The sequence below is a fragment of the Trichosurus vulpecula genome, chromosome 2, assembly GCF_011100635.1.
Source record: "Trichosurus vulpecula isolate mTriVul1 chromosome 2, mTriVul1.pri, whole genome shotgun sequence".
Taxonomy (NCBI): Eukaryota; Metazoa; Chordata; class Mammalia; order Diprotodontia; family Phalangeridae; genus Trichosurus; species Trichosurus vulpecula.
Genome location: NC_050574.1, coordinates 171,064,739 through 171,203,549, shown reverse-complemented (window position 1 = coordinate 171,203,549; position 138,811 = coordinate 171,064,739). Strand labels below are relative to the sequence as shown.

Here is a 138,811-nt window from a genome sequence, read left to right as displayed (position 1 = left end):
AGTGCTACAAGTCAGCTAACAAGTCAAGCATTTGTTAAGCGTTCACTACGTGCCAGGGACTATGCTACTGTGCTAAGTGCCAAGGATACAAAGAAAGGCAAAAACATAGTCCCTGGCCTCAAGAAAGGGGAGAGTATATGCAAAATTCCTGCGGTGGAGGCAACACAAGATAAAATGTGAACTCAGAAAGAAGGCGCTGGCACTGAGAAGGACCTGGAAATGCCTCCTGCAGAAGACTGGATTTGAGCTGAATCTTGAAGGAAGCCCGGATAGCCAGGAGGCAGAGATGAAGAGGGAGATAATTCCCGGAGTGAGGGCAGACCTGGTCAGACCTGAGCTTTAGGAAAATCGATTTAGTAGCTGAATCGAAAAAGGATTGGAACTTAAAGAATTGAAGCGAGGAAGCCAAAGACGAAAACGGCAAGATCTGACAACAGATTGGATTAGTGAATAATAACATACAAGCAGTATTATTCTTCCCATTTTATAGATGAGGAAACTGGGCCCCCAGAGTGACCAAGCAACTTATCCTGGACAATAGAGCTAAAAAAAAGTACAGGGGATAGGATTCAAACCCAGAATTTCCTGATTAAGACTCTCAGTGGCTATACACTAGGCTAGGACACCCGCCAATCAGTGACCTATCCTATGGAGTCACATCGCATTATTTTATATAATTAACACACTCTAATGCTGAGCAGACCCTCTTTCAGTAATAACCAAACAAAAATTAAACGGTCTTGCTGTAGCAACTAGAGCAAACTACAAACCTACTTTTTTTAAAATTAGCAAACTTATTTTCTCTCCCTCCCACTTTCCCCCCTCCTCAGGGGAAAAAAGAATGAAGAAAAAAGAAAACCCTTGTAACAAATAGGTGCAGTCAAGCATATTCAGCACTAGCCATGTAAGGAATTGTATGCCATTCTGCATCACCTCTCTGTCAGGAGGTAGGTAGCATTCTTCAGCACCAGTCCTCTGAAATAATGACTGATCACTGCACTGACCAGAGTTCTTAAGTCTTTCAAAATTGTTCATTTCTACTATATTGCTTCTTCTTCTTGTTCAGTCATGTCCAACTCTTTGTGAATCTTTTTGGGGCTTTCTTGACAAAGATACTGGAGTCGTTTGCCATTTCCTTCTCCAGTGGATTAGGCAAACAGAGTAAGTATGACTTGCCCAGGGTCACACAGTTAGTGGGTGTCTGAAGCTGGATTTGAACTCAGATCTTCCTGACTCTATGTCCAGTGCTCTGTCCATCTTCCTACCATAATGTGTTTGGCCATTCCTCAACTGGTGAGCAACACCTTAGTTTCCAGATCTTTGTCACCACAAATATAAGGTGACCCAAGTAATAAGTCACAGACTGGGAACTGAACCCCAGTCCTCTACTTCCATATCCCAGGACTTTTTCCAATATATATCATATAATCTCTTATGTAAGCTGTTCAATTTAATACTAGTCAGAGTAATAATCATATCTGACATTTGACCCTAAGGTTTACAAAATACTTTCCACACCTATTATCTTTTTTGAGCGCTACACAAGAACTCCAAGATACGACAATCTCCATCTTACAGATGAAAGCTCAACACGGTCAAATACACAGCTAGTGAGATTCTTCTGAATCTGGATTTGGATTTGAATCCAAAGTTTCCAGATTCCAGGTCCAGCATTTCTTTGCCCTATGCCTCCCCAGAAGAAAGAGGCACATGTTGAGATGACAGCATCCAATGAAGGTTCAGTCTTTTCCTGGGATCAAAAGCCATAGGATCAAAGATCTAGACCTGGAGGACCTCTTAGGGACCACCAAGTCCAGCATGAGGAAAATGAGGCCAAGGACAGTTAGAGTGACTTAACCAAGGTCACAAATGTAAGCACTAGGATCAAGATTGGAATCCAGATCTCTGACTCATCAGTGTTTTTTCCCCATTTATCACATTGCTTCCCTTTTTTTGGGTACCTGTTCTTTCTGAATATGCTAGACTTTTAATGAATGCTGATCTACAGGGAAGAAATTTAATCCCCTTTTAGGGATAGGTGGGTAAAGACTGTTTTACTCAAAGTCACACAGGTTCAGGAGAATTTGAACCCAAAATTTGTGACACTGACTTTCAGCAATGATAAACTAGTCTGTTCCCCACCCACCTGTTCCCTTAGGACTTCAAAACCTTTGACCTCTGGCCTCTTGAATAGAAGTGCCAGGTTCTGCCTGAATAGGCCAGGTACCAGGTTATTTTCTTTAAAATCAAGAAGAACTCTGAAGATCTTTTGTAATTCCATTCTACTATGAGCTCAGAAGCTAGGACTGTCTTCCTGGGACCACAGTGAGCTTGCCCCCATAACTCACCAATCACTCCAGGCTCCCAAAAATGTCCAGAGATGTGATCATACCATCTAAACTTGCCACAGTGTAGTATTACTGGCTTGAAAGTGGTATTATCAATCAGTCAACTATCATTGTCACTGTATTAAATGCTGAAGATGAAAAGCAAAAAAAACAAAAGTCTGCCATCAAGGTGCTTACATTTTATTGGGAATAAAATTAGACTATTAGAGTAGAAGATCTTTTAAGGTCCCTTCATATTCAAGATCTATAATCTGAATTTCCTCAATGAAGATGTATACTCATAACAGTTCTTGTTTGTTCTTCCTCTTGAAGAGGACCAATGACATTTTTCTTGCTCATGAATTGGATTTAAGTGAGGCAGAGTTGTACAAAACCATCAGCTTCACTCTCTCCGGACTCACTGAAGTCCAGTGGCAAGACAAAAGTCAGGGTGACTGTCAAAGGCTCTGGATGTAGTGAAGGAGCTTGGTGTCTGATGTCTCACCAAGCTCTAAGCACTCCACAACTCCTGCTTCCATCACTTTCATGGCTTTCATTGGAAAAAATTGTTCTCATCCGCCCATTTGGACTGGGGAAGTCTTCACATGCTTGGGGTAGACATCCCCCTAACCCACCTTTGGGTTTGAGGCCTGTCAGTTACCCTCGGATCTCATTTAGCCCACATGTTGAGATGGTTTTACCAGTCACGATCACTTCATATACTATAGCTTTTTGGAGTCAAGGGTGAGAGTTGAGCGAAAGGTAGATGAACAGCCCTGAAAAGGGCTTGTCAGGGTCTCATACCAGAGGTGCTCGTCCTCCTGCACACCCCATACACCTCTATGAAATCATAGCATCAATCTGAATGTTCTCTCCAATAATACAAACTGCAATCCCATAAGTTTGCCACAGAGGGTCCAATCCTTCCAACAAGCAGAGAAAACTAGTGGCACACTCAGGCTGTCCTGTCTTCCCTCACACTGACCACAGAAAAAGATGTGATTTGCTCATGAACACAGAGACTAAGTAGGAAATAGGACTAGTGCTGCCACAACACCAACACACACACACACACACACACACACACACACACACACACACACACACACAGCAGTCCTCCTCACTAAAAAGCAGCCAGGGAAGAGAGAGACTTGAAGAGCAGGGATTCCCCCTCTATGGATATAAAGGGAGTTTCAGCCCAGCAGCCAATTAACACTTTTCATCATTGTGATCATTGGATCATTGTGTTGCTGAGAAGAGCTAAGTCTATCATAGTTGATCATCATGCAGAGTTGCTGATACTGTGTACAGAGTTTTCCTGGTTGCTCATTTCACTTTGCATCAGTTCATACAGTATAAATCCTTGAAGACACCATAGCTGACTGAAAGCAAACAGAGGATATCTGTCCCTGCTCTGAAGTGGAGCATGGGATGGGTTTGTTTTGGGAGAAGCTTCTGGTCATTAAAGTGGCAGCACAAACTATGAAGTCTGAATGCCAATCAAAGCATACTATTTTCTTTTTTTGTTTTTTGTTTTTTTCTTTCTTATGGTTTTTCCATTTTGTTCTGATCCTTCTTTCACAACATGATTAATGTGGAAATATGTCTAATATAATTGTAGATTTATAACCTATATCAGATTGTATGCCATCTTGGGGAGGGGGTAAATTTTAGAACTCAAAATTTTATAAAAGTGAATGTTGAAAACTAAAAATAAATTTTAAAAAAAGAAAAAATAAATAAAATAAAGTTACAGCAGCTGTAGAGGTGGAGGACTAGATGGGAAACCCAACTTTATGGAGAAGGTGAGAGGCAGGAACTAAGAAATGCATTTCTGTAACAGGCTGGAATACCCAGCCTAGAATAAAAAGTATAACGGATATAAAGGTGCATTGTTTTGGGGGTAATAACTGTGATATGCCTAAATTAAATCTACCAGTTTATTTAAAAGAAAAAGAATATCTAAACTGCTGGAGATGAGACAGATAATGAAAACATGCCTAATTACAGAGACCTGTGGAGTGAAATTCCTAGGTTACAGGCAATTGCCACTGTTGAAGAGGAGAGAGAAAGGAGGGGGGAAGGGGTGAAGGGGAGCAGAGAAAGGAAGGGAATAGAATTACACACTCAAGGTAGGGTGAGATTAGGAATAAACCAAAGACAGGCCATGTATGGATTTATCTTTCAGAAATGTAACTGTATGACCCTAGGCAAGTTGCTTCACTTTTCTAAGTCTGTTTCCTCATATACAAAACTAGAAGCTTATACCACATGATTTCTAAATTTCTCTGTGGTCCTAAAGCCTATAGTCTATCCTCAATAGAATCATCTTGTTTTCTGCACCCAGCCTCAGGAATGAACAATGTGACCTTGGCTCAGAACTGGAGCAGAGGAGTAGGAAAGCAAGCTGGATTACCTTTGGGATGTTGTACATGCTTTTCAACCCTAAATGCACTCCTAATTTCTCCCTGAAACTAAGTTCTAACTTTTTAGCATCAATATTCTTCTAATTATGATGTATGACTATAAATCATAGAATGCTACGTTCTTTTTTCAAATTTTTAATAGTATTTTCCCCCATTACATGTCAAGACAATTTTTAGCATTCATTTTTACAAGATTTTGAGTTCAATGTTTTTCTCCCTCACTCCCCTCCCTTCTTCTTAAAATGGTAGGCAATTTTATATAAGTTATACATGTGCTAACACGTAAAACACATTTCCATATTAGTCACAGTTGTGAAAGAAGAAACAGGTCAAAAATAAAAAATGCCATGAAAAAGAATAAAGTAAATGAAAAAAGTATACTTCGATCTGCATTCAGAGTTCATCAGTTCTTTAGCTGGATGTGGATAGCATTTTCCATCATGGTCCTTTGGAATTGTCTTGGATCATTGTGTTGTTGAGAAGAGCTGAGTCATTCACAGTTGATCATTACACAGTGTTGCTGACATTGTGTACAGTGTTTTCCTGGTTCTGCTCATTTCACTTTGTATCAGTTCATACAAGTCTTTCCAGGTTTTTCTGAAATCTTTCTGTTCATCGTTCCTTACCGCACAATAGTATTCCATTACATTCATATATCACAGCTTGTTTAGTCATTCCCCAATTGACAGGCATCCCCTCAGTTTCCAATATTTTGCCACCACAAAAAAGGGCTGCTATAAATATTTTTGCACACGTAAGTCTTTTTCCCTTTTTTATGATCTCTTTGGGATACAGTCCTAGTAGTGGTATTGCTAGATCAAAGGGTATGTACAGTTTGGTTGCCCTTTGGGCATAGTTCCAAATTGTTCTCCAGAATGGCTAAATCAGTCCACAACTCCACCAACAATGCATTAGTTTTCCAATTTTCTTACATCTTCTGTGACATTTATCTTTTTCTTTTTAGTAGGTGTGCGGTGGTACCTCAGAGGTGTTTTAATTTGCATTTTTCTAATCAGAAGTGATTTAGAACTCTTCTTCATATGCCTATAGATAGCTTTGATTTCTTCATCTGAAAACTACCAAGTCATAACCTTTGACTACTACATCAACTGGTGAATGGCTTATATTCTTATAAATTTAACTCAGTTCTCTATATATTTGAGAAATGAGGCCTTTATCAGAGACACTTGCTGTAAAGATTATTTCTCAACTTTCTGTTTTCCTTTTATCTTGGTTGCATTGGTTTGTGCAAAAGCTTTTAAATTTAACATAGTCAAAAGTATCTCTTTTACATTTCATAATGTTCTCTATCTCTTGTTTGGTCATGAACCTGTAACTCATTTAACTTTTCCTTTAAGAATTTGGATGCTATACCACTTGATGCATATGTGTTTAGTATTGATATTACTTTATTGTCTATGATACCTTTTAGCAAGATGTCGTTTCCTTCTTTATCGCTTTTAATGGGTCTATTTTTGCTTTTGCTTTGTCTGAGATCAGGATTGCTAGCTCTGCTTTTTTTTTTAACTTCAGCTGAAGCCTAGTAGGTTCTGCTCCAGCCCCTTACCTTTACTCTACGTGTGTCTCTCTACTTCAGGTATGTTTCTTGTAAACAACATATTGTAGGATTCTGGGTTTTGCTCCCCTCAGCTATCTGCTTCCATTTTTTATGTTCATCCTATTCACGTTCACAGTTATGATTACCAAATGTGTACTTCCCTCCATCCTATTTTTTCTACTATTTGTCCTCTCTCCTTTCACCCTTTCCCTCCTTCACAGTGTTTTAAGTTTTTAAACTTCTTTTAAACTTAAGTACAAAATAAGAAAAAAAATTGCCATGTACAAAGCAGAACATAAGAGAGGATTCAATATAAGCAATAAATGTCCATTTCAAGAAAAGCTATATAATAAATACTACACATTATTTTCAAAGCTGTCCAGCTTTTCTTTGCTTCCTGTAGGTTTTCTTTGTTCTCTGCTGTGCACTTTATTCCCCGAGCCCCAAGAAGGCTTTAATTAAGTGCAGATATATGCATATACATACATGTCTACATAATACACACATAAATATATTATACATATACACAGATATCTGTAAACATACACACACCTCATACACATAAATGTAAGACCATACTTTGTTTATATCTATTTGTCATCTGTTTCTCTGAAGGTATATAACATCTTCTTTCATAAGTCCAAGATTTTCATGTTTTTCTAAATCAACCAGCTCATTATTTCCTACATCACTGCAATATTTTAAACCCAATCCCATTCTATCTGAGAGATTGTCTATGAAAGTTTTTTTCCCCAATTTTCTGTATTCCTTCTATTCTTGCCTGCGTAGGTTTTGTTTATACATGAAAATTTTAGTTTAGAATAATCAAAATTATCCATTTTACATTTCAACAATGCTTTCACCTTATAATATGGTTTAAGGTCTTGTACTATTGGATCTGCTTCCTTTACATCCTTTCCCCCCGGGTTTCTTTGAAATTCCTGACCTTTTGTTCTTCTGAATGCTTATTTTCTTTTTAACTCAATAAGATAATTTTTTAGTAATTTAATTGGGATGGCATTACATAAATTGATTATTTAGGTAAAATTGTCATTTTTTATTATATTGGCTTTACCTACCCATGAACAATAAATATTATTTCAATTATTTAGATCTAACTTTATTTGTATAAAAAGTGTTTTGTGTTTATATTCATATAGTTCTTGTGTCTGTTTTGGCAGGTATACTCTAAGATATTTTATACTGTCTAGTTATTTTGAATGATCTAAAATAATATTGAATAATATGGCTGACACATAGTGTCATTTCCCTATTTTTCTCTTGATTAAATCTATTTTAGTTTTACTTTTAAAAAGTGAACAAGAGTAGGGATTCACAGTTCCTTATGTAATCCTCTTTTTTTCTGTTTTGCTTTGTGTATGGAAATGTTCACACTTTTTGGTATTTGTTATATTCAGAATAACAAAAAAATTTGAAAAATGACATTAAAAATCTATTTTAGTTTTAACTTTGTCTGACATCAAGATTATTGTACCTGCTTTTTTATATAATTCTACTCCTGACCTTTATTTTGTTTGTATCTCTCATTTTTATAGCATTTCCTGAAAGCAACATATTGTTGAATTCAAATTTTTAATATCCCATCACTTTCCATTTTATGGGTAAATTCATCCCATTCACATTCTAAGCTATAATTTTACTTGTATATTTTCCTCCTTCCTATTTTTTCCTCGTTATCCTTCTCACCTTATTCCTATCTCTGCTTTACTTCTACTGCTACCTTGCCCTTCTATTCCTTAACCTACTCACCCTTCCAAGAACTTCTCCCTTATCCTCTCCCCCAATCCTATCCCCTTGCCCTCTTATTTCTTTCTGAATATAGAAGACTTTTATACCCTTCTGGATATATACGCTGTTCCCTCTTTAACCCATTCCTGATGAAAGTAAGGTTTCAGCACTACTCATCCTCCCTCCTACTAGCTTCATCTGTAGCAATTTTTCCTTTTTTGCCTCATTTGTATGAGATAATGGTTCTTTCTTATCTCTACCTACACAGTTTTATTTTTTTTAGAATCACCCCATCATACTCAGCTCAGCTCAATACTTTCTTTCAAACTACCCACATAAAAATTGCAGTCATAATAGAACAATAATATTTTCATATATAAAAAGTGAACTATTTGACCTTATTGAGTCCCTTATAATTGGTCCTTAGTGTTTATTTTTTATTTCCCCTGAATGTTATATGTCAAATTTCCCCTTAAGTTCTGCTGGTTTTGTCACAAATTCTAGAAAGTCTTTCAGTTCATTAAATATCTTTTTTTTTCATTCAGGATTATACTTAACTTTGCTGAGTAAGTTACCCTTGGTTGTAACCCCAGCTCTTTTGCCCTATGGAATATAGTATTCCAAGACCCACAGACCTACTAGTAGCTGCTAGGTCTTGTGTAATCCTTATTGTAGCTCCATGATATTTAAATTTTTTTTCCTTGTTGTTTCCAATATTTTCTCTGTAACTTAGGAGCTTTGAAACTTGGCTATGATATTCCTTTAAACTTTTCTCCTGGGATCTCTTTCAGGTGGTGATCAGTAGATTTTTTCTATTTCTGCTTTGCCTTCTTGTTCTAGAACTTCAGGGTAATTTTCCTGTATACTTTCTTGTAATATTATATCGAGATTCTTTTTTTATCATAATTTTCAGGCAGACTGACTGTTCTTGTGTTATTTCCTCTTGATCCTCCAGATCAGTTGTCTTTCTGATGAGATGTTTCATATTCTCTTCTATTTTTTTCATTCTTTTGATTTTGTTTTATAGATAGTGTTTTGCTTCTGTCTACCACCTCCCCCAGTCTTGTCTCTCTTCTTTCAGTCCCCACCTTTAACCTCCTCCCTTCCTACTTTCCTGCTGGTTAAGAGAGATTTCTATATTCAACTGATTGTGTATATTATTCCCTCTTTGAGCCAATAATGATGAGAGTGAGATTCAAGCAATGCCCATGACCCACCCACCCATCTTTCCCTTCACTGTAATAGGTTTTCCTCATCTCTTCATGTGAAATAATTCACCCCCATTCTACCTCTCCCTTCCTTCCGAACCCAGTGTACTCCTCTTTCACAACCCTTACTTATTTTATGTCATTCCTTCAAATTCCCTTTATATTTGTACTCTTTATGTATATTCCTTCTACCTGTAATATTAGTGGTACAATTTTTAAGAATTACAAGTACCATCTTCCTATGTAGGGATGTAAAAAATTCAGCTCCATTGAGTGCTTTATGTTTTCTTTTCCTTTTTTACCTTTTTAGGTTTCTCTTGGGACTTGATATTGGAGATCACTTTTTTTTTGTTCAGTTCTGGTCTCCTCCTTATGAAAACTTGGAAATCCTTCTATTTCACCAAATGACCATTTTTCCTCTTGAAGTATTATGCTTAATTTCACCAGGTATAGGTGATTCTTGGTTGTTTGCCTTTGGCTTCCAGAATATCATGTTCCATGACCTCCGATACTTTAATGTAGCAGTTGCTAAGTCCTGTGAAATCCTGATTGTGGCTCTCCAATATTTGAATCGTTTCTTTCTGGCCACTTGCAGTGTTTTTTCCTTGACCTGGTAGTTCTGTAATTTGGCTGTAATGTTCCTTGGAGATTTTATTTTGGGATCTCTTTTCTGAGGTGATCAGTGGATTCTTTCAATGCCTATTTTGCCCTCTGGTTCCAGGATATCAGGGCAATTTTCCTTGATAATTTCTTGAAACATGCTGTCCAGGTTCTTTTTTTATTATGGCTTTCAGGTAGTCCAATGATTCTGACATTTTTTTTCCTGGATCTGTTTTTCAGGTCAGTTTTTTTCTCAATGAGTTATTTTACATTTTCTTCTATTTTTTCATCCTTTTGAATGTGTTTGATTGATTCTTGATGTCTCATAGAGTCATTAGCTTCCACTTGCCCAATTCTTACTTTAAAGGAGTTGTTTTCCTCAGTTAGCTTTTGTACTTCCTTTTCCATTTGGCCAAATGCACTTTTTAAGATGTTTTCTTCAGTGGATTTTTGTGTCTCCTTTTCATTGGCCAATTCTACTTTTTAAGCAGTTATTTTCTCCTTCCAAGCTGTTGACTCTTTTTTCATAGTTCTCTTGTACCACTCTCATTTCTTTTCCCAATTTTTCTTCTATCTCTCTTATATGATTTTTAAGCTCCTTTTTGAGCTCTTCCATAAGTTTTTTCTGGGCTTGAGACCACTTCCCATTTTTCTTTGATGTTTTGCCCATAGGTGCTTTAACATTGCTGTCCTCTTCTGAGTTTGTGTCTTGATCTTCCCTGTCAGCATAATAATTTTCTAAGGTCAGATTCTTTGTTTTTGTTGTCGCTGTTGGTTTTTTGCTCATCTCTTTTGGCCTTTTTCCTTTCTTTTAAATTTGAGCTCTGAGCCTGGGGTGGAAAGGGCACTGTCTCAGATTTCTTGTACCAGGGGCTGCAGACCCTGTTTACCTGGTACTGCACTGTGTTGCCTTGAGGCCTATGAGGATCCTCAGTAGGGGATGGCTGGTGCTCCTGGAGACTGTAGGGGTCTTGCACCTCACCCAGTGCTAAGCCAGGGACCTAGTGTTGGTATCTGACCTGGGGTTGGGGTGGGAGAGTTGTGTTTCCTTGGGGCTTTACTGAAGCATGTGGTGGTCTGGCCACTGGAGGTTGCCTGTTCACCTGGGACTATGCTAAAGCATGTGGCAGTTCTCAGAGCTGAGTCTGCCCATTCCCCTGGCTATGCTGAAACATGTGGGGGATCCTGGTGTTAGTGTCTGCCTGCTCCACTGCACTGGAGCTCAGGATATCCCACTGGTTTGCTGAGGTTGGGATTGCTACTGACTTACTGGGATTCTTCCTATCCTAGATTGCATTCCCCTTTTACCCCAGTGAGACAGATCTTTCTTGCCAATCTTCCTAAGTTTCTTGGGCTAAAAGATTGTTTTACCTTGTCTTTTTCCTGGTTCTGCTGTTCCAGGATTTGTTCTGGGGCACTATTTTAGGGTTGTTTGGAGGTGAATATGGGAGAGTTACAGAGATTTACTGCTTACTCCAACATCTTGGCCCCCAGAAGTCCAATTCAAAATGCTACATTCTTGAAAGAATGAAAAATTGTACTCCAGGTACAATAGAAAGGTGCATGGTGGACAGAACTGTAGTCTGAGACCTAATGCCAATTAGGAATTGCACAGCAGAAGTAGAGCAAAGAGTATCATCATAAATGACCAGAAAAAAAACCAGTAGGTTGGTCATAAAGTGAGAGAAGAAGGAAGGAAGGAAATAAGCATTTATTGAGTACTTAGTGCCAGGCACTGTGCTAAATGCTTTGCAAATATCTCATTTGATCCTCACAACAACCCTGGGAGGTAAGTGTTATTATTAAACACATTTTACAGTTGAGGAAACTGAGGTAGACAGCAGTTAAATGGCTTGCTCAGGGTCACATGGCTAGTGAGGGTCTGAGGAAATATTTTGACTTAGCTCTCCTGAGTCATAATGCAATGCTTTTCCACTGTGCCACCTAGCTGCCTTGAAGGATTACTGATGGCCAGCTTAAAACATATCTATTGATAATTGTTGCAACGATCTGCTAGTGGCTGCTGAAGGGGTGTAAGACCCACCAATAACCAGCACACAGAAAGCTGCCAACACAGGTTCTTTTGATCTGCTTTACTAAGGAAAGCAATGTTAAGGGGTTAACAATCTTACTTTAATCCAGCATACAAATATCATTCATTTAGTTCTGGGGAAAAAGCCAGCACCCTGAGCTTCAGAGCAAACACAAACAAATTACAAACATCAACAGACAGATCTTGTCTGATTCAAATCTGGATTCGTAGTTACCAGAGTTTAACAAAGTCCCAACATCCGGATTTACAAGCTGGAGGGCTCTTAACTACAGCTGCCCAGAGTCTCCACATCAGCACTCACCAAGACTGATAGCCCTAAGGAAATGGCTCTGTTCTCTCTTTTTATACACTTTAGCCATCACCAAACATCATCTGAGTGTCCAGAACTCAGGCTCCTACGATTGGCTCTGGTCTTAGCAACTCCCCTTGGGACCCTGAGGGCTTCATACCCACATAGACTTAGTACCTAGTAGACAGGAGTTTAGGCCTGGGATTTAGCACCTAATAAGACTCAGTCAAAGACACCCAACTTAATTGATATTACAATAACCACACACAGTCAAGGTATCTGAAGGAAGGCCTCTTTCCAGCTCCTTCCTCCACCCTCCTCCATACCCCCCGCCCAAAAAAACCTTTGGGCAGACCTGCTGTGGAGAATTTATGCGAGAATTTGGCCTCATGTCTTTTCATAATTTTTCTTGCATTACTCTCATTTCTTTTCCCAATCTTTCCTCTACCACTCTTATTTAATTTTTAAAATAATTTTTTAGCTCCTTCAGGAATTCTTGTTTGGTTTGTGTCCAATTCAAATTTTTTATTTGAGGCTTTACTTGTAGCTGTTTTGAAATCACTGTCCTTGTCAAACCCTGACAATAAATGACCAAAGAGTCACAACTACTGTTAACTCTGAAAAATACCAAAGAGTTCACAAAGGTCATACTCCAACTGTTAATTCTAAAAAACAAAAGAGCTAACAGTGGTTATAAGCAAAAAGCATTCTTTATTCCATTGGAGGAGGGAAACTAGACACACATGCCAAGGTCTGCTCTTATACCAAGGAGACCCACTTTAGCAAGGCCAAGCCTTGATACATATACTAGTGGCTACACAAAAAGATGCTCAGTGAGCTGTAGCCTTGGAAATGAGGGGGTTAACAGCAATAATGAGGCAAGTCTGATTTGTAACAGGGCTTCATGACTAGAACATAGATCCTGCAGGTGCTTATCTGAGCTCAGGGACTACCTGGGGCTGGTGTGAAATAATTCTGTGATTTTTCTGGAACAGAGTTCATCCAGAGGGTGAGTGCAAAGGATTGTTGTTATGCCAAGCTCAGGGCACACTTGCTTGCTGAGCCTTAGCTCTGAAAAACAGGGTGTCTCCTTGTTGTAAAAAACAAGAGGAATGAAAAGAGAGGGATGATTTCAGCATGGGAATCCCGACATCTTCTTCTGAGTTTGTGTCCTGATCTTCCCCGTCACCATAGAAGCTTTTTATGATCAGGCTCTTTTTCTGTTGCTTATTCATTTTTCCAGCCTATTTCTTGACTTTTAAATTTATGTTAAAGTTTGACTCTGTTCCCAGGATGGGGAGTGGGGAGAGACACTGTCTATGGGAGTATTTGGAAAAGACTCACACAAAGTGAGAAGGCATAGTGGAGGGAGGGGGCATGTATCTATAATCTATATTGTTGGAAGGAGTGCCTAAAAGAAGTAAGCACAGTGACATAGTTCTAGGGAGCTCAGTAAACTTCTTCATTGATTAACTAATCAATTTGATACATCTTCTAAAATCTTACCACATCTATAAATTCCATAAGTAAATGCATGTCTACCCACTCAGAGTCCATTCAAGAGTCTTGGTGAGACACAAGATATAGAAGATAATGGTTTATACTCTGGGAGTTTTTAACCTGAGAGGATCAACAAGACATTGCAAAAACACTAAAAAATGATACAGGGCATTGCATAATTAAAAGCTGGATTGTGTGGCACCAATTATCATCGCTGCCTTCTTCTGCTAGAGATGCCTCTGCCCCTACAGCTTCTTCCACTTATTGGTGAGTTCCTTGTCAGAACCTCCATTTAAGGAAATACCCATGCTAGCCAAACTCACCTCTAACTTGGCTCAGCTTCTTATTCTCTGGACTACTTTTCTACCTAAGAAGACAGCAAGGTGGTGCAGTGGATAGAGTACTGGGCTTGGAATCAGGAAGACTCATCCTCACTGAGTTCAAATCTGGCCTCAGACATTTACTAGCTCTGTCACCCTGGGCAAGTCTCTTAACCCTGTTTGCCTCAGTTTCCTCATTTGTAAAAATGAGTTGGAGAAGAAAATGGCAAACCACTCTAGTATCTTTGCCAAGAAAACCCTAAATGGGGTCGTGAGGAGTTGGACATGACTAAACATGACATGACATGATTTTTTACCTTGCCTGTGGGTAGGTACCTTCCCCCACCTTCTTTTCATCTCCCTTTTATGTGTTGTCTCACTAACTCACCAGTGGTTACCCTCAACCTAGTTTAACCCATCTGCCAAGACAGTTTTACTGGGGTGTGGCTGCTGTCTATGCTACACCTTCTTGGAACCAAGGGTGAGAGTTGGGTGACAGGAGGCTACAAGCCAAAACTAAAGTGGAGAAGAGTTGGTGCTCGACTTTGTTTGCACATGATTGTGTACTCAATGCAAGTCTCTGAGGCTGAAATGCAACACAGTTTGGATAAACTCTCTGCTGCTTTGGTAATTCTAGCCTGGCAACACCAAAACAGAAATTCTCCACCAGCAAGCACCACACTATCCGTATGTGGAACCATCAGTCACAGTAAATGGAGAAATTTTGAATGCTCTGGATAAGTTATTTACTTGGCAGTATACTTTCCAGGGATGTATATATAGATGATGAAGTTGACCCACATATTGCCAGAGCTAGCTCAGTGTTTGGGAAGCTCCAAAAGAAAGTACAGGAGAGAAGAGGTATTATGCTGCCTACCAAACTGAAGGTCTACAGAGCTGTTCTGCTGACTTCATTGCTGTGTGCCTATGAAACCTGGACAGTTTACAAGCATCATGCCAGAAAATTGAACCGCTTCTGCTTGAATTGCCTTAGGAAGATTCTGAAGATCACCTGGCAAGATAAGGCATTGAATACCAAGGTCCTTTCTTGAGATGAACTGTCAAGCATTCAAACTCTACTGAATAGAGCACAACTACAAAGGGCTGGCCACATAGCATGAATTCCAAATGCATGCTTACCTAGAAGACTATTTTACAGAGAACTCACAGAAGGCAAGTGCTCATACAGAAGTCAGAAGAAGCAATACAAGGACACTCTCAAGGTCTCTCTGACTGCTTGTGAGACAGGTGCAATACTGGCACAGGATCATCCAAGCATGGTGTGCCTACATCAAAGAAGGAGCTGTGCTCTATGATCAAAGCAGAATTGTAACAGTACAAAGGAATTGTGAGCTGTGCAAATACAGAAATAGCTCCATCCCAAATGTTCTAAAGGACTACTTGTGCCTGACCTGTGGTAGAGTCTTCTGACCTTGTATTGGACTGATCAGCCCTAGCCAAACACTGTACCTTGACCCCAACATTGTGATATCATTGGTCCTCTTCAAAAATGAAGGACAAACAGCATCATGTGTTGTCTTCCCTCATTAGAATGTAAGTTCCTTAAAGGCAAGGACTGATTCTCTCTCTCTCTCTCTCTCTCTCTCTCTCTCTCTCTCTCTCTCTCTCTCTCTCTCTCTTTCTCTCTCTCTCTCTCTTTCATTTGTATTCCTAGTGCTTAGTATAGTGCCTGGCATGGTTAAGGGCTTATTAAATGTTTTATCTAATCTTATAATCTAATCTACAGAAATTCAGGAGGGGAAGACATAATTTTCCTTCTTCTGGGTTGTCAGAGAAGCAAGTAAGACTCAAGATAGGTCATAAAGTAAGTACAGGATATGGACAAATAGTGTGGTCCAGAGAAAAGACCTAGATTTGGATTCAGAAGACCTACCTTAAAATCTTGCACTCCCTTCCTATGTGATATCTCTGAGCCTCATTTTCCTCATCTGTAAGATGAGGGGGTTGAACTAGATGGTGTTAAATCTATGATCCTATGATTGACAGGAGAGGAAGAGGGGAGAGAACTCTTGAGCAAAGACACAGAAAGAAGCATGACCATGGGTGTGTGTGTGTGTGTGTGTGTGTGTGTGTGTGTGTGTGCATGCACGCATGAGTGAGTATTTGGCAGGGGCACAGGATGGAAACCCACCTAATGAGAAAAAGTATGGCATAGTGGGAGATAATAAAAGCTGCTTCAGTTGTTGGAGAATTTGCATGCCAGACATGAGTATTACTGGTCTTGGACCTTTCCAACTCTCAATCCTGTGATTCTTTGACAAAAACCAATAGGCAACAGGAGGTTGTATTAAGTTGTAACACTAATGGAAATAAACACTTAAGCAGTCTCTTAGGAAGATTAATATAGCAGCAATGTGTAATACAGATTGGGAATTGGGGATAAGTAAAGGATTAAAATCTGAAGCCTTTTGATAGTAATCTAGGCAAGATAAGTTAGGAGTGGGAGTTACAGGTCTCGAAATGTAGATTTGGGAACCAATAGCATATGGGTGAGAGTAGAAGTAAGTTGGTAAGTCTTCTTAAGGACTGAATGCAGTAGGAGAAAGCAAAGGCATAAATACACAGAGGGAATAGGAGAAAAAAGACCAATCAGAAGACATGAGGACCAGTCAGAGAAATAAGAATCTATAAAACATCTTTCAAGGATTTTGTTCTTGGGGGGCAGAGCCAAGATGGAGGCTGGAAAGGAGGGACTTGCATAAGCTCCTACCCAGGTCCCTCCAAACACCTGTGAAAATAGCTCTGAACAAATTCTAGAACTGCAGAACCCATGAAATAGCAGAGGGAAGTAGAGCTCCAGCCCAGGACAGCCTGGATGGTTGCTGGGTAAGGTGTATTGCACTGACCTGGGAGCCAAATGGAGCAGAACCCAGCATGGGCCACACAGACCAACCAGACCGGGAGCCGGGCAGAACAGGCCCCAGGGCCCTGAATCAGTGAGCTGTGGCAGTTACCAGAGTTCTCAACCCACAAACACCAAAGACAACAGAGGAGGTTAGTGGGAAAAGCTGCTGGGACACAGTGAAAGGAGTTCACGGTTTGGCCACTACCCCAGAGGCAGCAGAGGTGGTGCAGCTACAGAACTATAGCTGCAGTTGCTTCCAGCCCCAGGCCCACCTGGTGGGAGGAATTAAATGGTGGATCTGAGTGGGAGTGCAGAGGCAGCTTAGATCTGAGTCCAGTCAGGGTTGGCAGTTCTTGGGGGAGGAGTAGCACTGGTGTGGCCGAGCTTGCTGTGTAGCTCTGAAAACAACAGCGCAGTTCCTCAAGCTTGGGACAAAGTACTCTATACTCTACAAGCAGTCATACCCTGACCAAAAACTCAAGGCTCAAGTAAGTTGTCTGGGAACATAGCCAGGCAGTGAAAACAGACTCAGATTCAGACTCACTTTGGAATCTTTCTTTGTTGACAAAGAAGACCAAAACATACAGCCAGAAGAAGTCAACAAAGTCAAAGAGCCTACATCAAAAGCCTCCAAGAAAAACATGAACTGGTCTCAGGCCATGGAAGAGCTCAAAAAGGATTTGGAAAAGCAAGTTAGAGAAGTAGAGGAAAAATTGGGAAGAGAAATGAGACTGAAGCAAGAAAACCATGAAAAACAAGTCAATGATTGGCTAAAGGAGACCCCAAATAATACTGAAGAAAATAACACCTTAAAAATAGACTAACTCAAATGGCAAAAGAGCTCCAAAAAGCCAACGAGGAGAAGAATGCCTTGAAAGGCAGAATTAGCCAAATGGAAAAGGAGGTCCAAAAGACCACTGAAGAAAATACTACCTTAAAAATTAGATTGGAGCAAGTAGAAGCTAGTGACCTTATGAGAAATCAAGATATTATAAAACAGAACCAAAGGAATGAAAAAATGGAAGACAATGTGAAATATCTCATTGGAAAAACCACTGACCTGGAAAATAGATCCAGGAGAGATAATTTAAAAATTATTGAACTAGCTGAAAGCCATGATCGATATCGTCTAGATCTAGATATCATCTTTCAAGAAATTATCAAGGAGAACTACCCTGATATTCTAGAGCCAGAAGGTAAAATAGAAATTGAAAGAATCCACAGATTGCCTCCTCAAATAGATCCCAAAAAGAAAACTCCTAGGAATATTGTTGCCAAATTCCAGAGCTCCCAGATCAAGGAGAAAATATTGCAAGCAGCCAGAAAGAAACAATTTGAGTATTGTGGAAACACAATTAGGATAATACAAGATCTAGCAGCTTCTACATTAAGGGATGGAAGGGCTTGGAATATGATATTCTGGAGGTCAGTGGAGCTAGGATTAAAACCAAGAATCACCTATCCAGAAAACTGAGTATCATGCTCCAAGGCAAAATATGGATTTTTGATAAAATAGAGGACTTTCAAGCTTTCTCAGTGAAAAGACCAGAGCTGAACAGAAAATTTGACTTTCAAACACAAGAATCAAGAGAAGCATGAAAAGGTAAACAAGAAAGAGAAATCATAAGGGACTTACTAAAGTTGAACTGCTTTGTTTACATTCCTACATGGAAAGATGACGTGTATGATTCATGAGACCTCAGTATTAGGGTAGCTGAAGGGAATATACATATATATAGACAGAGGGCACAGGGTGAGTTGAATATGAAGGGATGATATCTAAAAAAAAATCAAATTAAGGGATGAGAGAGGAATTTATTGAGAGAGGGAGAAAGGGAGAGATAGAATGGGGTAAATTATCTCACATAAAAGTGGCAAGAAAAAGCAGTTCTGTTGGGAGGGAAGAGGGGGCAGGTGAGGAGGAATGAGTGAATCTTGCTCTCATCAGATTTCACCTGAGGAGGGAATAACATACACACTCAATTGGGTATCTTACCCTGCAGGAAAGAAGGAGGAAGGAGATAAAAAAGGGGGGACGATAGAAGGCAGGGCAGATAGGGGGAGGAGGTAATCAAAAACAAACACTTTCAAAAAGGGACAGGGTCAAGGGAGAAAATTCAATAAAGGGGGTAGGATAAGGAAAGAGCAAAATGTAGTTAGTCTTTCACAACATGAGTATTGTGGAAGGGTTTTACATAATGATACACATGTGGCCTATGTTGAATTGCTTGCCTTCTTAGCGGGGGGTGGGTGGGGAGGGAAGAGGGGAGAGAATTTGGAGCTCAAAGTTTTAAAAACAGATGTTCAAAAAGAAAGGTTTTGCATGCAACTAGGAAATAAGATATACAGGCAATGGGGCATAGAAATCTATCTTGCCATACAAGATAGTAAGGGAAAAGGAGATGGGCGGGGAGTGGGGTGACAGAAGGGAGGGCTGACTGGGGAACGGGGCAACCAGAATATTTGCCATCTTGGAGGGGGGAGGGTAGAAATGGGGAGAAAATTTGTAATCCAAACTTGTGAAAATCAATGCTGAAAACTAAAAATATTAAATAAATAATGAAAAAAAGATTTAAAAAGTCATTCAAAAAAAAAGAATTTTTTTCTTCCCATGATTTTTATTATATTCCTCTGGCTCTGGGGTTTCTCACATACAAAGCACAGATAAAGGGGATTCCCCAGCTGGTCCCTATGGTATCATGTCTCCCTCCCACCAAGCTTCTTAATGAAGCTAGCGGTCCATGCCAAGTGCTCTTGAAAATGATCAGAATCATTTTGTAAATCTTCATCTGCCAGCACCACTCCTGTTAACCTTTCTTCTCAACACACCAGGTTCATTGCCTGTGTTTCATGACCATAATAAACTGCACATCTTGGCTCAATAGATTAAACCAGGAGTGGCAAGGAAACAAAATAAGAGTTTTCCTCTTAAAATTCTAACCTAAACCCATCTTTTGTGGTTCCAAAGGTACAGGCTTTTCTTCACTTCCTGATGAATAAAGTTTGAACCTTAACCTCAAAAGCTGAAACTGGCAAATCTCAATATCATAGTCAACAATACAGTGCAACCCATAGTAGGGGGAGGGAGAGAAGGGGCAATTCATGCTTCACCCCACTTGGGATGGCTTCATTAAACATTGGACCTTACTCAGAGTGGAGAACAAAAAGGCAACTTTCAAAAATGAGTATAAGTTATTGAGGGGATGCATTCCCTATAATCCTTCCTAAAGAGCACCTGAAGGGGATTATCTGTTTCCTGAACCAGATCTGGGAAGTAGAATCCAACCTCTTTCCTCCCCTCCAAACCACACCCCCTCAAAAAAAAAACCCATCCGTTGGCTAACAGGTTTAAAAAAACACCCCCCCCCAAAACATAATACCACCCCCCCCGCAAAAAACAGAAAAAAACTAAGAAGTCCCAGATTACTTGCCAGGTTGGCACCAGGGAGCACCTTCAAAAGTTTTGAGCCTAAAATTAGTTTGTTACAGTCATCAAAAACATGCCTTGCTTTTTAAACAAAAAAAAAATAGAAACAGTAAACAAAAATAAAAACTAGTGCTGATCAGTTTTCTGACACTATGTAATTACTCAAAATTAACTAGTCATTATTGCAAAAATGAATCTTAATTTCTCTTTAGTTTGATTTAATATTGCTTTTAGTATGATGCCCGCACCAGCTTTGCAGAGGGGGCTCTGGAGGGCTGTTCATAGCAGCACACACCCCGAGGATTTTCTTTGGTTCCAGAGGTTCCAGAGCAGCCAGTATCACCTCATCAAATACATTCTTCAGGCCCTTCTATGTGAGCACATAACACTCCACATATTTGACGGTCTTCAGGTCTCCGGCCAGCTTTTCAGCACTCTGGAGTGATGGGCTTCTGTTAGTTCTTGGCAAGTTTCTCAATAGTAGAAGGGTCATCTCTGAGATCAATTTGGGTCCCAACAAGCAAGAAAGGAGTCTTTGGATAGTGGTGAGTAATCTCTGGTACCCACTTTTCTTTCACATTTTCAAATGAGGATGGGGATACCATTGAAAAACAGACAAGAAACACATCTATCTGTGGATACCTGAGGGGTCGTAATCTGTCACAATCTTCCTGTCCTGCAGTACCAAACAGTCCAAGAGTATATGGTTCTTCACCAATCACAACTGTGACTGCATAGTTGTCAAATACCATTGGTACATGTTCAGATGCCAATTTGTTTGTTGTAGATGAAATCAGAAGACATGTCTTACCAATGGCGCCATCACCCACAACAACACACTTGATAGTCTGCATTGTTGAAGCCTTTTTGTATCCACTTTCAGTATTTCAAATCAATGTAATTTCAGTTTCTGTATATATATATATATATATATATATATATATGAGGAAAATGTTAGCGTTTGCTTTCATGCAGGTGTGATTCATAATATCCCAGCATTCTGAGTTAATAAAGCAGTTTTGTTGACTCTCAAAAAAAATGTAATTTCAGTTTTTCCTCCCTCTTTCAAGAATTGCAAGAAGTAGGAAAATGATCAGCAGTGTCAGACTTAACAGAGTTTAGACACCATTATAAACCTCATGTGGAGTATTTAGTTAATAAATAAGCATTGCATTAATAAAACACTGCAAGGTACTGCTCTAAGAACTGGGGGTACAAAACCAAAAATAAACCCCACCCCCAAGGAGCTCACATTCTAATGGAGGAGACATGTCTACGGAAGGAAATGTAGCTATGAGTCTCCCTCAAGTCAGTTAATGTAATCACATAATATAGTCACACATGTGAAGTTTTCAATGTATATATACAAGATGGTTTAAGCCTGGTGAACCTCTTTGATTGGGTCAAGAAAGAAACAGCTGATTAGCAGACCAAACCAGCTAACCACATTTTTGGAAACTAAAAAGCTGGAGACATTTCCACAGTTGAGCAGTGCAGAAGTGGAGAATTTCATTTTGGGAGCTGGGGCAGGACCTGAGAGGGAATTGCTCTTATAGAGGAGAGGTTCTCATCTCCCTTCCTCCTTCTCCTTTCCTATTCCTCCCTTGCCCCATCTTCTTTCCTCCCCACTCCTGACATTTTTTTTAAATTCAATTTTATTTTCAGTTTCAAATTCCCTCCTCTACCTTCCCTCAACGATGAAGAAGGTAAAAAAAATTACATATATGTATAGTCATTAAAAACATTAACCATGTCCAAAAGAAAGAAAGAAGAATATGTTTCAATCTTGGCTCTGATTCAATGAGTTCTCTATTTTGAGGTGGATAACATCAGTCTTTTGGAATTGAGTTTGGTCATCTTGTTGATCAGAGTTACTTAGTCTTTTGAAATTAATTGTCTTCATAATATTGCTGTTATTCTGGTTTTACTCACTTCACTTTGCATCAGTTCATACAAGTCTTCCCAGATTTTTCTGAAACCATTCCCCTACATCATTTACAGGGCAATAGTATCCCATTACATTCACATGCCATAACTTATATGTTCATTCTCCAATTGATGGGCATCCCCACAGTTTTCAACTCTTTGCCACCACCAAAATTGCTGCTACCAATATTTTTGTCCATATGGGTCCATTTCCTCTTTCTTTGATCTCTTTGAGGTAAAGATCTAGTAGCAGTGAACAGTTTAATAGCTTTTTTGAGCAGAGTTCCAAATTGTTTTCTAGACTGGTTGAACTAGTTCACAGCTCTATCAACAATGCATTAGGGTACCTATTTTCCACCATCCCCTCCTGTATTTGTTATTTTCTTTTTCTGTCCTCTTAGCTAATCCGATGAATGTGAAGTGATACCTCAGAGTTGTTTTAATTTTTACTTTCTAATTATTAGTGATTTAAAACATTTTTATATGGCTATTAATAGTTTGGATTTCTCCCTCTGAAAACTGCCTATTCATACCCTTTGACTATTTATCAATTGGAGGATGGCTCTTATTCTTCTAAATTTGACTCAATAAAAAAAAAAAAAGGAAATTAGAAAAAGGGGCAGCTAGGTGGCACAGTGAGTAGAGCACTGGCCCTGGAGTCAGGGGTACCTGAGTTCAAATGAGGCCTCAGACACTTGACACATTTACTAGCTGTGTGACCTTGGGCAAGTCACTTAACCCCAATTGCCCTGCCTTCTCCTCTAAAAAAAAAAAGAAATTAAATTTGATGCAATCCCCAAAATATTTGAAAAATGAGACCTTTATCTGAGAAATTTACAGCAAAGATATTTCCTAGTTTTCTTCTAATTTTAGCTGCATTTGGTTTTATTTATACAAAACCTTTTTAATTTTATGTAATCAAAATTATCCATTTTTGCCTCCTGTGAACTTCTCTATCTTGTTTGATCATGAAATCTTCCCCCACAGATCTGACAGATAATTTCTTCCATGCACCACTGAATTTGGTTATGATGTCACTCTTTATGTTTAAATCATGTACTCATTTTGAGCTTATATCAGTATATGGCGTCAGATGTCGCTAGTTTCAGCCAGGCTACTTTTCAGTTTTCCTGATAGTTTTTGTCGAATAGTGAATTCTTGTCCCAATAACTGGGATCTTTGGATTTATCAAACACCAGGTTAGTGTGCTCATTTGCTTTTATATATTATGCATATTTATTGCATATTATATATTATGTACCTCATTTATTCCATTGATCAACCACTCTATTTCTTATCCAGTTTTTTTTATTCAGGGTTTTATCCAGTTATCTAGGGTTTTTTTCCTTTGGTAGTTTGTTTATGGTTTGTTTAATTCCTTTTTCTACAATAGGATTGTTTAAGGATTCTATTTCCTGTTCTATTAAACTAGGCAATTAATATTTTTATAAATATTTATCCATTTTATTTAGTTTTGTTGGTATATAGTTGGGTGAAATGGATCCTAGAGACTCAACCAAAATGCAAATTGGGAGAGTAGCCCCAAATAGGTTGTTACACACATAAATAAGTATATATAAGATATATACAGAATAGATAATGTAACCATAGGGAACACCCTGGTAACCGGAGGAATCTGGAAAGACCTCCTGCAGAATGCTGCATTTAAACAGAGACGTGAAGGAAACCAGGGATTCTAAAAGGTAGAAGGAAAGATAACAACTCAAACACAGGACAAAGGTATGAAGACAGGAGATGGAGGGTCATGTGTGAGGAATGGATTAGGCCAGAATGACTGAACTATGGAGTAGATAAAGGGGAATAGTGTTTAAGAAGACTGGAAAGGTAGGAAGCAGCCAGGGTGTTTTTTAAAAAAAAACTTTGAATAACAAAGGGGTTTATTTTTGATGCTGGAGGTAATATTGAGCTTCTGGAGTTTATTGAGTTGAAGGGGGGAAAGTCTGTGACATGATCAAATTTATGCTTTAGAACAAGGCTGTCCAAAATATGGCCCGCAGGCTGCATGTGACCCACAGTGCGATTTTATGCAGGGTTGGGGGGGGGGGACGGGGACGTGTGGGTTTTAATTTTCGTGAGCGAAAAAATAAATAATAATTTGCATGGAATGCATATTAGATTTTTAAATTCCATCCCTAATAAACAATCTCGTTGGTGTTCATTTTCTTTGGTGTTTTTAAGCAGTATTAGGGACAGAAGATATCTCATGGAATTTTCAGTTGATCTGCGGGATGCATTTCCTCTGTACCTGGCAGATTAGTCAGTATGCACCGCCTTTATGCTGTTGTGTTGTAGCTTTGTTGTTTTGTGTTTACTTTCGCGCTTCACCTTCCCCCACTTTCTATTATGTACTGTATTTTTTATTCTGGGTGTGGCCCTCGAATAACTATTTTATTTTAATGCAGCCCTAAGATAACCTAAGATTGGACAGCCCTGCTTTAGAAAAATCCCTTTGGCAGCTCCATGGAGAACAGATTATAGTGAGCAGAAACTTGAGGGAGGAAGATTAATTAGAAGCCTATTGTTATAGTCCAGGTGAGAGGTGATAAGAACCTGAACTAGGGTGATAGCTTTGTGACTGGAGTTTGGGGGTTGGGTGGAGTGGAATAGATTAGAGAAATGGTTTAGAGGTAAAATTGATGTGACTTGACCATTGACTGGCTGTAGGTTGTCTTCTGTCTTGGGAACCTGGGGGACTAGATAGATGGTGATGCCCACAATGGTAGCATAGAAGTTTAGAAGAGGAGCAGATTTAGAGGAAAGAATAATGAGTTCTGTTTTGGTCTTGTTCTGTTTGAGATACCTGCAGGTCATCCAGGTGACCGTGTCTAGTAAACAGTTGGTAATGCACAAATGGAGCTCAGGAAAAGTAACTAGGCTGGATATTTAGATTTGGGAAATATCTGGATAGAATTAGTAACTGGGTAATCGAGCCCATGGGAACGGAGGAGGTCACCAAGTAAGAGAACGTAGGGAGAAAAGAGGGCCCAAGAGGAACGTCCACATTAGTGGGAGGGGAGGGAAGGAACAAGCATTTATTAAACACCTACTATGTACCAGGCACTGTGCTAAGCCCTTTGCAAATATCTCGCTTGATTTTCATAACAACTCTATGAGGTAAATTCTCTTACAAGTCTCATTGTACAGCTAAAAAAACGAGGCAGAGGTGAAGTGATTAGCCTAGGGTCATATAGCTAGCATATGTCTGAGGCTAGATTTGAACTCAGGTCTTCCTGACTCTAGGTCTAGCACTCTATCCACTGTGCCACCTTTAGTGGGCATGAGAAAGATGAAGAGTTGGAGAATGAGACACAGAAGGAATGGTGGAATATGCAGGAGGAGAACCTCTCACAAAAGCCCAAAGAGAAGAGAGTGTCTGGGAAGGGAAGGCAATCAAAAACATCAAAAGCTGCAGAGAAATCAACAAGGAAGAGCATTGAGAATGAGCCATTAGATCTGGCAGTTAGATCATTGGTAACCTGAAGAAGAGTTTGTCACTTGAATGAGGGGGTAAGAAGCCAGAGAGAAGAGGAAGAAGTAGAGGCATTGAGTGTAAATGACTTTCTTCAAGGAATCTAGCAGAAGAGAGGAAAGATATGAAAGTTGGTAGGGATGGTATGATATAGTGAGGGTCCTTTTTTAAGGATTGGGGAGACATATCTATAGACAACAGAGAAGAAACTAGTAGGTGTGAGGTGAGGGAGATGTGTTTGTGTGTGTGTGTGCGTGTGCGCGTGTGCATGCGTGAGCACCCATGTGAGAGAAACAGAAAGACCCAGAGACAGATAGATACACAGAGACAGGCAGAAAGAGATAGAGAGAGAGAGAGAGAGAGAAGGAAAAAGAGAGAAGAGAGACAGTAAGAAAGAGAAAGAGGAGATAGAGGAGAAAGAGAGGGGGGAAAGAGAGAAAAGGAGAAGGAGAGGGAGGGAGGTTGGAGGGAGGGAGGGAGACAGAGAGAGAGAAAGAGAGAGAGAGAGAGAGAGAGAGAGAGAGAGAGAGAGAGAGAGAGTCAGGGAAACTACATTTTGCTAAAATGTATTGTAAACAATGAATATCAAATAATTTTACAGCAAGTATTTCTGATAAAGGCCTCATTTCTCAAGTATCTAAGGAACTGAGTCAAATTTATAAAAATAAAAGCCACTCTCTGTATCCCAAAGAGATCACAAAAAAGGGAAAAGAACCTACATGTACAAAAATATTTATAACAGCTCTTTTTGTAGTGGCAAAGAATTGGAAACTGAGGGGATGCCCATTAAGAGGGAATGGCTGAACAAGTTGTGGTATATGAAGGTAATGGAATACTATTGTTCTATAAGAAATGATGAGCAGGCAGATTTCAAAAAAAAACCTGGAAAGGTTTACATGAACTGATGCTGAGTGAAGTGAGCAGAACCAGGAGAACATTGTACACAGTAACAGCAACACTGTGTGATGATTAATTATGATAGACTTAGCTCTTCTCAGCAATACAATGATCCAAGACAATTCCAAAAGACTCATGATGGAAAATGCTATCTATATCCAGAGAAAGAACTATGGAGTCTGAATGCAGATCAAAGCGTATTATTTTCATTTTTTGTTTGTTTGTTTTTTTTATTCTTATAGTTTTTCCCTTTTGTTCTGATTCTTCTTTCACAATATGACTAATGTGGAAATATGTTTAATATGATTGTATGTATATAGCCTATATCAGATTGCTTGCTGTCTTGGGGAGAGGGGAGGGAAGGGAGAAAAATTTAGAACTCAAAATCTTAAAAAAATGAATGTTGAAAAATATGTTTACATGTAATTGGAAAAAAATAAAATACTATTAAGTGAAAAAAGAGCCTTAATATCTAGTATAAAACATAAATAATAGAGGATTTGATAGGAATAAAAATAATACAAGAGCTGCCACAAAATTATGCATGATTAATTCCCAAATAAACTACCACAGATAATGAGTGCTGTGAGTTCAGAGGAGGGAGAGATCACGAGTTGGAAATGTTTGAGAAGACTTCATGGAGAAGGGCCTTCTTAAGTTGGGCCTTGAAGGATGGGCAAGATTTTAATGGGTTGAGAAGGAGGCTATAAGGCAATGGCTCGAGTAAACTCAGAGGGGAAGCTCAGCAATCAAGGCAGTTTGGTTAAAGGGAGGAGTTACATCAAGAACATGTAGAAGACAAAGCTGGAAATAAAAGTTGGGGATAGATTGTAAGGAGTCTTGAGCACCCAGGCTAGGGTGTTGAGGCTTTGGCCTGTGTTACTATTACATTATATTTCATAGAATTGTAGAATATTGAGGTGGAAAGGGCCTTAGAGGTAACCTAGTGCTACCTCAACTGCCTATGGGATCCTTCTTTCCACCTATCCAAATCCTACTCATTTATGATAGGAATAATATCAGTGCTATAGTAGCCCAGTTTATATCAACTTTCAAGAGCTAATTGTTAAATTTTTAATTGGGAGCATTCACAACTTAGAAATGGACAAATAACAAACAAAACAAATGCACCCAAGATTAGAAGGAAAGCAGAAAGCTGGGAAACAATTTTTACAGCCAGGATCTCTAATAAATGCTTCATTTCTCAAATATATAGAGAACTGAGTCAAATTTATAAGAATACAAGTCATTCCCCAATTGATAAATGGTCAAAGGATAGGAACAGTCAGTTTTCAGATGAAGAAACTAAAGCTATCTATAGTTATATGAAAAAATGCTCTAAATCACTATCGATCAGAGTAATGCGAATCAAAATAACTCTGAGGTACCACCTCACACCTACCACATTGGCTAACATGACAAAGCAGGAAAATAGTAAATGTTGGAGAAAATGTGGAAAAATTGGAACACTAATGTATTGTTGGTGGAGTTGTGAACTGATACAACCACTCTGGAGAGCAATTTGGAACTATGCCCAAAGGGCTATAAAACTGTCCGTACCTTTTGATCCAGCAATACCACTATGCTCTGTATCCCAAAGAGATCATAAAAAAGGGAAAAGGACTCACATGTACAAAAATCTTTATAGAAGCTCTTTTTGTGATGGCAAAGAACTGAAAATTGAGGGGATGCCTATCCACTGGGGGATGGCTGAACAAGTTATGGTATATGAATGTAATGAAATACTATTGTGCTATAAGAAATGATGAGCAGATGGATTTGAGAAAAGCCTGGAAAAACTTGTGTGGACTGATGCTGAGGGAGGGGAGCAGAACCAGGAGAACATTGTACACAATTACAGTCACCTTGTGCAATGACTGACTTTGGTAGACTTGGCTCTTCTCAGCAATGCAAGGTTCTAAGACAACTCCAAAAGACTCATGTTGGAAAATGCTGTCCACATCCAGAGAAAGAATTACAGAGTCTGAATGCAGATTGAAGCAAACTATTTGTTTTCTCTTTTGTCGTTGTTGTTTTGTTCCTTCTTTTTGTTCCATTTGTTATAATTCTTCTTTGCAACATGACTAATATGAAAATAAGTTTAACATGAATATATATGTAGAACTTAGATTACATGCCATCTTTGGGGGAGAGGGAGGAGAGGAAGGGGAAGAAAATTTGGAACTCAAAAGCTTGTGGAACTGAATCTTGTAAACTGAAAATAAATAATTTAAAAGGGAAAATAAGAAATACTATTGTGCTATAAGAAATAATAAGCAGAAGGATTTCAGAAAAACTTAGAAAGACTTACATGAAACTGATGCTGAGTGAAGTGAACAGAACCAGGAGAACATTGTACACAGTAACAGCCACAGTGTGTAATGATCTATTTTGATAGACTTAGCTCTTCTCAGTCATACAATGATCTAAGACAATTCCAAAAGACTCATGATGGAAAATGCTATCCACATCTAAAGAAAGAGCTATGGAGTCTGAATACAAATCAAAGCATACCATTTTCTCTCTTTTTTTTTGGTGTTTTTTTCTTTCTTATGGTTTTTTCCTTTTGTTCTGATTCTTCCTTCACAGCATGACTAATGTGGAAATATGTTTAATATGATTGTACATGTATAGCCTATATTGGATTGCATGCCATCTTAGGGAGGGAGGAAAATGTAGAACTCAAAATCTTTAAAAAGTGAATGTTGAAAAGTAAAAATTATTTTTTAAAAAGAAATTGGCAAACACTACAAATCAGAGCCTGATTTATTTTGTTGTTGATCTCCCAGACTTAAAGTGATAGAGAGAATGCTATAACGCAGATCAAACTCTTAAATGTGCCAACATACTTTTTTTTTTCCCAGAGAGCCTGAAACATGAAAATGTTTACCAGCATAGCACTAAGCAATATCCTAACTCCTGCCCCATGCAAGTTAGGCTAGTTTTTCTTTAAAAAGGTATTGAGACCATCCTGGACACCTGGTTGGCTCAGGCTTTGGACATAACCTTCTGGTCACCTGAATATCAAAGCAGTCACAAAAAGCTCCTGTTGCTCTCTGATGCTTGGCTGGTGTAAAATGATAGGCAGGTCGTAGGCAAGGAAGACATGCTCGGCCAAATCAACTAGAAATGTCCTCAATGCCTGTCCTTGTTAAGCACCCATCTCCTGCTATGGCTAAGTCAATCTCCTTTTCTTAACTGGGTGCCAATCTATGAGTGTCTCATTTTGTTCCAACACCTAAACTACCCAGGAACTGGTCTGAGTCAGGGCGAACTGAACAATTGTAACCAAAATCGACTTCCTTATAACTTGTACTCATTGCTCCTACTTTTGCCTTTGGGGCCAAGCAGAAGAAATCTAATCAATCTAATACACACACAGACACACACACACACACACAGACACACACACACACACACATACACACACACGCACGCACGCACGCACGCATAGAGAGTTCCTTAACTACTTGAAGACAGTGATCATATCCTGGCAGGCTGCCTCAGTTTCAAAGGTTTCTGTGGGATTGGTGCCTTCCTTATACCTGCTGCCTTATTCGTTTCCTTGTCTTGTCCTGCCCACTGGTCCCTGTGGATTTCCTGGTTTCTGACGACTCATGTGACTTCTGGTTTTTATTGCTTTGGGGTTTTTTTGGCCTTGCCCTATAGAGGAAGGATTGTATCTTAATCATTTCTATACCTTTCTCCAGGACCTAGTACAATGACTTGAAGATAAGGGTGCTTAATAAAGGTATCAATCAAAAAAAATTATTAAGCACTTACTATATGCCAGGCACTATGCTAAGCACTAGGGATACAAAAAAACCAGTCCTTGTCCTCAAGAAGCTTACAATCTAATGCAGGAAACAAACATGAAAACAAATATATACATAGCAAGCATAATTCAACAAGGAAAATGACTGTAATTAAGAGAGGTTAGGGAAGACTTACTTCCTGTAGAATGTGGGACTTTCATTGGGACTTTAAAGGAAGACAGAGAGGTCAGCAGAGGAGGGAGTGTTCCAGGCATGGGGGACAGCCTGAGATAGTGCGAGGAGCTGAGAAATGAAGTGTCTTGTTTTTAGAACAGCCAGAAGGCCAGTACTACTGGATCAAAGAGTATGTGTTAAGGAGTAAGGTGTAAGAAGACTGGAAAGGTAGAAGGGAGGTAGGGTATGAAAGGCTTCGAATGACAAACAATATTTGTATTTGTTGTTGGAGGCAATAGGGAGCCGCTGGACTTTGTTGAGTGGGGGGGTGGGGTGTGTGACATAGTTGGACTTGTATTTTAGGAAGATCACTTTGGTGGCTCAAGGGAGGGTGGATTGGAGCAGGGAGAGACTTGAGGCGGGCTGACCCACCACTAGCACGAGAGTGGCAGCGATATCAGAGGAGGGAGGAAGCATATTTGGGAGGTGAAATGGGCAGGTCTCGGCAACAGAGTGGATAGGGGGGAAGGGAGGCAGTGAGAGATAGTGAGGTGTCCAGGATGGCCCTGGACTGAGCCTGAGGGATTGAGAGGAGGGTGCATGCCTCTATAGTAATAGGGAAGGTAGGTCAGGGGAGGGTTTAGGAAAACAGAAAAGCAGTTCTATTTTGGACATGTTTAAGTAGAGCGTTTAGTAGATTTTTTAAGATTTTTTTTTTTGCCACACTTATTTCCCAATATACCCCACTGCACAGAACCTTTTCTTATAAGAAAAACAATCAATTAAGTAAAACCAACCAACATAGCAACTGTCTCTGGTGGCATATGCAATTTTCTATATCCATAGATCCCTACCTTTCTACTGAATGGAGGGAAGAGTATTACATCATCTGTCCTCCAAGACCCAAGTTTGAGCAATTCAGTTAGTCTACAACCACCTGCCTTTTATTCTTTTTATTTGTATTATTGCATTATATTGTTATTCTGCTCTATCATTGCAGCTAGGTGGCGCCATAGTGCATTGAGCACTGGGTCTGGAGTCTGGAAGACCCGAGTTTAAAGCTGGCTTCAAACACTTATTAGCTGTGTGACCCTGGGCAAGTCACTTAACCCCTATTTGCCTTGGTTTCATCATCGGTAAAATGGGCCTAATAACAGCACCTACGTTCCAGGGCTGTTGGGAGGATCAAGTGAGAATTAACCATTGTAAAGTCTTAGCAGATTGTCTCACATATAGTTACATAAATGTTAGCTGTTGCTCTGATTCCATTTTTTTTTTTGCTTCACATCAGTCTTTCCATGTCTCCTGAATTCCTCATTATTTGTTGTTTCTTATGCTGCAGTTATATTCCACCTTCAGATAACTTTGCTTAGCCTTTTTCCAGTCAATGGGCACCCATTTTATTTCCAAGTACTTGCTATGACAAAAAGATGCCGTATTAAATTGAATGTGCCCCCAAGTTTTCTAGGATCCTCGTTGTATTGAATGTTATTCCTTCTGTGAACTTCTTCTGAATGCATTTTAACCACTTGTTGGAAGGGACTTACAAACTCTTCATGAGGAAACTCACTACGAATACCAGGAAGCTGGGGGTCCGGTGGATAGCAAGCACACGGCACCTGGAGAAGACCTGAGTTGCAGTTCTGACTCAGACACTTACTAGCTGTGTGACTTAATCTGTCTGCCTTAGTTTCCTCTTGTGTCAAATGAGGATCATAGTAGTACCTACCTCTCAGGGTTGTTGTGAGGATAAAATGAGATAATGTTTGTAAAGCATTTTGTGAACTTGAAGATGTTATATAAGTGCTACCTATCATTAAGAGTTGCCCAAGACGTTGCGAAGTTGTGACTTGCTGAGGATCACCCTGGGAACAAAGGTTTTCCTGACTCTGAGGCCAGCTCTTTATCCATTCTGTAACATTGCCAATTCCAATTTGTCTCTCCTAAAATGTGGGACACAGAACAGAACACAATACTGCAAGTGTGGTCTGACCAGGGCTAGGATAGAAACCAGTCAAATTATCACCCTTCCACTTTACATGCATCTACAAATAGAACTAAAGATTGCATGAGCCTCTCTAATGTCTCTGCCATACTATTGACTTATGCTGAGCTTGTGAGGACACTCTGAACCCCAGGTCATTTTCATATGACTATTGTCTAGGCATATTTCCCCATCTGGTACTTACAAGTTGATTTTTTTGAACCTCAGTACAGGACTTTACCACTTAACTCTCTTCCATCTATCCCCTATTCTCTTCTAACATGGCTACCCCATCACCTCTCACCTGGATTATTTTAACAGCCTTTTAATTGTTCTTTTCTTCCAAGTCTCCCCTTTTTCCAATTCATCTTTTAATGTCTACCAAGACAATCTTCTTAAAGCACAGATCTGACCCTGTATGACCTCACTCCATATTATATCTGACTCTGTTATCATTCTCCTGCTCAAGATTCTTCAGCAGCTTACTATCACCACTTGGATAAAATACCAACTCCTTAGATTTTGCACATAAAGCCCTTTGCAATCTGGTTTTAGCTGACCTTTCTGGACATCTCGTTTGACCCTCCTTCATGTGCTACTCCACATTTACAACTAAACTGGTCTATGCTACCGTCTGAAGTTGATATTCCCTCTTCTGAGGCAGCTACGTGGCACCATAGTGTACAGAGCACTGGCCCTCATTCAAATGTGACCTCAGATACTCACTAGCTGTGTGACCCTGGGCAAGTCACTTAACCCTAATTGCCCAAAAAAGAGAGAAATTCCATGTTCTTCCTTTGCCTTTGAACAAGCTATCTCATATGCCTAGAACGCACTCTCTTCCCATAATCCTTAGATTCCTGCAAGACTCAGCTCGGATGCTGCCGCCCATGAGAAGCCTTTGTCATCTACTTAGTTGCTAGTATCTTTTCCTCAAAATATCTGATATTTACATATCTGTGTACCTGTCCCATTCCCCAGTAGAGGAAAAAGGAGGGAGAAACTGCTTCTGGGGCTCCCTACATTTGACCTCAGCAAAGTCACTTGAATTATCTGGGTCTCCAATTCTTCATCTGTAAAATGAGAGGGGTCTGACTGACTAGCTGATCTCCACATTCCCTTCTAGTTCTAAAGCTACACTCGAGTCTTCACTGTACCATCTTACCCACAAAGATGTTGTGGGAATTTGTCAAACATTTGCAGGCCCTCTTCACTATCTCCTCAATTGTGCCGATGCTATCCTTTTTAGTCTTGGAGCTTGGGGGTTGGGGAGAGCATCTGGTAATTTTTGAACCACATTCATAAACTGGAATCTAAGAGCACTTACAAAAAAGTGGTCTAGTGAGCAATACAGTTCAAAACAGAGGGAATGGAAACAGGAACAAAAGGCAGGTAACTATCGCTGTGCTCCAATTATAGCTAAAACGGGTGGGGCAGCTTGGAAAGGACTTGAAAGATTTCAAAGCAAAAGTGGACCCAGTGATGAACATGAGGACTGAAAGTGGGGGCTGGGGGGAGGAAGGGGGAAGATCTTCTATTCCTACCTTTGTTTCTTGACCATAACCCAAATTTTTTTTTTCTCTGAATCAATGGCCATCCAATTTCTCAAAGGCTTTTTCAAAGTAAAAATAAATCAGATCTTGTAATTTTTCTTTATCCCTATGCCGATTCCCTCCCCCCACAAAAAACAGCAAACTGATGAATCAAGCATGGTTTCCTCATTTGTGTTAGGTGATTCTTCCATGATGGGTCCAACCATTTGTCTATGAAACCAAGAGCTCCAGTTCCCTAAACCTCCTCCGGACCCAACTAATGTTGGCCCAGTGGTTGTTTGCTGCTACCAGATATTCTCTGGGATGCACATATATTTAAGAGGATATATGTTATCCAAATATACTTACTCATTAATGACAACCTAACTGGTTTCCCTAAAGACTCTTCCTGACTTGCTACCATTTTTGTTTCACACACACCTACCATCTTCTACCTCTTCCTCCTAAGAAACCAACTCAAAGACAAAAGTGAAGATATCCCTGCTCTCAACCTAGTGCATTGAGCAATAGCAGGTAACCTTTTGGGCAGCATTTAACTAAATCAGTGCGTTGGCTCACTCTGAGCCCTGAAAGTTAAGGAGAGGAGAAAGATGATCATTCCCAGCTCTAGAACTTGGAATTAAGGAGGGGAAATGGTTGTTACTCAGGGTGCTGTACAGCATGATTCTAATCATATCTTAGGCAAGTTTAAAGAAAATGTGGACCAAAAAGTTGTATCTTCCAAATTAGGCAATTGAATGATAGTTTAAAATCCTTCTAGGTCTAAAATTGTATGAATTTCTTATCCCCTTATTCCCTGGCCCTCTCAATTAATTTAATATAGCTTCAAATAGAGACTGTTCCCATGGAAGAGAATCCTTGAGCCTGGTCCACTCATTTATGTTCTCTTAATGTCTCAATCCAAACTAGTTTGAGTTTCACAACTAGTGAAAATTTCCTATCCTGGTAACTGAAATCTAAGCAATTGGCCTGCAGAGTACTGATGATCCACGTGATCTGATTTGAACACCTGCTAGAACTCTGGCTTGTTAACAGTTACAGATGGGAAAACTCAGCTGAGAAATCTGTAGGCACCTGAGACTGGCAAAGGGTGGAGGGGCCACATTCCTGTGAGGTCAGGGCATGAGTCATAGAAACAGAAACTACCGGTAGATGAATAAACTTCTCTCACCAGATTTGGGAAGTAGGAAGCAAGGCAGCTGTGCTATTGGGTATCAGTATAGCAACTGGCTTAAGGTAAAGCAATCAGATTTTCCTGGAGGATGCATATTCATTAAATATGTTACATACATTTGTATAGTGATTGGCTAGTTAAATATAAAAAGCCACAATGTAGTTATTCAGCAGATTGGTCCATATGTAGGGGAAGGAAGGCTCATTCAGGAGATTATGCTAGTTGAGACAAGACTCTATGGTTTTAATACTGATTGGGTAACACTTGGGTGAGAATGAGAAAACTTCATAGTCCATTTAGACCCTCCCCTCCCCCAATTTCGACACTAAGGAAGCTGAGATCTATAAAGTTCCCACTGTTAACTAATGCCTATTACGCTGACTAATGTGAGAATTTAGAACTCAGGTCTGTGGGGTCAAAGTCAATGGTCTTTCACCACACTGGCCTATGAGCTGTCCCTTACCCTACCCCACCCCATATTAGGAAAAAAAAATCCAAGTACACATAGACTTGAATAACAATGCAATTTTATCAAAACCTGTTCTCTATATGGCACAATCACTCACTGAGCTGAAAATGGAACTCTGAAACTCCAGGACACCACTGCATAGGAATTATAAACTAAGCAGACCCCAAAAATCTATCCCAGTTTATGACAGAATTGGAAAGATAGGGATATTGACTTCCTAGATTTCTTTGATGTCAAATAACCAACAAATCCTAAGTATTCTCCTAGGGTCAGCTGACACCATCCATCAAAGTTCTCTGGATGTGAGGTCAGCCCTTCCCAGGAATGTCCCTATTGGTTAGCTGGAAAAGCTTTTATTTTTTTCTTCCCTTTATGACCTTCATGGCGGGTCTTAGAAGTGGCCCGTGTAGGAGGGAGGGACTGATGTGGAAACACTAACACAGCCTGTTAGACTGGTTCATAGTTAAAAGTTCTTCCTGGCTGAAGTCTCAAACTGCATACTCCCTATTTTAAGGGAGGCTTCTAAGTCTTCATCTAAATGCATGAGGCATCTACCATAAGGGTTCTGCTAAACAAGAGTGTACTCTCTGAACTCTCAAATTGATAACTGGTCCAAGGATATGAATGTGTAATTCAGTAGAAGAAATTTAAACCTATCAAAAAAGTGATGACACCCCATCCAAGACGTTTAAGTACAGGCAGCTGAACTCTCCCAACACTCCCTCTCAAACAATACTTACACAATATTTTAAAATAATGCCTCAAATCAAACTTTGGAGCAGCAGAGCCAACATAAGACATTTTTCCAGCCTAAGACAACTTAGGAGGTTAGTAGGAGAGCCCTGTGATACCGGTGTGGGCACCAGCATGGAACACAGTGAGATGGCTACAACAGCGTAAGTAGCTTTAGGAGCCCCGAACTAAGAGATAGTAAGAGAGTTGGACGACTGGTCTGGGATTGCAGGGGACCCTTTGCTGACACTGGGTGCAACTGGTGTTCATTGGTAACTATTGTCCATAAACAGTTCTGGATCACAGTTACAGGGTGCAGAGGAGTGCTTGTGGTTAGTCACAAGGGAGCAGGAGTCCTGGTCAAAGTTTCAGGGCCAGCAGAAGCACTAGCACTACTGGTTGCAGGAGAACAGGGGACCTGGTCACAATTCCAGGGCCAAGAGGAGTGCTAACCTTTGTGATTGCAGGAGATCATAAGCCTTCCCTGGGGAAAGACCATACCTCTCCTGGGATCATACCACCTTGGAAGAAGCACTGAAAACTTGCAGACCCCCAGAACTAGCTCTGAAAACAGCCGGGTGAAAAAAGCCTGAAGTTGGGGCAGTGGCTCCCCAACCCCAGGTGAGTAGATCCCAACTTTAACATAAAGTACAGTCAAGAAATAGGTTGGAAAAATGGGCAAAGAGCAAGAAAAAAAAAGAAAGAAATTCACCATAAAAAACTATTGTGGTGGCAGGGAAGTCCAAGATATAAACTCAGGAAAGAAATGTGATAACATCTAGAAGCAATGTCTCAAAGAAACTTGCTAATTAGACCCAAGGGCAGCAAAATTCCTGGAAGAGTTAAAGAGATAAGATTGGTAGAGGAAAAATTAAGAAAAGAAATGAGAGTGATGCAAGAAATTATAAAAAGAGAACCAAAAGTTTGGGGAAAAGCACAAAAATATACTTATGATAACATCTTCAAAAAACACCTAATAGAAAATGTCTGGGCACCACAGCTGAAGTGATATTATCTAAAGGACACTGAGAAAATAGAAATCATAAGGGACTTAATGTTTAAACTATTTAAATTCCTATATTGGAAGATGATAACTTGTAACTTCTAAGAACTTTATCATTATTAGAGCAGTTAGGAACCAACATAGACAGAGGGCACAGGTATGAGTCAATTGGGATTATCTCCCCACCCCCAACCCCCCCCCCAAAAAAAAAGAGAAAGAGGGATGCACTGGGAGAAGGGAGTAGAACAGGGAAATTTTTATCACATAAAAAAAGGCACAAAAGGATGAAGTAGTGGAAAGGAAAATGGGGACAATACTTGAACCTCACTTATCATTGGAATTGGTTCAAAGAGGAAAGCTTACACACACACTCTCTCTCTCTCTCTCTCTCTCAGCTGGGTATAGAAATCTAATAGACTCAATAGGGAAATAGCTGAGAAAGGGGAAAAGAGAATGAGAGGGATAATAAAGACAGATTAAAGGAGGCAGTGGTTACAGGCAAAATACTTTTGAGGAGGAACAAAATAAAGAGAAAAGAGAAATAGAAGAAAATGGGATGCAGGGAAATACAGTTAGTAATAGTAACTGTGAATGTGAATGGGAGGAGCTCACCCATAAAACGGAAGCAGACAGCAGAATGGATTACAAACCAGAATCCAACAATATGTTGTTTACAAGAGACACGTTTGAAACACAAAGACACACAGAAAAGTTAAAATAAAGGGCTAAAGTAAAATCAAATATGCTTCAGCAGAACTTTTAAGGACTTTTAAAGGCATGATCTCAGACAGAGTAAAAGTAAAAATGGATCTAATTAAAAGAGATAAGAGAAACTGAATTTTACTGAGACATATATCAAAAATCTTTACAGAAAGTGTCCCTGATAAAGGCTTCATTTCTCAAGTATCTTAAGAACCGAGTCAAATTTATAAAAATAAAAGCCACTCTCTGTATGCCAAAGAGATCATTTAAAAGGGGGGGAGGGGGAGGGGGAGGACAGAGAGAGAAAAAGAACGAACCTCTACATACAAAAATATTTATAGCAGCTCTTTCTGTGGTGGCAAAGAATTGGAAACTGAGGAGATGCCCGTGAATTGGGGAACGGCTGAACAAGTTGTGGTATATGAATGTAATGGAACACTATTGTTCTATAAGAAATGAGCAGGCAGATTTCAGAAAAACCTGGACTTACATGAACCGATGCTGAGTGAAGTGAGAAGAACCAGGAAAACATTGTACACAGGAACACTATGGAATGATCGACGATGCTTGACTTAGCTCTTGTCAGCAATACGATGATCCAAGACTATTCTAAGACCTATGATGGAAAATGCTACCCGTATCTAGAGAAAGAACTGGAGTCTGAACATAGATTGAAGGATACCATTTTCACTTTCATTTTTATGTGTTTCTTTTCCTTTTTCTGTTCCTTCTTTCACAACATGACTAATGTGAAAATGTTTTACTTTACTGCACATATATAACCTATATCAGATTGCTTGCTGTCTTGGGAAGGGGGGAGGGAGAAAAATTTGCAACTCATAATCTTTCAAAAACTGAATTTTGAAAATTGGTTTTACATCTAATTGGAAAAAAATAAAATACTATCAAATAAGAACAAAAAAAATTAAAAATAAAAGCTATTCCCCAATCAGTAAATGGTCAAAGAATATGAACAGGCAGGTTTCAGAAAAAAAAAAGTTATTGATAGTTATATGAAGAAGTGTTCTAATCAAAAGATATGAACAGTTTTCAGATAAAGTAAAGTTATCTACAGCCATATGAAAAGAACTTACTATTGATGGGAAAATGCAAATTAAAATAATTCTGAGGTACTATACTTCATACCTATCAATAGGACAGAAAAGGAAAATGATGGGGATGTGGGAAAATGAGACATTAGTGAACTGATTCAACCATTCTGTAGAGCAATTTGAACTAGGCCCAAAGGGCTATAAAACAAGCAATGCTACTACTAGGTCTGTATTCCCAAAAGAGATGAAAAACAAAAAGGGCCCATACACAGAAAAATATTTATAGCAGTTCTTTTCTGGTGGTACAGAATTGGAAACTGAAGGGATGCTCATCAATTGGGGAACAGCTAAATAAACTGTGGTGTGTGATTATGATGGAACACTATTGTGCAGGATACTCTAATACTATAAGCAGGAGAAAAGCTTCCAAAGACATATATAGAGCTGATGCAAAATGAAATGTACCGTGTTCAAAGTAACAAACTGCAATATTGTAAGGCAATTAACGGTGAATGACTTAGATATTCTCAGCGATGCAATGATCCAAGACAACTCTGAAGGACTTATGATGACAAATGCTATCCATCCCCAGAGAAAGAACTGATGGTGTCTGAATACAGATTGAAGCATACTTTTTTACTTTACTTGAGTTTTTTTTTGTCATGTTTTCTTTCACCACTAATATGGAAATGTTTTGCATGATTGTCTACGTATAACCTACGTTGAACTGCTTGCCTTCTTAATGAGGGGGGAGTGGGGATGGAGAGGGAGGAAGGAAAAGAATTTTCAACTCAAAAGTTTGAAAAATGAATGTTAGAAATTGTTTTCACAGTGAAATGTGGAAAACTAAAATAATTTTTTTAATTGTTTTTACACACAACTGGGGGAAAATAAAATGTAATGTGTAATGTAAAATATGTAAATACATACGTAAATATGTAAAAAATGTAAAATAAAAAGTACTCTAAAACAACTCTAGGGTACCACCTCACACCTATCACAAATGACAAATGCTGGAGGTATTGACGGAAAATATATACACTAGTATACTGTTGCTGGAGTTGTGTATTACTCCAATCATTCGGGAGAACAATTATGAACTATGCCAAAAGGGCTTACAAAACTGTGCATATCCTTTGACCCAGCAATACCACAAAGAGATCAAAGGAAAAGAAACTATGTACAAAAATATCCATAGCAGCTATTTTCATGGTGATAAAGGATCGGAAATTAGGGGGATGCTCATCAACTGGAGAATGGCTGAACAAGGTGTGGCATGTGATTGTGATGGAGTTCTACCGTGACATAAGAAATGACGAATGGGAGATTTCTGAGAAATCTGGGAAGACCTGTATGAACTGATAAAGGAAAATGAGCAAGAGGGAGATGGAAAAAATTTGGAACTCAAAAATTTGTGGAACTGAGTGTTGTAAACTAAAAATAAAAAATAAATTTTTTTTAAAAAAAGGAAATTGAGCAACAAATGATAAAAACAGTAACAAAATACTATAAAAAAAAAAACCAACACAACTCTGACTGAGCAATGTTCGACCACCACTCCAGAAGACACATGATAGACATGTTACTCACCTCTTGACGGGTAGACAATAGACCCAGAATGCTGACTGAAATATTTATTTTTTGGATTTGGCCAATGTGGGAATTTGTGTTGTAACAAGGGCTTTGTTTTTCTTTCTTTTTCAATTGGGAGTGGGAGGGAGAAAGGGCAAATTTTTGTTCCATGAAAAAAATAAACTTATGCCCCCCTGCCAAAAAGAGTGGACTCTGTTTGATCAGTGCCTGAAATCTCCTCTGTGCCTCGAGCCTGTAAGTAGCACCAGAAAGAGATGTTAATTAAAAACAATCACTTAGCACTCAAAATAAAGCATGGCATGCCGGAAAGGGTAACGGACTTGGAAGTCTTGGGAGGTATTTCAGAAGCCTGGATTAGAGTCTTGGTTCCCCTATTTGTGAGCGCTGTGTTTATGTACCAGTCGTGCTGCTAAGCTTTAGGACCTCAGTTTTCTTTGGACTAGCTGATTTTTAAGGCCTCCTATCATCTGGAAATGTCTGTGTATGCACAGAACTTGTGGAAGGTCAAGTAAGCAAAACAGTACCACCTTCCTCATGACCTTCAGTAAAAGGCTGGGGCCCTCTAGTGGTAGAAGGCTACAGAAAAAAATTGCCACCGCAGAAATCCAGAACAAGCCTTGTTTATTCTTCCCAAAATGAAGCCTCAGAAGACCAAGGAAATATTTCAAGATGAATATTTATAAAGCAGATTTCCAGTATTTATTTTTAAAAATGTTGAGGCAATTTTTTTTATTAGAGGGTAGTGTTCAGCAGAGACACTTGACAGCTATGTGAACCTGGGCAAGTCACTGAAATCCTTTGTGCCTCAAGCACTTACCTAATAATAATTCAAAGGCTGGATGTGAATCTGCATTAGCAATGAGTTCCCAAAGTTTCCCAGATCCTGAGTATTCTGCAAGAAAAAAATCCCCCACAGCAAGAGTTCCTGGGTTCAAAACCTAGGGCCTTCTTTGTTAGAATTAGACTAATCTGAAACTCTCGGATGAAACAAATCATTTTTCATGGAAAGATACAATTATTCAGAGATAGAAATGAATGCCAATGAATAACACAAGGATTCTCTGTGGAAGTTAAAGTGTTTATTGATGTGTTTAAACTTTGTACATTCCCCACAGACCACACTAAGGAGTTTGCAGGTTAAGTTTAATCTGTGCATAGTGGGAGAGACATGGATGGGAAAGGGGAAAAGGGGGAAAACCCAAAATCACAGGAAAATAGAAAAAATACACCACAGGTTACCAGAACCTCCAAATTTAAAAAAAGCTGTGAGCGTCAACATCAACTATACAAGCATTACAAAGACATGAGGGTAAATGAAACAAAAATCATCACTGCTCTCCATGGTGTCTATAGATCCAGTTTTCTATAAAAGTTGCACTATCCTTTTTCCAAATGAAAGCAAACATTCAAGTTTTTCCCCCCTCCGATGACTAGGGGTTCTAGGGCGGAGTGTTATAACCAGCCCAACTCCCCCGCCATGACCATAATATTCTTCAGGTGGACACCAAATAACCTGGTGACAAGGGTAAGGGAGAGGTAGTGAGATGAAAACATGTTTAAAAGGGCAAATGCCAATGAAGGTAAAAACTCAAAGCTTTGTTCAAGGAAGAAGAAAAGTCAAATGAACTTGATTTGTTTTGGAGGCGGGAGGGGGGGCGGGGGGAGGTTACAAATCAGACCAAGGAGGAATGGCAGAGCATTGAGCACAACTGCACAGACTTTAAGGAAAACAGACTTAAGGAGAAAAGTGGTTACAGTTACCACCCTATCTGTGTACATCATGCTGGAGAAAAGACCTTGAAACACAACCTTAGGTTTTTCAAATGTCTTGGTGCATGCAAACACCAAGTAACCCAGCAGTGGAAGCACCAGATCTCTAAGAAACTAATTCTTTAAAAAGTAGTGTTGAAGAGACGCCACACAACGTGCTGCACTAGTCCAGCACCTCATCTCCACCTTTCATTTGATCAGTTTGCAACTTTCCACAAATTCATTTAAAGTTAGAATACTGCTTTTATATATAAAAGCCAGAATGATAAATGAGCTACAAGTTCATTTATACAATGCAGTTGGTACAAACGACCTTCATATACAGTCTATCAGAAATAAAAATCAACATCTTCCATTTATATAGAGAGCTTGTGTGAGACAATACAATAGAATTGAAATTTCAGATTAATTTAAAAAAAGAAAAAACTACAGTCATATATCTGCAATAGATCAATTTTCATTTCATTTAAGAAGATTTATATATCATATAGTTATATTATCATTTTTCACCCATTTAAAAGAATGGAAATTGCAACTCTACAGTAGTACTTATAGTCTTAATGATCCAGGAGTTCTGAATGTAAGATGAAATCCTCTTGAAGCAACAGTTGGTCAGTAGTTGATCCAAACACTGGACCCCTTTTGGCCCTCCTTTACCACTTCCTTTCCCACCAGGAGTGCAGCACTTTCACATCACTTAGATTTGCATCTGCTCCAGGTATTTGTAAGTCGGATTCTCATAGCCGTGGTTCTGCATCTTGTTCAGGTGGCGCTCCTCAGGAGTGAGCATTGGGTCAACCTGGAAAAATGTTGCAAAGCAAGAGTCAAGGCTACATAGTCTAAAATAACTGGATCTTCACGGGTCTACCAGTAGACACCTACCACCAAACAGGTATGTGTCTGCATTTCCTTTGCTCAAACAATTGATTTGAGGATCCCAAACCTGAGTCAATGATCTATATAGAGTAAAACACTATATGTTACTCTTTTTCACTCAAGAGTAGTAGGAAAACAATGAATTGTAAAGAGATAACCTAAAATGCTGATTATTCCTCTGCACTAAATTATGTTTCTAAATATCCCTCCCTTTTCCTTTCTTCTACAAGGAAGAAACAGTATTTGCCAATCTTCAATGCCAATTTTATACTCTATTCCTCTCAAACTGCTACCCCACCCCTCAAAAAAAATGTATACTGCATAAACTAAGAAAATTAATCTCTTAGCCAAAAAATACCTTTTACCCTAATGGAATAATTTCCTGTTGCTATTCCAGCAGGCAAAACCAAAGTCTCAACTAATATAAGTCAGAAACTCAAGCAATGCTTAGGGAGTAGCAGCTAGTTGGCAGAGTGGAGGACTTGTATTAGATAATGGGGGGGGGGGGGGGGGAGAAGAATACAAAAATTAGATGGCATGAGTCTTTGCCCTTATAGAACCTAGGGATTATAATAAGTGCATCAGAGGGGCACAGAGAAGGGAAAAGACTTCTTAGGAGAGTTTGCATTCCATTTGGGATTTAAAGGATGAGTATGAAACTCCTTATAAGGGAAGAATATTCCAAGCATAGAGAGCAACATGAGATGGCATCAAGATAAAAAATGTAATGAACAGACTGGGGGAAGGGTTAATCAGAATGCACACCATCTTGGGGTGGTGGGGAGGGGAGAGATGGGGAGAAAATTTAGAACTCAAAACCTTATGGAAATGAATGTTGAAAACTAAAACTAAATTAAATTTTTTAAAAAGTATAATGAAGAGGGCACTGGATTTATAGTCTAGAAGACCTGGGATCAAATCCTGACTCAGAATAATAGTTTAAAGGGTCACACTCACTAGCTGTGTAACCCTGGGGGCAACTCAAACCTCTCTGGACTTGTTTTCCCATCTATAAAACTAGCAAGTTATATTTGGTCACCACTAACTAAGGTGCCTTCTAGCTCCGCACATTGGACACATATGAGTTAGTCTTGCTTGGACCACAGAGAGAGAAGGAACAAGAAAGATAAGGCTGGAGAAGTGAAACTGCACCCTGTCACAGGGCACTGATCTCAAATTTCAACTAGTAGATTTTGAGAATGTCAGGGCCATGATTAGAGATATTCATAAAGATAACTGGGGCAGTAGAGTCATGGTGGGGGGGGGAGGGGAGGGTGGAGAGAAGGGGGGAGTAGGTTCTTGGGGAAAATAAACAACTTCGTTTTGGACATACAACTCACCTGTGGGAACCTTTTACATGAGACCTAGTAATTTAATGGGTAATCCAATTGAAAACACAACGTGTCCAATACCTGACAGGTTAGGATACTAAAACTTCTAGGAAATACCTGTTATAAGGGTCTGGAAGGCCAAATTCAAACCTAAGTAACAGAAAGTATGGCTCCTTACCTCCACAATCCCATGGCTGATGGTGCCATACTGCCTCTTCCTCAGCATCACCAGGCTGATGACAATGACGGTGGCAATGGCTGCTGCAATGACCAGCAGGCCAATGAGAGCACTGCTGCTCAGGCTGAAGTCATCTCGTAGTGATCCTTCAGACTCCTGAAATTACAACCCACCAGGTAGGGAAAAAACCAGCAAGAACCCTCAGGTTACCTTCTGTACACAATGAAAACTTCCCTAGGAGCTAGTGCCTCACTGAGGGCACTCAAGTAACAAACTACTACATCTATCCCTCAAATACAATGAAACACCAACAGACATACATATCATGACTCTCAATCAAATGAACATATTTAGACACTTCGGTGCAAAACTCTAAATATGTGCCCAAGCGTAAGCCCCTACCAAAGGTTTTAAACTTATCTCCCAAAGGGCTGAAAAATCAAGATCTAACAAAGTGCTGAAGGTATGTTAAAAGTAGGTTGAATGTAAGTCTCCTTTCCAGCTCAAATGAAGGAAGGGGGAATAGAGAAGCCTCAGAAAGAAATGGCACTATGCCCTGGGACTACATACATACCGGCTCTTCCACAAGTCCTCCAACTCTTTCAGCATTGAAAATCATTTCTTTAACATCCAGGGTTTCGTCAATGACCTAAAACAGTCATGAAGGGATCAGTGACTGTGCAGAAGGGGAGGTTTAGGATGGAACACTTGGGAGATGTTGTTTATCCTCTGTACCAACAGGAATGTGGCAGAGGAAGTCAAATATATCCCTCTGAACACCAGCCACTCGCACTGCCCATGTTCCATCCCCCAAATTAAGGGACAAGTATGTAGGCAAGACTATGCTGCAGCTGTCCAAGTGGTTTTAGAAAAGCGCTGGCTCTTCAGCCCATAGTGAAAATTTTCCATTATCATGACATTGATTTAAGGTTACTTAAAAAACGAACCACACATCAGTGTGGCACAATATTTTGGGTTCCACAATGCCAGGAGATTCGGCTTAAGTATCAAACTTCAATAAACGTAACGCAGAAAGTAAAGCTTTAGGGAATAGGGCCGTGAAAACAAGACAAAACTCCAGGCAATCTGAGAGCCAAACATAATGTTTGCCCCTCAGTCAAGTTACCAACCCTCCATTCACTTGAAAGTGGCCTCCTTCTAGCATCTCTTTAGGTTTTCCAGCTATGAAATTATTCCCCACCCCCAAGAGCTCAAAAGTAATAGGCAATGACAAGCTCTGCTACTGCTGTAATAGAGGTTCTCTACTCCCTCTTCAAACCCAGATGTGAATCAGCATAGTAAGTCTGTAAGCAGCTTCAGCCCAGACCTACTAAAACTTCTGGCACCATAAGGATAATGCACACATGCTTATTCATCTGTAAAGCATCTGAAACAATGCTACTCACTTTAATTATACTCTCAAAATGAAAATGAGAGGGGAGGAAAAAAAAAGAAAGCTCACCACATTCTCATCCACTTTATTCTTGCTGTTAATCACTTTCTCTTCAGCTCCAATCAGTCCATCTAGCTCTGCCACACCAGACCCTATGCACAAAAAGATTGCTAATGAGGTTCCAAGAATTTGGTGGCCATTTTAAACCTCATAATGTCAAAGACCACCGAAGGAATAGGTGACCCTATCACACACAACTGCTAATACATTGTTTTTTTCCCTTATGTTTTAGGAGATGCACTATGAACTATAATGAAGAATGACACTGGTGCTTTTTGGAAGACTGATATGGTTATGAAGGAAGGGAAGACAGCACTGACCTAGAAAAATGGAAGCTGAAGTCCTGAAAGATTCCCAGGGTATAATGAATAACCTACACAACACAATCTTTCGTAATGCAGATCAACTTCTATCATCCCCTAACTGCTCCTTCAGTGACAAGCTGGTACCCTTTAGAATGACCAGTAGTACGATTCCATCAGTGATTAATGAAGGAATTGACCCAGAGATGGGAATATTCCTAACTTAAAGGTGATGGGGAGGATATCATTTCAAGCACAGAATATCACGATCCAACATCACACATTAATGGTGCTATATGACACATTAAGTATCATAGTGTGAACAAATCCAGAAAGAGCAAATTATTTATAAAGTACACAGACTGAGGGAATGAAAAGGAGGAGAAAAGAAGGGGAAAAGAGAGAAGATGGGGGCGAGAGAAAAGAAGAGATAGGAGGTAGAAAGGGAGGAGGAGGAAGAAAAGGAGATGAAGGTACAAAGGAAGGAAGGGAGAATAAGAGCTCTAAACAAATGGACCTGCCAGTATATTGTATATACTAAGTAGTTCAGACCCAAATATCAGCATATAAAAAGGTATTGTCCTTCTTAAAGAAAAAGACAACAAAGCTTTAAGTCAGGAAAGCAAAGCTTTTCAGCTCACAAACAGTACTTCACATTCAGCAATTAATAACAGAGCTACCAGAGTTGCTGAGTTTGCAGCTTTGCTAATGCATGATGCATTAACTCATTATACTGAAGCCAAAGCAGGCACGACTTTTCTCAAGCCTCCCTTTTAAGGAAAAACTGCAGACTTGGCTGTTGGTTAAGTTAAATAAGGACAGGTTTTATTGTCTCAAAAATACCAAGGAGACAGCAATGCTATGCTCCAACTATTTGAGAAAGAAGAACCTGGAAATTTATTGCTTCAATCAGGATGCTCACTCTTAGTGAATTCTAATTTTAAAAGCTCACATTTTATGAAGCTAGAGCCTTAGAAAAATAAATGGAGGCATTAAGTTAAATGAGATAAAAAATTCCAACCAGCAACTGAGACTGGCTTAATTCTTTTTGTGCTGCAACTTAAGTGTTTCTTTAAAATGACAGCAATTCATTTTGATTTTATGGCCTCAAGAGTCACACAAGTAATTTCTAGAGAGCGAGAAATAGATAATACCTTAGAAGAAGTCAACAATTTACCTAAAGAAATAGTTCAGGAAATGGCAAATTAATTTCTTAGCACTGAAGAAGTACAAACTATACAGTCATATCAACTAGGATTTCTCAAAAAATTGTGGACAACTCAACTTCACTAACACTCCAAGTGACACACAGATGCAGACAAATTCCCAAGAAAACAGACACTAAAAATCTTAGTGTTCTACTTAGACCACTTAATTAAATTAGGAGACTGATCTCTAATAGGAAATTCACATTAAGGTGGATGAGGATACACTCACATGAATGCATTATCCAGGCCCACCTAGATGTGCTCTACCACAGAACACTTTAACTGTCCTCTAACCACCACAGAATAGGGCTCTTGGCCATATCCTGTTTACATAAGGATGTCAATCAAGAGAACATTAGTGAACTCTCCAGTGATAGTCTGATGCTGCAGAAGGAGCATGGTGTTACCAAAAGCTGTTAAGAGGAATACAGAGAATCCAATGACCACCAACTTTTAAACAAGGTGCTGTTCCGAGCATTGAGGAGGAGCATGGTACAGTGGAGAGAGCACCTGATATAGGGGTCCAGAGAACTGAAGTTCTGAGTACCAGCTCTGCCACATAAGGGCATGACTAAATAAGGTCCCATGTCTCATTATTAGTTTCTTCAATAGTAAAATAGGTGTCACACTTGTACTACCTAAAAGTGCTCTGTAAACAAAGAACTGGTATACAAACGTGGAATGTTCTCAGAGGGACGATGACACATGGGCAAAGCTTGTTATGCAAACGCTCCATAGATGCAAATTAGTAACCAACCCATAACTTATAATCAAATTACCCATAACACAGTTTAAGAGACTTGGTCACATAGATAATATTTGTTATAGACCCAGGTCTTCCTGACTCTGAGCCAAATTACAGAGAGCCTCTACCCATTACACCAGGATGCCTCTCAAAGGTGCTAACTCTGGAAGTCATTAAATTCCAGTTTGTTTCCCAAATGAGCCATTTCTTCCAACACAGTTTCTAATGATTTAGGGGAATACTTGTAAGTCAGAAAGAAGAGCTTTGTGAAGATGAAGGACTTCTAAAAAGGAGGATAAAAGGTGAAGAAGAAATGCTAAACAAGAAATCGATGGCTAAGACTAATACTGCTTGCCGACAAAAACATCCCTCAGTAATTCAAGATTAAGTCCAGACACATGTATGTCCATCAACTACTACATCAGATAGGCTGTAAGAAGGCTAGACCAATTCCTGAGCACTACGAGGAGGTGCCCCCTTTGGCTGCCCCCTTAGTGCTATGACTGAAAAATGAGATGGGGGAAAAAAATCAGGTGATGGCATGAAACATAAAATGAAACTACCAACACACTGAGGAAGTGGAAAGGGATGAAAGGCTTATATAAGGGAGCAGCTTTTACAAACCAACCTTTTTTCATTGGGTGGTACAAATCCGGCTGGGTGTCTAGCAGAAGGGAAAACAACAAACACAAAATAGCAAAAAAGAGGAGATTAAGAAAATGGCTCTCTTCAAGCTTCTTATTTTTAGCTTTTGCTACTTCTGTTAAGAATAAGGGGCTTTGTCTTAAAAAAACAAGACAAAAACTCCATTCTTCCCTAAAATAATTCCTGAAACCCCCTAATATTAAGACCCAAAGATTTACTGGAGGATATTTTGGTGGAAAAGAAGGGAGAGTTTAGCAGTTCTTGGTCCCTTGACAGTAACTACAGGATAACATGCCCCTAAGAGATGAAGCTCAGTCTGTAGGGTAGAGTTCCTTGGGGGAAAAAAAAGGAGAAATCTAAATTAGGATTATCTGTGACATATTGACAAAGTAATATTGTCACTTCTAGGTACCCAGTTTGATGTTTAACCAAAATGATGTGCCAGCTAAAAGGGTGTACATTTCTGAGGGGTTGTAGTGTTATTTGGTGGGGAAGACAGCTTTAGGAATAACGCGGTGAAACAGGGCACCCTTAAATGTTGCTTAATCAAAACTCTGTACCCCAAGAAAATCAGGACAATGGGGATTCTCATTGCTCTTCTGACCTGAAGGCAAAGTCCAATTCCACCTGCTCTTTCTCCATAAATCCCATCATCTCCCTTCTGCTAATAGAACTAAGGTTTAATGCAATGACTATGGCACACGACCATATGCCCATAAGCAGCCTGTTGACAATACTTCTCAGTGGGCACTGGGCCCAGGAGCTTGTTTACTTTCAGTGTGCATTCAAAACATTTCAAGTCCTTTGTGAAGACACACATCTGCTTCCCATCAAACCCATCCCACTGTTCCAAATACATGAGCTCAGTGTCCCGGCTGCCAAAGAGGGGTGACACTTTCAGTCATACATACCTTCATTCTCAGGTAAGGATGGGAAAGGATGGAATGAGTGGAAAGGTGGAACCTCATCACTTTCTTCAGAACTAACTCGGACATCTACTGGAGACTCTGAAATGGATGATGTAAACTGGTCCATATCAGCACGCTGTTCCTGAAGTAGTTCATCTAAAAACAGAAAAAGAGCAAAATAAAATAAAATACTTTTCATAAGCCTCTAGTTTTCAAAGGTTTTCAAGAAGGCAACTGTTTGTAAGGTAAAAGTAAATATGATTTTAGAAGGACAGATGTTCTTGACTTGGTTGAGGGGAAAGGAATGGGGAAAAAACAGGACTAAGAAACAGCAGTTGTAAAGAAAAAAAAAAGTTACCAGGCTACTTCCTAAACTCTTGCATTTCAAACCCTACATTTTCCTCCTATATTCAAATTATTACAAAGTCAGTGAAACAGAAGGCATTTCTTGATCAAAGTCACTACAGCAACTCCTATGCCATTTTCCTAAGTATGGGAATGTAGGTCCTACAAAGAAAACATTTTTAATCTTCAAACAAATAAAGTATTGGCATAATAATTCCCAGTGTCATTGACTTCAGTTGTTCCCATCCCCCCTAGTTTCTTCCCACCACAATTAGTAACAATTAATTCTAGACAGGAAAAAATCATTAGTTGCTACCTACCTATTTCTTCCTGGATTTCCTGGGCCACATAAGGTACTTTGTATAATAGGGACAGGCTCTGATTTCTTCTCTCTTCAATCACATGGAGATGTGTCATTACCTAACCAGGCACAAACATGGTTAAACTAGCAGCTTTCATTTTTCAATAAAGACCCCAAAAGTCTATCTCCCTGGAAGACCATTTCCGGATCACTCAAACTTTTAATCTGACTCTCAGGACTTACTAATAACAATCCCTTCACCACTAATGACCAAACTAATACTTTAATAATAAAATACAAAACCCATGCCCAGAAGATATTAGGAACTCAACCAAAATATTACTAGGTATAGACTTCATTCATAATTCTGCCTATTGCTTAATTTTAAACCTAAGGTATGTACTAATTCACATGGTTGGGCAAAAGAAGTTAGTCTAGTCAACTCTTCACCCAAAATACAATGAATCCTACCAATACTGAATTGCAATTTTAAATACATGGGACCAAAATATCCAAATCATGGATTATTCCAACTCCTTCATTCCCACACTTCTCTCTTCTTACAACTGCATGTTAATGTTTATTCTCTCTTCCTACAATTGCATGTTAATGTTTATTATCTCCAGAGTCAAACAGAAGAAACAAAGGCAAACTCAAAACAATTTTAATATCTGAAAGAAAATACTAGATCAGATAAAAAGTCACAAGGGAAAAGGATAAAACTATTGATAAAAGTAGATTTTCTGATTATGTCACCCTAAACCACAACTTTCTTTTCCAGATAAAAATTCAACAGTATTCAAGTATTAGCATTTATAATAAGGCCACATATTACAAAAGCACTTACACTAATAAGGTAATACATCCACCTTGATAATGTGAGAGAACTGTTACATTTTAACAGTCAGCAAGGAAAATTATGATCCACTTTCAAAACTCCTACCTAGAGAGTCCATGAAATGACTGAACGTGTATTAACAAATTTTTCCCTACAGAGGGTGCTCAAAGTTAAGAATCCCGAATGTCTGAACTGGAAAATTAAGTTAAATGGAACTGTTTTTATTACAGATTAAAGCCTTTCTGACTTTTAAAGTAAGGATGAAAGCAATTTAATTTTATATTTGCCAGCCTGTCAATCAAATAAACTGATGGAAAAGCAGAGTGCCTGGGAGAAATAATGCAAACTAAAATGGAACTTAAAGCGCCCCATCTTGCCATAAATGTATTGATACTGTAACTTTTCCAAATGAATTAAAGGGCTGAAGAATACAGCAAGAGACAAAAGCTAACAAATGAGTTCCTTTTGCACATAAACCTGGGGGTAGGTTACGGGGGAATGAAAACCAAGTCTATCGCTTACAGAATCCTACAGAGATCAAACTGAATGGCCACAGGATGACAAAACAGAGGTTATAAAAGCAGGAATAACAGAATGTTTAATGCACTTGGTGGGGCCAATCAAGAATCTGTGAGATCAAGATAAATAAAAGGCTAGAGGAGCATGAGACTGCTGCTCTGACAAGGTATTCACACACTAGGGGAAAGACTCCCTTCCCTACTAAGCTAGCAAATATGATTCTATACTGCAGTCTGGTGACTCATATTAGAAAAATTAATTTAAATTTAACACAAAGGGAGGCAGCACGGCATTGCTGATAGAAAGCAGGCCTCAGAGTCAGGAAGACCCTGGGTTCCAGTCTTGCTGTGACCTTGGGCAGGATGCTTGAACTCTCAGTAGCCCTAGGCAAGTCAGCTATACTGGTACAACATAGTCCTCACTGGGAACTTAATCTATTAATGAAAGTCAGGTCCAGCAAAAAATAAAATGAAATCAAATTATAAATACTTATAGGAAACAATAAGGCCCCAGAACAAACAACCTATCCATACCAAGGACAGGGCAAGAATCCAGTACAACTCTCTTTGTTTACTTATCTCAGCCTGTAATCCACCATTCTAATTAGCAGCATAGCCAAAGAGTCAGCTTGAAGGAAAAATGTTCTGATCGTTTAAAATCTTTGTAGAAGCAAAAAGATATACAAAAAAGACGTCCGTCAATTTACTTGATAAATATGCTTGCCGGTACCTCCAAAATGCCAAGAGTAATGAAAGGCAGAGTTCTGTCCACTTTGGGCAGATCTGCTATGAAAGAAAGCTATGAACAAGAAGGGCACACACAGAACAAGTTGCTGTAATTGCGATCTATGCTAACTAGTGAAAATAGTACCAGAGAGGTCATAGATCATCTGAATATTTAAATAATATTCCCTTTGAATAGTAAATTTAAGAAAATGGATACGGGTCTGACAAAATTAGAGTTGGCCTATGAAATCTATATATTTCTTGTGTATTCCCACAGGCGCCCTTCTTCTCCAGGAACCTGGTATAATTTGATCACTGACTGAACAGTTTTAAAAGGCTCAATGTCAGCTAAAGAATAATAATTTTAGAATTTTATACTCCACAAAATTAGTTCTAGCTTGTCCTCAGCTGAATGTTTAGCACTGTGGACTGACCACCTCCTCTCCTTTCTAAAGAAGGCACCAGGTTCTTGGAACTGGAAAAGTACTCATTTTCATAAAATTTTATGTATATAAGTACTGAGTATCCACTATATCAAAGGCAATTATAGCTACACGAGAAATTAACTAATGAAAAGTGATTTAGCTGCAAGGCCTGTCCTCCATTAAAACATTTCAGTGGACACTGGCTAGGACGGATTACTAGATTGTACAGATGTCACTCAATTTCCAAGTTTAGAAGTTTACTGACAATGTAGTTTAGTGAACAAAGTTTAAGTTAGTGCTAAATTACACTGGCATTAGAGTATTCCAGGCAATATCCAAAATCAGCAGAAGCTAACCATGCTGAAAAACTCTTAAGTCAATTTGGAAATCGTTTCTTTTGGACATAATCACACATATCTAAACTTTTGATCATCATGGATGTTCAGCATGCAAAAACTAGAAACAGTTCCTTCCCAACAAGCAACACATATAAAATCTCATTATTCATGGATTAATGTGTTAAACTATTGTGCATATTCAGTCAATTAACCAAAGAAGTGCTAAACAGGGATTCTCGAATGACTTTCACCAAGAATCACTCTCAGTTCAACAATTTTGCTTAGTATTTCTCTTTTTTCAATTTTATTTTATTTTATATTTATGGAATCAAGCATTTCTGTTACATGGTATAATAAAAATATGATTGCATATAAAACTGCAAATCAGTTGTGTACAACTTGCTATTCCTTATAAATATATAGAGTAACCATGTAATATTATTAATAATATTATTTCCATTATACCTGGGATTTCATCTGGGCAGCCTTTTCTGGGTCAACTGCCAACACATGCTGGTAATGGCGGATGGTATGCAGGCGATCCTTGTTCTCTGCACGAACGTAACGCCTCAAGGCCTGAAGGATTCGATGGGGCTGCAAGGGGAAAGGATGTAAAAATCCAGTCACTAAAGTACTAGAAACAGACAGAAAACAACAACTAAGAGACTAAATGTTGTGTTTCAACTTCTGTATGTTTACTCTGATGCTGAAAGAATTCTGGACTTCCATTCACTGACATGGTAAAAGTTCAATCCAGCTTTTTATTGGGCACGTAACCAATTCTTCTCCATTATTAGCCCAATTTCTGCTTTCAATCAATCACTTCTAGTCTATTTTTCTTGCAGTTTCACTGCACCTCCAACTCATACCAATCAGTCCTTTAATCAACTCTTCATATATTAATTCAGAAGAATAAACATTAAGAAATATGGGCGTGATTATCATGCTTTAAGAGCACAGACATGAACAGAAGGTAATGAGGGTAGAATAATGGAATGGAAGAATTTGAGACCATGGAAACAAATCCCTCTCATTTTAGGACACTAGCCTTGCACAGTTAGCTTGAAGACCAAGTGCTTATTATTTTATGCCCTATTTATCTTGTATGAAATGGTAGAAGATGTTAGGACATTAAATGTTCGATTAAATTTAGAAGGGTTGTTTTATCATTCTTATATCTCAATCTGAACAAAAGCTACCATGGGGATACTTTTAATGATGCACTGTATCACATTGACCCTGTTTCTCCATAATGACCAAAGTCACAGGCACAAATTGGTCTCCAAAAGAGGTAACTTCCATAACAAAAATGTAGTTCATCAAGAATTGACTCTGAACACAGCTCACCCTTGGTGGGTCAGACTGCAAGGCGGCCAGGTAATTCTCTAGAGCCATGCGACGACGATCATTCAGCATAGCCTCAACTCGAGCCAAGTGAGTCTCCACCAGCTGCTGCTTCTCACTAGCTGCTTCCTTCTCTAGAGATTTAACCATCGCTTGGAAGTGCTGAATCAAAAGAAGCATGAAAAACCACACAATTTACCAGAAGCTAAAAGGTTGCATTAAAGTCAGGGGAAGAGATATGCAGGTGGCATAAAATACACTTGAGTTCTTCACCTAAGAGGCACGGAATTCTTCTACTTGAGTACCTATTTGTGAAGGCTGATTGTAGAACATTTAGGGTGAGGAAAAGGCTTAATTTTTTCATAGTATATTTTGCCCTCTTATCACAAACACCATGGATCATGTACCAATAGGGCTGGCTAATAGGTTATGTTGAATCATCCCTATTCACTTGTAGGATTTACTGGCAACAATTTATAGCTGGATAGATTTAGTAAGAAGTACTGAATAGTTTCTCCATAAAAAACACATTTGGTGCACACAGAAATTAAACTCTTTGACCTTGGACTCATGAATATCATGCACTAAATTGCCGACCCAGATCTATACACTAGAAGTGAAGACATAGCTGAACTGCTAGACATCTAAAACAAAAGGCCATGAAGGAATAAATTATTCAAGATGATAGTCAATTCAATCAACACTTATGAAATACCAAATAAATGATGTAGAATAATAACCTCTCCTTTAAACTCAATATTCTTTTGGTCTCAAAGACGGGGCACATACTTTGCTACTTGCACTTTAAGGCTACATTCTTAGCTGGAAATCAAGTTTATCAAAAATTGTTATTTTCTGTCTTTTCAATAGATATGCAAAAAATAAGATTCAGTTCTGTTAGGAAAAGCTATAATCTAGAACTGGAAGTGTCAAAAGACATCCCCCAAAAAACCAAAACAACAGAGAAAGCCCATTGACACATCTCGTTATTGGCTAGAAGACGGTCTGATGGAGAATTTGGCTTCTTCCTACCAGAGGTGAGCAGGCCACAGTCACCTCAGAGATGAAAACACAAACTATGCACGCACATTAAATTACTTTGTCATATGAGCTCTCCAACTAAGAGGTACCAGAACTCCTCATTTCCCATGGGTTTGGCTGTGAACATATTCTCAAGCAGAAGAATATCAAGTCTTTTTCAAAGAAAGACAGTCTCTCCTACCTGAATCAGGGTCTGTCGTTCTGCCTTGGGAAGGTTCTTAGCTTGATGCTCTGCTTCTTCCCATTCCTTCTTTACCTATGAGGTACAAAATCAAGGAATATACCTTCTGCTTTCTCTCCCCCTCAGCACATGGAGAACTCCATGAGAGAATGCCCATGGGCAAAGGTTCCCATACTATTTTGTACTGGTTATTTTCCAATAGTAAAGTGATGCTGTTGGACTAGATTATCTCTGAAGCTCCCTTCCAATGTTAACACTACATGGGTACAATTTTGTTAGGACTATTCCCAAAAAGTATTCATTTTTAGAGTATTTCTGTACATCTACAATCTATCCCCACGCTCCTGCTGCCCTCATCCACAAGTGAATCTTCAAAGCTTCCTCATACATTTAGTTGACCATTTTAGATCGACCTACTTGCTTTCTGTATCTGAAAAATGTTGCAGTACAGGGGCTTTACACTTAACCAAGGAAACAAAAAGGGGTCAACTACGGGTAACTACAGAAAAGTGTAATCACAGTTGTTTTTTTAATGGTCATAAGCCAAGATATTTGGAATATGAGAAAGGTAATGGAAACCAAAAATGCTGTTTATGGTACTGAGGAGGCCTGTGAGTCTGACTCAGTTTCCTCTTTTGAAAAATGCAGGGGGTTGGTTTAGAAGGCCTCTAAGGATAGGAAATCAGGTTTCAGTTTTGGTTTTTATTATGAAAACTTTGTTAGAAGAGTATCAAATTGATGTGATGATAATGTCAGAGCACTTGCTTACTCTGTCCATGCGATTTCGATGCCGAATTTCAAGCTGCTCCTTAGCCTTCTGGAATCTTGCATGCTCATTGTCATCTGCGGAGGTCTCGAAATATACATCAACATCATTGGTTGGCAGAGGAGTTGGAGGAACTGAAACAAAATTAGAAGGAAGGTTCTGGAATCAAGACCTAGTGTTAAAATTGTCTGTTCCTCTGCTACTGGGAGAAATGGAAGCTTAGGACCTGCAAAATTGACTTAGGTTGTCTTAAGTTATGCTAAGGAGTACAGAGTTTCTGTTGTCTGCCAAGACTTCACTTTATTATACTGCAACCAGCAATCTTCTACACAGAAATGTTAGTCAACTATGTCAGTTCAAGTTAGTACAGAAATTTAGTGGTATATCAACCATCTAGATTATGTTCAGCAACAGCAAGTTTCCAGTTTATGAGTGTGGGAGAAAGGATTTATTTACTCTATCTTTTTCCATAGTTTCTTGTAATCTAAACTATTTAACCACTATTTTAAAATCCTCCATTCACCAGTAATACAATCTGAACCAACATGGATATAGAGGGTAAAGTTGTGACCTTATGAAAACCAACTTTGCCAAATATGTACATCTGAAGTTAAATTATTCAAGACTGAAGGTTCTGGCTTTATTTCTCCTGTTCTCCACCTTCATATATCATTTTCTCAATTCGTTACCTCCTTTATAGGACAGGCAAGGTAAAAAAGAAGAGTTAAATATACAGAGACCAAATTGTATTTTTGTTTTACAAGTTCTGTGAGGACAGAAGCTGAAGGATTTAACTAAAAATTAAGTGTTGTGTATTTCTGAGAGGAACCCATGTTATACCTAGTACTTAACAGGAACATGGAAAACTGAGTTGCTATATACAAGGATAGGAAACACTGACCTTAAGACACAGTTGAACTTATAAGCTCACAAATCTAATTAGTGTCCCCTGGCCATTATGTAGGAAATACAATATATTTTAAAATGAAAACATTCTTTACTACATAAACTTTTATTAGCCCCAGGAAAGTGGATGTGTTGCACAGCTGATTCTGCCAATATTCTAAGAAAAGGATCAATGAAACAAATTCACTTGTCCAACCGCTCAAGACAATTATTTATGGAAGTTCTTGTCAAAACATTTCCTTGGAGATTTCACAGGTTAGGCAGAATAGCTCTTGACTCGCCAGCATAGTTTAAAAAACTGTGTAATGCATATAAACCTAACCAGAAGACAGATGCCAAAAACCTATATGATGTATTCATAAAACCCCTGTCACTATTTACCTTCCTCAGATGGTATAGGATCAAAGCAACTGAGTGAAAAGCACTTATCCAAACTCACACAAATTTAGCAGGCTACTGCAAAAGGTTATGTACCTTGTCAGGCCAAATCTTTTTAAATAATCTTTTTTTTGTCTTTCACTATAATCCTATGTTGAAGATTATCTGATTCAAATGCTAAAAATATTCACCATAACAAACTTTCAGGGGAGAATAAGCAATGCGGGTCATTATTCTTCTAAAGACAAGTATTACAGAACAGGATATGGCATCACACTACCTACTATCTGTCTCTCTAGCAAATCAATTTAACTTGAAATATGATATACAAAATGTTTCTACTCTTGTTACTCAAGTCTAAATCAGGAATCTAAGCATAAAGCTGAAAAGTTTATATAATAATAGATAAAAGGAGTAAAAGGCATCTCACAGAAGCATTCTACTCCAAACCTTCATTTTACAGATGAGGAAACTGAGGCAGTTCAGGGAGTTAAAGTGACTTCACCAAAGCCCCACTTCTTTAGTTAAAAGGCAGTAACAAAACACGTAAGCTGCTGCTGCCACCAACCATTCCCCAGCTTGGTTCCAAAGGCTTGGACAACTTGCAATAGTGGAGAAAGGAGACCCAAATTTGATTCCTAAATCTGACTTGGATTAGTTATGTGACACTTGCCAGGTAACATATGAGACTCATTTTCCTAAGCTGGAAATAGCACTAGCACCAAGACTTATCTCATAAAGTTGTTGGGAAAATCAAAGGGGAGTATGTTTTTTAAAAAAGGGCAGGGGAGGGGAGGAGAGAAGATAACATTCGTATGATATGCTTTACAATTTACAAAGCATTTTCCTCACAATTGTGGAAAGCAGGTTGTACAATTATTATCCACAATGTGTGCACAAGGAAAGATTCAAAGGTGACTTAGTCATGTTTACACTGATGGTTAGAAGGGTTTAAACCCAGGAGGACTCTTTTCTTGGTCCCAGGTGCAGTGTTCATCTACTAGAATGCATCTCCCTCTCTCAATAAAAGTACCATTAGGTTACTGTTAATTCTACTTCTCTCCCATCCAAAGGTGATCTGCTAAAAACTTCCTCTTTTTCATCTAGAAATAACACACACACACACACACACACACACACACACACACACACACACAATCACACCCAGAGACAAACACAATTGGCATAATTCACTTCTACCAATAATAATTTTATGAACTGAATAACTGTCATAGTCTTGAATAAACAAACCCAACTTTATCTTATCACCCCACATGGGTGCCCTGGACAGGTATCACTACCTCCATTTTAGGCAAGATATACTTGAGTGGATTTTTGTTAACTACTCCCAGATTTTAAATTGCCTGGCAGTCTGAGCAAAAACTATAGACAGGTTTCTAGAATGTGGAATCAATTTTTTTTTTACAAAAATTACCGATCATTCGTAAAAGAGAAAAAAAAGCACTAGTGATGTAAATGGGTCATACTGCTTATGCTAAACCTGGCATCTCTATGCCTAAGCTTGAACCTACTGCTGGACTGCTTTACATACACTTTACATTACAGTACAGTCTCAATTTCAAATCCAAATCCCAGCTAGAAATAACTTCTTAATGTCAAATTCCCCAAGGTTATCAGCTCTATTCCATACTTGCCAACTATCAGCCCATTAAAAAAAATGACATGTAAGAAGCTCAAAGAAAAAAAATCGGTTTAAGTACAAGCTGAACTTCTAAGTCCCCCCAAATACAAAAGGCTTATAAGAGATGCTTAATGGCAGTTTAAGTAAAAGTGTTAGATTACGGAGACTTTTTAAAATTACTAGGAGGGTGAGGTAGAAGAATGTTACATTTGATTAAAAGTTATCAGAAGCTAGAATTAAATTCTTGAGAGCAAATGATAAGATCAAGTAGTAGCTGGTCATTCTAATGAATTCCAGAGTTCATGTCAGAATGGCCTTGAATATGTCCTAAGAGTATTAATTAGAACTACAAAGAGGGGAAAATCTAACAAAACAACATGTCACTTAGTCACCCATGGGAAGGGAAGGCAACCTTCTTACCCCTATCTAGAAAAGGCTCAGCTCATCATCCTGGATACCCTGAAGTTGTCATTACACCAACTTCTTAGCTATACAGGGGATTCTTTCTATTGTATATGCCAAGAACCACAGGAGCCTAGTTATATCGACATCTAAAACAGAAGCATGAGCAGTGATACTTCAAACAATGGCATGTCCTGATTTCATGGTTTTCCAAGATAGTATCTTAGCTTCCAGGCACATTCCAACTAACAAGGAAACCAATACAACCAAGTCCTCTGTCTGCAAACCAAAATGCTAAAAACAAATCTCCAGAACGCTAGGGCCAAACCAGGGAATATACCATATATCATCACCACCATAACCAGAAGACAAAATAAGAATGGGCACATGGAGAAACTGGTTCTTGCAACTGTCAAAAGGAAAGTGAAGCCTAAAATCTAGGAAGCACAGAGATGAAACAAAAACAAAAACAGAAAAACAACTGCAAACATCAGAGTCAGCAGGAAACACTACACAGATGTGGTCACAGGGACTGGCCAGAGAAGAAGAGACAGAACGCTGGACAGGACAGTGGCTTGCTGCACAGAGCCAGCTTGAGGCAGGACTTACTCATCGTTTTACACACAGCCATACAATAGTCCTCAGACTCAAAATTGTTCCTGTTGCCTCCGCAGCCGCCATATATAAAGCGCACGCATTTTCCCTTGGAGAGGTCGAAGTACCAACGGGGCATCACGGCCCGGCAGGGCCCTGTCATCGCTTCCTGGGAGCAGACAGCTGTGTGAAGATGGGTTAGAATGTCAGCAGGGAAGAGGGAGCAGCTTCAAATGCTTTTAACATGCTACACACGAGCAGCCCTTAGGTTGTTGTATGATATGCAACATCCAGGAAGTATCAAAACTGGAGAACCAGTGGCAGGTACATTATCAGATACCTAACTGTTCACCACCTCAAAGGGTTCCTAATTATATAAGGTAAGCAACTATCAAGAAATTGCAAGTAAAAAGACATTTGCACTGTATGATGCCTACGACAACATCATGAATACATGGCGGTATCTGCTATGTGCAGCTAAAGGCCTGGAGTCTTCCTTATCTCTATTTCCCAAGAATAGACACTCGACCATATCCTAATTATTCTCCAAATATGACTGTCTTTATTTTTCAGCTCTCCAATGGACCCTAACATACAATCTTCTTCAATTTCAGGAAAATTCAGTATGCCGCTCTTAAACCTGTCAGATCATTTTTACCCGAAAGATTTAAAGTTTTTGCCATGATTCAGTAACATGTAGGTAAACTAATTTTGCAATCAATATTCCCAACTATGAAAATGTTGCAATGGACATTGACAGCAATTTGCATGTTGGAGGAAAGAGACTTTACTACATACTTATAGATATAAACATCTCTCTGAATATACGTATATGTAATATGAACATATGAACATAATATGAATTTATTTGAATATTTTTGTGTGTGTATGTACATACACTATGGAGAATGGAGAAAGGGACTTTGCACTGAGGTCAAATGTGGGAGATGGCATTAGCATGTTTAACATATGCTTAATATATTCATTAAAGCAGACTAATGCCTCTCATTTTCTACTAAAAAGGTAGCAAGAAATCTCAAAAAAACTAATTATTCCAACTGGTGGTAAGGCCTTAAACAAGCCTGTTCTATAATTATAATCATAAGTAAGAAAACTGCTTGTGATTTAATGTAGCACCTCTCTCACTAGATGTGTCAGCTGCTAGGGGCACTTTGCCAAGAAAATTGCCTACCAACTTTCAAAACAGGACTAACCAATGCTCCTGATAGTCCATTTCACCTTTGCTGCATACAAGCACTATTCTTTAATTTCTGATTTACATAGTGATTAAAGTGGCTGAAGTAGTAACAGTGATAGGATACAATTATATATGAATTTTAAAGCCATGGCCCTATCCATAGACAAGCCAGGAATTACCTTTAACATCATGAGTTATTTCCTTCTCAGAGAGAGTCCCATCACTGCTAGGTTCAGTTGGAGTTTCTTCAATGTAGCCATCTACTTTGTAGTTGTTATCATAGTAATAATCACGATCTTCTACCACTTCTTCCTCTTCTTCTTCTTCTTCCTCTTCTTCCTCTTCTTCATCCCCTTCTTCCTCATCATCTTCCACAGCTGCTTCTGTGAAGTCTTCTGTATCTGCCTCAGTAGGAAATTCACTGGAAGACCGAAATTAGAAATGAGGGTCAATTTTAATCCAAAGCACCTACCCAGTGACTCCTAGGACTCTTAAGCTTTCATTTAAAGGTTTCAACTGTCAAAACATGGTGATGTGGCTTGGAACAATATAAATATTGATAGTCACTAAGGTTCTCCATGACTTGCTCTGAGATTATTATAATTAGCTATTTCAGGATGAGACCAATGCTGCCTTCTCCATTCTCCTTCTAGAAGTTCTCCCCTTCTAAAAGTGACATGGAGCAACTAACAAAAGAAAAACATTTTTCTAAACTCAGAGAGACATTACCTTTTATAAATATCATAATCTTCATCTTCTTCTTCATCTTCTTCTTCATCCTCATCCTCATCATCTTCTTTTGAGGAAATGGATTCAATTACTTTTGTTTGGGGGCAGCACACATACTCTGTGCCATGAAATTGGTCCAGCCCACAGGGTAGCAGCATACCATAACTGTACAAGGTCATGCCCTGAGACATACATGCCTAAAAGAGACACAGAGACCAACATAGTTGAAGACTTGACAGACTTTACATAGACTTTACAGTGAATCTGCTAGAAACATCTCCCTTTTCTTAAGCATATTTCACTACAGAAAAATGCTTTATGAAATAATCAAACTATATCAATATCTAAAATTGTAGAGAGCTAGAGGAACCCCGGAGATTGACCATCTACCTCCAACCTGCTATCTGATTCTGTTTTTTTAAGCAAACAAGAAAACCGAGGCCTGGAAAGGCAAAAGGGACTTGCCTAAGGTCACAAAACAATTTAGAGGCAAAGCCATAATTTCAACGGGAATCCTCTAAGTCCAAGACTCTTTCCACGGTACCTGTGTATAGGAATTTCCTGAAATGCACGATAATTTATGTTACTCTGAACAGGTTAATATTGTTATAATTTAGTATAGGATAATTGTCTAGAACCAGGTTTTTCTCACTTTAGCAAGAAAACAAGATTTCCATTGCTACCTGTACAAACACTCTAACATACTTGCTGTTAGTGGCTATCATTCAGAGATGACTTCAACAACTTATCAATCATAAGTCTGGTATCTATCTATCTATCTATCTATCTATCTATCTGTATGTATATATGCATGTATGTGTGTGTATATATATATATATATATATATATACGTATATATGTATGTATGTACGTATGTATGTATATATGCCCAGCATGCCACCACAGACCAACTACATGCACAAAGATCACTAATTTTCACTCTAGTTTTCTTATTAGAACATTCACATCATGAGAAAATATAATAATAACCAACTAAAAATACAAGTTAAGATCTTAAGTACTCCTATTTCCCATTTTCACCTAGCTTTATGTCTTCTTTTACCTCTTTTGTTACAGCATGCCAGTGCTGATGATACTCGCATACATCTGTTTTCTCTTTATGGAAAAACTGACACCTCTCAGGAACCAGCAGAACATCACTAACAAACTCACCCACTGAAAAAAGAAAAAGGATTATCAGGTGCAAATTTGCTCTTCAGATTTGTTGGCGAAAATAATATACCCAGCAAGCACAAATACTCAAGGTTATTATAGGAATAATGACACCTCCATTACTAATTCACTTAAAAATTACTTTATACCCACAGCCACCCCCAAAATAAACTGGTTTCAAGTGACTTTGCTAGTCTATCAAAATTTAGATCTAAACCAACCTCTCACACTTAATACCATGATAAGCTCCAAATAGATATAGGAACCAAAAATAAAAGGCCACATCATAAACTAATTAGAGGAGCGAGAAAGGAGATACTTTTTGTTACTACAAATAGAGAAATTTCTTGGTTGAGCAAGGGAGAGAAGATCAAAGTAGACAAAATGGACAACTACAATTACAGGAAAATCTAATAGCCTCTGCACAAACAAGATTACCACAGCTAAAACCAAAAAGAAGATGGTGAAATGGGTGGGACAAAAACTTTGCAGCAATTTACTCTGATAAAAGATTGGTATTAAAGATACATATAGGGAACTGATCTATTCCACAATAAATGGTTCAAAGGATATAAACAGGTATTTTTCAAAAGGCAAGCCGTCAACAACCATATGAAAAATACCCCAAATTATTACATAAGAAAGATGCAAATTACAACTGCTATGAGGTTATATCATGAGGTTCTATCCCTTGGACTGCCAAAGATGAGCAAAAAATGGAAAACAACAAATGATGAAGAGGACATAGGAGGAGAGGCACACCTCTGGTACTCTTCATAGAGCTGTGAACTGATAAAGTCATTCCAAAAAAAGAGCCTAGAACTACACTCAAAAAATTCACTGAATTGTGAATATCCTTTGACCTGGCAATACCACCACTAGGTGTATACTCCAAGAAACACAGAGGAAAAAGGAAAAGGATTGGTATGTACAAAAATATTCATAACAGCACTTTTTTTCCTAGTTGACAACTGGAAACTAAACCTGTACCTATCAACTGGGAAATAACTGAACAAATCTTGTTACATGAATGTAATAGTATTTTGTTGTATCGTAAAAATTACAAAGAATGGATTAGAGAAACCTGGGAAAACTAGGATAAGTGATACAGGGTAGCACAAATCAGAACAACATATACAATTAGCACCAACACTGTAAATAAAAACAAATTGAAAACAATTAAGAACTTGAGGCAAAGGAGAGTAATAGTGATGCCAAAAGAAGACTACTGCATAATTAAAGAAGAATATTTTTTAAATACACAGAAGAGAAGGATTTCAAAGGGAAACAAACAGCTAGAACTAGTATGCTGAATTTAGCATTTCTCTAAAAAACCTAAGCTGTAAGTAAAGAGATGAGACAATCTGATCAACATATTCTTTCTGTTCTTTGTAGGTAGAGAAATATTCATGTTCATGAAGTTCAAAATAATAAGAAACAAAAATAATCTTGCTACATTAATGAAGTTCTTCAGTCATATGCTAACAAATAGCTCCTGTAAAAATAACAAGAAAGGGTGGCAGGATGGGAAGGTGGCTAACAAAAAAAATAGGACAAAAGTAACTCAAGAGTCCAACTGGTCCAGTTACATCTAAAATTATGGCCCAGTCTGTCAATCATTTTGAAAGTTTGTACTTACCAAATTTACTTTTATAGTTTTGGTTCTGAAGATGGATTGCGATTTGAGACAGTATATGTGAATCTAAGGACACAGAGAACTACTGGGAGGAAGAAATTCCTTTACTAATGCAAATGAACTTGTTCTCTGCAAAATAGAATCTTTTTTGTTTTTACATGCATTGCTACTAATCTTCAATGTACTGGTTCTGTTTATACAAAAATTTCATAATTTTATATAACCAAAACTACACATTTTATGGATACTTCCCCTATTCACAGATCTGAAAGGTAAATTATTCCTCTAATTTACATATTTTTTCATGATTTTCCTTTCTCAGTGAAGAGTACAAGATGAAAAGGTACAGATGGGTTTCCATTATATTATCTTTCTCCACAAACTTTTTTATTTCCTTGGAATACACTACAATCCTTCCATTCTCCTTTCTCCTTAATTTCCTCCCCTCCTAATCTCTAATACCACAGTAAACTGAAGCTGCCTCCTTCAAAGTTACCAATGATCCTTTTGTTCACCAAATCTATATTAAAAAAAAAATCTTTCTGCTACATTTTACGCTGTTGATCCTGTCTTCCTCTTGGATGCTTTTTCCTTTTTTTTCCCCTGATGTTCTCTCTTGGTTCTCCAGCCCTGTCTGACAACTTTGACCCATCTCCCTAGCTGATAATTATCTATACATCATGGCCCCTATCTAAGAAAGAGCCCCAAAGCTCTCTATTCTTGGTCCTCTTCTCTCTGTGCACTCTCACTTGGCAACTTCATCAGCTCCCATGGACTTAATTTTTCTTCTCTACGCAAAGGACTCTCAGATATAGATAGATAGGTAGGTAGGTAGATAGATAGATAGATAGATAGATAGATAGATAGATAGACAGACAGATAGATATCAGTCTGAATCACTTTAATAGCTTGCCTGATGTCTAATTCCATACCCTAAACACCCTATTGTACATTTTAAACTTGATGTTCTTTATACAACCCCATCTATTTCTGTTAAGGGTGCCATCATCCATTCTATAACCCAAGTTTTCAACTTTGAGTTTGAGTCATCAATTTTCAAACCCTGCAATTTCCACAACTTCACTGTCTCTGTCTCCTTCTAACCATACAGAGAACACCCTCATAGTTCAGGGTCTCATTCCTAAATTATTGCCCGAAACTGGTCTCCTTGCCACAAGTCACTACCCCACCCCCACTCCTACTGATCCTCCAAAGAGCTGCCAAAGTGATTTTCCTAAAATGTGGGTCTAAAGATGTCATGTCACTTCCTTACTTGAGAAACTCCAGTTAGTTTTCCCTAATCCTGTTTATTCTAGGATCAATTTTTTTTTAATCCTTATCTTTTTTTTTAATTTTCTGGTTTTTTGCATAGGTTTTACCAGTATACACAATTATTAGTACAGCTATACATGTGTATAATTAACAAATAAATGCATATATTTATAATGGATGCACACTGGAATATGTAATTTTTAAAAACTGATAGGAGATATATGATCAAAAAAATTTAGCAACCACTGAAAAACTAAGTAGCCTTCACAGGGATCTCACATGACTAGTCTGTGTGACAGGCAGGATTTGAACCTGGGTCTTCCTGACTCCGAGGCCAGCTCTCAATTCATCATGTTGTACAGTCTCTCACAAATAATACTGTAAAAATTAAATACTCACTCTACACCAACTGTAAACTTAAATACCAATCAATTGAAAATAATTTACTGAATCAATTACAGCTGTTTTTGCAAGCAAAGAGATATTTAAATGATGTAATTTTAAAAACTTTGAAATTTTACTAAAAAAATCCATTTCCACAATTAATCTTAATTCTGTACAGGACTTGGTTATCAAATTTCTGGTTGCTTTTATTGAATGCTTACTCTGATTGTTCTATGAAAAAAGAGGTAAGACTTACCAAACATAAGTTTTGTGTAAGGTTTTATGTGATAGGGTGAATTTAGAACTTAGTAAGCCACAAAGTTTATATAAAAGTTGGCAATATAATCCTGTTTCTAATTGGCAAAGAGATGATAGTTATGGTCTAAAAAGTGAAAAGTCATAGGATAAAAGCTGCAAAAGGCTCATTAATTCACAGGACAATATAAAGCTAACACCATTTCTTTGTATCTCATCAGCCTAACAAAGCGAACCAAGTGAAAATGTGGCATGAATGTCATTAGGATTTAAAATTATGCTAGAAGCATATAATTACAGCTTATATCCAGTTTTCACTTCTCTCTCCTTTGTACTGTCAACCTTTATGATGCACAGTAGTGGCTAACTGGGATCTGGAGTTTTTCTCTTTTTCAGGGTGCTAAAACTCAATGACAAAATACTGTCTCCTACTCCCAATATTTCACATTTCTCCTCTGATGCTAAATCTCAAGAAGATGGAAATAAGAAGTCGTATTCCATCTTATTCCTGGCTGTCACAGTTTCAAAGTATCCAGTGTCCTAAAGATCAGTCCAGCTCCCCACAGGAATGGAGGAGTTTCTATCTTTCCTGGGAATATGCTGGGGGGAGAGAAGAGGGGTCCCCACAGGGAAGTTTTGAAACAGTCTGCATTTGAGATTAATTCTCACCAATAAATATTTACTTTCTATAAAATGAACTGGGCCTCAAGGTTCAAGTTTTCTACGGTATGGTAAAGTTAAGTACCACAGAACATTTTTAAATGTCTCAATAAGCTCCAGTAAGAATGAAATCTTTAATTTATGGATCAGCTGTCCTAAAGACACCAAATCATAGTTGTTGAAAATTGGTACTTCATTGCTTCGAGGATCAGTTTTGATGGGCTTTAAAATTAATCATCCCAAAAGACAGATGCAGCTGGGCTTTTTCAATAAACCTACGAATCAATTCAGAAGCATTTATTAGAAGATCACAAAGGTTTACATTACACATACTTTCAACCCCACTTTCCTAGCCAATAAAGCAATGCTTTAGAAAGCATTACCTTTTCAGTAAAGAAACTTTTACCTTTTCATGTTTCTGACCAACTATCTCCACTTGCACCATTCTATTATTTTTTACTAATATAATTCAGCAAGAGATGACTACTGGTAATTTAGGAAATGATAAAGGTTATTAAGTGCTCAATTAAAACTTCTACTTGAAATACAGTAACTCTAAAAGTGATTCCAAACAGTTTTACTGAAGAGTATTTTAGTATTCTTTCAGGGATCATGGAAAAAAAAACTTCATGATTAGAGAAGAGGAAAAAAGGTCTATAACATAACACTTAGATACTTCAGCCATATCAAATTATCAAGCTTGGAAATCAAGGCAATATTTCATGAAGTCTAAACCTAGCAAAATCAATACTTTAAAGCTGGAGTAAACAATTTGTGGCCCCCAAATTGACTGCTAGAGGCATTTTATCCATCCTCATCTTCCTTGACCTTTTCCTTCTATTCTTCCACCTCTTTCTTTCCATTATCAATATCTTCAGAAACAATCACGGTCACTGCTAGCCCACTGACAGGCTAGTCCAAAGAGCAGTTTGAACACCAAGGGTAAATTCATTTCGATCCAAAAAAAACTTTTACTAAGACCAATTACACATAAAGCATTATACTAGGTAATGAGAGGATATAAAAATGTATAAAAATTTTGTCATTGTCTTCAATGAGCTTAAGATTCACAAATGAGATAGACAAGTTCAGAAATAAATAATAGAAAGTACAGTGTGAAATATCATAAAAAGATTCAAATGAGAAACAGCCTGAAGCTACAAAGGATTAGGAAAACTAATCCTAATAGGCTTTGACGGCTCATAGCAGAGATATACATTATCTCATTAGAAAGGGCAGTAGGTCCTATTCCCTGCTCAATTTCTATTGAATAATACTTTCTTATCTTTCTAAGGAATACAAGTAAGGCTGATGGTTGGAAATCACTAATGTAAAGAACACAAAGATCCTGAATTGTCATCTCTGCCTAGGTTGTACTGGCTACTGTACTGAGCCTACCTGGGGAGGCCTTTCCCAACAGCGTCAGGAGCAATTCTCCTTCATTCGAAGGAACAGAAAAATGATATCTTGTAGGACCTTGGGATTCCATGGATCAATGTCAAAAACTTCACCAAGAAACCCTTTATAATTACTGGTTATTTGAAATCTCACAGTAATCACTGTTCCACTAGCCAAAATCACTCTATTGACATTTCTAACGCAGGATTCAAGAAGCAAGTGTTGCTCTGAAGAGGAAACTGAAGGAAGGAAACAGTGACTAAATTACAGTATTTAGAGACAGAAGCGGTCTTAGAAATCATTGCTTCTCCTAACTCCTCCTCATTTTCAGATGAGCAAAGAGAGGCCTGAAGGGGTGAATGAGAAATCTGAAAGGAATAAGCAGAGTAGATATAATGGGTAGAGAGAGGAAAATGGTATTCTTGCCAGCAATTCCTGGTTTGCTGACACCCCATCCTCAACGCCTTGGATTAGAAGGGGATGGGTCGGCTATAAAAGTACTTGGTACTCCCTCTTTTCTTTCTTAGCATCTCTCCTAGAGCTGCTGAAGATCTGTTGATTAGGAGCCTGAAACAACCAACCACTCAGTAACACCACTCACCTCACCCTTTTCCCCAACCCAAGTTCTTGAAGTCTGCAGTGACTGCACCAATTATCCCATTACTTTTGAAAAAGTTCTAACCACTGACAATATTCAGACCTAAAGAAATGAATGTGAATAGTACTTTGTTTAGTGATCATAAGCAAAAAGATTTGGGGCATCTAACTCTAAACACGAGGATGGCTTTTAGGCATTTTCTTGGACAGTATCACTATTTTGGCTCTATAACTGTTGCTTGAAAAATCTGTCATTTCTGAGACAGACCGTAAACTATCTCTGACTTAGTAGGTGGTCTTGAATAGAAGCTATTGTTTAATATTTCATTAGGCAACATGGCAATGAGCCTCTCTGCCTTAGCTAAAGCTGTTATTTAGTTGATACTGTCTGGGTCCTTACTCCAAGCCTTACCATCTTAATAGGATCTGCCAGAGCTTGCAGTCCGCTGGCATAACCATTAAGAACTCAGTGTCATCTCCAACGGATGAATTATTGGATAACGAGTAGGACTTTTAACAAATTGAAAAACTCAAAACTCAAGTTACAGCATTTGGGCAAGTAGATTGAGAAGGCAAAATGTTTTGGTATATCCAAGTCTGCATGCAAATCTTTTCTCTTTTTAATTGGTGGTATATAGTTAGCAGTATTTCAAAGTAATCATCACGAACAAAGAGTCATCTTATGTTGTTAAAGGCAGGTACAAACGTCAAGACAAACATAATTTGTAGCAGTGTCAAAAATTATCTTTCTGCAGAATCATCAGAGACAACTCCCCCTCCTTCTCCCGCTTCCCCCCAAAGACTTGTTAAAGCAAGTTAGAAATTTGTGCAAAATTAGCAAATGTTACTGGAGTGTTAGCTAGGGCCCGTATATGTTTACACAAAATTGGCTTGTTGTGGGCCCTCCTCAGACTCTGAAGGTGATGCTGTTTTGCTTGTAGGCAGAAAAACGTGCTATGGACTAATGGAAATTCAGGTCTATAGCTTCTTCAAACCTCTCTCCTCCCTTCCCTATTCAGTAAATATTAAAAAAAATAAATTGCTACTCATATTTGTTGTATCTTTCATTTCCCTATTATGGAAAAAATGATTTTCACTACTCAAGTTTTCAAGATTAAGTTAATTCCCAAATGAAACTATAAACATGGTAAATACAATTAAGTTATTTCAAAAGATGAGTGATTAGATGGTATACTATCAACTGAGCACTGAGAGCAACAATCCTATTTCCCTATAAACAAAATGTTACAGCTTTGCTAAAAAAAAAAGTAGCTTATCAGGTTCAAAAAGTCACAAATGCCTTAAAGCTACCATATTTCACATGGGGCAACACATAGTTATGGCACCCCTTCACCCTCTAGGGCAGGTATATATGTAAAGCACATGCTAGAATGTTGATCTGACCAAAGAAGAAAATCTAAATGTGTTCCTTTAAGATATTATATTAGCCTCAAAACAAATCTGGGGACATAACCAGATTGTTTTAAGGGCAACATGGCTACTTAGTACCATGAAAAAGGAGCAATATGTTTGTTTTAACTGCAAAGGGAGAGTCAGAATTAAATACTCTGGAAAGGGAAGCCAAATATCAAGATCTGCCATGAAACAAAGGTTGCACTCCTCTTTCCCCTCCACAAGAAGGAAAGCTTAAAGAACAGAAGCAGAAAAAAATGCTCACCTATGCACTTGTAGGGAATAACAATGTGAGACCGAGGCTTGCACTGCTTCTTGCCTTTCTTGCACCAGTTGTCAATAACAACCCGTTTGTTTGCTTCCATCACATTGGTGATCTCAAGTTCTGGATACATCTATCAAGGGGAAGGAGGAAGAAGAAAAACCATCAAACAATAAACCACCTTTGAAGATGGACATTCAAAGCATGCTAATCTAAAGCAAGCTGCTACAGAAGTAGAGGCTTTCCACCTCTTTTCAATATGCCCTAAAGTTTTATATCTCAGATCCCTACTTTGAGGCAACATACATCTACAAAGGTAATGTAGATACAGAAACTAAGAATGAAATAATCCCTATTCTCAGGGAATTTACACCCTGTTGGAGAACCAAGAGTTACATAAATTAAGCATATGTAGAACAAGTATGAACATAATAAATACGAGACAATTGGAGAGATGGCAATCACAGTTTCCAAGATTAATAAGAAAGGATTTGTACAGAAAATGGTGCTTGAAATATGTCTTGAAAAAAGAGCAGGAGGATGCTAATTTGGAAAAGGGTTACATTAGTAACTAATGATTATTTTTTGGCAAAGCAACATTAGACAACATTCACATTAATATAGGGAAGGCACACAGGCAAGATTTGAAAGAAAACTGGCATTAGGCAAACAACAACAAAAACAAAAAACCTTAGATTTTTGTTCCATTGCATTGTTTTTACATGAAGAACTGTAATATCCTAAATTAAAGGGCTTTAAATTACAGCCATACAAGTGTAGCTCCTTATTTCATACCTCCCCATGTTAGTCTTGTTAAGCTATTACACACACAGGCATGCACACACACACACAAAATGGCATCTCTCAAATTTTTTGCATTTACGGTAGAATTTAGATGACTATTTTACTAGATAAAATCACTCCACTAACATTTCTAAGGGAAGATTTAATGAAAATACACACGCGCACGCGCGCGCGCGCGCACACACACGCACACCCAGAATCATTTTCTAGGCCAACAAATGAGATTTTCTAGGTTAAGTGCTATTTTTGATTTCAACTTTAGGCATTGAGACAAGGAGTTGGAAGCCTTTAACCACTACCACCTGTTATGATATACAACAATGGGGGCTTTCTGGAAACCAGGCCATCTTTAGAATATAAAACCCTTTTTTAATAATACTGGAGTCAAAACAATGTAGCTAAAGTGAGTTCCTATCTACCCTCACTCTGGGATACACTGCAAAAGTACCGCTCTCAAAACAGAATTTTTAAAGTACACAGCTAACACTCCTATGAGGTCTCAAAAACAAGCCCAGTAATAAAGGGCTGAACTCAGACATGAGTGACCAGTAGTGATGTACTTAAAACCCATATCTATTTATATACAACCCCAAATTGCAGTAAAGTAAATGAGCGTAAGATCCCAACATCTCACCTCTTGACAATACTGAAGAACTTCTTCTCTAGTTCCAAAACAGGTCTTGGTTCCTGTTGGGTCTGCCTCCCATTTCCCAGTCTGAATATTGACGTGCATGTTCAACTTTCCACAAAACATTGCAATCTGAGGCTCAGCTACAGCAAATCCTGTTCCTGCATTTGCTGCAAGTGCCTGTAAAGGAAGAAAAACTGAATTTATTTCTATTTTGGACTTTTTAAATAAATCTACCACCTAGTCTGATTAATGCCTCTTTCTGGCACAAAGGTGGTCCTTCATTCTTTAAGGCTATTACACTAGCGAATAAGCTCAAGGAGGTTCTACCATGTTGGAAAGGCTTTAAATATGGCTCTGGCATGGCAAAGACTAAGGCTGCTGCCAGAAAGTCAACTTAGCTAAGAGAGTTTCATCACCAGTATGGTTGGCAACAAAGGTGATAAATAATTTGGCCATGGCAATTCATGAAAAGAAAAAAATAGTAATGAATCACTGTGTGAACTCCTCAGCTTTCACAATGATGGTGATTTAATGGCAGAAAGGGAACAGACGGTAGTGAGAATTACACCATTTAAAAAACTGTCTGCTGGCTCTCTAAATGAGGTCTTTGCCCAGTGATCAATGAATCAAACTATGTATGGAACTGAACAACCTAAAGAAGGCCTCTAGTAACTTTGGCACAACCTACTAGAAAAGAAATGTACATGATTTTTGTTCTGTATCAATAGAGGGCATATCTACAAAGGGATTATAAACCTGTTTTATCATCTAAAAAATAAGAAATTATATCATAAAACAAATCAAATCTAGTTATATTAACTCAAAGCTGAATTCCACTAAAGCTGTTATTTTCATACTCAGCTGGAATTAGACTAGTCTTTGCAGTTGTCAGCTCAAGCTGAATTTTACAGAAATATTTAATCCGAAATCCTTTCTTTGGAGGAAAGCAAGGGATAACATAGCAAGCGTTAATATAAGATAGCAACGTCGGCAAAAGTAATTCTCCCCATAATTTGGAGTCCATAAATGACCTCAGGTTACTTAGAACTCTTAAAAATTCAAGTTGTTATGAATTCATTTTACTATCTACCAAGAAGTTTCATGTAGAAGTAAACATAACATTCTGAAAAGCCTTTCCTGGATAGCACAAAAACTACTCTCCTGTCCATTGCCAGCTAACAAATTACAGGCTTAGAAAACATTGTAGGAATTTTAATCACAGGATTCCTGTAAACTTGTGCAGCTAGCAAACTCTGGCCCCTTTACATTATCAGTAATAGCAAAATACTGAAGGTTACACCTCTAGAGAAACAATAATCCATGTTAATTCCAAATACAATAAATTCCCTTTTTAAAGCAAGGAAAAATAATCAGGATAAATTAGGATCTTATATAATTTCTGATTCTGCAACTTCTTAAAAGAAAGGCTAGGTAGCTTATCCTGTGCTATGGAAAGGGCCCACTGCTTGGTAATTCATATCTGGCTTTTAAGTACATGTTTATTATTTTTCTTTTACTTTTGTCATCCATTTGCCTCCCTAATTTTGGATAGGATGAAAGGAAAACTATGCGTTCATTATGAAAGTATTTTAAACTATTGACAAGAATGGGCTCCTACTAGATACAAAGACATGAAATAAGTAAAGATAATTCAGAAATCTAAACACCTGTTCATCTAAACATTAGACTCTAGTGACTTAGTTCAAATAAGATGTTAACAACGAAAGCATAAACTAGATCCCAATTAATGGAATGCTAAAAATAATCTACATACATAAATCTAAAATGTATTTCTCTAATCTGAATCCACCTACTTTATTTAGCCTTTTATTGAGCATTTCTAAGAAAAATCTTTACAATTTTTACGTGCTGATCAATTTTACTGAATTTATTTTCTCTTCTACTTAAAAAAAGGCTTTGTTACAAAGGAAAGTTAGCTGGGAAAACAAAGAAAAAGGGATACAGCAGGAAAATCTAGGCAGTATATTTTTTTAAATCAATGAAAATATATTTTAAAAACCAAATCTTCAAAGTCCCATTCTAATACCTCACTGCAATAAGGAGATGCTTGAATGCTATCACAAGCAAAGCACCAGTTCTGATCAAAAGTTTCTATTAATACTCAAAGGCTTCAAAAGTACAGGCCTGACAAGAGATTGTCCATTAAAGGAACAGTTTAGCTAAATTATATTAAGACATATTATTGCCACAAAGTATATTATTTGCCACAAAGTTGGCTGCTACATTACGGGATTTTTTTTGTTTATATATAATTAGATCTATAGATTCTCCTTGAAGAAAGACAAATAAAGGATTTTATAAATTTTAATAAAACAAAACATTTCACAGGACATTTAATTCATAGTTGAGCTTAAGTAAAACCACTACATTGAAGACCCCCATACCAAATCTGTGGTAAAGAAAGAATCAGAAAAATTCTATGAAAGACTTGACAGTATCCTCCAAACTAAGTCAACATATACCTTAATGTTTGATGATTTTAATGTGAAGATGGATGAAGAAGAGGAAAACTTAGCTTGGTAACAAGAAAAAAAAAACGGCCAGAGGCTTGCCTATTACTAAGAAACCTCAAGTCTTTACAATTCAAGGGTGTATAAGGAGGTAATGGAAATTGCAAGCACCAACAACAACACAAAATAATTTAACTATTATCTTGACAAGAAACAACTAGTTTTCAAACAGTGATCACTTCCAAATGAGCTGTCTACATGCAGTGGATGAGACTGTTTTTAGAAGCAAAAGGTCACACTGAGCACCAAATTAGAAAAAAGGGAAGAGATGAAAAGACACTATGGCATTAAAGAAGTTTCAGCCTGAGTTAAATGTATTGTTGAATCTAAAAACTGATAACAAAGCAACTACTTTAAGCAATGCAGGACCTGCAAGAAGCCAAAAGAGATTAAACCAATCAACATTTTACATCCATGGGAAGTGGAGAAACGTGGCAGCCTAAGCTAACTTTTTTGGAAAGTATTATGGGAGGTCAACAAAAAAACATTAAGCAGTATCACCTCGTTAGGGAGTAAAAATCAGCTGAGGTGAAAATGATTTTGCAAGGAGCTTAGCATTAGATCCAGCTAAAACTGACCTTCCCAAGTATGCTTGTAGATCAAACTGGAAGGACAATAAATAAAACATAAAATGGCAACTATACACTGATATTTCAATAATCATCCACTTATTCTCAATGACAGTGAAATTACCACATCTGAACTCCAGCACCTCAGTACCCGAAGTAAAAAGGACACTAAAAATTATGAAGTCACAAGGATGAACTGTACTTATACTGAAAAATATGAGCTAGAGTTGACAATATGTAAGGAACTCCGAGATTCATTTTCAAGTTATATAAAAGAGGGGAAGATTCCAAAAGAATGGACAAGATCAAGGTGCTTCTATATTCCTGCTCCTACCAAATAGGTCAACTGAGAATACACCTGTTTTATCTAAAAAAAGAAAAATTTGTGTAAATGACCTATTCATCTAGTGATGGTATCCTTAACAATATGATATGACAGAGATGACTTTTGTGTGAGGTCTCTTCAATAACACGGGCTGGCCATGTAGCAAGAGTTAAATAAAACAGTTGGACAGTACAAGTATTCCACTGGTCCCCCATGCAATATTAAGGGAAGCAGAAGGTCTCCAGTTACTCGGGGGACCATCTTATATAGAATTTGAAGAAAAACATGGTATTAATCACAAAGGATAAAAAGTCAGTGAAGGCTTGTAGATTGTACCAGTAGAAAAGCACCCATATCAATAAAAACATGGGTTCATCTAAGTATGGTGAGAGAAACAGGACGCAGCAGGAACTAAGAGAATGAGAACAGAGATGGAGAGAAGGAAACATTTCTGGAGGGCAATCAAGACCCTGTACTTGAATTTCCCTATTTTTAGCTTCTTAACTGCAAAGAGCTTTTCAGCTCCTTGCTTCCTATTCGTATAACCTACATAGGAAAGGATGAAAAAAAAATCAAGAAAGTTATAACAAATGTGAATTAGAAAACAATGATCAGAAAAGAAACAAGGAAAAAATGGGGTTTTTTAAACATTCTGAATATGGGCTACGAGCTAAACCTTAACAAAATCTAAAAGATATCCTTAATTCTCACTTGGGTCCCTTCCATATTTTACAACATAATAAGAAATCAAGCTACCATTACCAGCTTTCTTCTAGTACAGCATTTAATCCTTTAAAGATAAAAGATAGAAGTGAACTTAAAGCTTAATATTGAAAGAGTTTGAAAAAAAAAGATCTCAATTAGTTAACTTGTATCTGAGTCATGACCCTTAACAGTGGCCAAATTTAGTGGAGGCAGCTATAAATCAGCCCAAAAGATTATGTTTCACATATTACTTACTCATTATGGTTGTTGACCGAAAGACCACAAGAATTCAAAGTGTATAAATGTTCAGTTTATGGGTCAACCACCAAGGTCAATACACCAGTGGTAAGTGCGTTTGGTATCTGTGCCCAGATGGTCAGTTATTATCTCCCCTAAAGACATTCTAAAATACCATAGGTTAGAAGGCAGGAAGAGGCAGGCAAGCAACAACATATCTTCACATCAGTTATTACCAAGGAAAAAAAAAAAGAACCATATCTGGAATCATTCCAGACAGCTAATATGCTACAGTGATTCACTTTTGAGTTCAGAGAGATTAATCCTTGTGGTCATGAGAGACTCTAAAGGAGTTATTATTTGAAACATAAAAAGCCTCCGTGGGCCACACACATCTAGGAATCAACTCATCAAACTCCACTACCTTATCCTCTTCCTCACTCTCTCCTCACTAAGGCTACACAGAAAGATAAAGCCAATTTTTCTGTTTCCATTTTCTCCAACTTTTCCCCTCATTAAATACTAAATCTGTTCTTTCCATTTTCTTAGGTATGGATTGATGTAGCCCATTTTAACCATACACAGATCAATCTATTCTCTAATCTGAAATGTTTCAAATGCTAATTCTGTGTTGTATCAGCATTTTTTATGTCCTATGAACCTGGAAACCTCCAAGAAGGAAAATTAATGCTAGTATTTTTGGCACTTGAGCTGGTGTTCTTGTGATGTATGAAGACTGCAGCATTTTTAAGGGTCTAAAAACAAACTGTGCTCAATTGCTTTCCTGGTCCAGTACTTCCATTTTAGTTAATAATTTGGCCTCAAATTTGAAATCTCATTTTATTATCAGGCTTGGAAAGCCAAGCTTAGCTACCCAAGGACACTAATCCAACCTCATAATATGTGCTTCTGAAAACTTAAGAACTTAAATTAGTAGAAATTGGGAGAAAAAAATTTCAGGTTTCAATCTCACTCAAACCTTAATTCAATCTAATACAAAAACAAATCCCAGACACTGTGCTAGGCCCTGAGCACACAAACCAACACACACACACACACCCAGTCCAACCCACACACAGCCCCAAAAGGAGGTTACATTCTAGGGTTGATTTCAAGATGAACACAAACAGAATACAAAGAAGTTTCCAAGTTGAGAGACTCTCTCCCTTAGGTGAAAGAGTACACATGCTTTGAAGGAAGACTTTTTGGAGGAGGTAAGCTGCTGAGGTGAACCTTAAAGAAAGGCTGAGGTGGGCCACTGTGATAAAGCCTCAGGAAGGTCAGAAGGCATTAAAGTGAAAAGTTTGGAAGCCACCAAGAGAATGAGTCCAGGTCCAGAGGATCAAAGGTATCAACCACTCTGAGATGCCACAGAAGGCTCCAAAAATATGGAAAACTCATGGGAGTCCAGTGAACCCAGGTGATCTACAAAGGAAACCAAGCCAATATCCCACTCAAAAGTGCAGCACGGGACAATGCCTGGCCTTGGCACAGAGCCCTAAAATTCAGGAACTAAAGCTGGACAGATGAGTAAATCAAAGAAAACACCAGCTAGTATCAAAAATTACACAAATCTAAATTATTTGCCCAAATCTGGAGGCAGTAACTCACTATGACTGGCTACAAGCATAGACTGAAAGAGAGAAAAATGGATTTTCTACAAGTACTACATGAATAGCTGGAAGAAATAAAGAGAAGTCTTAAAATGAAAAATAAAATAGGTCTAGAGAAAAGTAATGGAAGAAATGACTTATAACAGAAACTTGTGAACTTTATCCAAGAAACAGAATCTCTGAAAACTAAACAGCGATCAATGACTTCATAAGAAAGCAAGAAAACATAGAACAAAGTGAAGACTGAATCAGAACATAAGATATCCAATGTAAAAGCAACTTATGGGAAAATGGTTAAAGAGAAATAATTTAACAATCACTGTACTCCTTGAAAACCACGGGGGGCAAGGGGAAGAGGTAAAAGATGCTTGGACACTGTATTTCTAAAATCCTAAAAGAAAACAGCCCCACTCTCTTAGAACCAGACAGTAAAGTAAAAATAGAAAGAATCCATCAATCAACCACACTCTAAAAGGAATCCCAAAAAGAAAAGTTCCCAAATGAAAGGAAAAAAAAATGCAAGAATCAGTTCAATTACCAAGGAACTACAGTCAGGACCACACAAGACTTGGCAGATTTATTGAAACAAAAGACCTTGGGGGCAACTAGGTGGTGAAGTGAGTAGAGCCCTCAGACCTCAGACACTTGACACATTTACTAGCTGTGTGACCTTGGGCAAGTCACTTAACCCCAATTGCCCTGCCTTCCTCCCTCAAAAAACAAAAAAAAACAAAAAAAAAAAAGAGATCTCAGAACACAATATTCCACAAGCAAAAGATAAAGACTTAAAATCAAGAATAACATACCCTGCAAAAATAATCATAAAAGGGAAAAAATTAACTTTTAATGGAAGAGAACTTCAAGAATTTCTAAGAAAAAGATTAAAGCTTAGTAGAATCTTTATTTTTAAGTTTTTATTGATGTTATTTTTGCATCATTATAGCTTTCCCCCATCTCTCCCCCTACCTTTATCTAGTCATCCCACAAAAAAAATCGTATGCATGTTTGTGTGGAGAGAGAGAGAAGTTTTGTTTTTTTGTTTTTTGTTTTTTTTATGAGGAGGGGACAGGGACAGAAGGGAGGGAAGAGGAAAGGGGGTCAAGAAAAAGAAAAAAAAATGAGCACAACTGACCCATGTATTGTAAAAAATGCCAAGACATGTATAATGTGCATCATCTATGGAATGAGTTGGGGAAGTCCTGCCACATCTCTTCATTCAAGACAAACCTGATCTTTTTAATTTTCCTACATTCACTTTGATTTCTGTGTATGACTGGTCTTTCCATTTACATTATTGTGATCAATGTGTGTATTGTTTTCCTGTCTCTGCTTACTTCACTCTGCATCAGTTCATGTAGATCCTTCTATCTTCTCCATATTCATCACATTCATCATTTCCAAACTACAGTAATACTCCATTATTCATGTACCAGAATTTTGTTTAGTTATTCTCTAATTTATGGGCACCTTTAAAAAGAACTTTGAAATACAAACACAAGAGTCCAAAGATACCTAGAAAGGTAAATTTATTTGAGCAACTGGAAAGAGCTGCATGATATAGTGTTAACATCTTAAAAGGGAGAGAAAATACAAATGTCTCTTCAGAACCTAAGTATTTTCAAAGGGAAAGAGAAGATGTAGGGTTGGATTGGTTCTGTTCTGAGGGTTTTAAGAGAGAAGGGAAAGGTAAGGGAGAGTGTAAAGGAATACACTTGCATACACAGAAACGAGAAAGATGGGGGTGGAACTTGCTCATAATTGGGGTATATGAGAAAAAGGGAATAAAAACACTGAAGAAGGTATGGAGTAGGAGTGACAAAATGAATTATCAAGTCTTCTCTGATATGGACAAAAGAGGGTGGAAAATATGCTCATGTAACATGGTCAAATCTGTTCTGTGGGAAGACAGATTCAGAGCTTTGTGGGGGACAGATTGAAGAAGGGAAAGACTGGAATCATGAAAGCCAATTGGGAGGTTATATTAGTAGTCCAGTCAAATACTCAAATTTAGAAATCATGGAATGAAATCTGTATCAGTGTACACTCTAAAAACATGCCAATATCAACTGGTCAGTCAAAAATTAGGCTATTAACTTTCTAAGGGTGCTCCTTAATTTTGTTAAGCATGAAATGGAATCATCTTTACATTAATAGGAAAAAATTGCTACTGTCTTAGAAAATATAAGCAACGACACTGGCAAGACTATTAATACACCAGAAGGAGCAGACATCCTCACTGCCTCACTCTTGTCAGTCATGCTAATCAGTAGAGCCTTGTGGACCATATTATTAAAACAACTAAACTGTTACCTGTGACTTTTGTTCACTAGAGAAACAGATGTAAGAGAATTCACAGATTGAGACCCAAACTCCTATTCAATACTGGGATTTAAGACAGGACTGACTTGCAAAACATCCACCTAAAGAATTTAGCTCAGCATTTCTCAATTATGCTACATGGAAAAAAAAAAAAAGAAAAAAAAAATTATGCTACATGGAACACTCCTGCTGTCTTAGGCTATGTGAAAAAGATCTACGAGAAGATTGCTATATTAACGATATTTGGCCCTCTAAAATATTAGATATGAAATCATATTATACACACCAATTTTATAATATGAAAATAGGCTTTTCTCTGATGCTCTTTCCTTTGTCTTGTGACAAAGAATTCCATTATATCCAGATCCCCCAAACTACCATTTATCACCTTCCTCAATATAATCCAAATCCTGAAGTGCTTCATGGTCAATGTCTAAGAAATGCTATGGTTAGAAAAGAACAAATGTCCGCTTTAGGGACAATTAATAAAATAACTAATATAATCTCAGAGGTAGAGTTAACACCTCAAAAAATCTTACATTTATCTTTATAATATTCATCTAATTAAACCAAAATTCTATTTGCAACTCTATGAAGTCGTAGTTCCCACTATGCAATATGAAGACTATTACCTCTAATAAAAAATCTAGTAAGACATTATTCTGGGTAGTTTCAAAATGTTGATTACCCTTAGCAAGGCATTAAATCCAAATGCAGTTAAATGCAGTTAAACCCCAATAGTGGATATGAAGATTAAAATTTAGTGCCTAAAAGACAAACTTGAAACATTCCAACCCATTGTAGAAAAATTTCCTGCATTAAGAAGCCAGGAGAACCTATTCCTACAACTGATAGTTCTGCATTATATCAACTTGAAAATACTCAAATCTTTCTTACATTTTAACCTAATTCTAATTACAACCTCAAACTGTAAAAGGCTGATTGAATAACTCGGCCACTGAAATTCTAACAGCTGCTATCTGCTTTTATGGGCCTAAAATTTACACAATTAACCTCTGCTTTTAATAGAGCATTAAATATTTAAGTATAAATGAAGTATCATTTCCAAGAATGAAAATGGTAAGGGCTGTCGCCAAAGCTTTTTATAGGAATGTGGTAATTTGTCCATCTGGATCATACTGGGAAGGATCCAAGAACCAAGATTCAAAAGACTATTGCCTTTTAGTGTCTGGTCTAAAAAGAGGATTCTTTCAAGAGCAAGTTATTAGGAGAAAGTCTAAAAAAATTTCTGCCCTCTATGACATTCTATTTCCTGATGCTTTAGATTAGACAGATGTTAGCTCAAGCCAAATTTTCATCCTTTCTCCTAGGATTGCACTTTAATAGGGCATCTTTATAATATGAAAATAGGTTTAATATCCTCAACCACCCTTTCTTTATTCTGGGAGCATTCTATATTGCTGGATCCCCCCAAAGTAGCTTTTATGAGACTCTCAATATAATTATTCAAGCTCCAAAATGCTCCATGGTTGAAGTCCTTCAATACTTTGAGGCTATGAAAAAAAATACTTTAAGAATATGTAATTTCATCAGTGTGCAGACCTTCACCAAAGACACAGATACTGTAACTTATCTGAAGGTCTTCCAAGAACTATCCATGACCAACCTGATGATGAGCTATGACAACTTTATTTAAATAGTCACAAATCTTTCAAGGCTCAGCTTCCCTAGAAGACTTCCCTGCTGTCTCCAACCTCAAATTACCTTGCATTTTCTTATCTGTCTATGTGATGTACCTTCCCCTTTCTTTTCTTCCCCAACAACACTAATTGATTACATAAGGGCACAAAGTCTATTCTTTCTTGTTTTTGTGTGCCTCGTGTCTAGTACAGTTGCTAGCAGAGAGAAAGTATTTTTAAAAAATAGCCTTTTTAAAAAAAACAAAAAAATTTAAAAAATAACCTTTTTTAAAAATCCTGAGGTTAAACACACACACGCACACACACACACACACACACGGACACACACACACAGACACACACATGGAGCATATTTACATATAGTAGAACAGAAAAAGAATTTTATAAGAATATTGGGAATTTCTATCTTGGATAATATACGTTTTAAGCATACAACAAATTCCATGTGTTACTTTTTAAACTATTTTGCTTGTCTAGACTTCCTTCTTTTCCCTAATGCACACTTTTTTAAATGTCTCAAATGGCCCTCTATTTTTTTGCATTATTATTGTTAATATCTTTTTTCTACCCTCCTCACCCTTACCAAATTAACCAAGGAAGAAAAATCCTTTTAACAAGTAAACAAAATTAAGCAAAACAAATCCACATGGTGCTGTAAAAATAAAAACTTATTTCTCTCCAACTTATGTAACCATAGCCTTAATCAGGAGACAGATAACATGTTTCATTACAGAGCTATATAGTTGGTCATTGCTTGATGAGGGGATTTAAGTCTCCATTTTTCATTAATTTTTATTTTATTTTCAGGGCAGCTAGGTGGCACAGTGAGTAGAGCACTGGCCCTGGAGTCAGGAGGACCTGAGTTCAAATCCAGCCTCAGACACTTGACACACTTTCTAGCTGTGTGACCCTGAGCAATCACTTAACCCCAATTGCCCTGCCTTCCCCTGCAAAAAAGAAAAAAAAAGAGTTTAAAAAAATTATTTTATTTTCAGGTAAACATTCTTTCTCCCACCTCTCTACATCCCATTGAGAAAGCAATAAAAACCAAACCCATTACAAACTTGTAAAGTCAAGCAAAACAAATTCCCATGTTGGCCATGTCTTTAAAAAAAAAAAAAAACCAACCTCAGTCTGCAATCTGAAAGTGTTTAAGTCTTTCAAAGTTGCTTTTCTTTACAATATTGTTGTCCTTATATAAACTGTCATCTTGGTTCTGATCACTTCACTTTGTTTCAATATATTGTTTCAATATATGATTCTCCAGATTCTCTAAAATCATGTCTTCTGTAATTTCTTTACAGCTTTCTGATGGCACATCAGATGGAGTGCTGGGTCTGGAGTCAGAAAGATCTAAATTCAAATCTAGCCTCGGATCTTTAATAGTTGCGTGACCATAGATGAATCACAACCTCTATCTCAGTTTCCGCAGATGTAAAATGGGGACAATAATAGCACCTACTATCCCACAGTTGTTGGGAGGATTAAATGAAAATATTTATAAACTGCTTAGTGGAGTGTCTGGAACATAATAGGTGCTTAATAAATTCTTCCCTCTCCCTCCAAACCCTTCCAAAGTTCCTTCTCAAGTATTTTGCTGGAAATACTTGACAGTCCTCTATTCCATTCAAGGTCTATTTGTTCCCTGTAGTATTATACTCAACTTTACAGGATGTGAAGTTACTGTTGTTTATGAGCCTGGATATCTTTGGAGTTTCAAGACAATGTTAGGAACCTCAGTTTGTGGGTCTGGGTTGTTCAGGTCTGAGCAACCTGGCACACACTGGTAGGTACCATGCTTATAGCTTTACTGTTACTCCACAAGACTTCACATTTTAGGGTTTTCTCAGAGCCCTCTATTCTTGCTACCCTGAAGACACACACTCACTTTTGCTGGAGGGTGGTCCACTTCCTAGTCTTCCTAGGCTTCCGGCTGACTGCACTTTGGGTTGGAAGACGTCATATATTATAGTTTTTCACTAGATTTCCTGATCATTATTTAGACTGAGAGCTTCAGGGTTTGCTGAAGTGTGTGTTTGGGAGCTGGGCAGCCTACATCATATTTAGGCAACAATCTTGGTAGGAAGTCCACACTGAAGACACGTAAAAAATGTTTGTTTAATTAAACTGAGGAAATCTTGACTTTGTCATGAATTCTAGATTTTGGGAAAACAGATGTCAAAGACTTCAGAGGAAAGAAAGGCTGGAGCAACTGACTAATATGCTTCAGAGAAAATCCATCCAGGAAACAAGAAAAACTCACAATAAAAAATTCTTAACACAAAGAGAAACAGTTCCAATGATGGGGAAAAATGGTATTTGTCTGAAGTAAATGACAAAGATTCAGAGGGCTCTCATCAACAAAATTATATTTTTTTTAAAGGAAATATGCAGAAGATGAAAGCAAGGCCAGGTTAACAGAGTTAAACTATAACAGGGAGGCACAGTCCTATTAAATAGATAAGGAATGCAAAAGCTCAGGGTTGATGCTAGAAAAAGATGCAAAAGGGTTTTGTTTTTTGTTTTAAGTAATATTGGAACTAAAAGGAAGATCAAGAGACAGGACCACTGAAGTGTATGGAATGAAGATAGCTGACAACAGAAAGTATAACTATTCCAGTCTTCTGTTTTCTCTACAAAGGAGAATCTCCTTTACATCAGAAGTGATAAAACAAAAAGGGCTAACAAGGATCTGATGCTCAAAATCAATAGGCTTGTAAAAGAACACCTGGATGAATTCAAGTCACCTGGTCCAGGTGAACTACATCCTTAGCTGTTACTAAAAGAACTGACAGGTCTAATTCCTGAGCCTCTGTTAATGATACTTTTAAGATTATGCAAAATAAGTGATGCACCACAAATTTGGAGAAGAGCAAATGTCCCAATTTTCAAACAAAAAAAAAAAAGAGAGAGAGAAGTTTGAAAACTAGAAGCCAGTGAACTGGCCTTCAATTCCTCGTAAAATTCTAGAACAAATCATTAAAGAAATGGATAGCAAACATCTAGGAAGTGAAGTAGGGATTGCAAATAGCCAGCATGGGTTCATAAGAATGCCAGATTAAGCTCATTTCCTTTTTTTTTTTGAAAAGGGGTGGGGTGGGGAGACAGAATTACTAAACTAGTAGATAGGAACATCTGTGGATATCATTTATACAACTATTGTGGGAGATTTTGGTTTATTGTATAATTATCTAGATTTTGGCTGACCTCTAGATAAAAGAGTGCTAAGGAAATGGAGATAGGATTAGGTGACTAGAATTAGGATGGATTCAAAGGAGACTCAGATAAGTTAATAGTTAAATATCAACATGCCAGGGTATCTCTAGAGTAGGGTTTCTGTATCAGCAAGGCAATAATCAAAATATAGATGATAATTCTCAAAATGCCTATGTGGTTCTGTATCCCAAAATATACGAGACTCTCCACATAGAAGGTAGAAGAAGTAAACCATTTATTCAGACACCAAATAACCAGATCCTGAAACCAATAAGTCCACAACATCACAGCAGAGAACTACTCCATCCCACAACCTTCTGCCCCCTGCTGGGGCCTTGCCACCAACAAGCAAACTTACTGCACAGCTGTTACACGGCTGCTCTCTTTCCTTCAGCTCTAACTGTAGTAACTACTCTCTCAGCATTTCCCATGACACAATTTCCTTTTCCTCTCAGCAAGCTCCTCCTACCACATGTGACTTAGGCTTCCTGTGATGTAAGCAGGTTGCATGGCCTATTAATGGGTGGGAAAGATCTTCAAATCTAAATTGCTATTACACTTTCTTAAAACTTTTTCCCCTTGAGATCCCTTCAGGATTTCTTAAACTGTGGTCACGACCCACAGTTTAAGTGCTGAAGGGGTCTTGACGAGAAAAAGTTTAAGAAAGGCTGAAGCACTCTCCTGATCATTGCTTGGCCTGGTGCTGCTAAACATTCTATCCTTGACTTGGGTAAAGGGATTTAAGGGATGTTTATCAATTCTGTATATTGCCCAAAGCAGGAAGGACAGCAAACAGTGAATGGGAGACCTGGGATCCAAAAAGATCTTGATAAGTTCAGATTCAATAGGTATAAATGGGAAAATCTTTCATTTGGATACAAAAAGAAAATCAACTTCTCCAGGACAAAATGAGGAAGAGGCACAGTGGTGCTAAGGATACAAATACATAAGAAAAAAGACTGCTCCTGGCCTCAAGGAGAGTATATCATAATGAGGGAAAACAAACATACAAAAGGGAACTGGAGAGGGTGAAGGGAGCATGTTTTTTAAGTCCAGAAAGGCTGGAAGGAGAAATTACTTTAGTAGACTGCAAACTCCAGGAGTCAGGAGTGTCAAACAAGCTAACTTGATCTTGAACTTTGTATAGGGGGGAGGGGTGCTGGGGAGTTTGTCCTTCACTTTCAGGAGGAAAAGATCATATGTACTCTGCCCTCATCAGACACTGAATGGAGTATTGTTCTTAGTGCTTGGGATTCAAAAAAGACTTGACAAGCTGGGATTTGTCCTGGAGCGCAACCAGCATGGTGATGGTTCCTGAGTCCACGCTAAATGAAGATTGGTTGAATTGAAGGAACAAGGTTATGTTAAGCAGAGTGAGACAAGGAGGCTGGGGTGGGGGGGAGCAGACACATGACAGCTAGCTTCTAATATCTGAAGGAATTTCATGTGAAAGGGGATTAGACTTTTCTGTTTGGCTAGCCCCAGAAGTTAGAACCAGGAGCAATGAGTAGAAGTTTCAAGAAAGCAATTGTGCACTTGCTGTAAGAAAAAACTGCCTAACAATAACAGCTGTCAAAATGTGAAATAAGCTACTCTGAAAAGTGGTAAATTTCCCCTGCTTGGAGGTCTTCAGGAAGATGTTGCACAACCAAAGCTGTTTCTTTTTACCTATGGACTGAATGAAATGGCTGAAGTCCCTTCCTACTCTCAAATTCTGTGATTCTATGAACTTAATTAAGCTGTAGGATGGGTTAATATTTCTCCCCATGTATACACCCTAATTTAAAATATAATTAAATAGGATAACATTTGTCAAGTATTATGACATTCTATATATGCTGTTTGAATGTCTGAAGTTGAATTCTCCAAATTTAATTTCACTTAAATCAAGTAATTCAATAGGGATTTTAAAAATATACATAAACTGATTCAGCTAGTGTTTAAAAAAAAAAACATTCACTGTAAGGTACCAATAAGTAGGCCAAGACCTAGAGAACTGATGAACTACTAGTTCTGACCTCCTCGGTTCTAGGTCAGTTTCTACTTGGCTAGGAAAGGTGGAGTTGTAGCTGCAGCCTCCACTGACAAAGACAAGTACAGTAAAGCCCACTGTTTCCAATTTTCCTTGGAAACCAGCAGTTTAGAGCTAGAGGGGACCTGTTAGAAATAGTCCTGTCACATAGAATCCATAGGGATTTTTAGAGATGGGAGAGGAAAACAAAGGAACTGCTAGTGAAATGACAAACCACAGAAATGTTCAGCCCCCTATGGTGACAGTTTGTTTAAATTCTCTTTCTTATACCAATTCAAATACAGGTTCTCTTGCTGATAATGTATATTACAATGGAAAATAAATATAATATGTACATACATAATGCATACAATGAAAAACAGAACAACAGAACCGCAAAAAGATTTTATTCCAATCAGATTTGACGAAGTAGTGCCTGACCTTGATATACAAGCAACTTCCAGGACAAGTTTTTGGAAGAAATCAGCTATCAGAAAATCCCCTTACTTCCTCCCAATGAATTCCAAAGAGCCATGGTCAATGTAGGGCATTTCCGGAACACTTTCCCTTATAGGACAAAAAGTAAAAATTTGTCAATATCACAGTCTAAGTCATCTGGGCTTCCCCATTTGCCAAGTTAATAAAAATAGTATTAGATTTATACCTGCCATTCATTGAGAGATACGTAAAATAGTTAAGAGAACCTCCAGTATATCTGAATGTAGCTTGCATGGCACTTTCAGGTTTGCTTGTATTTGAGCAGTTTCTGAGTACAGAACAGTATAATGAACATGGTAGCTACACAGTGGTTACCTCATAGCATTTTGCTCGAGTTACAGAAGCAGACCTGCACACAGACCCAGACTATTTCATTTATTAACTGTATGACAGAGAATAAGTTGGTTTCTCTTAAAGGGCTTTCTTCACAACCTGTGAGGCATGGAGTTGAAGTACTATTATCCTATTTTGTAGATGAGGAAACTGGGCCTGATCAGGTAAGTAACTTGCTCAGGAGAATACAAGTAGAAAGAATCTGAGGTAGGATTTTAGTGCAAGTCTCTGACTGAACCTCAGAGCTTATACTGAATGGTTTCTAAGATCCTTTTTATCATCCTCTAGGAAATAAATATAATTTTAAAAACTCAAAATGTCAGAAGACTTTAAGTTAATTTTTTTGCCAACTGAAGCTGTCTTGATCTTTCTTTGTACAATTAGTTATCATTATTCAATTACAATTAATTAAGATGGCTAATTCCAATAAGAAAATATTACTTAGGTGAGATAAGAAAGCGTCCATAAATTATTCATTACCTAGTCAAGCTTTTTGGTCACTCCACAGAAGCCAACCTATAGATAAGGCTCAGAGCCACAGGGATGAGAAATGTGATGAGCATAGTGTCAATGGCATTCTTTTCATTCCCCTACATCCACTAAAGTAGTACCGGTACTTTGGAGGGCAAGCATAACAACCATATACATATTTGGCAGCTAACTGCAAACTTACTACCAATAAATTTCTATTTCCAGTCTTCATATTTAGCCTCAAGCTAAAGCACGTTTGGCCTTTGCATTCCTTGGTCCAAGTACACCAACTTCTGGTGCCTTGTAGTGAGATACCACTGCTCTCAGAATCGTAGAGTCATCACCATTAACAACTGACAGTGCCCGAAAGTTACAAAATGTGGAAAATCTTTCTTTCCCCCTTTCCAGTATCTGCTTACAGTTATTACAGAGTTAAATTTGCAACAATCTTTGATACTGGCTGGAATTTTGATTCATTCAGCTATCCATCATCACTTCTGATTAAGGGTTTTCTCTCTTGCAATGTTAACACTTTATCATCAGACAGCTGTATATAGATCTGTGCCAGGACCAGGCACTGGCCTTTGATGCACTTTTGGGTGGGGTAGTGGGCCTTGTTTGGCCTTACCCTGGATCCCTGGCTTACTGGGCTGACCTCTATCTTTCTGGAGTAGATCCTAGATTTGGAGTTTGGAGTAAAGAATATTTAAGGCCCTCTCTTAGTCTCAGGATACAGTGTCAGTCAGTCAATAAGCATGTATTAAGCACTATTTCATTTATGTGCAGGCAATACAAAAGACAGCAAAATACAGAAACCTCAGAACTCCTGGGTCTGGGTTGTCCAAGTGAGCGCTTTGAAATTGTCCTATCCTGCCACTAAGCACTAGGCTACCCTGGGGCTTTCTCTGGGAAGCCTTTCACTCTTACTGCTTCCAGGTCTTCTTTGATTGCATCCTGTTTACTTGAGGGGGTCACCCCTTCCTATTGCCTGGGGCTTCTGGCTGACCTTTTATGCCATTCTAGAGTAGAAAATGTCACTTAATATAGTTTCTCACTGTATGTCTATCATTATTCAGATTAACTAGATCTTCAGGGCTTCACTGGAGTTAAGCACTTGGCAGCTGGGGCAGGTGGTGTCAGGCAGCCATCTTGGCAAAAGTCCTATTAAGTTTGCTTATCTATAATTTTTTTAAAATTTTAAGCAAATAGCATAAATAAAACTTACAAAGAAATAATAAGAAAAACTGTAAGCATCTTAAAAACTTCAGAAGTACCTTTTACTAATAATTAGCATGTTAAAAACATTCAAAATTATTAACAGAGTATAATCCAGGGATGTCTCTACTGCCAACACTGTCAGAAATAACTATGTGGCCAACATAATCATGTATCACATTTCTATTTTTTTTTTTTTGGATTAAAGACCTCTACTAGGTAGTCATGTTACGCCTGTTTCTAATTACCAACTCAGTTATTGTGAAGAATGTGCATAATAAACCTTAAAGCCCTACCTACTCCAACTATTATTGTGCTAGTCAATTAAATTTACTTTAAGGCTGTCTTAGGCAATACCCAAAAACCTAAACCAAACTATTCTAAATGACTAAAAATGAACTTTTCCCAAATACTAGCAGATTTCCACCAGAATTACTGGTCTAGGGCTGTATCATTCAGGCATGTGGAAAAATCTAAAACTAAAGGTAGAACAGGTACAATGAAAAAAGGTATTAACTAAGTTGTTTTTAAAGTGTACAAAAGTTAAACTGATCAAACTGTGCATTTTATTTTTGTAAAGAATGAAAATCTCAATCAGTACGTACTGCAAACTTTTGTATTCAAAACCACAAATTGCAATTTCCAAATAATCCATTTTTTACCAAAAAAAAAAACTTTAAAAAGATGTTTACTAGTACAAAAAAAAAAAAGAGGGAGAACTACACAAATGCCAAGCTCTTGGTGTCAACACTCTTTTGTTATTCCATAGTAGAACAGCTACACCTACTAAGTTCAAAGGACGTAGAAACTACTTTTCCCTGATTTGTGTAAGATTAAAATTCAAAAGCAAATACAAGGGAGTATTATCAGCTCACACCAGATCTACTTGCAGACAATAATTCTTCCTGTCTTGGACCCCTGCCCATGTGCATTATTGTAATTATCAGCAATTTTTAAAAATAAAGCAATAAAGCTAGGGATGAACTGCTCAATGTAGATTTACTGCCTGCTGTGTCAGCCATTAATTAGTCTTCCTGGGTTCACACCACCATGCTACTAAATAAATGCAAAAAGAGCAGGTTAGAAACAGAAAGAGAAAAAAGCCACACTTAGAAATAACTTCTAAGCACAAATGGAAAATTATATTCCTTTATAAAATATAACCACTTTGACCATTTATAATATCTACAGTGTTAGACCTACTGTGAAACCACAAGAGACTTCCAGGTATTTTGACATACTGATTTCTTGGCATATTTATTTAAAAAAATTATTACATACTTTGAAATTTAGTAGGAATACAACTAATTCTAATGATTACTTATTAGAACCTTGATTGATAGGTTATCAAGGAGAGAGAATACTTCCTATTAATTCTGGAGACATTTGCTTTTATTAGGTCATAAGCAAGAAAGGGTTAAACATATCTAATATCACCAGCAGTTGAGGAACTATGGTTTTAACAGCCATTCAAAAACATAACCTACTCAATGACTAGGGAACACTTAAACAAATTAGGATATACAAATGTATACTATAAATAATACTGTGGTATAAGAAACAGTGTAAAAGGTGAATGTACAGAAGCATGGAAAGACATGAAGTGATACAAAAGTAATCAGTCAGTAAAACAACAATGAATAAAACAATGTAAACATAAATCAAAAGTGACTTGTAAAATGATCGGTTTGGCTCTAAAGAAGGGATAACTGTAAACACCTCTACCCCACATTATTTCTTTACAGAAGTGTTTTTGTGTTCTTGGTTGGGGAATCTGTGAATATGGATTATCATATATAATATCACTGGTTTTTCAATCTATTGGTTGGTTTTGCTTTTTTTTTTGCCTTCCTATTTTTAAAAAATTCTGTTAATCTGTGGAATTAGACATCAAAATAATTGGATAAATATTAATTGCTCATAGGTCATTTGAGCTAAATACCTAATTTACTTCTCAGTGCCACAGAAAACTAAAGGATTAGAGCTAGAAAAAGTAATAATGAAAATCATGTTAAGAAAAAAGGATCTTAAAGGTAATAATGAAAAAAAAGTAGGAAAAAAGGATCTACTAGTATCAAATCTCAAACTATACAAAAAAGGAGCAATCATTCAAAATGATTTAGTACTACTTAACGGATACGTCAGATCACTAAGAAAGATTAGCTATACAACATACAAATGAAAACTAACCTAGTAACCTAGTGTTAGACAAACCCAAAGGGAGCCACTGAGGTAAGAACTCACTATTCAACAAAAACTATTTGGAAAACTGGAAAATAAGTCTGGGAGAAACTAGGTATGTATGAACAACACACACCATGTGCCAAAATAAGCTCCAAATAGATAAATGACCTAAATACAAAAGGCTATACATCATAAACAAGTTAAAAGAAAAAGGAAGATCTACGGATACTGAAAAAGTTCAAAACCAAAGAAGAAGTAGAGATCACAGAGGATAAAATTGACAGTTTTTATTAAAGAAAAATTGTTTTGCATAAATAAAACCAATGTTCCTAAATTTAGAAGAGAAATAGATAACAAAAGAAAAAAATTGCAGCAAATTTGGCTAATACATGTATTATTTTCAAAATTTGGGATTACTGTTTCAAATGCATAAGAAGTCATCGCCTATAAAATGGTCAAAGGATATGAACAGGCAGTTTTCAAAGAAAGAAATTTAAGTTCTCAAAAGTCATTTGAATAATGGTCCAAAACTAGGAATAATAAGAAAAATGAAGAATAAAGTGGTTCAACTTCAAAAACCGATCAGACCAGTAAAACTGACAAAAAGGGAAAATGATAAATACTGGAGGTACTTTGAGAAAACAGGCACACTAGTTCTCTTGGTGCAGTTGTAAATTGGTCCAGTCATCCTGGAAAGCAATGTAGAACTACGACCCGAAAGTTAACTAAACAATGCTTGCTTTTGACCCAGCAATACTACTACTAGGTCTATACCCCAAAGAGATCAAAGAAAGATATGTACAAAGATATTTACATAATAGGCCTTTTGTTAGTGGCAAAGACCTAGAAATTAACAGATTGCCCATCAATTTGAGAACAGCTGAAGACCCATAAATTAAGGAATGGATGAAAGAAAAGTATAATGAGATTATTATTATAGCAAGAGAAATGATGAAAGAGACCATTTCAGAGAATCCTGGGGAATCATGTATGAACTGATGCAGAATGAAGAACTAGAGAACAATTTATACAAACCCCACAATACTACAAAAGCAACTCTGAAAGCTGTTTAAAACTCTACATCAATACAGTGACCAACACAATTTCAGAGGACCAATGAAAAAGCAAGCCAACAACCTTCTGACAGAAAAGTGATAGACTCAGCAAACAAAATGAGACATCTTATTTGAACACTGCCAATCTAGGAATTTGTTTTGTCTTACTATGCATGCTTGTTACAAGGGCTTTGTTTTTTCTCCCCATGGAAGGGGAAGGTGGTAGAAGTCAGTTTTTGGTCACTGAAAGAACTTAGTTGTAAATAAATTATTTTATAAATAATACTTATAAGTTACTGTAAATAATAATGCTTAATGGAGGTACAATAAAAACCTATTTTTGACTAATTGAAGGAGAAGTCGGTCTGACTTTAGGAAAGCTTTGAATTGTCCTCAAAATGTTCAAGGAAATACATAAGCAACTGGCTAAAAAAAGATGGTTCCAAAACTAAGTATAACAGTTTTTTTTTAAACCCTCCTTGTCAAAAAAAAAAAGAAGTCTGTGTTATATAGATGTGTTTTGACTCCGGGAGGGGGGAAAATCTAGGTAATGTAAAAACAAATCATACAAATAAAATATACTTTAAAAACATACCTATTTCCACTCAAGAAAGAGATAGCTGATTCTACGTGTTCAAGGAAGTATATACTCATTAGACAAAGCCCACACTGGTTTCTTTTGTGGAATTATATTTTGTTGGGAGATGAAGTAGAGATCAGAAACAGGAGTGTTATCTATAGGCATATAAAGAAGTGCTCTAAATCACTTCTGATTAGAGAAATGCAAATTTAAAAAACTCTGAGACAGCCACCTCACACCTATCAGATTGGGTAACACATTACAAAAAAGAAAAATGATAAATGTTGGAGAAGATGTGGAAAAAATTAGGACAGTGATGCACTGTTGGTGGAGTTGTGAACTGATAACCATTCTAAAGAGCTATTTGGAACTAAACCCAAAGGGCAAACAAAGTGAACACACCCTTTGATCCAGCAATACCACTACTAAGTCTGTTTCCCAAAGAGATCATAAAAAAGGGAATAGGACGTACATATGAAAAAATATTTCTAGCAGCCCTTTTTGTGGTGGCAAAATATTGAAAACTGAGAGGATGCCCATCAATTGGAGAATGGCTGAACAAGCTGTGGTATATGAATGTATATAATGGAATGCTATTGTGCAATAAGAAATGATGAACAGACAGATTTTGGGAAAATCCTGATAAGACTTGTATGAACTGATGCAAAGTGAAATGAGCAGAACCAAGAAAACATTGTACACAGTTATCAACAACACTGTGTGATGATCAACTATGAATGACTCAGTTCTTCTCAGCAACACATCCAAGACAAATACAAAGGGCTCATGAAGGAAAATGCTATCCATATCCAGATAAAGAACTGACTGACTCTGAATACAGACTGAAGCATTTTTTCACTTTATTCTTTCTCGTGGTTTTTTTAAAAATCCGTTTCTTCTTTTACAACTGTGACTAATATGAAAATTGTTTTTACATGATAGCACATGTATAAACTATTATCAAATTGCCTACCATTTTCAGAAGAGGGGAGGGAAAAAATTTGGAACTCAAAATCTTGTAAAAATGAATTCTAAAAATTTTCTTGATATATATTAAAAAAATGAAAAAAAAAGAATTAGGAACTGACAGTAAGTTTTTTAAACAACCATTCAAAGAAAATGTAACCTTTTCTATACAGATGTAAAATTCTACACTTGGGCTTAAAAAAAAAAGCCAACTACATAAGAACAAGATAGGAGAGAAACCAAGGCTGGACAACAGTTCAAAAGGATCCAAGATGAAGGCTAACTCAATAATTCCAAAGAAAAATGTCACCACCCAAAAACAGTGAATCCTTTGTAAGGCTATATTTAAAGCACAGTAGTAAATGTAAGGGAAGACATATATTCTAGCTATACTCTATCCTGATCATATCTGAAATGGTAGCTTAGTTTTAAGCAGCACATTTTAGGAATGCCATTGCCAAATTACATATTTCCAGGATGACCAGGACGGTGAGGGAGTTTGAATAAATACTTTGCCAAGATATGTTGAAGGAAATGGACTTAAGTTAAACAAATTTAACAGGGATATAACTTTCTATGTATCTCGAGGACTACCTGTTAAAAGAGTTTAGATCCTTTTTTCTGACAGAACTTAAGCAATGGATGGAAGATTGTGGTAGCAGAATAAAGGTGGGCATAACAAAAATATTCTTAATAATTTGAGCTATTCAGAAGTAAAATAGGCTTTCCTCTAAATATAGTGAAATATCACCGGAGGGCTCCAAAAAGGAAGCTAGATGGCTCCTTGTCAAGAAGATTTTATAAGACGTTCTTGAGCACCTGCAAATCAGTTTAAGAAGCACAGAAGGGGTAGTAAGTGGAAAAAAGTTTATGAAGCCCTGGGTTAGATGACCTCAAGACATTTCAATGCTAAGAATATAGGCAAGTTCTCTGAGTATAAGGTAGGCTCCTAAAAAAGTTTTCAAAACATTTTCATCACCTAAGGGGAGGAAGAAGAGTTAGGAGTAAAGCAAAACAACAGCACTGGTTAATAGTTATCCCTTCCACATCACTGGCACAGAGCTCCCCTGATCTGGAAAATCCATGCAAAATTTTTTGGTCCTCCCTTCATATCAGAGAAGTCTGAATTATTATGGTATTAAAGGACAAAATGTTGATATTATACCAGACTATACATATATTTTATGCATTTCTGAGTTTCCTAAACTTTTTCTGTGTCGCCTGCTTGCCATCATGTGTCATCTGTGGCTTCCCAAAACTCACAAAAAAAAATCCCATTTAATTTCTTATGCTGACCCGTGATATACTGAAACCAAGATAGGGAAAGTTGTGATGTGTAAGGGATAACTGTACAATGTACAATTGTGATTAATGAGAACTGAAGTTGAAGTATGCTACCAACTTATCAGAAAAGCAGACTATAGTAGCAGAATGAAGCATAAAGCCAATGCATGTTTTGACTGAACTTATTGTTACAAAAGGAAGAGTAATTAGGATATAAAAGTTACATTGAAAAAAAACAAATTTTTTTCAAAAGAAAAAGTAGCTGGTAAGGGGCAAAGGAAAAGTTGGCAAGACAATCAAAAGGATACATACAAGAGATGGTTATCAAGATGCTAACAATGTTGAGAAGCAAAGTTACAATTCCAGAGTGGAAATTCCCTCACCCTTCAAGCATTTTGCAATATTGTTTCTCCAGAGATCTACTAGCAAAAAAAGGCAGGATCTCAGAGTAAGGATGAACAAAATAAGAATGTTTCTCCTCCATTCTACAGTGTGTGTGTATAACATGAAGACAGAAAATGAAGGAAGAAATAGGGATGGCTGGTGACATCCTGCTAAGGCAGTACTGTGGCAGCTATTTGTAGAAAAGGTAGCAAAAAAAAGTCTGCTGCCTTCCAGGAACTGGCATCTGAAACTGCCCAAGACTTGTCAAACCAAGGGATGGCCAATCATATCTTACTGTTTATGTGAGCCCAAATAACAATGCCAGAAAGAATCTAGAAAGCACTGTTAAAAAATGTTTTAATGGAGTCTTAGACAAGTAAAAGAAGACCTTTGGGATACAGGTGGCAGTTTCATAATTTCTGCCATTCAATCACTCCTTCACTCAGGAGATTTAGAAAAGAAAGGCAAACTGTTAAGGGAACAACAAAGCTAAGATGATATCATGAACAAAACATTCTCAAAAGAAAAACAGCAAACTATTACAAAAGAGAAGTGCAAATGAAAACAACCCTGAAGTCCCACCTCAAACCCTGCAAATCGACGACGACAGCAAAAGACCCGAATAGTAAAGGATGGAGGGGTTGTACCAAGTTAAGACCACTAATAAAATGTTGATAAAGCACTACAGATATTTTGAAAAGCAGTTTAGAATTATGCAAATAAAGTAACTACAGTGTTCATACCCTTTGACCTAGAGATATAACCAAAAATTCCTAGAACACACTCTAAAAAGGAAATTAATAATAATCCATTGCCTCAGAAGTACACACACAAATGTACAAAGTGTGGATAAAAAGGAAGATAAACTAAAGGTCTAACTAGAGGCAATTTGACCTCATCATTGAGGCTGGGTGAAATGAGACTAATCACTAGAATATGGCTTTTGCATGCATATACCTTATGCAAAATATACAGGAGAAGTAAAAGGAGGAGTTAAAGGAAAGATGTTTAAGTTTTCAAGTAACTCAAGGGCTGTCACAAGGTCATTTTCGGCTTGGCCCCAGAAGGAAAACCTAGAAGAAATCAGTGAAGTCACAAGAGAAAATTTTAGTCTTGATATATGGGATAACTTCCTAACAATCAGACCTGCCTCAAAATGTAATAGAAGTATTAAATTCTCTATAAAAGAGTAGTACATGTTGTAGAAGGATTCTTGCTCAAATTTAAATTCTACAAATCCTATAACCCTATTTATCAAATTGATTGACCAATATCAGATTTCATTAGACTTCTATCAAACTATCACTGAAAAAGCTTTGCTTGCCAAATAAAATCCAAACACCGGCATTTAGCCTGGTATTCAAGGTTCTCCCAGAATGAGTCTCCAACATATATTTCTAGCCTTATGTACCTCCCACTCCAGCCAAACTGGACTACAACACCCCCATACTTTTCCTCCTGTGCTTTCTTGCTTTATTTCATGGCCTTCACTCAACCTGGAACTGCACTCTAATGATCTCACACATTCCAATCAACACACACCTCTACCTGGTAAAATCCAACCTGTTATCTATCTGGCCTATCTCAAATGGAAACAAAGTCTTCTATGAAAACACTCTTTACCAATTCCACTAGGCCTGAGTTGGAATCCTACCTCAGACACTAAGGTACTGTTTGTAAAGTACCTTGCAAACTGAAAGTACAGTATAAAAATTGTAGGGCTCTGAGCAAACCTCAGTTTCCTGATCTATAAAATGGCGATACCGTAATACCTATTGCCTCACAGGACTGTTCAAATGAGAAATCTGTAAAGTGCTTTCTTTGCAGAACTTAAGCTACCAATTATCTAAGTAAGGTAAGCAAGTCCAAATAAATCTGAAAAGTAGATGAAGGTTCCCCTTTTTACTTATTACTTAGGGAGATTAGACTACTGGCCACTAGGCAAAAAGAGAATAGGTAAAAGACTTGAAGTACTAGAAATTGTACCCCTAAAGGAGGGAAATAAAAGGATTTAGTATTTCTTGGGATCAGGGAACCACGGGGTCAAAGAGGAAAAATAATAATAAATAGGAGCTGGAATTTACATCAGCATTCAGGCAACAGTAAAAATAAATTAAATTATAATAGGCTGAGCAAGGGAAGAGTATGTCCGTTTGTCTCCGTATTGGAGGGTGGTATTGGTGGACTTTCAAATAACAGGCTACTGAGGGGTAGTTTTCCACCCTCATTCTCTATCTCCCCCTTCCTACCTGAAAGCAAAATTCAAACATTTTGGCACTCAATATATATCTAGTCCCAATCCCTCTTTTGAATTCCAATGACACATTTCCTGTTGAATACCTCTACTTGCTTATCCCATAGGTATCTTAAACTTAACATATCCAATATAGAACTAATCAGATTTTCTTCCAACCCCATCCTTTCTCCCAAGGCCCCAGTTCTATTAAGTACATCACAATCTAAGGACACTGACAATTCTGAGAGTCATCTTGACTCTCCCTCACCCTTTCATATCTAGTCTTACCACTGATACCTTCATAAAATTTCTCATCTGTCTCCTCTCTGTTCACACAACACCTCCACCCTAGTTTTAAGAACATCTTACTTCTCTCCTAAATTATTTCAACAGTTTCCTAAATTGGCATCTGTGAACCATAAATCTCCCCTCAAATTCACTCCCAACCCAAGCTGTGTACCTGTTATTTCTAAAACACAAAGTCTGACTATTAACTATTTAATCATATTCAGCGGATGCCAATTGCCTCTAAGATAACAACAAACTACTCAGCCTGACACTTAAGTCTTCTACAATCAGGTGCTTACTATTCATTCTGGTTTCATATTATTCTCTCTATGCTCCAGTCAAATTGACTTGCTCTTCCCTCTTTATAATATTCCATCTATTACTTCCCTGCCTTTGGCCAGGGGAGCCTCTCTGGCATGATAACAGTACTTGTTTTCACAAACTTGCACTGCTACTGCCTGTAAAACCTTGGACAAGTCATTTATCCTCACTGGGCCTTAATTCCTCATCTATAAAAAACTTAGATGGTCAACAAGGTCCTTCCAAGTCTAAATTTATGTTCCTATAAATGCACTTTGTTTTAGAATTCCTATCTTCCTTAAAGTACAGCCCAAGTGCTCCCCCCATAACAAGGTCTTTCCTGATCCTTATTCCCTTCCAATTTGTTAAAGCTTTTCCCCTCTTAAAATTACTTTGTATAACTATGCTGTGTCTTTTGTGTTTGGTTAGCTGTACACATGCTGAATTCCTCCCACAGAAAGTCAATGTTGGAGAATTTGCAGAATAGTGGACATGTTGACTAGAGGTATGAATTAGTCCAACATTCTAGAAAGCAATTTGAAATTACGTGGAGAGAGTGACTAAAATATCCATACCCTTTCACCCAGAGATTCCGTGCAAGACATATAGAGCTCAAGAAAATTTTTTTAAAGGGGGAGGAGGAATGCATATTAACCAAACTATTTACAGCAGCACTTTTTGTATTAACAAAGAAGTGGAAACAAAGTAGATGTCCATTAATTGGGGAATGGCTATAAACACACAAATGTGTTTTGAGAAACAATGAAAGCTCATGTTAACTGATAGCAAAGTACAAATAAGGAGAAGCAGGAAAAACACACATAAAACAAGATAAATGGAAAAAAACAATAAAAATGAATATTGGAAAATTCTAATAATAGCTAGCATTTATATAGTGTTTTAAGGCTTGCAAAGAACTTTTACAAATACTCTCATTTGACTCTCACAACACCTCTGGAAAGCAGGAGCTATCATCTTCATTTTACAGATAAGGAAATAGAAGCAGCCAGAAGTGGTTTGTTCTGGGATACACAACTGGTGTCCGATTCAGAATTTGAACCTGTATCTTCCTGACTCCAGGTCCAGCACTCTATCCACTGTGACAACCAGCTTCCTCTGTGACCAAATTTGGTCCCAAGATATACGAGAAGGCACCTCTCCCTGCTTCTTTGTAGAAGCGGGGGACCATGATTATGGAATAATACAAATACTGTCTTACTGATATGGTTAGTTTTGATGGGCTCTTTTCACTCTCTTTTTTTATTCTTTGTTATAAAGGATTTCTTTGAGAAGGGGATGGGGAGAATGGATGGATGACTGGGAAAGGGAAGTGATAAAAGACACCAATTTTTTTTCAAGAAATATCCTTGAGTGAAGATTTTTTTAATTTAAATTTTTGTTACTGTCTCTTTCCCTCCCTCTCCACCCCATACTAGAGATGGCCACCATTTCTCATCTCTCTCTCTCTTTTTCTCTCTACACACACAGACACACACACACTTGTGTGTATGTAAAACAATACCATGCATACTTCTATTCATCAGTTTTTTCTCTGTAAGTAGATAACATCTTCCTTCATAGGTCCTTTGTAGCTGATGAGTATTTATAATATTAAGAATAGCTTGGTTGTTCAGAATTAGTCTGCAAACAGTATTACTGTTACCGTATACAATGTTCTCTTGGTTCTAACTCAGCTCACTTTTCATTATTTCATCTAAGTCTTTCCATGGTTTTCTAAAAATCAACCAGCTTACCATTTCTTAAAGCACAGCAGCATTCCATCACAATCATATATACCACAACTTGTTTAGTCACACCACAACTGATGGGCATCCCCTCAATTTCTAGTTCTTTGCCACTACTAAGAGAGCTGCTATGAATATGATAGGTCCTTTTTCCTTTGTTCCTGATCACCTTGGGAAACAGAGCTAATATGGGCATTGCTGAGTCAAAGGGTATACAGTTTTTTAGAACTCTTTGGGCATAATTCCAAACTGCTCTCCCAAATGGTTGCATCAGTTCACAGTTCTACCAGAAGTGTATTAGTGTCAAAATTTTTCCACATTCCCTCCAATATTTATCATTTTCCCTTCTAACATTTTAGCCAATCTGATAGGTGTGAGATGTTATCACACTCAAAGTTGTTTTAATTTACATTTCTCTAACAATGATTTAAAGCATTTATCCTATGTCTACGTATATAGCCTTGATTTCCTCAAAGAGAGCAGGGTTTTATCTTGTCTCTTTATCTACAATTCCAAGAAAAATACTCTTTGCATACAGTAGGTGTTTAAAATGGAAATAAAATAGCAGTATTTTTGTGATAGCCAATAACTAAAACCAAAACGGATGCCTATCACGTGGGGGAATGGCTAAAGAAAATGGTGGCACATGAATGCAATGAATTACCATGCCACAAGAAATGACAAATATGAAGAATTCAAAAGCATGAGAAGACATCAAATTACACTCAATGAAGAAAGCTGAACAAGGAAAATCATCTACACAATGGCTACAAACAACATAGAAAATGGAACAATAAAATAAACCCAAACTGAATGCTTCATAATTAACAACCATTTTTGGTATCCCATTAGAATTGAAAATGTGCATCTTCCTAATATCTTCATACTTCAGAGAAGAGAGACTGGCACTGAATATTGAAGATATTGCCAAACAAGTCTAATGTGTTAGCAGGTTCTGCTAAACTACCTTTATTTTCCTGTTTTAAATTCCAGTTACAAATGGAAGGCTCACTGAGTGGAGGAGATATTCAGGAACGAACATAATGTAAAAATAAAAGATATCAAGAAAATAAAAAAACAAAATGGGACTAATCACTGTAGTACAAGGTTGCTACAATCAAGATGTAAAGCAGGACTAAATTTTAAGTAAAACAAGCCGCAAGTACCAGTGAAGATTTTTTTAACTTAAACAGAATTTTATGGCAGAAGAAAGAACTTTAATTATAATTAATGGTCTGGGCTGCCCCACAAAATGGAAGAGTAGCAAAATGGATTAGTAAACAAAACAACAACTTCCTACATAAAACAAACACATTTTAAAAATTCTTATAATCAAAAATGAAAAGCTCAGGGAAAATTTATTATTATGCTTCAGCTAAATCAAAGGAAGAGGTAGCAATAATTTTAGACAAGGTAAAAATGAAAATTGATACTGTCTAAAGAGAGAAATAAGGATAAAAGAACAGGAAAAAAGCACTTATCAGGCAGTTGCAATGTGTTTAACATTGTGATGTGGTAGCATACTAGAGAGAAGACAACATTATATAAAGGAACTTGTGGGAGGGAAGAATTCAGTATATGAAAGTTACAGGATCAGTAAGTAGTGCCATAGTAGAGTACATCTACCAACTTTTCCCAAAATAAGAAGTATTGTTTTATTATAGTTCTATAACTGGAAGGGAGATTTGGAGAAGTGTGTATGTGGAAGTATGGATGGACAGAAATGTGCACTACTTACAACCTACATAGATGAGACCAAGCTCTCTGCTTGTCTATCCCAGGCATGACAACTGTCAATATAGTGACAATTTCAAAATAGCTCATTTTATCGTTTCCAAATTTTTAACACATTGATAATATTCTGAAGTACCTTCCATTTCCCCCACATTATTTCATTGCACAATTTTTCATATAATTAAAAAAGTACTTTTAAAGCCTTGAATTTAACATCACTTTCCCCAAACCTTCATCAAAGCAAGACAATATTTATTGCTTATTTAAATGCAGGAGTGAGGGATGGAAAGAGAATTTACATCTGCAAAGTCTTTCATAGACATCCCTGTTCTTCCTCTGTCCAGCCAGAGGGAACTAAAGAGTTCATAGCTCTGGATTACTTGAGACAAGATTACTTCTAATAGTTTCAATGTGCTTCCCAATTTGCTTTCTATATTTCTACCTCCTGGTTTTAAAAATACTCGTCTGTAAGGTATCATTCAAGATTACCTTTTACACTGAAGTAATTTAGTCTCCATTAACCACAGAAAACACACAATTGAATCAACTGCCCCAAAATAACCTTTCAGGACAAGGAAACTAACTCTTAGTTTGTCTAAAGATTACCTTAGGCAGGTGGGTTTTATGCTACAAACATGATGAAATTTCCTGGAGATATAGCTTAAGGTAGCTAACCATGCCTGCTCAGAACAATTAAGGTTTTGGAATTTAACCAGTTAACAAAAAAGTAAAGGAAAACTCGTAAATGATCTACCTTATTCCTTCCCTCTTCATTCAGTTAATTAGGTATGAGGGCCAAGAGACCAGGTGCTTATGTGCAGCCTTCCTTCCTTTCAACAAAGGGTAAATTACAAAAGTGCCAAGTTGCCTCTACCATCAGTCAAGGTCTCAACTTTTATGCTGCTTTGCATAAACAAAAATATCCCAGAGAATTCTAAAAGTTCACTTTAAAAATTAACTGACAAAATACTTCAGTCAAGTAGCAGTATATAAAATAAGCCCACAAAAATCAGCCTGTCTATATTACCAACAAAACCCAACAGGAAGAGATAAAAAGAGAATACAAAATGAGAAACAAAGATCAAACATTTTAAAAATACACATACAGCAGAGAACAGAAGTTCACAATGGGACACTGAAAAGCAAGGCAGTGTTGGAAGCACCAAGTTAAATATACACCAAACTGTATGTAATAGAGATTCACACAATGTCATAAATATTCTCCTTCTGCTCTTCTTTGTATAAGGAAATGTTTATATTGGTTGATGTTTGTCAACTGAAGACATTTTTCTTTTTAAAAACTAGAGATCTAAATGATTGAAGGTTTTAGACTTGAGTTTCTGTGCTTCAGTGGTGGGAAAAAAGCAGATTTAAACAGAGAAAACTGGCTCCAAATTCCAGCTGATTCCCTTAATCTGTATAAACCATCTATCTGCAGTCACAACTTACCTTGGTCTCAAGTTTTCTTCTCATACAACAAAAGGCTGAACTATATCACCTTTCAGGTCCTTTCTAGATCTCTTACATCTAATATCAGGTCCAGGATCTAACAGATCCCTAGCAAACTGACAGGATTAATTTAGCGATAACACCTAAGTAAGGCAGCATAATAAAATGGGAAAAAAAACTTAACTGGAAATCAACCAACCTTATCACAGCCCTGCAACTGTGTGATTTTGGACACACAATTTCACTCATCTGTGACCCAATTTCTTAATCCATAAAATGACAAAACAGATCCCCCTAGATACCCTAAGGTCTATTAAGCTTTAATGACTACATAACCTTAGGAAGTGATAGCTGTATAGGAGACCATCTAAAAACTTTTGCAATAATTTAAGTAATGAGGGTTCAAGAGACAATGGGAATTGAAAGGGCCACGCCTAAAGCCATTTTTCAAAGAAAAGGAGAACTTGGTAACTATTAAGATGTAAAGAATGAAAAATATGCTAAATGACCGAAGGTTTTAAAAGCTCAGCAAGCAAAAAATATGCCAATTTTAACATGATGAAACTTAATAGGATAAAATATAAAGTCCTGTACTTAGGTTCAAAAATTCAACAGCAGAAGTACAGGATGGGAAGATATGACTGGACAACAATTCACGTAAGAAAGTAATAGCTGACTGCAGACTGACTATAAGTCAACAGCATGACAGCTGCCAAAAAACAGCTAATGTAATCTTAAACTACATTAATAGAAGCATATCGTCCAGAACAAAGGAGGCAGTATTCTCATCATATTCTGCACTAGTGAGGCCACATCTAGGATATTATATTCAATTTTTGACATGTTTTAAGGAAAACATTTGCACCCTAGAGTATCTCCAGAAGTAGGCTACTGGGGTATCTGAGAGGTCTGAAAACCACATTCACAAGGAACTACTAAAGAAATTGGCTATGTTTAGTCTCAAAATGAAAAGATTTGGGGGGCGTGATTGCAGCTTTCAAGTATCCGAAAGTCTGTCCCATGAAGAATCCAACTTCTATGTAATTACAGAGATAAGAACTTCGGACAAATAATTACAGAGAGGTAAATTACAGCTGAATCCAATTAGGATTCAGCATTCTACAACACTAAAGCACTCTACAACAATAAAGTTCTACTCTGATGCCTCACCACACCTTGAAGATCTGACTCTAGAGTCTAAAAGATCTATGCAGAACGAGTCTAAGTTCTAGCAGGTCTCAATACCTGTAAAGGCTTTGCTCTATGTCGATATTTCAAGGACTAGCATAGGTAAGTCCAAAGAGGTTTGATACTAGATTGAAAATATCAATGACTTTCTACTAAGTAAAAATATTAATGTAGTCTAACTTTTAGAGGTTTCAAATATTAGAATGGGCTGCCTTAAGTATGAAGTAGCACTGTTCCTGTCAACTGAGATGTTTAAATAGAATCTGGGTAATTATTTGTTAGGTTACTGTAAAAAGGGATTCATACCTCTCATTCCTGGACAACTATGAAACAGCCTAAAACTGATCTTCCTGCCTCATCTTCTCGACTTCTACTCCTTTCTCTACTCTAAGCCATCTTTCAAACCAATACTCAAGTAGAGACACGCATTGGAGATATTTCAGATTCTGTTCCAGACCACCACAATGAAGTGAGTCACACAATTTTTTTGGTTTCCCACCCAGTGCATGTAATATTATGTTTACACTGTAGTGTAGTCTACCAAGTGTGCAATAGTATTATGTCTAAAAAAGTGTACGTACCTTCATTAAAAAATATTTTATTGCTAAAAAATGCTATCATCTGAGCCTTCAGGGAGTCTTTTTGCTGGTGGAGGGTCTTGCCTCAATGTTAATGGCTAATGACTCATCAGGGTGGTGGCTGCTGAAGGTTTGGATGGCCTTGGCAATTTCTTAAAATAAGACAATGAAGTCTGTCCCATGGATTGACTCTTCCTTTCACTTGAACACTTAGAGGCCATTGTAGGGTTATTAATCAGCCTAATTTCAATATAGCTGTATTCTCAGGGAATAGGGAAGCCAGAAGAGAAGAGAAGAGGGAGAGAGAATTCAGATGGTCAGTTGGTGGAACAGTCAGCCCATTTATCGATTAAGTTTGCTGTCTATCATAGACCCAGATTGTGACGCTCCAAACAACGTTACAATAGTAACATCAAAGTTCACTGATTACAGATCACCATAACAGAAATAATATGAAAAAGCTTGAAATATTGCAAGAATTACTAAAATTTAAGAGACACGATGTAAGCACATGCTGTTTAAAAATTAGCGCTAACAAACTTGCTTGACACAGGGTTGCTGCAAACCTTCAATTTGTAAAAGACCAGTATCTGCTAAGCACAAAAAAGGAGGTATGCCTGTAATCTTACTTGGAAGACTAGCCTAATCAAGAACCTCCAGGGCTTCCCTATACAAATGTCTTAGCTAATCATTCAATGCCTTCCATAATCTTGCACCAACATATTTTAGCAGCCTTATCCCTTTCACCTGGTCTATCCTAGGGAAATTAAAGAATCAACAAATACTAGAACTAGAAGTAACCTTAGAGATCATTTATTACAAACCCTTTTTTCCTGCACAAAAACTGAGATATTGGTTACTTGTCCCCTAATCTCATCATCCCTTTTACTACCCCTAAACCCTGTATTTAAAAAGGATTCCCTCTACATCTCCACTTGTTGAAATCCTTCTCTTCTGCCAATACCCAATGCAGTGTCTTCTCTTCCATGACCCTTTAAGTGATAGCTCTCAATCACTCATGCTTTTTCAGTTTGAGCTCTCATCTATACACCCATTTGTTGTTCAATTATTTCAGGTGTGTCCCACTCTTTGTGACCCCATTTGGGGCTGGGGTGTTTTGGGGTTTTTTTGCAAAGATAGGGGAGTAGTTTGCCATTTCTTCCTCTAGCTCATTTTACAGATGAAGACCACAGTTAAATGACTTTGACTTGTCGAGGGTCACAACACTACTAAGTGTCTGAGAGTTATCTGCAGATGTCCTGATCTACATCTTACCAGTGGACCCAGATGGCTCTAGGGGAAGAGAGGGAGGCTGGTAACTTTGTATGGCCCTCCCTCACTTAAATGCAATTCATTTGCGAGTCATGGCATCACCTTCCAGATGTCAAGGTCTTCTTGGAGAATGAAGGATAAACAAAGTGTCTGAGGCCAGATCTGAACTCATGAACAAGTCTTCCTGACTCCAGGTCCAGTACTCTATCCACTATGCCAATTACCTACTCTTAATAACACATCTTCTTGCTGTTATTAATGTTCCTTATAGTCCAATTACATTGGGCTATTTACATTATCATTTATACCTTTGTATTCCTAACACAATAATCATTAAAAATATAATTAAAGCTGACATTTATTTGGTATCTACTATGTACCAGGCACTGTACCAAGCACTTTATAAATACTCTTATTTGAACACATTGGACATCTCATTTGACATAAAATGTTACATTCAGTATAACTTTGTATGAAGACGTTAATTGAGAAACAAGACTTAATCAATTTGTAGATCAGGTGAGCTCTTCTTTTTCTTCTATTTTGACTACTTCCTTATTAATTAACACAGGAAGGTAAGTAGGAAATTTTGAGACATCAATTTTGTTACTGAATTATTTTAGTAAAAGATTTAGCTAGTAAAAAATATTTTTGTAATATGTGTAGATTTAAACAGGAATAATTGTATCCTATTTATATAAGAATTAGAATAATTAGAATAAAAGTATAGTAATGTATACTGCTGGAATTGTGAGAATTTTTCAAATTTATTCTGAATATGGTATCCCACAATGGTTTGTAGCCAATAAACCAACCACAAAAACCACTTTTTATACACTTTCTTTTTGGCTTATTCCAAACCGGCAATTAAAAATTTGCCCTAATTTTTCATTTAAGCACAGAAGTAACGATTCAAAAATAACATTTAAAAGGGCTGCCTTAACAACAAAATAGAGCTAAAACTCTTATAGTCACAAGACACCAACTGAAAGTAAGAAACGTTTGCTATCAATATTGCCCAGTATTCTTCTCAGGAATAGACTGATTATAAAAGGGACTTCTATTCATAGACAAGAAGATAACAGACATTACAGGCTGACAAGAAGAAAACTGAGGGCCCCCACACCCCTCCCTCTCATTTAATCAACTCTAGTAGTTCCCTTATTAGTGCCACAATCAAATATAAAATGCCATTTGGCTTTCATAGTCCTTCATTCCCTATCCCTCTGCTATCTTTATAGTCTTTTTATATCTGATATCACCACCCTCCCCCTTGCTCCCCATGCCTGGAAATGTTCTCTCTCCTCACATCTATTGACTGGCTTCCTTCAAGTCTCAGTTTAAGCTCCATCTTCTTTAAGAAGCGTTTCCCAAGACTCTTGAATCTTGGGTATACATTCTGAGATTAAGTCCAATTTATCCTATGTATATCTCATTTGTACTAATTTATTAGCTTATTGTCTCCCCAGTTAGACTGGGGGTGGGGGGATGGATAATGGGGGAAACTTTTAATAGCAAGGACTGCTTTTGCCTTTCTCTGTATCCCCAAAGCTTAGCATAGTACCTGTCACATAATACATACTTAATAACTGCTGATTGATTTGATTGACAAGGTCATCCTTTTTACATATACATTTCTTTGATGACATTATTTGCTTTGCTTCTATTTTTTTTTCTTTAAATTAGGAATGCCTCAACTTTAGCCTCTATGCTGGATCTTCTCATGACAATGGCAAACACTGTTAACAAGCATAAATCTCACTGTTTCATACTTCACCCTGATACTAATGAACAGAGAGGATCAAAGTTCTCAATGTTTTATGCTTCAAGAAATCTTGTGTAATTTTTATATTTACATTATAATCAGCTTATTGGAGAATAATCTTTGAGGTAGCATTATGCTCTACCAAATAAAATGCTTTTGAAAACAGTAAATAACTCATAAGCTCAACAGACTCATATACTTTGTCTTTCACTCAAATGTTTAATAATAAAAGTAAAGACTGCACAAAACAAGTAAGAGTTAAAATTAGAACGGAAACAGTTCAGTGGGGGAGAAGGAGATAAGGAGATACACATCTGATACCTCATTTCCAAGATAAATATGGAACTGATTAAAATTTATTAGAACAAGAGCCATTCCCCAACTGATTAATGGTCAAAGGAAACAAAAAGTTTTCAAAAGGAAGAAATCAAATGCATCAACAAAAAAATCAAAAATGCTCCAAATCACTAATTAGAGAAATTCAAATTAAAGCAACAAGAGGTTCAAAGAGAAATGGTTGAAAAGGCTGTGGAAAAACAGATACACTCATAGTCAAGCTAAAAATTGGTCTAGTAATTCTGCAAAACAAATTGAAACTATATTCAAAAAGTAATAAGCTCTGCATACTACCTTTGAACCAGCAAAACTACTACTAAGTATATTCCCAGAAGAAATCAAAGAAAGAGAAAAAGGACCTATCTGTGCAAAAATATTTGTAGCATAATAAATGAGCAGGTGGATTTCAGAAAAACCTGGTTAAGACTTACATGAACCTATGCTGAGTGAAGTGAGCAGCTCCAGGAGAACATTATGCACAGTAACAACCACACTGTGCCATGATCAAATACGATAGACTTAGGTCTTCTTAGCAATACAATGATCTAAGATAATTCCAAAAGACTCATGAAAAATGCTATCCACATACAGAGAAAGAAAAATGCTGTCTGAATGAAGAGCCAACCATACAATTTTCACCTTTTTTTTTCTTTCTCATGATTTTTCCCTTTTGTCCCGATTCTTCTTTCACATGACTAATATAGAAATACGTTTAATACAATATGTATAACCTGTATCAGACTTCTTGCTGTCTAGGGGAAGGGGGAGGGAGAAAAAATGTAATTGGAAAAAATAAAATACCATTAAGCAGAAACAATATTCATAGCAGCCCTTTTTGTGGTAGAAAAGAACTGGAAATTAAGGGCATTCCACACCTATTGGGTAAAAGGCTAAACAAATTACAGAACATAAATGTAATGGAATCTTATTGTGCCTTGGATGAAGGAGACTGCTTAAGAGAAACCTGGAAAGACTTATATGAAATAATGTAGAGATAAGTAAGCAGAACCAGGACATTTATACAAATACAACACTATGAAGACAAACAACTTGGAAAGATGTAGGAGTTCTGATTAATGCAGTGAACAACCAAATTTTCAAAGGACACTGATGAAGCATATTACCTACCTCCTGAAAAAAAGGGGACAAATTCATGGTGGACAATAATTAGACATCAGAGAAACATGACCAATATGTTTTGGCTGTCTATGCTTATTTGCTAAAAGAGGTTTGCTTTTCCTTTGTTTTGTTTTTTTTCAATAGGGGAAGGGGGAATAAGATAGAAAATACAGATTTTACTTGGATGTTAAAAACAAAATTTAATTTAAAATAAAAAGAAAACAATTTGGAACTATGCTCATAAATGAACTACCCTTTGTTCAGCAATACCACTACTAGGCATATACTCCAAAGAGATCAAAGAAAGAGGAAAAGGACTTTTATGTGTAAAAGATTTTTATAGTAACACATTTTGTAGTGGCAAAGAACTAAAACTAATTGAGGAATGGCTGAACAAATTATGGTATGTGGATATAATTAGACATTATTAAAGCATTAAAAATGATGAAAGAGATGGTTTCAAAGAAATCTGTCAAGACTCATGTGAACTGATGCAGTGAAGTGAGCAAAACCAGAACAATTTATACAATAACATTACTATCAAGACACTGAAAGACTTAAAAACTTTAATCAATGCAGTGACCAACCAGAATAGTGGTGAAGCATGCTACCTCTTGACTCAATGTTGAACTCAAGAAACAGACTGAGGCATACATTTGTGGGACATGGCCAATGAAGGAATTTGCTTTGCTTGACCATTTTGCTTTGTTTTTCTCACTCCCAAATGAGAACTAAGTAGAAGGCCAGAAACTATCCTAGAGAAACATGTTACATGTTGAATTTTTTTATCTATTTTAAAAGAGTAGCAAGCTCTACATAACAGAGATCTGGAGTTCCATGTACAATCCTATCTTATTCCACACTACATGCTCACTTTATTTGGCATTTAAGATCAGAATAAAAAGAAAACAAAATGTAAAGTTAATTCTAATAATACCTTGGTCAAGAATGCTCTCTATGTGTACACAGATTCTCATAAAAATTATATATAAAGTAGACATATGTACTACTTATGATTAATGTTCCCTCAGTCACCTTTATTCAGTCATCAGATCTGACTTTTCCCACACACACCCTGGATAACATCTTCCCCTTCCTCTTTCAGCTACAATAAGACTACAATACTGAAAATCTTAAAATTTGTTTCACCTACAGCATGAATCTCTTTTTGTGTATACTTCGGGTAGTCTTTTCTCCATCTTTGTTTTCTTCTGTTCCATTTCCTCTTTCTTTGCAAGTATACTTGTGACTGTGACATTCAAGTCCAAAGGTGGTAGCTTCATTGCCACTTGATAGTAAAGTTAGTTATTAAACAAAAAACTTCACTTAAGATAGAAACAACGTTGTAGAGGTGATGAAAAGACAGGCACACTAATGTATTTTTGGTGGTTAGTACAACCATTTTGACAGGTCAATTTGGAATGATGTAAATAACGTGGCTAAAACGTACAGTTTATAAACCAGAGATTCCAACTCATGCTGTCAGTTTTGACTACCTAAAATTTGAATGCTTTTGGATAAATAAACTCAATGATTACAAAAATGAAAGAAAAACAGAACAGGAAAAATACATCAATGCAACTGATAGAAGTCTAACATCCAAAACATGTAGGGAATTGGCACAAATAATTCCACAAGAGATAAACAGGCAAAGAATATTAAGTCTTCAGAAGAATTGGAGATTTTAAATAACCACATATAAACAAGCTCCAAATATTGAAAATAAAAGGGGGCAGAGCCAAGATGGTAGCTGGAAAGCAGGGACTTGCGTGAGCTCCCACCCAGGTCCCTCCAAACACCTATAAAAAATGGCTCTGAACAAATTCTAGAAATGCAGAGCCTGCAAAATAGCAGAGGGAAGCAGGGCTCCAGCCCAGGACAGCCTGGATGTTCGCTGGGTGAGGTCTATCACACACAGAGCTGGGAGCGAGCCCAGCGTGGGCGGCAGGACCAACCAGACCAGGAGCTGGGTGGAACAGGCCCTAGCACCCTGAATCAGTGAGCTGTGGCAGTTACCAGACTTCTCAACCCACAAACACCAAAGACAACAGAGAAGGTTAGTAGGGGAAAGCTGCTGGGATAGAGTGAAACAAGGAGTACTCGGTTTGGCCACTGCCCCAGGGGCTGTGGGGGGTGGTGCAGCTACAGAACTACAGCTGCAGTTGCTTCCAGCCCCAGGCCCACCTGGTGGGAGGAATTAAGCCTCAGATCAGAGCAGGACTGCAGAGCCTGCTTAAGATCTGAGTCAGGTTCAGGTTGGTGGTTCTTGGGGGAGGAGGATTGCTGGTGTGGCAGATCTGGTTGTATAGAAATAGCTCTGAAAACAACAGTGCATCCCCTCAAGCTTGGAACAAAGTACTCTTTACTCTACAAGCAGTCATACCCCAACAAAAAACTCAAGGGTCAAGTAAGTTGGCTGGGAACATGGCCAGGCAGCGAAAACGAACTCAGACTCAGACTTTGGAATCTTTCTTTGTTGACAAAGAAGACCAAAACATACAGCCAGAAGAAGTCAACAAAGTCAAAGAGCCTACATCAAAAGCCTCCAAGAAAAACATGAACTGGTCTCAGGCCATGGAAGAGCTCAAAAAGGATTTGGAAAAGCAAGTTAGAGAAGTAGAGGAAAAATTGGGAAGAGAAATGAGATTGATGCAAGAAAACTATGAAAAACAAGTCAATGACTGGCTAAAGGAGACCCAAAAAAATACTGAAGAAAAGAAAACCTTAAAAAATAGACTAACTCAAATGACAAAAAAGCTCCAAAAAGCCAATGAGGAGAAGAATGCCTTGAAAGGCAGAATTACTCAAATGGAAAAGGAGGTCCAAAGGACCACTGAAGAAAATACTACCTTAAAAATTAGATTGGAGCAAGGGGAAGCTAGTGACTTTATAAGAAATCAAGATATTATAAAATAGAACCAAAGGAATGAAAAAGTGGAAGACAATGTAAAATATCTCATTGGAAAAACCACTGACCTGGAAAATAGATCCAGGAGAGAGAATTTAAAAATTATTGGACTACCTGAAAGCCATGATCCAAAAAGAGCCTAGATATCATCTTTCAAGAAATCATCAAGAATTGCCCTGATATTCTAGACTCAGAGGGTAAAATAGAAATTGAAAGAATCTACCAATCACCTCCTGACAAAGATCCCAAAAGAAAACTCCTAGGAATATTGTCGCCAAATGCCAGAGCTCCCCAATCAAAGAGAAAATACTACAAGCAGCCAGGAAGAAACAATTTGAGTATTGTGGAAACACAATCAGGATAACACAAGAACTAGCAGCTTCTACATTAAGGGATTGAACAGCTTGTAATATGATATTCCAGAGGTCAATGGAGCTAGGATTAAAACTAAGAATCACCTACCCAGCAAACCTGAGTATCATGCTCCAAGGCAAAATATGGACCTTCAATAAAATAGAGGACTTTCAAGCTTTCTCAGTGAAAAGACCACAGCTGAATAGAAAATTTGACTTTCAAACACAAGAATCAAGAGAAGCATGCAAACGTAATCAAGAAAGAGAAATCATAAGGGACTTACTAAAGTTGAACTGTTTTTTTACATTCCTACATGGAAAGATGATGTGTATGATTCATGAGACCTCAGTATTAGGGTAGCTGAAGGGAATATACATATATATAGACAGAGGGTACAGGGTGAGTTGAATATGAAGGGATGATATCTAAAAAAATAAAATCAAATTAAGGGATGAGAGAGGAATATATTGAGAGAGGGAGAAAGGGAGAGAGAGAATGGGGTAAATTATCTCACATAAAAGTAGCAAGAAAAAGCAGTTCTGTTGGAAGGGAAGAAGGGGAGGAGGAATGAGTGAATCTTGTTCTCATTGGATTTGACCTGAGGAGAGAATACCATACACACTCAATTGGGTATCTTACCCCACAGGAAAGGAGGAAGAAAATAAAAAAGGGGGGACAAAAGAAGGGAGGGCAGATAGGGGGAGGAGGTAGTCAAAAACAAACACTTTCAAAAAGGGACAGGGTCAAGGGAGAAAATTCAATGAAGGGGGACAGGTTAGGAAGGAGCAAAATAGTCTTTCACAACATGAGTATTGTGGAAGGGTTTTACATAATGATACCCATGTGGCCTATGTGGAATTGCTTGCCTTCTTAGGGAGGGTGGGTGGGGAGGGAAGAGGGGAGTGAATTTGGAACTCACAGTTTTAAAAACAGATGTTCAAAAAAAAAAGTTTTTGCATGCAACTAGGAAATAAGATACACAGGCAATGGGGCACAGAAATTTATCTTGCCCTACAAGAAAGTAAGGGAAAAGGGTATGGTAGGGGAGTGGGGTGACAGAAGAGGGCTGAATGGGGAATGGGGCAACCAGAATATATGCCATCTTGGAGTGGGGGGGGGTAAGAAAATGGGGAGAAAATTCGTAATTCAAACCCTTGTGAAAATCAATGCTGAAAACTAAATATATTAAATAAATTAAATAAATCTCAAAAATAAATAAAAATTAAAATGAAAATTTAAAACAACTAATGATGCCATGGGAATGAAGTAGCTTCATGAAGGAGATGTCTAAATACTTTTATTTCAATTACATTTAAATGGCATTAAAGATAACTTTTAAAATAGAAAACAACCCTGAGGTTTCACTTCATACCATGTAAACTGACCAAGATGATGAAAGATGGAAGCAATGTAGGAAAACCTGTAAGAAGATAGCAATTCTCATCGTGCCAACCCCCCCCCCCAAGAAGTTCAAGAGAATAACAATCTACAGTGCCTGCCTCTCAGAACAGGAAATTTCACTTTTGGCTGTTTTTTCCTTACATCAAATCTAAAGATGCTTCTTTACAATTTTCACCCATTGTCCCTAGTGTATACCTCTATGGTCAAGTAGAATAAGCTTAACCATTCATTTAAAAGATTTCCAAATACACGAAAACAGCTTTCATGTGTTTCATGTATCTGATCTACCCCTGCCCCCAGTCATTTCTTTCCAGGACAAATATTTCCAGTTCCCTCAACCAATCTTCATATGAAACTTTTCAACATCCTCTGGATGAACTTCTGCTTAAAAGAGCCTTTCTAAAACACTGCACCCAGAACTGAACGAAACATTCTAGATGTGGTATAATCACCACAGAATACTATCCAAGTATCTTTCAGGCTAAATGGACACAAATGCAAACTAAGATTCTATTAGTTTTGGCTGCTTTATCAGCCTGCAGAGTGACTGAGCTTGCAGTTCACTTAAATCACCAGATCCCTTTGCAAATAAACTGCTTTTTAATCATGATCCCTTAGTCCCTCCAATCCTAGGTTTCTGTAGTTTAAAAAAAAAAAAAACTTCACACTTACCCTTATTAAAACTGTTATTAGATTTGGTACTCCATTGTAGCCTATAAAAATCTTTTTAGTTCATTTTGGATATCCCCACCGTTAGCTATCCTTCCAAGCTTTGTGTCACCAGCAAATCTAATAAAGCATGTTTTCTATGCCTTTACCCCATCGCTGACAAAACTGATCAACAGCTCAGGACCTCCTTCCACTGTGACAACAAAGTATTAATGACAACTCTTGAGGTCTCTACATTCAAACAATTCTAAATCCACCTGACTGTACCTGATCCACATTTTACCATCTTGTCCTCAAGAATAGCTACATCATAATTTTTGCTACAGCTGGACAAATCACAGCTATAGTATCCTCTAATACCCCAGCAGTCTAGCACTTTAATATGTTGATGGATCTGATTTCAGTCTGTGTACTATCTCCATCCAAGTTAATCCCAACCCACCTACATCTTCTCATCTGTGAGAATCTGGTTCAGTTCTTCTCAGAAAGGACAAGCTCACTATCCAGTTTTTTAAAAAGGATTTTTAATTTGCAAATAAAAAACAGATTAAGGAAGAATTTTGGGAATGGGGAAGGAAAGGTACATTTTAAAAGAAATTGTATTGTTCTTTTAGAAATGTGAATGAATTTAATCCTAAGATTCATTAAAGGAAGAAGCCTGAAAACAACAGTGATACAAAAAAAAAGTCACTGATAGGCTATTATGCCTATTAAGAGGCCAATAATCCCTGGATTATCAGTTTAGGGGGAAAAAACTTTTCTAAGAAGTATCTATTAGGCTGGTTTGCAATCTGCTAATGTGTGCTTATAATGTTTCCAGTAGGTATAGCAAAAGCCTTTTGCTGACTTGCTAGTGATCTGAGTGAGCAATCCAAGAATGAAAGATCCCCACTACGGGAGCCTATGGTTTTAAGATAACATAAAGGGGATGGCAAAAGCAAGCACTTGCTTCTAACATCAATAATTAAACAATAAGGTATTCATTCCAAAGATGCATTTACTTCTGAAGAACAGAACTTTCTTCTGATGCAGGCTTTCATTATTTCATCATTTCTAGTATGCTTTAAGGATTCAAAAGAAAGACTCAGAATATTAACACAAGAGTAGAAAGCCCATAGGTTCCCCCACAGGTTTCCAAAGTGGGGGACAATGGAATGTCTGAGATGGGGGGGAGGGGTGGTAGTCTCTGGTGCAACTGGGGAGGGAGGTATTGAATAAAAATAAGGGTTAACTTAACCCCAAAGGGATGCTGACATTTTTTTAAAAGGGGTTGGTAGGCCAAATAACCTCTGTCCAGCGTTGTATTTGCTAAAATACTAACCCTGCTATCTAGGAAGAATATAGCAACTCAATGCCAAGACATTCCACTTGCAGATACCTATCCTAAGTGTGAGAACCATACTTAGTTTAGGAATAAACAATACTCATTGGAAAGCCAGGAAAGTTTTCACTATATTTTACATTTATTCTTTCTGAAAAATGGGTAGCACCTTTAATGGAGTACAGGGACACAGACAAATTCAAGCCCTTTTATTCTGCTTCCAATTTGAATTTCCCACCTTGTTCTCCATCAGCTAGACTGCAACCTCCTGAACTGCCCATGTCATGCCCCCCTCAAACAGCTCATTAAGCATTCAAACAAGCTTCTAACCTTTCACCTTATCAGAAGGAATTACTAACAGGCTCCAGTACATACATAAACATATTGAGTAATCAATTCATAAAACAATTCCACCTTCTAGTCATACAATGTTTCTTTTAAGGCATTTATAAAATGAACCACAAGCCATTCTTCTTTTAACATTAACTAATTGTAACAAAACTTGAGACAAGTATGATATTAACTAAGTAACAAAATACTATTCTCCAAAGCCCTTGACCTAATTATCTCCATACTATTACAAAGAATTAAAGGACCCTAACCCTAAATTAGACAGGAATATATACATGTAAGTAACAGATTTGAATAAATAGCTAGTTGTTGTTCGGGCTAAAATCCTAAGCCTGATAGCTCAATCTTATAGTAACCTAAGATTTTCCAGAATCAATTATTTAATTGATTTGTTATTGTTTTTACAAAACTTTTCATTATAGAAATTTGCCACTAAGAGATTAGGACATAACTTATAGTAAGGGAACAATAAGTCCCGAACTTCATGTCCATTCCAGGCAGAATGGTATGTCAAACTGCAAACCGCACTGAGTCAGGCTTAAAGTCTGCCAAGTGTCTGCTGGCGAATCGAGTCAAGAAAATCCCACCTCAGCACATGTGAAACAGTCAATCTCTAAATCTTCCCATGAGATCACCCTCTGCAGTTCATAGATGCACACCACAGTGTTGCTGGCATCATGGATCAGTGGCTCAGAGAGCCTTTCTTGATATCCATACCTGGAGTCAGACTCAGAAAAACAGTTAACATTCCCATTAGGTCTTTGAATAGCAAGTTCCAATAATCAGTTTAAGATATGACTAAAATCTCACATTGGTTCAGGAACATCTTTAAAGTTAGCCTTAAATCACTTGCATGCACTTCTACCTTTGTTCATAAAATTTTCCCATTAAGATCATAAGTTATTGCTCTAATAGATTTGCATCTGTTTCCCAAGCTTCTCTATCATGTTCTAACTATGCCTGATCTGAAAGAATGAGATCTACTTCAAGAATTGAACCATATAAATATGATAGGTTCAAACATTAACTTTATGTTATGTTTTAGGTCATGGAATGAATTCAAATCAAAACAGAAACATTTAACTTTTCCATCAAGGCAAAAGTATTCCACGAGTTACCTCCGAGTCTCTGATTTAGTTCCAGTAATTAATTCAGTCAATTGTATTAATATCCAATTGCTCTTACACCATTTTTAAACATATAAGGACCTTATTTCATATAGATACACAGTAACTTTAAATCCCAGCCTTAGTCTATGGGATAATGATTCAACATTGCATTTGTGTCTTTATTTCTTTTCTTTTATCTAATTATTCCCATAACATTTAGAAAGAATGTTCTTATTCCAGGAATTCTATCTTTCATATGACTATATAGGAGTACCAATTTACCCAATTATTTGATTGAAAACAGCAAGATTTCACACATTTGCATTAATCAAATTTTCATTTCTCCCCATAAAACCTTCTAGGTCTTGGGTACCACACCACCACTTCACAATAGTAACAAACTCGGACAGATACTTTTCCCTTTATCACTACTTGTTTTGATTACAGAGACCTGCCATCAAAAGGAAAAGAAAGTATCACATCCACCTGTTCTCTGGACTCATCTTAAATTTTAAAATCTGTCCTAAGCCAGTCACTAGAGATCATTTGCAAATTCTCAGTTAATCAAGTTCCTTGTTTGGGAGCTAAAACAACTTCTTTTTCCTGGGGCTAATGACCATGCAAACAAATGGTTTCCAGGGACCTGTGCAAGATTACAAAAAAAGGAATATGATGGACACACAGAGGAGGAACTGATTCAGGTACTCTTGCTTGCCAGCCCCCATTAAAAAAAAAAAAACAGGAGTGGGCAAGAACCAATCCAGATAAGGCTTTCATCCAATCTCCTCCTTTCCACACACAGTAATCAATTAATAATTTTAGGCTTTAACATTAAAACAGTAACACCCAAGTAACTTAAGTTAACAATCTTCCTAAATGGCAGTTATAAAACACATGCCTTTCAAAAAGTAGGTGTTTCCAAGGGATGTCAATCAACCTTGATGGGCCTACATGCTGGGAGGTGAGCTATATTAAAATGAGGTCTTGAGTAGTGACCTAGGTCACTGGATCCTGATCAAAGAAACATCAATTTCCATCTCATTTGACAATAAGGAAGAATCAGCATTTTCCTAAACCTGTCTGGCCATCTCTGTGAGTAGGAATGGGCCCATTTACAAGTCCTTCTGAAGGACTGGATTTTGAAGAAAAAGAGGGATGGAAGATGAGGAGACTGAGGACACTGTTTCAAAACTCCTTACTCAGTCTCCTAGTTTGAGTCTCCCGGAGTCCTTTCCCCTTATCTTGAAACACCACAGAACTTCTTTTCTCTCCCCTCATCCTGGGTCCCTTATCTTGTGCCATTCACCTTCCTTGTCCTGTCCTCAATCTCTTAACCCTCTACATAAGCATATCTCCCAGACATCTGGGTCTCACCTAGGACTTATAAAATTCATAGTGGGTTTGAATATAAACTTCAATGCCAAGTTTTTACAACAAATCATACAAAAGATTTTACAAAACATTTCTTCCAAAAATACTTTCCATTTCTTTTTTTAAAAAAGTTCATAATTTATCCTGATATTAAGAGAAATAATCACGAAACTTTCACGAAGAAAGTCAGTTGACAGCTCTAAAATGATAGGTATCTCTCTCATCTTTAAAGCAAAAATAAACTTTTAAACACTGGGAGTCATTAAAACTAAGTTGATGTAAAATGTCCTTAAGTAACATAAATTCCCAAAGTATTTTAACAAACTAAATTCTAGCTATTACAGAATTACTAGATATCACAAAGTTCCCGAAATTTCTAATCATAAAACCTCTCGTATGTAATAACAAAAATTACAAAAGAAGATCTTACAAAGTCTTTGCATAATTACCAAGTATCCTTTCACAAGCATACTTTTGTAAATGCTTGATTTATAGCAGAACAACTCTAACTGAAACTTCCTTTGAAATAAAGACAAAACTTGGAGATTTATGATTTCTTAAGTTACAGCAATAGTCCAATAGAACAGCTTCTTAAGCCATTAATCATTTTTCTCTGACAGTACAATTCTTAAAAACATTTAGGTAAGAGAAATTGCATTTTAAACTACCCATTATCAATTGAGGTGAATGCATTTCTAAATTACCTTGCACAAAGAATCATTCATCTCATCACCAACATGTGGAAACTATCACCCTAAACCACTGCATATATTTTCATCTCTAATATTATTACTTACTTATAACCAAATATAAGTTTCAAACTATCACATTTTTATCACATCCTTTTAAGAGACCAATTCATACACAACAAAATCCAGATTAAAATTGCTTTAACACCATTTCTACCTAACAACGGTCTCTCAAATTTTACAATCTAAGAGAATTTTAGAATTACAATACAATTTAGAAATAAGATGACATCAATTACATTTCCAGATTATCACATATAGAAATTACTGATCCTATCACCTTTGGTATTTAAAACCCACTTCAAAGCCATCGGGTATGGCCAGTCACTGCCAAATAACAATATGTAAACATTTTAATTACATCTGGTATTTATATATTCCTTTAAATATATATTTAATTAGCTGTATATTCTAGGCTCTGAATAGCTCTTCTTCTGAGAAAAGTTTAAAAGTTTGCTACAAATCTCCTGAAGATAGGAGGCAGGAGTGGCTAAGAGCACATGGGTTCGCTGCTCCTCCAAACCCCCATCTAAACCATTCCTCTTTCTATTTTACCATCCATATTTTCACTCTAGCTTCTATCTCTCTCTTTCTTAATAGTTACTCAAATGACCTCATACATTTCAAATAAAAGAAAAAAAGAGATTTTCACTTACCAATTCTGCTTCTAAGAAACTAGATGGAGTTAAATGACCCCAACCTCAGAAAAGAAGAGCTTTTTATAATGCAATTAGACAGAACCCTCGGTTTTCTTTCTAGGTTGCCTGCCTGAGATCTTTTTCTTCTGCTAATCAACCCCACCTCTGACCTCAGGAGAGAGCCAATTCCAGCCTCAAAAACTTCCCAAAGGCTTCATTCCCTGCATTTCAAATTTCCCATTACAAAACATAAAACACTTTTCACAAACTCACAGACACCACAGGACAGTGTACACTAATAATTTAGAATTCGAACTCAGACCTATCTTAAGCATTAAATTAAGAGTAACACATTTCACATTTCTAAGTACAACTAAAATGAATTCAATTACCTTTCAAGTGTGCCATTACACAAATACTTCTCTTTTATGTGAGGTAGGATATGGCTTAAATGCTAATCAATCTGCCTCTCTCTGATCTGAGGGGAAAAGATTCCCCCTTTTTTTCTTGTCTCCCCCTCCACATTCAAAACTTGGCCAGAGTTAGAATGTAGAGAGAATTTTTACCAACAACTTCCCCAAAATTTCCAAACCTTTTATGCTTTCCTTAAACTTTAAACTAAACAGTAAAGTATTTTTCTCTCTCTTTCTCTCTCCTGATTCACCTGCTCCTCTGAGACTGCTGCCACAGGGAGGGAGGGGGAGATAAAGAGAAAGCAGCATTCTGAGGAAAGTCCAGCTTTTATCTTTATCCTGGATTAATCCACTGTTTTCCCAGTTAGCCAGCTGTTTATCCCCATGGGCTTTTTTTTTTTTAAATAAAATGCTTGGAGGAATCCCATCCTCCTCCAGGTACTTTTTTTAAAAGAGCACTTCTCCCATTCTAGGCAAATCATACTTATCAACCTAGAATCCAAGACTTGACAAAGCTGTACTTAGATCCTGAATTTTCCTGCCTTGCTCAGGGACCTGACTTACTCAATCTCTGGCTGTTCAGTTTCACTTTTTTTCATTCAATCTTTTTATTTATGTTCCTGGGTTCCCAAGGATTCCCCCCAAAAAAAAAAAAAAAAGAGAGAGACCCAGGAATTTAGTGATCTGAAGAAGGGAAACTCCAGCCTGCTGGCTGTAAACCAGTGGGGGTGCCTCCCGTTGTACCCAGTGAGTTCTACTTTTTCTGATGCTATAAATCCCGGACAAGCCCCCAAATTGTGAGAATCATACTTAGTGTAGGAATAATCAATACTTGTTAGAAAGCCAAGGTTTTCATTATATTTTACATTTATTCTTTCTGAATAAACAGGTAGCACCCTTTATGGAGTACAGGCACTCAGACAAATGCAAGTCCTTTTATTCTGCTCCCAATTTTAATTTCCCACCTTGCAGCCTCCTGAACTGCCCATGTCATGCCCCCCTCAAACAGCTCGTTAAGCATTCAAACAAGCTTCTAACCTTTTACCTGATCAGAAGCCTGGTTCTGCTAGATCACAGCTCTGATTAGAACCAGTCACCTCTGACTTACATTCTGCTATCACTCAAAGATAGGAGTAGTACTTTTAATCCTGTGGAAACAAAATTCCTCCTGTTGTTTCCCACACAAGGAAGTAAATTTTTTAAAAAGTCCTACATTCTCCAAAACATAGCAACACTTTTTGTGGTAGCAAAGAATTATAAACAAAATAGAATCCATCCACTGGCAAATGGCTAAACAATCTGTAGTACATAAATGGAATGTAACATTACTGTGCTGCAGAAATTATCAGCATGAGGAATAGAGAAGCACACAAAGACTTACATGAACTGATGCAGGGGCAGTAAAATAAGCACAACAAGGAAAATAATATATACAATTATTACAACAATGTAAATGTAAAAAACAAAATCATAACAGCCAAGCTTTGCCCCAAACTAGATAAAGGGTCATGTCTACTTTGTAGAGGTGGTAACCAACACAGATGTCAAACTTTTCCAGTATATAGTTTAGTTTTACATAACTTTTTCTTCTTTTTTTTTTATTAGAAAGAATGGCTCCCTGGAAGAGGATGGGTAAAAAGATAAAGTGGGAAATATAGGTGATATGAAAAAGATTTCAATAAATTTTTTTTAAATCTACTTATTTTCCTTCAAACACTAATTCCATGAAAATATACTGCAATAGCAAAATAAATCACAAACTTTATTGGTAGGTGCTACTGTGATTCCTCTAGTATCATGGTCAATTTCTAAAAATTCACATAGCAATTTCTAGAAAATTTAATATTCACTTATTTTCCACATAGGGACAGGTGGCTATGACAAGTGTCCACTCTATAATCCTGCCTTATCAATGCCTTTGGGAGGGGAGAAAATCACATATTTAGGGAGAGGAAAAAAAATAATGATTTCAAATTAAACTTCTTACCATACTTATCAAATCAACTAAATTTCTTTTAGGAGAAAGAAAATCAATCAAGTAAACACTTACTAAATAGGAATATTGTATGATGATCTACTAAGAATAACTTAGCTATTCTCAGCAATACAGTGATCCAAGACAATTCCGTAGGACTTATAATGAAAGGTGCTGTCCATCTCCACAGAAAGAACTGGTAGACCCTGAATACAAACCAAACATACTTTTTCTTTACTTTCTTTATTTTTCTTGGGTTTCTGTCTACGTTTTCTTGCACAGAATGACATACATGGAAATGTGTTTTGCATGACTACACATGTATAAACTATATCAAACTGCTTGCCTTCTCAACGAGGCGGGAGGGGAGGGAGAGAATTTGAAACTCAAAATTTGAAAAAAAAAACCTTACAATTTTTACATGTAATTTTACATGTAATAAAATATTACATAAGATTTTTTAAAAAATAAATACTTACTAAGCACCTACTATGTACCAGGCACTGTGCTAAGTGTTGGGGATGCAAAAAAATGCTAAAGATACATCCTGCCCTTGGGGCACTTAATGGTGGCATGGGAGAACAACATGCAAACAAATAAGCATAGAAGACAAACTACATATAGGGTAAATAAGAAAAAGCTAACGGTGAAGACACTGGAATTAAGAGGGATTAGGTTAAGATTAATGTAGAAGGTAAGATTTTATTTGAGATATTAAGGAAGCCAAGGAGGTCAATAGTCAGAGTGGAGGAAGGAGAGCAGTTCACACATGGAGTACAAGAATGCCCAGAGAAGAAAGATGAGTGACTTGGGCAGTACAACCAGGAGGCCAGTGTCACAGTATGACAGTATGTGTTGGGTAGCTGTGAGAAACATACTTAGTCTAGGAATAAACAATACTCGCTGGAAAGCCAGGAAGGTTTTCATTATATTTTACATTTATTCTTTCTGAATAAATGGGTAGCTCCCTTAATGGAGTACAGGGACTCAGCCAATTATTCTACATTCCTAGGGAATGGATACCTGCCGAATGGAGAGTACAGCTTGTTCAGACAAACCTTTTTACATTATTCGAATTTCCTGCCTGCCTCTTATTGGTTAGGTGCACTTCAGCGTTCACAATCTGAAAAATACCTACACCCCACACCCCCCACATGGGTCTCCACTCCAGTTTACATTTAGATTCTTCAAAGGAATCCTCCAATTGATAAGAAGCCAATCTGGGAGGTTTCAAGCTTCCTTCACCAGGAACAGAAGAAGAGTAATGAAATTCTCCTCTGGCCTTTGAAGTAGTGTTTTTATCTAAAGTACAAAGCAGGAGTGGTTCCCTATAGATATGCGAATAAGCCCGCACCCACATCCCAGTGGAGTGGAGGGTTCAATCAACATTTCCAAGACTTTCCAATCCATTCACCTTCTAGCCTTCCCCAACAAACACAAACTTTTCTGGTATAGGACACTTTCTGTGGAAACAAAAGCTTGGTTCATCTCTTATAGGAATAAAGTGTCAAGAAGGCTGGAAAGGTAGGAGCACTAGGTTTTAAAGGGCTTTTATGAACAGCTCTGAATGCAAAATGAGCATTTTGTATTTGCTCCTGGAGGCAAAAGGAAGTCACGGGAGTTTGAGTTGGAGGGGTGGGGAGAGAGAGGGGAGGTGTGTGACTTGGTCAGACTTGTGCTTCAGGAAAATAACTTTAGTATTTGAATGGAGGATAGACAGGAGTAGGAAGAGACTTGAGGCAGGCCGACCCACCAGCAGGCCGTTACAGTAATACTCATGTGAGGTAAAGGGGGCCTTCACTAAAGTGGTAGCAGTATCAGAGGACAGAAGGAGGTGTATTGGGGAGAATGCCTTAGCTATTTGATTCAAGACAATTCCAAAGGACTCATGATGAATAATGCTATCCACCTCCAGAGAAAAAGCTGATGGAGTCTGAATGCAGATTGACGCATAATATTTTTCACTTTATTTTTTTAATGTGGGTTTTTTTTGGTCTGTGTTTTCTTTTACAACATGACTAACATAGCATGATTGCATATATATAACCTAAATCAAATGGATTACTGTTGAGAGAGGGATGTGAAAGGAGGGAGAAAGAGAACATGGAACTCAAAATATTAAAAACTGTTTTACATGCAATTGGGGAAAAATTCTTTAAAAAGTCATGGTACCTGCTTTAAATTTCATTTTATGCTTTGTAATTTTTCAAAGACTGCAAGCCATGAATGCTGCTTATGAAAAAAAAATTCAGCCTCTTCAGAACTAATAAACACAACATACAAAAATACACAGCTAAAACTACATGGATATGCTTAATGAGAATTAAAGGTGAACCTGCCCTTTCTGAGAAACCCTGAACAACAATCACACAGGATGAGAGGATATAGGTAGGATAGAATCATCATAGATGAAGGTAGAACCCATTTGAGGTCAAAGATCCATTAATATATTAAAGTATTAGACTGGTATATTAGGAAATGCTATAACTATAATTTGTGCAGGTGTTAGGAAAAAAAATTATAAATTGACACGGCTATTCTTGTGAACAAATGGAGAACTGAGACGGACAGTGAAACCCCAGTTTTTCTGAGTTGCCAAAATTAACAGTAATGATAATAGTTCACAACTTTTACAGCACTTTACAACTCATCTCTACATCATTTGAGTTAGTAATAAAATATTATTGCCCATAATGTAGATCTCACAGAACCTCATACTGGGAAAGGACCTCAGAAGGTCATCCAACCCCACCCGTACCTGATCAAAAAGTCCCTATACTTTATCTATAAGCATTATCTCAAACGTCTCTAGAAAAAAGAAACTACCTTCCCAGGGCAGGCCAACTGGCTTCTAATTTGCTCTAATTGTTATTAAGTTTATCTGTCTATTGTAGCAGGTACATGGTTCTCCAATTTCCAATATTGCTCCTGGTTCTGTCCTGTAGGGCCAGAGAAAAATCCCAATTCCTCTTTCATGCAACAGCATTCACCAATACTTGGGGAGGATTATCAAGTTTTTTACTCTACTACCCTTCCAAGTCTTCTCTGCTCCAAAAACAACCCTCGTTACTTCAACTAATCCTCAAACGGTATGAACGTTTAGGCCATTAGCCATCCACCATCCTCTCTATGTTTTCCAGTTTATCAACATGCTTGTGAAATATGGCACCTAGAACTAAATGCAGTACTGCAGAGGTGGTCTGATTAAGCAGAGTAGAAACCATCTCCTTCCTCATGCTAGAGAATATGCCTCTTAATGAAAATAATGAAATATGCCCTTAAGTCTTATAGGACACGACAAAGCTAGGATTCTAACCTAGGTCTTCTCATTCCAATTCTAGTATTCTTCCCTTCAAACTACCTTTGAAAAAATATACATATAGCCACCAAAGCTTGACATGAACACCATGGACAGAATAGCGACCACGGACAAATCACACAACTTTTGTATGCCTTTGTTTCCTGATATTAACAGGATTATTAATATCTACTTCTTTGGTGTTAATGTGAAGTGTGTGTATGCTGATTTACAGATCTTATATGTCAACGATTATTATTTTGCCTCTTATGAAGTAGGTACTTAATAAATGCTTACTGGATTTAACTAAACATGGTTTACAATCCAAAAGAAATCTTAGCTAGATTAGTTCTCATCACTATCACTTCAGACTATGCAACATAATAATTAGCAGAATTGATCAGATTTAAATTGAAGGGACTGCATAGCCTGGAAGGTTAAAGCATCTAAAAATATACCAAGAATACTTAAGTAGCTTCAACACAATGAAAAATCTTGTTTTCAACTAAGACGATAAACAAGGCTAAATCTCATGATAAATTGACTTTAAAGGTCTAAATTATATAAATTACACTATTTGCTCTAGTTTACGGTTTGATTTGTACACCACAACTTGAAATTGGCAGAATTCTTTATAAATGCCAACCAAAATCTGTGAAGAAAAGGAACCAAGGCTGGTTAGAATGAAATAATCTAAGGGCAAATTAGATAGAAAACCTTTTAATCTTGTCTACCATGCAAAAAACCTAAACTGTTTTCACCAGTTCACGTATTTTGTAGTTAGGAACACCAAAGAGACACGGGCAAGGATTTGATAAATGTTTGTTATGATAATCATCAATTGCTTCAGACCCTGGTTCTCAGGAAGTCTGACAAAATGACTAAGGGTCCTTAGGAGCACTAAAATTCTTCAAATCCAGGATTGTAACTATGTTCCAAAAGTTCATTTAAAAATACAAATCTAAATAAGTACAAGTCTTGGATCCTGGAGTAAATTTAGGACCATAAATACAGGATGTAAGAAAAAAACAAAAATTTCTTTACCTTCTAGTATTGATGTCACTTCAGCTATATGTTAGGTGGAAAAGAAGATGACTGAGTTAATCTACACAGATGTTTCAGTGATGGATAGTCCCTTCAGCTTCTAGAGGCAAGCACATCTTAAAAAGATGGTGTTCACCAACCCTAAAGACAATATACTAAAAAATTATGTCAGTATGGGCAAAAGCATTTAGGGGTTGAGAGACTATGCTCATAAAGATTCTCTATACACACTAACAGTCACATTGTTCGATGACTGACTTTGATAGACTTAGCTCTTCTTAGCAATGCAAGGACCTAAAACAACTCCAAAAGACTCATGATGGAAAATGCCATCCACACACAGAGAAAGAACTGTGGAATCTGCACGCGGACTGAAGCAGACTATTTGCTCTCTTTTTTGGTTTTGTTTTTTCCCTCATGATTCCTCTCATTCATTCCAATTCTTCTATACAACATGACTAATGTGAAAAAAACGTTTAGTAAGAAAAACCCTATATAGGATTGCACGATGTCTTGGGGAGGGGGAGAAGGGAGATGGAGAAAATTTAAAACCTATGAAAGTGAATGTTGAAAACTAAAAATAAATTCATTTTTAAAAAATCTCTAAAAAGTTGCTCTTGCTTTCAACAGCTTTTCTTTTATACTACTAGAACCCACAAATATAACTTTTGCACAAAGTTTTTCCACAACTCTTTGAGTGTCAGGAAGCAGATATTTATCTAATTGGGCCATTAGTATACGTGTGTGGTTTATAAACCAGGTATAGCTTTCTAACATCAATTCAAAAAATCCAATCATTTCATCTAATTCAGGATCAAGTGTTCAATTCACCTTACTACAAAACACTGTATATAAAAAAAGGGGAAAAAAGCCTTTGTTCTCGAAGAGTTAATGTTATATTGGGAGCCAGAAGGTATACTTGTAAGGTAACCAAATGTACACCAGTGACAAAACAGGGCTCACTGAGATGACTGAGGACATCTTGGTGAATGAGTAACTGTGGATTTGAATCACACCTTTACAATGAGTCTATAAAAGAGGACAAAGTAAAGCTGCAACTTTCTTTCTTTTTTTTTTTTAGCTGCAACTTTCAGTTGAGGAGAAAGATGAAGAGAAATGTGAACACAGATCTGGATTTCTAGGTATGGACTGTCTTTCTGCATAGCTCAACAGAGGACCCCCAGAGGTAGTAATAGAGCTTCACAGACTGAGAAATGCCAGCTGCTGGGGCAGTGGAGCAGTGGCAAGAGTTCAGCTATGCAGAAGCCCAAGAGATGGCAGCCCTGATAAGATTTCTTGTACAGAGGATGAAACATTGGCCCCAACACTGGAAAAACAGTAAGAGCTTCAGAGCACTGAGCTATAATCAAAACATGGACTTTGCCTTTCACTCCTAGCCACTGCGCAGATTCAGGACCAACTGAAAGGGGATTGTCTATCAATCCCCAAGCCCATTTCCCTTTCCTGGAGAATCTTGCTACCTTAGGGTAGTAAGAGTAGAACTATAAGAAAGATAAGAGCCTGCGATAAAAAGTGGCTCTGGAATGTGAGAGGTTGACTCTATGTCTCTCCTGAGAGGGGAGACCAAACACTTAGGGTGGGGTGGTGCTTTTAGAGTAGACCGTTACAAGCTCATGTGAGTTCTTTTTAGTTTTAGGCACTGTGTCTGGAGGGAAAAATAAAATTGTCCAGTACTGACAGGCATTGTTACTGAGTGTACTGAATGCCTTCAGTAGACTTGAGGCCCTTTTACCGGAATCTGTAAGAGATCTAGACAGAAGCTACGTTCTAAAACTCGCAAAGGAACTCTGGGTGGGAACCAATGAGCCCAACTCCGAAGATCCCAAAGAAACCCCCCCATAGGGTTAAAAATGAGTAACTTAACCTGATACTTATATTTATAAGACCAGAGCTTGAGGTTCTGAGTGTAATACAAATACCTACATACTAGGTAACTTGTGGGGGAAACAATGGAGACATAAGGATTCTAAGAAAGGAGGAGATAATACCTAAGCCTTTGAGGGGAAAAGGGTGGGAGGGGTTAAGTATTATCAGACTGGAAATATAGGTTGGAGGTATATGAGAGAAAGTAATTAAAGGGGCGGCTGAGAGGGCATTTTATCCATTAAACTAATAGAGAAATCACTGAAGACTAACATAGTCCTATATAGCCTTCACTTTTTAGCTACTGTTCATTACATCTTCAAGAGCTAGTCAAAACCTCTGGGTATTTCAATATTTTACTCTACTGAATTTTTAAAATCTTTCACAACCTGGACCCTTTCCTACCTTTTCCAGCTTTCTTACACTTTTTACTCCCCTCAGAATATCTCCACAACTGATTTCATATTTTCTTTTGTATGTATTTGTTTGCATGCTGTCTCCCACAATGGTTTGTAAGCTTCTTGAGGGCAGAGGTGTTTCTGCCTGCCTTTGTATTGTGAATAACCAACTAGCACCATGCCTGGTACACAGTAGGTGCTTAATAAATATCCACCCACGCCCATATACCTCCCAACTAATTACCCAGGCATGTAACTTTCTGAGTACCACTTTCTTAACCTTAGTCCGAAATTATCCATTGTTCAGGTACACAGTGAACATAGCCAAGCCAGGCTGGTTAGTTAATAGCCTGGCTGGACTATGTTCACTGTATGGCCTCAACACACCTTTGAAGCGTTTTAACCATCATTTCAGCCAAGGATGGGGGTAGCTATGGAGCAGTAGACTGAGTGCCAACCTGAAGTCAGGAAGAGTGACTCCAGCACTCACTAGTGGTGTGACTCTGCGCAAGTCACTTAAGCCTGGTTTGCCTCAGATTCCTCATCTGTAAAATGAGCTGGAGAAGAAGGAAATGGCAAACCACTCCAGTATCTTTTCCAAGAAAACCCCAAATGGGGTCACAGAGAATCAGGACACGACTGAAACAATGGAACAATAGCTAATGATTCACCCATCTCTTAAACCATCCATGTTCCCTGGAGAAGAACCATATATCTCACCAGTATCTAACAGTTGAGAAGTCACTACCTTCTTTCCACCCCAATATTAATATGACCTCATTTAGGCTGAAGCAATCATATTAAGCTATGAACTTGTTTCTCACCTTGGAGAAACAATGTTGACTGCTAGCATCTCTGAAGAAAAAATAATTTTTTGAAGGCAGAAACATTTATCAAATTTAATTCAATACAAATACAAGGTAAGGTTAACAGTCTAGGTGACATCAGGTGCCACCATTCACAAGCCTATATAGTAGTTAAAAGTATCCTGTAATAACACTCAGGAAGCATTGGCTCAACATCAGAAGATAAAGGCAAACTCATCTTTGTAATGACAAAAAAGAATCTAGGATTTACGAAAAACGAAAATTTTTAAATGGCTTAAAAGTGTCATGCAAAATAGATGGATACAATTGATTGCAGCGTAAGTGGGGTATAGAGATTTTATTTGAAGTCAAATTTTGATCCTGAATGAACCTGGCCAATTTACCTAACCTCTCACATACACTTGTTCTAAGTCCTAGGATCCTAAAGTTTAAAAGGTTAATCATTATTAAACCAAGAAAATGTTCAAATGCTAATGGGTGGAAGAAAACAGGCCAGGGGTCATTTAGCCTCGAATCTCCAAATTGCTGGCTTCTATTTATAGCAGGCCGTTTACACTACTACTAGTATCTTTTTCACAAACACTATTTAATTCTAACATATATTCTTCTTAACAAAGTTAAAAAGGGGCGAATAATATAGCTAGGGAGGGGCCGCAGGCAGCCTGTGGTGCTGGTTTGAGATGGCCTGCTTTGTTATCTGCCTGTTTTATACTTTTTTTACTTTATTTTCTTGTTTTGTGTGTTTTCTTTTACATGACTAATATGGAAATGTTTTGCATGACTTCACATGTATTATATATTCAATTATATATATGTTATATATCATATAAAAGCGATTGTCTTTCTGAAGGGGTGGGAAAATTTTGGAACTCAAAATTCTTAAAAAGGAATGTTACAAATTTTTTTACATGTAATTTGGGAAATGTTTAATGAAATAAACAAAAACATTTATTTTTTAAAAGATTGCCTGCTTTACTCTCCATCTTCCTCCAAAAAGGTCTAAATCATTAAAAAATGGGTTGGAGAAAAACCCATATATTATTTAGGGCAGTAATTTTAATAGCATCACAATATGCATAAAAAGAATTTCAAAATGTGGTATCCTAAAGCTTACTATAACACCTCTTCATTAAAGAGTTATTTCTCTCAAAAGCTTTAAAACAATGCCTGTTATACTTTTTTTAAGGCTGGTAGTTTTTATAGTTGGATACCTTACTTACATTCTTACTCCCCTCATATCCATAAAACTATAAAATTGAGCTAGATGTTTTCTAATTTTTAAACTATTTAGTTTTTGAGCTTTTGGACACAATATTTTATCAGTTTTAAAATTCGGAGTTCAATATTACATAGTATAGTAGTAATAGATCACACATTTCTAGCATTTGAGATTTCTATTCATCCTAAATAAAGAACCATCCATATTTTGGAAGACTACTAATGTAAAACTACATAGATTAATGCAGTTCGTATTCTGAAAGGCACTATGAATAAGCATCATGACCTCACTAGGTCATTTCTATTAGACTGAAAGCCTTTTGAGAGCAAGTATCTCCCACCATTTAGCAAAAAAGAAGTAACTATTAATAGGTGCTCAATATACACTGATTTAATTGAATTGATGAGATCATCTAGTAAAAAAAATTCCCCTTAGGAGTAAATGTTTATAGTACTTGCTACAAATTAGTAGGGTTCAAAAGATCAGGGCTAAAAGCAAATTCAGTTTGAATGTATCAGAATGTACACTTTTAATCGATGCAAAAAAAAAACCAAGAAACACTATACTAAATACACTTAAGCCTCAAGGTGATCTATTTCATTTCACTAAAAATCCACCTCTATACAAACTGAGTTACATTCAACAAAGGTTGTTTTTGTATATAGAGCAACTAAGTTGCATTTAGTGATTTACAGTTGTTTTGTATAGAAGGTTCAGGATACCAAATTTGTTTTATTTCTAGAGTTCTTACAGACAAAATACATAAAGCCAGAAATGTAAGGAGGCAGTATGATATGTAAAGAGCACTGGATGATCCTGGCCCGACTTGCCACTAACTTCTATAACCTCTTTGAGTTTGAGTTTCTTAATCTATAAAGGATAATGAATATACCTATATCACCTACATCACTACAATGGCTAAGAAATTAAATAAAAAGGTGTGAGGAGCCATTGTCTTTCATACTTCTTCATCCCCATCAGAAGAAACTTTCAAGTTTGATCTTTGAAAATATTAGGATTCAGACAAGTTAAAATTCAATGCTTCTTTAAACTTCATTTTAGCAGACTTAATATATTTTAAGCAAAATGTTAAACAGTCATGAATTTTAAGGGAAAATTAAATCGAACATGAATGTGTAGTAAAGCTAATTTCCTATCTCAAGATGCTACAAATGTGCCGGAAATATACATTTAAAAACTCATAATTTGCCAAGTCAAAATAGTCAAAAAGTTCAATAAATAATAGAATTAAAAAATAAGAAAACATCTAGCTTAACATCATTTTAGAGATCCACTGGGCACTGGAAGTGGGGGGGGGGGCGGCGGTAAGAATGCAAAAGGTATACAACCATGAAAAGAAAAAAAAATGTAACAGACTGTTCTAAAGCTTTTGAGGGAAATAAATAACTCTTCAATGAAGGGCATTGGTAAATTTAGGATACCACATTCTGAAATTACTTTTATGCAGCACTGTGATGTTATTAACAACACTGCCCCCTAAGTAGCATGTACATTTCTCTCCAAGTCATAATTAAAGAGGACACTCTTATAACTGTCTTTCAGGCATTCCAAAACAAAGCTGACCTCCTCTCTCCACAAGACTGTTTTCATATTTTGACTCTTAATGTCCTGGCAGTTGTTTTATCGAAACTATCACCTGCTTTCAAATGTGAGTAAGGAAACCAGCTCTTGCTTTCTGACTCCATATCAAGCCCTGTGTGAGGTCTGTTTCAACCTAGTATCCAGATTGCCAAATGGGGAGATGAAAACTACCTTGTGTCGGATGTAAAAGAGGAAGTGACCTACAGACAGAAGAAGTTTTTCAACAGGTGTAAGAGATTAATTCAGGCATCACCAAGCAACGCCAGAAGTTTTCCAACCAATAATTCTGTGCCAAGCAACCTGATCAGGGCTTTGGCCAGAATCCCTTCAGAGAGTCTTAACAAGGACTCTTGCTATGTTCAGAACTTCCAAAGACTTTCTCAATTAAGCTTCTTTTCAACCTTAAGTTCCAAGGTACAGAAATTCTCTTATATGCAGGCAGATGAAAGATTCAAATTCTTTCAAGAAGGGTTTAATTAATGTTAACTTCTCTTAAAGGAAACTTGAAAGATAATTTTCTAAGTAGCATTTAAATGATGGTCCCAAGCATCAATAATTTTCTCTCTTCATGAAACTTGTAAAATTCAGAAGAGGGTTCTGTTTTAATAGTTGCTCCTTTTATATCATTAGGCTATTGATGAATTTAATAAGAGGACAACTAATTCTCACTATTTGTTCTTTTTACTCTTTAAAAGCACCAAAATTTCTTTTAAAATTCATGACAGTTCAACATTTTGCTTAAAAATATTTAAAGTCCATGCTAAACTTCAGAAAAGAAGCACTGAATTTTAATTCCTTTGAGGTTAAATGTTTTCAAAAATCAAATTAAAAGGTTTGGGGGGGGAGGAAGAGGTTAAATTTTGAAAGACAACAGCTATTCACACCCTCTTTACTTAATTTCTTATCTACCAACTAGTCAATTCCTACTGAAAACCAAATCCCAACTTAGGCAGGATTCCTTTACCCCTTCTCCTCCCAATCCCATCCCCCACTCCAGCCATTTCCCTAATCAAATTTATTTTCCAGCAAAACCATACAGAAAAATCACAAGTCTTATCTTTTTTTTTTCTTGAAAACATGATGCCCTAAAATGTTGAACAACACGATTATTTCCTAGTGTGGATATTTATTAAAGATATAGAACGTTTTAATATGGAACACAGCTGAATTAAACAGTTTTAACTGTGGAAATAAGTAAATGTTCTCTTTTGGAAAAAGATGAATTTTAACTGGAATTTTTTCACAGGAGAATGTAAGCTAATGCTAAACTAATTCAAAATGAGCCTTACATTCACCCAGGAACACAAAGGTCAATTCAAAATTTTTAAAGTAGTGAACAGAAGCGTGAAGTCAACAACTACACAAGAAAATACATTCCAGTGTAGCAGTTCAAACACTATTTCAAGAACCTGATTATTTATAAAGTCCCACATCTCACTTGGCAACCTAAGGTTTACATAAACTAGCAAACTCATGACCACACTGCAGATTCTTTAAAGAACCAAAAGCTCTGCATGTTGCAGTGGTTTGAATTATATCTAAATAAACCATGAAATTAAAAGTTACAGAGCAAAACCTTAAAAGTATAGAGATTTTATAGCTCACTTCAGATTCAGAAGGACTTCTGGTACATAAATAAATCCTAGAGGGAAATAAGCTGAGGCTTTAAGACTCACAATATAGGTCCCTCATTTTTCTAAAGAGGTAGGCAGTCCTCCCTCACTTCGGTGTTTAAACAACTAACACACCTATGCGAGGGAAGACGTTAATTCCGTTTAGCAAAGGTGTGTTTTTGCTTATCAGATTTAGATAGACAGATCAATAACAACATTTCTCCGAAAGGTCTCCCACCAGAAGCTGTGACTTTTTATTTGAAGAAAAAAAAAAGGAAGAGAATACTCCCCTATAAGCAGAAATCCACGGGAAGCAGGAAAGCAGAAGGAAATTGACACACACACCCGGAGTGCAGCCCCAGCCTTCAGACAACCCAACCCCAAGCCTCTCTCACGCCCAGGCAATCAAGGTTACTTTAAAATAATTTTTTTAAAGGACAATAAACCAGGAAATCCGGATCTGAAACCCACCTAGCCAAGCTGGAGGCTCCATCCACTGCTTCGTTTTCCAGTGGGGAATCCCCTTGCCTCACCCTGGTCATACACAGAAGACTGGAGGAATTTTTAGGATCCTGGAAATAAGGCGCTTGCCCTCCCTTCCAGCATTATCCTTACCCAAAATTTTATTTGTAATAGGATGGAGGAGGAGAGGGGCGGGGAAACCAAACCATCAAGGGCATCTCACTTAGGGTCTCCCCACTTTACCTCCCCCTCCAGGGACGGCAGTCACACAAAGGTCTGGGAGCTGCATTCCCAGATGAACAGCAATCGCCTTAGCCAAGACGGCTAAGCCGCAAAAATACTTGCCAGGGAGAGGCACGCATATTCCTGCGGGAGGGAGGGAAGAGGGAGGGAGCGCCACGGGGATCCCAGGGGGACTGGGGGACCAAAAAGGGTGGGTGCAGGTGAGGGAGAAAAGGAGAGCGAGCGCGCGCGCCCTCTCCCCACCCTCCTCACCTGCGACAAGGGAGGGGGCTTCCCCATGCTCTCGCCCCCTCCCTCTCCCTTTCTGCACCCCCCCCCCCATGCCTTTCATTTGGCCTCTGCAGCGGAGGAGCGAACCGACCTCCAGCACCGAGCACTGCGCCAAGGAGAAGGAGGAGGAGAGAGGCGGGCGGGGGGAGGACTAGCCCCGCTCTGCAGCACCCGACCCTCTCCATCACGGGGACTACATCCATCACTGGGGGGGTGGGGAAGAGATCGGCGTGGGTTCGTCCCCGCCCCCATGCACACGCAGGCCTCCCTCAGGAGTGGAAAGGAGGGCAGCCCCCACGGGGGCGAGCGCGCTGCCGCCCCCCCACCCCAGCCCAGCAAACACACACTCTCCACACCCTCGGACGGAAGAAGGGAACAAGGGAGAAGGGAGGGAGGGTCGGTGCTCGGGCCCGTGAAGGCTGGGAAAGAGCACCCACCTCGATGTAGCCAGCCAGCACGGCCGAGGGCGCCATGAGCCCGAGCAGCACCAGAGCCAGAAGTCTGCCCACAGCGGCGGCCGTCTTCACCGCCGCCGCCATCCCCTTGCCGAGGTTCTGTCGCTCCCAGGCTCAACCAACCACACCACAAGGACAGCGAGCAAATGAACTTATACCTCAGCGACTCACAAGCGACTGAACCCAGTCCGCCGCCGCCCCGGGGGTTTTACACCAACCGGAACTGACTTCACAAAACCACGCCCACCCCCCTTCCAGGCGCCCAATGCTTGGGACCCAGAGTTAGTCCAAAGACCTCCCCGCTCCTGCCCTGAAAAGCCAATGAGAAAACCAAAAGACTGGGAGGCCCGAACCTACTCCTCCTCAACTACAAGCTGTTCCCGCCCCCGCCCCTCCTTTAGTAGAGGTGGTCCTGCCAACTTGCCAACCCTTGCTATGTAGTCGTGGGGCAGGTGCTAGGGGTGGGGGCATTTCCAAGCTGTGGCTTAAAGTATTGACTCGCTAACCGCGGATAAACCACAATAAGCTGTAGGACAGGTGACCCCCTCCCACTGTGATCAACACTATCCTCTCACGTGTTACCTCTCTTGCGCCTTCTGGTCATCTGCACACAGAAGGTTGTTGCCCACCCACTGCCACAACGCTGCAACCGTCATGTTCTAAGACTAGG

The 138,811-nt window shown here is 37.7% G+C and overlaps 1 protein-coding gene and 1 pseudogene across 2 annotated transcripts; both read right to left on the bottom strand.

The window, feature by feature from the left end:
* Positions 1-20,602: 20,602 nt before the first annotated feature.
* Positions 20,603-21,177, bottom strand: LOC118838473 (annotated as a pseudogene).
* Positions 21,178-41,884: 20,707 nt separating this feature from the next.
* On the bottom strand, positions 41,885-138,369 carry APLP2 (amyloid beta precursor like protein 2). Of its 2 annotated transcripts, XM_036743143.1 has the most exons (18): positions 138,124-138,366; positions 73,404-73,577; positions 71,969-72,098; positions 63,979-64,091; positions 62,916-63,112; positions 62,366-62,607; positions 61,004-61,171; positions 57,070-57,200; positions 56,301-56,375; positions 55,082-55,240; positions 54,200-54,328; positions 50,909-51,008; positions 50,247-50,399; positions 49,319-49,354; positions 46,445-46,527; positions 45,557-45,631; positions 44,983-45,138; positions 41,885-43,396 (listed from the first exon to the last, which is right to left on the bottom strand). In XM_036743143.1, exons 1-18 carry the CDS (start codon positions 138,223-138,225, stop codon positions 43,295-43,297), a joined length of 2,325 nt encoding a protein of 774 aa, XP_036599038.1. In that variant the 5' UTR covers positions 138,226-138,366; the 3' UTR covers positions 41,885-43,294. The 2 variants fall into 2 exon arrangements, with proteins under 2 accessions (XP_036599038.1, XP_036599037.1); XM_036743142.1 differs by lacking the exon at positions 49,319-49,354 and having other exon boundaries at positions 138,124-138,369.
* Positions 138,370-138,811: the final 442 nt, after the last annotated feature.

Coding starts and splice junctions, on each gene's coding strand:
- APLP2 (XM_036743143.1), bottom strand. CDS start 138,225: ATGGCGGCGGCGGTGAAGACGGCCGCCGCTGTGGGCAGACTTCTGGCT. Junction 73,578..138,123: donor TGCTGGCTGGCTACATCGAG/GTGGGTGCTCTT, acceptor CTTCCTTTACAG/GCACTTGCAGCAAATGCAGG. Junction 50,400..50,908: donor GGAAATCCAGGAAGAAATAG/GTAGGTAGCAAC, acceptor TTCTGTTTTTAG/ATGAACTACTTCAGGAACAG.